The sequence below is a fragment of the Oncorhynchus tshawytscha genome, linkage group LG07, assembly GCF_018296145.1.
Source record: "Oncorhynchus tshawytscha isolate Ot180627B linkage group LG07, Otsh_v2.0, whole genome shotgun sequence".
In the NCBI taxonomy this organism is placed as follows: Eukaryota; Metazoa; Chordata; class Actinopteri; order Salmoniformes; family Salmonidae; genus Oncorhynchus; species Oncorhynchus tshawytscha.
In genome coordinates this window covers 32193664-32337842 of record NC_056435.1, presented here as the reverse complement: position 1 = coordinate 32337842, position 144179 = coordinate 32193664, and the positions used below count along the sequence as shown (strand labels likewise).

The window sequence follows — 144179 nt, the reverse complement described above, 5'->3', positions numbered from 1 at the left end:
TAATAATAAAAAATACAAATAAACTATTTTATTCTGTCAATGATCACAACAATATTCTGCTTCCATGGTTCTGTGAAAGAAGTCATCTTCTACGCTATACCAAAGCTGTACTCTGTTATATATTCTGGCTGTTCTGTGTGTTGTCCTAGTAGCAGGTGAAGTGAGTCCTGGGGGAATGGGAAAGACCCCACATCCCCCTGCTGGAATCCTGAGAAGTGCTACTTCCCAGCATAAGGCCTGACTCTGTTGAACAGCTGAGACCAGTGTGTCTGAATCCCCCCCCCCCACCACACACACATGCACTCAATATAGCAAACAATACCACACTATATTATCCTTTATAAAACGTTAAGGTAAATTGTTTTCTTGATTGACAGTAAAGATTAGTATCCTGCACAAGGAGAACATTGAATTACTTATTTTACCTGTTGAGGTTGAGAGCATGATGCCTTGAAAGGTGAGAGATCCAAAACGTATTCTTTTAATATGATTTGTCAAACTTATATTTGAATGAAAACCCATACAGTCTAACAGAAGAGTTCTGAATGCAGCCAGCCACATGACAAGTCAGCAGAAAGAAAAGCAGGAAACTGACTTAATACTAATGTTGAGCAAGACTGATACATGTTTGAGTGTGTCTTGACCACATGTATTTTTGTCCTTCACCCATCCATCCACCCAATCCACCCACCTGCTGTTTTTTTGTCATCCCAAAATCTCATCCCAAAATAAACTATTTTATTTGTCAATGATCACAACAATATTCTGCTTCCATGGTTCTGGGAAAGGTCATCTTCTCCCAAAGATGTTGGAACATTGCTGGCTGTTCTGTCCATTCATCCTAGTAGCAGGTGAAGTGAGTCAATGGGAAAGACCCCACATCCCCTGAGGTCGGGTACTGATGTTCTTCCCAGATTAGGCCTGGCTCTTGAACAGCTGAGACCAGTGTGTCTCAATTCATCCTAAATGTGTTCAATGGGGTTGAGGTCAGGGCTCAATATAGGCCAACAATTCCACACTAATCTTGATAAACATTTAAGGTAAACCTGTTTTTTGATTGACAGTAAAGATTGTCATCCTGAAAAGGAGAACATTGAATTACTTATTTTACCTGTTGAGGTTGAGAATCATGATGCCTTTGAAAGGTGAGGATCCAAAACGTATTCTTTTAATATGATTTGTCAAACTTATATTTGAATGAAAACCCATACAGTCTAAAAAGAGTTCTGAATGCAGCCAGCCACATGACAAGTCAGCAAAAGAAAAGCAGGAAACTGACTTAATACTAATCCTGTTTGCTGCCCAATCAACATTGGGCTAACCACATTTGTTTTTAAAAACCACCCATCCATCCACCCACCCATCCACCCACCTGCTCTGTAAATGCCATGTCTGTACATGTCTCCCAAAATGTATTGAAATATCTTTTGTTTGGTCACCCCATTGCTGCTTTGTCCTCCACCTTTGGGAATTGTTTTTGGTTAGATGTTTGTTTGCTGGTGGGACTTGCTTCCATTCATCCACAAGAGCATCAGTGAGGTACACTACCCGTAGGTAAACTTTGTTAAATACCCTAGTTAGAACTGGGCGGACCACCCACTGTATTTTTGGTTAGTTAGCTGTTGTTGAACTAGGCAAGTCTAGCTTAGGGGTGTTTTTGGATGCTTATTGTTTCTTTCCTTGGGTCCAGCTCAGCCCCTTTTCCTGCTCCCCCCATTACTGTGTGTTTTCCAATAAACCCTGAGTTTGACGGTAGATTTCATTGTGGATATTTCGTTCACACTTTGTCACTATTATAAATTGCATGAGTTATGTTACGGGTCTCATTACCATCCCCCCCCCCTAGACTGTCGGGCCAAAAGGGATTCGTAACATAAGTGCGGGCTCATCCGGGATCTGTCATTACTGAGACCCATGCCGCTCGTGCAAATTTTAGTGGTATAGTTCAGTCTTGAGCATTATAGCTGAGGTAGTATTAGTGTTTGCTATTTTTGTTGGCTCTTGTGAAGTAGTTTAAGATGGCTACTTTTGAGTTGAAGTTCTTTTTGAATAACCCTTCGTGGGAGGTTTTTGATAAATGTTGTAGAGTTGATTTAATGACCTTGGCTGACCATTATTCAATATCGATTCTGCAGAGTTTAGTTAAGGCGGAGGTTAAACATCTAGTGTTAAATGTATTGTTGGAAGAGCAGGTGCTTGTTACCGCTGCCTGAGCCTACTACCCCTGTAGCGGATGTTGCTGCTCATGTAAGCCCATTGGTGTCTGATAATGAGGGCGAGGCTAAAACACCAGCCACATTGTCCTGTTTTGATCCACTCTCCCCACTGTCAAACGGTGATGCCAGGAGGGATGTCCGTTTAGCACAGTTCCAACTGGAGGCGGAAGAGAGCCCAAATTAGGCGAGAGACTCTCCAGTTGGAGATGTGTAAAATTGAGGCAGAAAAAGAACGGCATTTGGAGATGTGTAAAATTGAGGCAGAAAAAGAACGAGAACAGCATTTTATTAAGGCACTCACTACCGTAGCGTTAAGATTTCCCTTCACTGGAACTAAGGGCCTAGCCCGGACCATTATTCCTCCTCCACCAAACTTTACAGTTGGCACTATGCATTGCTGCTCGGCTATTGAAACCCGTTTCATGAAGCTCCCGACGACCAGTTCTTGTGCTGACTTTGCTTCCAGAGGCAGTTTGGAACTCAGTAGTGAGTGTTGCAACTGAGGACAGATGATTTTGACATGCTACGTGCTTCAGCACTTGGCGGCCCCGTTCTGTGAGATTGTGTGGCCTACCACTTTCCGGCTGAGCCGTTGTTGCTCCTAAACATTTCCACTTCATAATAACAGCACTTACAGTGGCAGCTCTAACTGGGAAGACATTTGACAAACTGACTTGTTGGAAAGGTGGCATCCCATGGCGATGCCACATTGAAAGTCACGGAGCTCTTCAGTAAGGCCATTCGACTGCCAATGTTTGTCTATGAAGATTTCATGGCTGTGTGCTTGATTTTATACACCTGTCAGCAACGGGTGTGGCTGAAATAGCCTAATCCATGCATTTGAAAGGGTGTATGTTAATGTCATATATTTGACATTTACTTCAACAGGCAGCACTGTCTGAGAAAAAAATAACCCTAACCCAATTCAAGCCTAACCCAGCTATCACGTAATGAATGCTTGTTTCCTTTGAAGTAGGGTCTGTTTGAAAAGACTAAAATGAACAGCTTGGTATGAGTTTGAAAAATCCCCAGTATGCCATGCTAGCTCCATCCTGGTGGTGCAGTGGACTAATTCCATGGATAAAGAACAGAAGATTACAGGTTTGAATCTCACTGACGGCGTGCAACAATTTAAAAAAAAAAGTGTTTGCATGATTAATTCCTAAGCAAATGAATTCCCATCTGTTCTATCTGTGCTTGGAGTTCAGCAGTTAACCTAAACCAGCAGTTTTGTTAAAACATTCAGTGACACTTTTTCAAAAACCTCAAAATGACCTATTATTTGTCTTTCTCAGGACATTAATATAACCTCCCAGAAACACTTTCAGAGAACCATAGTAAAACGTTCTGAGAACCTCCCTGCAACTAAAAATGTAATGTTCCCAGAACATCTTTAAAAAACAGCCTTAACAGGTTTAACAGGCTAACTTCATCATTAGAACCTTCGTTGGAGCATCGTTAAATCTCTGAGCTATTTCCCAAAACCATCGTTATCAACGTTGCACTTTAAAATGCTCGCAATCTATCGCCTGCCTCAGACCACTCTTAGAACAGCTAAGTGCCTCGTTAGATGCTTTTCTGCCCTCCCGAGTCACTTTATACACAGATCTTCGCTAAACATTGAATCACATGGTTTATCACCCTCTGTAACCACCAATAACTTCAAAACAAAGTTGACTACAAATACAGTTGCCAATGTCTCTCTGCAATTGGTACAAACAGTCAAGTTGAAAAATATAAAAACGGAGGTGACTGCATTCAAATATAAATGCAGTAGGCTATAGGCCTATTTAATCATATTGAAATACATTTGAAGTTCAATCAATTCAGCGGTCATTTATCTCAATACATTTAAGGATGTGTAGCCTAACGTGTGCAATTATGTTAGGGTAAGCATTATAATAAGCCGCCTCAATATTTGCAGCCATAGGTTATAATGTATTTGTAGGAGCTGATCCATCATCAGTACTGTGCAATAATTCTAATGTTAAGGTAAGATTTTAATGAAGAATGCTGATCCGAGAGCAGCGCTGCCTTTCTTTCGATCCTATCAGAATCGACACATGCTTCAATGACATGGTGTTTTGGGAAACGTATGTCACATCTTCGGACGTTGGTGGAAAGATGCATTGTTAAAACACTTTTTTAAGCCTAAATTCCATCGTTATTGGGAAACAGGGCCCAGGAAGCGCATGGCTTCGTTCCCAGAACCAATGGGAAATCAAAAACGTACATTCCCCTAACTTCCAAGGAACCAAATGTGCTAGCTGGGAACCCTGGCCCTAACTAACACTAGCTTCATGTCCACACCCAGGTTCAACCCTTACCTAAACTCTAGCTTCATGTCCACACCCCAGTTCAACCCTAGCCATAACCTTAACCCTAATCTTGGCTTAACCCTAGCCTTATGTTCAACCCTGGCCCTAGCCCCTTCAATTTTACATTTACATTTTAGTCATTTAGCTGACGTTCTTATCCAGAGCGACTTACAGGAGCCATTAGGGTTAAGTGCCTTGCTCAAGGGCACACCGACAGATTGTTCACATAGTCGGCGCTACATTTTGGTTACTGGCCCAACACTTTTAACAGCTAGGCTACCTGCTGCCCAATCCAAATAGGGTTCACTTACCACCGAATTCTCTGCCTGTAATGATGAAGTGTTGTGGCAGTATGATTGCTTTTGCCAGCAGAGGGATCCACAGGGTGTGTTGCAAACAGCAGTGTTACCAGGTTTCACGTTAATCTATTGATAAACCATATTTACAAAACCCTGCATCTGCTCCTATTACAGAACTTGTGAAAATTGTGTTGTCAATGTGTTCTTATAAAACTACACACACGAACTATACAAATGTATCTGATAAAACTGACCAATTCTAGATAATGGCCACTCTTGGAAATAGTAATTCAACTGGTGTTTTCTTTCAATAGGATTCTGTTGTGCTGTCATTTTGACAGGAAGGGTTTATCTGATAGGAAGTGGAAGTAGGAGCGTCCCCCCCACCACTGTAGTCCTCTAGCTTCCCCATCCTGTAGCTGGGATTCTCTGAGCCAGGAACACCCCCTGCTCTCCAGGGTATGGCTGCCTGCTTGTATTTTGGTAATCGTCATCCTCAATGACCTGCTGCCCCGATCCTGGCGCCAGGAGTCTCTGTGCCTCCCACCCGTTCCCCGCCACCCCTGACCCCCTGGATAATTCCGACCAGCTGTTGCAAGGTGCCTTGACCACCCCCCACCTCTGTCCACTCGCACTTGCCATTTCCATAGCCCTCGGTTCATCAGGAAAATGCTTGCTGTGCTTTTGGAGGCCCTGACTTTGCATGAGGTCTCAGCACTACATACAGGAAATCAGATTAAACCAAAATCCTTATTTCCCATCTTACTATGCACATTATACTATTCTGTACATTTCCCCTCAAAATACGTTTCAGTTGTCTTTGACCTGCACTGCAACCATTTTACGATCTCTGATCTTAAATTAGTATTATTGTAAAAAAAGAATACAGAGCAGAGTTTCTGTACAGTGTTTTTGGAGTCTTCATTGGAGTCACATGAAGAGCATGTGCACCCTCAATAAACAAGTGACAGTAGGAATACTGTGTGGAGAATTACTGCTGTGGAATGTAAAGAGGCGGGCAAAACTGAAAGAGAAGGCTTCAACGTACCGCAGATAACTTTCCTCCCGTAAGGAATTTGTGAAGGGAAACAGGAAGTGTGTGTACGTACACTTTTTGGTGTATTATTTTCACTTTGTGTTTTTGGCATTTAGGGTCTCTGTAATGGAGGTGCCTGTCTGTCTCAGTCCTAACCACAGTGGGACTGTGCTGGGAGACATTTGGGAACCCTGAGCTTTTGATCCCCCTCCCTACTGCTGTGTGTGTTGGGGGGGGGGTCTCACGGTGCTGCAATGTTTCGTGTTGGAAGTTGGTTGAGAGACTGGGGCAGGATGGAGGGGGTGGGGGATCACTACAAAGGCTTTCTCTGGTTCTCTATGTAGAAGAAGTTCAGTTTGCAATGGGATTTCCTGTCTTTTCCCTGCCAGCCCCCCCACCTTTCCCTACCCTCAATATCTCTCTTTCTGAGATGGAAACTAATCACAGAGTATTTCCCCAAACTGTGATGGATGAGGTGACCTATTTCATGTAATAAAAGGTACATCAGGGATTCTCAGTTGACAGTTGTTGGCTACTTACAAACAAACCAGTCCAATCCAGTTTCCATTTATTTATTCAATTTCCATTGAGGATTTCCACAAATGTTGAGACTGATTGGTTTGACTGTGACGGGACTGATGCATTTCTCATTTGTGTCTGGTGCGTCTCTCGCTGACATATTATCTAGTTGAATTACGTTATCTGAGCTGACTTCACATCCAGATGGGAAATAAATCAATACAATCTGAAGGGGGACTTGTCAAGTTGGATCAGTCGACCTACGCTACATTATTACTCATGTTAAACCTAGCGCCAGAGAGGACAGGTGCTTCCACATTTGGTCCCACAGACAGACATATCGTGTTGGTGTCAAAGAGGGGGTGGGGGGGACACGAGAGTGTAAAACACCCCCCTCCTTCACCTTGCCCCTGCCCCATGCTTTGATCTTAGGTGTAAGTGGCGTAGCTGTGGGGCATGTATCACCCATTAGTGTTCCGGTGAGAGTGGCAGTAGCCCAGCCAGGGAGATCAGCCCAGCCAAGCTCTGGGAATATTGCTTAAGCCATGCAGGGAGGGATGCTGTGAAAGGCCTGCCAACTGTGTTCCTGCAAAAACAACAAAAACACAGAGCCATGAGGTAAGGGGGAAACTGGGCCCTGGGCTGTGGGAGAGAGGCGGGGAGAGAGCAACACAACGGGAATACACACTGACTATCTAGTGTTTCCTATTCAAATCAAATCAAATTGTATATGTCACATGCACCACATACAACAGGTGTAGGTAGACCTTACAGTGAAATGCTTACTTAGAAGCCCTTAACCAACAATGCAGTTTTAGAAAAATAAGTGTTAAGTAAATAATAGATAAGTTAAAAATAAGAAATAGTTGGAGCAGCAACTAAATAACAGTAGTGAGGCTATATACACTGGGTACTAGTACAGAGTCAAATTTTATTTTATTTTTTTCACCTTTATTTAACCAGGTAGGCTAATTGAGAACAAGTTCTCATTTGCAACTGCGACCTGGCCAAGATAAAGTATAGCAGTGTGAACAGACAACACAGAGTTACACATGGAGTAAACAATTAAGAAGTCAATAACACAGTAGAAAAAAAAAGGGGAGTCTATATACATTGAGTGCAAAAGGCATGAGGAGGTAGGCGAATAATTACAATTTTGCAGATTAACACTGGAGTGATAAATGATCAGATGGACATGTACAGGTAGAGATATTGGTGTGCAAAAGAGCAGAAAAGTAAATAAAAACAGTATGGGGAGGAGGTAGGTGAAAATGGGTGGGCTATTTACCAATAGACTATGTACAGCTGCATCGATCGGTTAGCTGCTCAGATAGCAGATGTTTGAAGTTGGTGAGGGAGATAAAAGTCTCCAACTTCAGTGATTTTTGCAATTCGTTCCAGTCACAGGCAGCAGAGTACTGGAACGAAAGGTGGCCAAATGAGGTGTTGGCTTTAGGGATGATCAGTGAGATACACCTGCTGGAGCTTTACCTAGCATGGACTTGTAGATGAATGTGAGGGGGCACCGGTTAGTCAAGGTAATTGAGGTAATATGTACTGTAGGTAGAGTTGAAGTGACTATGCATATATAATAACCAGAGAGTAGCAGCAGCGTAAAAGACGGAGTGAGGGGGAACAATGCAAAATGTCTGGGTAGACATTTGAATAGCTGTTCAGGAGTCTTATGACTCGGGGATAGAAATTGTCTTAACCTTTTGGACCTAGACTTGACGCTCCGGTACCGCTTGCTGTGATGTAGCAGAGAGAAGAGTCTATGACTAGGGTGGCTGGAGTCTTTGACCATTTTTAGGGCCTTCCTCTGACACCGCCTGGTATAGAGGTCCTGGATGGCAGGAAGCTTGGCCCCAGTGATGTACTGGGCCGCAAGCACGACCCTCTGTAGTGCCTTGCGGTTGGAGGCCGAGTAGTTGCCATACCAGGCAGTGATGCAACCAGTCAGGATGCTCTCGATGGTGCAGCTGTAGAACCTTTTGATGATCTGAGGACCCATGCCAAATCTTTTCAGTCTCCTGAGGGTTTGTCGTGCCCTCTTCACGACTGTCTTGGTGTCTTTGGACCATTCAAGTTTGTTGGTGATGTGGACACCAAGGAAATTGAAGCTCTCAACCTGCTCCACTACAGCCCCGTCGATGAGAATGAGGGCGTGCTCGGTCCTCCTTTTCCTGTAGGGAGAGATTGTTATCCTGGCACCGCACGGCCAGGTCTCTGACCTCCTCACTATAGACTGTCTCATCGTTGTTGGTATCAGGCCTACCACTGTTGTGTCGTTGGCAAACTTAAGGATGGTGTTGGAGTCGTGCTTGGCCATGCAGTCATGGGTGAACAGGGAGTTCAGGAGAGGACTGAGCATGCACCCCTGAGGGGCCCCCGTGTTGAGGATCAGTGTGGCAGATGTGTTGTTACCTACCCTTAACCACCTGAGGTTGTTTTGAGTTTTTCTCATCTGATTTTTTTTTTATACTCATGTAAACTATCAGTGATAATACAGTTCAATACAAGAGACACAACCATTTAAAGGTACAACTGCCACCACTCTTTGTTTTGAGTGAGGGGAAAATTAAATGTAGAGGTTCCACTGTGAACACGTGTCACGTCCTGACCTTAGTTCCTTTTGTATGTCTCTATTTTAGGTTGGTCGGGGCGTGAGTTGGGTTGGGCATTATATGTTTTGTTCTTGTGTTTGTATTTCTGTGTTTGGCCTGGTATGGTTCCCAATCAGAGGCAGCTGTCAGTCGTTGTCTCTGATTGAAAACCATACTTCGGTAGCCTGTTTTCCCAATTTTTGTTTGTCGGTGGTTATTTTCCGTTTCAGTGTTTTCACCATACGGGACTGTTTCGGTTTTCCTTTATTCTCTTGTTCGTTTGTTTTCTGTGTTCAGTGTAATAAATATGACGAACACTTACCACGCTGCATATTGGTCCGATATTTCATACTCCTCCTCAGACGAAGAGGAGAACCGTTACAACACGTCAAAGCTCATGGACCGTGTCAGTTCCTCCAAGTCCCTCTGGCTGAGTAAGGCTGTTCTGCACTGTAATCAGTAGACTGTCTGCATGATTGGGTCTTCCCCATGGTCAGCACAGAGCTTTCCGTGATCTACAGACAGTAATCTCAGAACATTAAAGCCAATTTCCCGGAAAGTAAATTTTCTATGTTTTCCTAGTTTTCAGGCTTCGACCACATTCTTGGGATTTCAGTGTAACTTCCCATATCCCAAGGCCCAATCGGGTGGCAAATCTCTCAGCGCTCTCTCTGGATAGATTGCTTTCTCTCGGGTTGAGAAATAACAAGCTTCAGAGTAATGACTTAACAAGCTACAGTGTAATGGCTTCAACATGTGCGAGTGCAAGTGTGTGTGCATGTGTGTATGCGCTCGTGTGCATAATGTGAGTGTGTCTCCTCATTCCTCTGCGTGTGAAGAATTCTATTTGATCCAATTGTACTTTGTTTGACAGCTGTGCCGACAAAACCTGTAGAGCGTTATAGCAAAATGTAGATTTCCGCCTAAATAGACATACCCAAAAGTCATTATTTTTCATTAGATGGCCATAAACAATAACTAGAAAATGCTGCATAGTTGTACCTTTTCAGGTATTTAAAAATATATATAAATAGGTGAGTTGTTCTCACTTGTGAGGAAACAAGCTCAAGTGCATAGTGAAAATATTATGAAAATCTAGAAAAATCACAATTTCTTTCCTATTAAACAAAGATAGCACTTGAAATGCTCTCTCTCTCTCTATATATATATATATATATATATATATATATATATAGTAACAAAGAGGGTTGGGGAGAAACTGTTTTTTAACCTTTATTTAACTAGGCAAGTCAGTTAAAAACAAATCCTTATTTTACAATAACAGACTACCTGTTCAGGAAGCAGAATGACAGATGTTTAACTTGTCAGAGCAGGGATTTGATCCCACAACCTTCTGGTTACTGGCCCAATACTCTAACCACTAGGTTACCTGCCGCCCAGCGATACATGTAACGGATTACAAGAAAACTAACTAATCTGATACATTTCCAGAAAGAATGTAATAGGATTACAGATACTTTTGAAAAACTAGATGATCACTGTTGAATTTAGAAGGGATGTTTGGGAGAAAATAAATCTTTCTGTTTTCCCAATAAAAAGGTGAAAGTTTAAGTTTTTTTTACCTGAGTGAGTCTGACCACCACCCAAAAACTATTTTGGCATTTGTTTCATTAGTCCATTGTTGATATAGTGCCAAAATGTTTTGCATGTCAGCAATCAAGTTTTCAAGCTATATATAACTTTCAAAATACAGAAATACTCCTGGTATCATACAGGCTTTATTTCTGTTTTTTGAAAGTTCTATATCTAGAAAATGGATCGCTGACATCCGCTCTGAATAGAGTGGATCCCAGTAATAAAAGATTGAGAAAGTTCATCCCTTACAAACTCCTCTGTGGTATTATGCTCCACATACTTAAGCAAAATTATATTTAAAAAGACCATGTAGGGGTTTTATTTGTGATGATTAAAAATTTATCAAGATATCAAAGTGTTACCAACATAAACGTAAACAAACAGGCCTATCGCAAATTCAGCATAAGGCATACATTTTTCACATTCAAATAGCAGTTTTCGTTAGTGCTCAAAGCATGCCATTCAGTCCTCCATGACAAAAAAATCATAAACTACAGAGTAGGCTAATAAACCCTTCGTTTTTAGGTTATGCTCAGGTAAAATCATTTCAGGTAAGCTATATTTCCATATTTTCAAGTCCTGTTCTTGAAGATCAAGGGGTATTAAATGAATTGGTTTGACTGGAACTCTGACAAATTCAGTTTGGGTAATCCAAAAGGCTCGAGTTTGGGTAGTCCAAAAGTTACGTTACTGATACAAATGTTTGACAGGTAACTAGTAATTGTAACGGATTACATTTAGAAATTAACCTACAGAACCCTGCAATGAAATTATAAACAATTTACTATAAGATGTCAACTTTATTATAACTGTAAAATAAATACGAATATATTTAGTGACAGTACAAATTTGGCCACATTTCATATAACTGACGACAGAGCATTTTCTGCCAAGTCTCCTCTGAGCGACATAGAGACACCATTTAAATGTCTACTGACTTGTTACAACTTCTGATTCACGCACAAAGTGATTTGATTTCGCCCCTTTGTCATCAAGAGAAAGTGGTCGTGTTTCAATTCACAAAAAATTATTTTATGTTGAGAGCTCTAAATCCGCCTGGGAATATCACAGCTAGATGAGGCCACAATTGCTGAAATCACTAGACTGTCCCCTTTCATATGCCATCTTTCAGGCTGGGCTTCGTTGATCAGAGGGAGAGCAAATCGATTCTTTGACTGAATAAGTCAGAAAATGTGACAACTCACTCCCTATGCAATGATGGGGTGTGAAACCTGACACATTCAACCAGACAGATGGGGCTTTCTGGCACTATAAGGCACTGGATCCTGCAACGTTCACAGAGCGTTTTGTGTGTCTTGGGGGGAGTGTTTGATGGCTTGTGATGAAATATGACAGCTGTGGATTGGTCAGTGTTTGTTTGACTATCTGTAAAAAGCGTTTTGAATTGATGCATCTGTTCCACCGCTCCAGCCCTTCAGCTGTTGCCAGTCTTAACTCTCTTTGATCTCTTCTGATTCTCCAGTTGGGAGGAGGTGCTCCGGCAACTTACAGTTAAGTGGAACAGTGACAAACTGTGCACATGTTCCCACCGAACTCATCTCTCTGTGTGTCATACTGGGGTGGGCTCTGGATCTGAGCAAGTGCTTCATGCACCTGTGGGGCTGTTTATGGGACAGAGGCAGTGGTACAAGATGGACAGCTTCCTAAGTGAACCTATCACTTCCACTCCATCAATAAAATGCTCAATTGTATTGACACATGATGTACTCTCCTACATTCAGAAATCTGTGTTTTGGCAAGTTATTACTTCCACCCATGTTTGTCATGAAGTCAAATTCTAGGTCAAATGAAAGTTTCACGTGGGTCAGTAATAATGTTCCAAAACGGTATATTTCTCAACACACTCTCTGGTTGCTTTATGCTCAATCTGACAAGTCCTGACAAGAGGACAAACATTTACATTGTTCTTTCACAATAATCTCCCATTGCCTCCAGCAACTGTTCAACATCCCCTTGCACCTACTCTGGGACAAAGCACTCAGGTGCATTCCTCACATGGATCGAGACCTTGGAATTAGAAGGTTCAATCTGACATTTTGGTCAACATTCAGTTATTTACATAGTTGCTCTTTAGATGGTCTTTCCCATATGAGACATGTCAGATGATTCTCAACATTGCTGGGTTTCCAATCAAAAAATAAATGCATGTGAGGTGATGTACTTGAGTCATGAAAGACATTCAAAAACAGTTCTGAGATCTGGGAATTGAATAACCCTCTATCTCAAAACTATATTTTGCAGTGAGAACATTAAAATGCCAAGTCTTTGATTATGCATATCATAGGTTACGGCCCTCTTGTAATTATTTCTTTTTTTTTCACCACTTTTGCAGACGCATGCCCATAACCTCTGTTCTTTCTGTCCAAAAAATAAATAAATAAAGGTACATTGGAGCATCTTTAAGGCCCATTGGAGAGGCATCTCTGTTTTTGTCTTGTTCTATGTCAAAACCGAAAACCTCCGTGGAAGGAGTATTTCACCAAAAATACAGACTTAACACATGGATAACTACCAAGTCGTTGGGCTTACTGTGGGAATCGGAGACCAGAATAATATATCAGTTTACTCCAGTGACGGTCAGTGCCGTTTAAGAGGAGGATTATTTTTTTGTTCATGTGCATGGCCTTATTTCTATTATAGCATATTGGATGATTCTCATTCATATTCCATTCACCCAGTTCAATGTAACAGCGACAAGTTTAGGCATGATACTTAAATTTTCCCTCTACCCATCATCAGGTTCCTACAACCTAGCCTATGAATGAATGTTTACAATGTAGGTGAACACAGGTCAAAGAGACAAATTTGAGGGGACAGACAGTGACACATGGACAGACAATGACATTCAGTACTGCCTTGCACACTCTTGCCTGCATCTAGTTAAGGACTAGGGGAAGAGTTGCAGGGGGAGAAGAAAAGAAGGATGTGCCTATTTGAAAGTTAGAAACAAAATGAGTAGCTCACAACGTTTCATTAGCTCTCATGCTAGAGAAGGTTGGTGTAACGTGGGTTAGAACAACAGAAGCGGCACTCCTAGTGGCCGGTGATTTTAATGCATGAAAACTGAAATCCGTTTTAATTCATATCCACCAGCATGTCACCTGTGAAAATTGAGACGAAAAAAATGTAGATCATCTTTACTCCACACATAGAGAAACATACAAAGCTGTCCCTTGCCCTCCATTTGGCAAATCTGACCATAACTCTATCTTCCTGATTCCTGCTTACAAGCAAAACCTCAGACAGGAAATGGTCTGATGTAGAGGACGCTGAGCTACAGGACTATTTCGCCATTACAGACTGGAATATGTTCCGGTGCTCATCCAATGGCATTTAGGAGTTCACCAGTCATCAGTCACCAGCTTCATTAATAAGTGCATTGACGACGCCATCCCCACAGTGAACGTACGTACATATCCCAACCAAAACCCAAAACTATGGATTACAGGCAACATCCGCACTGAGCTAAAGGCTGGAGCTTCTGCATTCAAGGAGCAGGACACTAACCTGAACCCTTATAAGAAATCCTGCTATGCTCTCCAACGAACCATCAAACAGACAAAACATAGGACTAAGATCGAATCCTACTACACCATCTCTGACACTCATAAGATGTGGCAGGGCTTGCAAACAATCACGGATTACAAAGGGAAACCCAGCCGCAAGCTTCCCAGTGACAGAAGCCTACCAGACAAGCTAAATGCCTTCTATGCTCGCTTCAAGCAACACTGAACCATGCATGAAAGCGCCAGAGGTTCTGGATGACTGTGTGATCAGGCTCTCTGTAGCCGATGTAAGACCTTTAAACAGGTTAACATCCACAAGGTCACAGGGCAAGACAGATTACCAGGGCGTGTACTCAGAGCATGCGCTGACCAGCCGACAAGTGTCTTCACTGACATTTTCAACCTCTCCCTGACCCAGTCTGTAATACTTACATGTTTCAAGCAGACCACCATAGTTCATGTGCCCAAAAACGCCAAGGTAACCTCACATCTGTAGCCATGAAATGCTTTGAAAGGCTGGTCATGACTCACAACACCATCATCCCCAACCTAGACTCAGAGCATTTTGTATTATTCTGTACATAAATCTGAGACACTCCATTTAGTATGATATGTATTATGTTTCGTATCGTATGTATCCATATGTGGATGTCCATCGCCTACTAAGTTTTATATGACACGAATTACAATTTCTATTATACTTTACGAATTTGCAAAATGTACAATATGTTACGTATTTGCAAAACGTACTATACGTTACGAATTTGCTCAATGTATGATATATTACAAATTCTAGCTAGGTGGCTAGCTGGCTAGCTGGCTAACTTAACTAGGCTATGGGTTAGGGATTAGGGTTAAATTCAGGAGTTAGGTTAAAGGGTTATGGTTAGGGGAAGGGTTAGCTAAAAAGATCAGTGTTAGGTGAAGGGTTAGGTAAAAGGGTTATGGTTAGGTGATATGTTAGCTAACATGCTAAGTAGTTGCAAAGTAGCTAAAAAGTAGTAAGTAGTTGAAAAGTTGCTAAAATACTAAAGTTGTCCATGATGAGATTCAAGCTCGCAACCTTTGGGTTGCTAGACATCGACCAGAGTTGGGTAGGTTGCTTTCTAAATGTAATCCATTACAGTTAGTAGTTACCTGTCCAAAATTGTATTCAGTAACATATCTTTTGGATTACCCAAACTCAGTAAAGTAATCTGATTACATTCAGTTACTTTTAGATGACTTTCCCCTTAAGAAGCATTAGAAGAAGACAAAAATGTATGTTACCAATTGAACAACATCTACAGCAGGATAAATCAATGTTAAAGTTTACATAGCTGGCCATATATGGATGTTACATTTTACCGTATGAGTTGATTATGTAGACTTCTTCTAACCTATCACTTTCTACTACATATAATAATAAGATTCAATTATATCTTTACATTAAAAACCCAAAGTGTATCAGAATTCCAGTCATTCCAATAAATGTTATCCCCCTTGATCTTCAAGAATAGGACTTGGAAATATGGGAGTGTAGATTAACCAACATTTTTTCCTGAGCATTATTAGCCAGCCCTACTCTGTTGTTTATGATTTTGTTGTCATGGAGGACTGATTGGGCTCATTGATTGGAGTATAAAATAAATGCTGCGCTCATGGAATGGCATGCTTTGAGCACTACTGAAAAGGGCTATTTACATGTGAAAAATGAATGCCATATGCTGCATTTGCTATAGGCCTATTGTTAACCTTTTTGTTGTTGACACTGTGATATCTTGATAATATGCAGCTGTTTAAAGGGCAAATCCACAGATGAAGCAATAACAAAAAGGACACCCCACCTCTGTTTTGGTAAAAAGCTGAGGGATGGGCCTGGAAAAATGTAACCACTCTCAGATTAATAGACAGAGCTATGGATGGAAGGACTGACCATCCATGATATCAACATTATTATTTTAACCATGTTATGAGGCTAAACAGCGTTTGTTTACATTTACAATGTTTACAAACATTGGAGGAAAACAAGTTTATATTTTGGGATCTCATGGAGTGTGACAGTTGAACTAAGCTCATGAGGCATGTAATAAGTTACATTCTTCAAGAATCAATGGATATACACGATTGTTCAAAAATTTGGGGTCACTTAGAAATGTCCTTGTTTTTTAAAGAAAAACATCAAATTGATCAGAAATACAGTGTAGGCAATGTTAATATTGTAAATGAATATTGTAGCTGGAAACGGCAGATTTGTCATGGCATAGGCGTACAAAAGTCCCATTATCAGCAACCATCAAACCTGTGTTCCAACTGCACGTTGTGTTAGCTAATCCAAGTTTATCATTTCAAAAGGCTAATTTATCATTAGAAAACTCTCTAATGTACTTGTCCTCTTGTTCAGTTGTGCACTGGGGTCTCCCACTCCTCTTTCTATTCTGGTTAGACTCTAGCCACCCAAGTCATAGACTGTTCTCTCTGCTACTCTACGGCAAGCGGTACCGATGCACCAAGTCTGAAACCAACAGGACCCTGAACAGCTTCTACCCCCAAGTCATAAGACTGCTAAATAGTTAGTCCAGGTAACTATAATGATTCAGGTGGCTACTATCTTGAACGAAAATATAAACAAGCAAATATTTCAAAGATTTTACTGAGTTAAGAGTTCACATGAGGAAATCAGTCAATTTAAATGAATGAATTAGGCCCTAATCTATGGATTTCACAATAATGGGCAGAGGTGTAGCCATAGGTGGGCCATGGAGGTCATAGGCCCACACACTTGGCAGCCAGGCCCAACCACTGGGGAGCCAGGCCCACTCAATCAGGAGTTTTTCCCCCACAAAAGGGCTTTATTACAGACAGGAATACTCCTCAGCAGCCCCCTCCCCCACCCCCCCCTCAGACGATCCCACAGGTGTAGAAGCCGGATGAGGAAGTCCTGACTGGCGTGGTCTGCGGTTGTGAGGCTGGTTGGATGTACTGACAAATTCTCTAAAGCGACGTTGGAGGTAGCTTATGGTAGAGAAATTAACATTAAATTCTCTGGCAACAGCTCTGGTGGACATTCCTGCAGTCAGCATGCCAATTGCACACTTCCTCAGAACTTGAGACATCTGTGGAATTGTGATGTGTGACAAATATTCTTCCCAGTACAAGGTACACCTGTGCAATGTTCATGCTATTTAATCGGCTGCTTGGCAAAGAAGAAATGTTCGCTAACAGGGAGGTAAACATATTTTTGCACAAAATTTGGGAAAAATATGTTTTCTGTGCATATGGAACATTTCTGGGAATTTTATTTCAGCTCATGAAACATTTTTGTTTTGTGTATTGACCCTTTATTCACAAACTTTTTTGACTCATCACATATGCTGCTTATACTGTTTACTATCTGTCACTTTATTCCTAGTTACACTATATGTACACTTAACAAAAATGAACTGTAACTTAGTCAAATCTTTGAAATTGTTGCATGTTGCGTTTATATTTTTGTTCAGCGTACATATATACCTCAATTACATTGTACCCCTGCACATGGACTCGGTACTGGCACCACATGTACATAGGCAAGTTATCGTTACTCATTGTGTATTTATTATTACTTCTATTATTATGTGTTTTACTTTTTCTATTATTTCTGTATTTTCTTTCCATCTGCATTTTTGGAAAGTGCTTGGTTTGAGTAAGCATTTCACTGTTAGTCCACGCCTGTTTACGCCTTAGTCCACGCCTGTTTACGCCTTAGTCCACGCCTGTTTACGCCTTAGTCCACGCCTGTTTACGCCTTAGTCCACGCCTGTTTACGAAGCATGTGACAAATAACATTTGATTTCATTCGGTCTGTGTAGTAGATGTGAAACTCGCTTGTAGCATGTTGGCTGGAGTACATCAGGGGCATCGCCCTGAGATCTAATGCCAACTGTTGATCAAGGAGTTGAATCATCCGAATCAGGAGACCGAATCATCTCTTCAAATCAAAAATCAAATCAAATCTTGCTCTGTTACCTGAGGCAGTTGGCTTTGAGTTCCAAGTGTTGCTATATAGAATGTAACTAGTTCGATCCCTGTTCGAGGCAGAACCAAACGCACGCTGTTACATCTGCACTGTTCAGAGCATTTAACCCTTTCTATGACTATGCAGTCAGGATTTCATCATTCTTGATTCTTCATAGAGAGTACAGTCAGAGTATCCTGACCCCTTAGTGAAGTCTGACATGAGATGGGTTGTCAATTTCCCCGGTCAAACCAAGCATTTTTCCTGTAACTAAAATCTTAATTTAAAGCTCACATGGGGAGAAGCAAACAGTCAGCGGATGTTACCTTTTTTCTACAGTAGTTATTCTTTTGTCCATTTTTCTCAATATCCTTTCTCTTTTCAATCCCCAAAGTCACTTTCTCTCTCACCCGTGGATCACATTTCTTTGGTTGCCTTCCACTGAAATTCTGGAAAAACAATTTTTGGAACTGAATAAAGTGACTATTGATATGGGATAATGGGTCCATTTATTGCAAAAGTTAAGGTTTAAGTCTTTGGACATGGAAAAGGGGAGAAATTACAAATGTTATTTTTTTTACTGGTTCAAGTGAGGCTGAACAGGCAATGAATACTTCCCTTTTGGATATAATTCAGTAATTGTTCGGCAATATTAGTTATGTACACAAACTCTCTCACCCTCAATCTCCCTTCTCTCTCCCTGAGTGTGTTTGGAGAAGAGGATGGTAAAGGAATTGATGGAGTTAGGTCAAGATGCTCACTGAAGATCTCTTGTTTCCTGTCCTGGCCTAAAAGGCTGGGTTTATTTTTCCCAGAGTGGGACGGGACAGCCCTCCTCCCCAATCTCACAAGCATCAGTGTGAGGCAATGCCCAGGAGGGAGAGAAAGAGAGAGGGCTTAGGCGCCATCCGTCCTTCCACCTCTCCCCCTCTCCTTGCTTCTCACTGGCACAGAGTCCACAGCAACACATGTCTCTGATCAAGTGTAGCCTGCGTCATCAGTTAGTAAACTCCAGACTCCAGGAAAACAGAGAGCACATTCATCCACGGCGACCCTGTGACTGAGTGTGTGATTCATTACTCTTTAATATGCAACCCCCCCCAACCACTCAACCACCTCTCCAATCCTGGCCTCAGGCAGACTCCAGACCCTGATGAAATCCATCATTAGGCATACTTGTGGTGTTACTGTTGTTGGGTTCTTTATTTACCAGATGCAGTGGTTGTCCTTGGCCTATTTGCAGACAGAGGAGACTTAACAGGCTAGATTTTCACATCTGGGTGAGTTCGTTGGTCTGAGCTTCCTCTCCACAGGCAACAGGCAGAGAGGAGACTATTATGAAGACTTTATATAGGATACGAGGGTGAGGGAGTATACATGGGACGAGAGGTGCTTAGAGAGCTACTCAGGAGGAGATTATAACTTCATTGCAAGTACAACACACCCTAGTTCATTTTAAAAAGACAATCAACCGAAAATATTTCAATTATACTTTACATTTCTCCTGAGAACTACTACTTTTAGTCCGTTCACTCTGCTGTTGAGTTTATATTTCTCAGCACGGCACCACATTGAGAAAACAGCGTCACGGCCCCCTGAAATCAGCGTACTTCACTGCTGTGTAGGAAAACATGCAGAGAAGATAACCACAGATGGGGACCGGCGCCTGAAGGAAAGCCCCATAGGAATCCACAAGTCTGGAACTTAGCAGCACACAGTGTAAAACTGCGGGTTGGCAGCGGGGTGGCCGGGGAGCTATACCCCCAAGCCCTCTGTGTCATCTGCGCAGGATGAGTCGTGTTTATGGGAGGCTGACAGCTCCTTCCTGTATCCCAGGCCCTGAGCCCACTGTGAGCCCTGGCTGCTGCTGCACTGAAGGCCGCTCTCTCTCTCTCCCCCTGACTGGGACTGGGCCTGGGAGCGGGCGTGGGTGGGACCAGTGGAGAACAGTGGGGGGATGGGATATGGTGCAGTGGCAGTAAGCAGTGAGGGTTAGCACTTGAGCTCCTCGGCTCCTAGCCTGTCTTTTTTGGGTGAAGTAGGCCAAAGTAAACTCCCATTTCCTGCCGGCCTGTCTCTGAGGAGGAGAGCTGAGCCTCCTGTGAAGAGAGAGAGAGCTGCTTCTCTGCAGGGACACTTCACGCTCAACACATATACGTACATAAATAGATATATGGCCAGAGGCAGGGAGAGAGAGAGAGAAGAATACACACAAACCCAGTGGGGCTCTGGAATGTTAAACACTTAATGGCATAAATAGCAGCCCCTTTGGTAAATTACAATGAGTGTTCTGGCACTGGGAAGCGTGCAGCAGGAAAACGTTCTCACATTTCAGAACCAGGCATTCTAATCTCCCAAAGGAGTGAGTGGGGGAGCAAGTACTGTTTTAATTTCCCCCAAAAAAGATTAATATATACACTAACTTGGAGTGTGGTGAGGGTTATGATATGTTGGGGGTTCAACTGGTGGCTGGATTTCAAAATGGTAGGCCTACTATATAAGCTTTGTGGCAAGAAAGAAGTTCAACTGCCGAGACATTATTCATACAGCAGAATGAGTGATTCCAATGTAGTATTAATAAGTTAACTAGAGAGCATAATCTGACTAAAACCGTTACTCCAACTTGCAACGCTGTGTGATTTTATTAGCCGAGCCGCCACCCTCGCCTGAGGACACGCTAACAATTTACATCCTAAAACCACTGAATTAATTCCAAGCAGCTGGAACTTAATAGGCCTGCTGTATAAGAACATCCATGTCAAAGGTGCAATGGTAACAACCAAATGAAGGAACTATTAATCCACCTCCCAGAACTCTCACTCCATATCAGACTCGTTGTTAGCTCACAGCAGTATGACCAAATGTCTAGAGCTCGCCACAGAAGTCTTATCTCCTGCTCAGTGAATATTTCCCTGACTGAGAAGAACATTTGGAGTTTAAGAACCGTGCAACTAGAAGCTCCAGCAGACAGAGAGGCTGAGTGGAACAGCTCATCTCACCCTCTGCAACAGCCCACACACCCTCGCTGCTCTGTGACCAGACCTGGGATACGTTTCCCAAAAGCATCATAGCACTAAGGTCTTAATTCCATTTAAACTAAAATGGACGAAAGATGATCTTCGTGCTACGATGCTTTTGGGAAACCCACCCCTGAGCACCATGGGAACTTAGACTCTCCTGGCTACACAGACTCTGACTCACTGTCTGGGCTACATAGTAGGACCTTCAACTCCCTCAACTAAGGAAATACAGACCTAGAACAAGTTTAAATCAGATGAATGTTGGCCAACAAATCTACTCTCTCTTTCACACGCACACACACTGTTTGCACAGTGGCTGCAGGAGGCGGTGGCAGGTGGAGAGATGGAGACATTGAGCCGGTGTACGCAGTAGTCCTTGTCCATCACTCAGTGTGTTCACCTGCACACCTGCCTCCCACTAAACGTCACAATGGGCAATTCAAACTGCTCATTCACTCCCAACAGACTACATATCCAGTTGTTGAAAGAGAGCCCTATTACAATTAACAGTCTCCAACCAAACATGCATATACGGTTGTTGTATTAAGTAGTGCTAGACTCTCCTTCAAAAAACAAAAACAAAGGTAAAACAATACTTTTTAGAAACATAAATTATTTTATTGAATGCAAATCCATCAGCTATGAAATAATTGAAATAGAAGTGAAAAACACAAACACAGTAAAAAATAAGACTACATACAATCTGGACACCGCACTGCAAACCATAAAAGGTTTAGGAAATGTAAAATTCACCTCTTTTACAGCCAGGGCTGTGAAACCGTGCCTCTATGACGTAAACATTTTAGACAAGGCATTTGGTCCCCTCCTTCCCCACAGTTCTGACTGTTTGATGCATAATGGTAAAACTACCAGCTGAGGCAAGAAGACACATCTTTGGTTTAGAAAGAATACATTTCACAAAACAAGTTTATATCTTACAAAAATGGCATGGGAAAGACTGTTCTCTCCATCATTGTAGAGAACAATGGCAATAATTAACACTGTGGTAACCTGGAGTGCATGGCTTAGATTATCATTCAGGAATTAAAACGACATTGAAAGCTGAGAGCTTCTATAAGGAATAACAACAGAAACAAATGGCTTTATCCTGTCTTTGAAACACATCAGATTACATCTGGGCTTGATGTAGTCAAAGTAAAAGCTTAAGACGCACCCACTAGAGACATGCACACAAAGGGACCAACGGACCCCATCCTCTTTGTGATGATGACATACTTCCTCTTTCTGGGGGAGGTGGAAGTCACCTGTTATCAGCCCAGTGAAGGTCAGGGCCAGAGCACCTGTTAGCACCTTGTCTATCTACACCACTCTACCAGGGACAGCTGTGTGTGTGTGTGTGTGTGTGTGTGTGTGTGTGTGTGTGATGCTGAGAGATGTATCTCACACACGCACCCCTACCTCTCTCGGCAGCTGTGTCTAGGCCACGATGATCCTGAACTTGTCTGGCCAGGACAAAGGCCGGAATAGACAAAAACAATGGCACCACTAACCCCCATGAATCCACTACTGTATATGAGGAAAAAACTAAGTTGGGACTGGGAGAATGGCAGGAGTACAGAGTTACTTACAGTCCAAAACATCTACCAGACTTGAAATGGGAGGAGTTTGACAAATGTTCTTCTTCTTCTTTAAATGAGATTGAAACTGAGATGGTTGTGGAAGTTCCATCCAAAGAGATACGAGTCAGGGTCAACTTCCTCTCCTACCAGTTAACGGTGAGTTCATGGTCTCTGTTGGCAGATTGGTTCAGGCTCCTCTGGTCTTGCTGGTGATATGAGTCTGTAGACTCCCCTACCGCCCTGAGGTCTCTGTGGGGAAAACTCCATGGCCCCTTCCTGCTCATGCTGTGGAAGAGGTGGAGCAGCTGACTGCGCTGTGTTTCTGGAGGAGGGACATGCGGCTGAAGGTACGGGAACACACGCCACACTGGTACTTCTTCACCTCAGCGTGGGTCTGCAGGTGCGCCCGCAGGTTGGAGCGGTCGGCGAAGGCACGGTTACAGTGTTGGCAGGAGAATGGCCGCTCACCTGAGAAGGAGGAGATGGTTGGAGGAGCATTGGATAGAGATGCATGACACTAACTGTGTGATGTTTCAGGGTGGCAGGTAGCCTAGTGGTTAGAGCTTTGGGCCAGTAACCGAAAGGTTGCTGGATTGAATCACCAAGCTGACAAGGTAAAAAGCTGTCGTTCTGCCCCCTGAACAAGACAGTTAACACACTGCTCCCCGGTAGGCCGTCATTGTAAATCAAAAATTTGTTCTTAACTGACTTGCCTAGTTAAATAAAGGAACACATTTAAAAATTGTAAGCCTGTGTATGAGACGGGTTCTGTGAACCTTTGCTTTGATTAGCAATACACACAACTACATCAATTTGGCTGTCTCGGAGCTCACCAGAGGGGTTAATTAACACCTCAGTGAATACAGCTCATTTAAAGGGTAATATGAATCTGGTGTCAGGATCAGGACCACACTTGAATTAACATGATCAGTGCCAAATTAGATTACTACTTTCAAGTTGCTGCTGGTAGTAAGTGGGCCGTTTGAAAGCTGAAAGATTCCTTATGTTCTTTGTCCCCTTCATCACAATGTTATCCTGCATTCTGTTGTCTCACAGAGTAGCCAATGATAAGATCATTCTCAGGGAGTCATTGTTACAGTGTGGTAGAACACAATGAGTGATCAATACAAAGCCCTTTGGGCTTGTTGGTCAAACTGCAGGTGTTGATCTAATTAACTGAATAATTGCCCCTGCCTTCTACCAAAGTAATATCCAATGGAAAGTGTAGGAGTTCTTACCTGTGTGTGTGCGAATGTGGCCGCGCAGCAGCCAGGGCCTGGAGAAGGCTTTCCCGCAGGTGGGGCAGACACAGGGTAGTGTGTGCGAGCGGATATGCATCTTCAGCGCCCCCAGGCTGGTGTACTCTTTAGGGCAGTGCTTGCAGAAGAAGGCTGGCCTTGCTGCAGTGACTGGGGTCACTCTTTCGTCCTCAGTCAGGGCCCCATGGCTCTTGATGCCTGTGCGTTTGGGGCGCTGGGGGGGGTGGTAGGTGTCTGTGGGCTCGGGGCTGGGTGGGTCAGAGGTGCGCCCCTCATCCTCCTCCCCACTGCTACTGGCACTGCTGCTGAGGCTGGATGGGGAGCTGAGGTCCAGGGGACCGGGGGTGGGAGAGGCATCAGTGGGGGATGTGGGGACGTAGAGGGCTGGAAGGAAGCTCACGTCCCATACCAGTCCTGTTGTGTAACAGGTGGCAGCTAAGTTATTGTCCCCTGCTGGAAGCTCAGCTAGTGGGTACCTCTCCAGTGAGGTGGCTGAGGGATGAGGAAGAGGGTTAGGTTATAGAGATACATTTACAGCACAGCTGACAGATACTGAGACGTTTTCATCATGGACATAAAATTAATGTAACTGGAACACAACATAATGAATAGATAACATGAAGTTTGGATAGGCCATATATTTTCAACTTGTAAAGCAACAACTGCCTGTCAGGTTTCTCTGTGATATCTTTATAAAATTCCAGAGCATTTTACACCAGAAACATTAGAGATTCAACCAAGCTGAGATTTCATGGGCCATTTCCTCCCACGTATTCACATGGGGTAGAAAAAAATGTATTGCAGCTCTGTGCAGTTTAGGGGGAACTACTTTTTTTATTTTTACAACGAGCCTACTTGAAAAAAATCGTATATGATTTGTACAGTTTGCCAACGTGGAGACAGTTTATGTTTGGGCAACACAAGTAAAAGTGGATCAAGTAAAACATATCCCCAGAGGTTTATTGTAAGGAAGAATAATAGAGAAAACAGATGGTTACCTATTCTGTAATGTTTTATGTATTTATGTAATGCATTCTACTTCATACAATTAATAAAGTAAAGCTACTCACCATTTTGACACTCCAGTTCACTATAGTTGGGTTTTTTATTGGCGAAATACTTTTTGACCAAGAAAGACCGAGGCATTTTTCCACTCTGCGAAATATGTTCGTAAAAATATCCACCAGTCACGGGTTCAAACTTTGGAAATAGACAGACGTCTACGACTTAGACCCACATGAGAATAGCGGTATATGAAGAATAATATATCGTTGAAACTTATAGTCTACCCGTTTGTCTCAACCTGCTCAACTGTGGACCACTGTGTGACTGTCTAAATAACGGACTGTCTCCAAAATGCTGCTCTGTCCTCTGCTGAAATACTATGACGCCCTGAGGGCACACCCCACCTCCGCATGAGCGCAGGATGAGACCACTCGCTTACCCATTCCTAAACAAAAACATGTCCCCCAAAGCGTTCACCCGGCCTTGATCGCATTGACCTGCAGATAACACACATCACGCAATAGTATTGGCTATTCCAATTATGCAAATTAAACACTCGTGCATGAACACGTTTCCCTATTTGCTCCCGAATGGCGCAGTGGTGTAAGGCACTGCATCTCAGTGCTAGAGGCGTCACTACAGACCCTGGTTCGATCCCGCGCTGTATCACACCCAGTCGTGATCGTTCTTAACTGACTTGCCAGGTTAAATAAAATTACATTTTTAATGAATTTAACCTTCTATGGAGACTTGCGCAACCTTGTCATATCACTATACAGACAAGCATTGTCTTATTCGACTTCAAGACAATAATGCTTGTTCTTTAAGACGTCAGTATGTCTAAAACAAAAGAATGATGGTTTGGTGTGTGCCGATTCTATCAATGCTAGCCTACATAGGCGCTATGGGCCAGGTCACATAGGGTGCGACTGGCCTTTCTAATGGTTTTGTTCAGCATTTTCAACATGCAACATTTAGATAACAGACCCCTTATTCAGATACGAAAATTATTTTAGTATTGTGTGAATACTAACTATTGTGTGAATACTAACACTTGGCAAGAATGCATTATGTCAAGAAAATACACCCGATTTACTGGTACCAGTGCCTCATTTGCTGCTGGTAGTTTCATGACGCCACCTTTTGGGTGGAAATGGTATCTGAATCAAGTTCAATATCAGCAGGTTTCAGTTCGACAAGTTCACACAAGATGTACTACCTGTCCCAGACCTGCTGTTTTCAACTCTCTAGAGACAGCAGGAGCAGAAGAGATACTCTGAATGATCGGCTATGAAAAGCCAACTGACATTTACTCCTGAGGTGCTGACATGTTGCACCCTTGACAACCACTGTGATTATTATTATTTGACCCTGCTGGTCATCTATGAACATTTGAACATCTTGGCCATGTTCTGTTATAATCTCCACACGGCACAGCCAAAAGTGGACTGGCCACACCTCATAGCCTGGTTCCTCTCTAGGTTCTGTCCTTTCTAGGGAGTTTTTACACCTGCATTGCTTGCTGTTTGGGGTTTTAGGCTGGGTTTCTGTACAGCACTTTGAGATATCAGCTGATGTAAGGTCTTTATAAATAGATTTGATTTGATGTCCTACATCTGCATTGAGCTTGCAGGTGTTTCAAAAAACAAGTGTTTCAGCCTAGCTCAGTGCTTTCTGTTGGGGCAGCCAGTGTAAATTACAGAGCCTAAGGGTTGGTAATGTTCTCTAGTTGCACCATGATTGGCTCAGTGCTCTGTCACTCATGGGGACAATACGTCACTGCAAAATCTACAGGGAGAGCTCGAAAATGTAAGCCCCTTGGGTGCTGCCATAGACTTACATTAGAAGTGCCCATCCAAGAAAGCTCAAGGACATTGGCCACAGATAAAAGGATGTCAAATCACGTTATCTAACGTAGCTTTGATTGAACTGATCCTGACAACATCATACTTTCAAAATCTTAGCTACCAAGAGCTAGAACGCCTATCTGAAGATCCTTGACATCATATTTCAATCTTGTTTTTAGAGTTCGCAGTTGTCTTGAAAGCACCATAAAATCCAGAGAATGCCAGACTTCGATGACAAAGTTTAATGACAAAATGTGTCCACAAGAAGGACCGCCGCGCCATCTTCCTGTTCTAGTGAGCACAGCACAACAAGGTGAGTCCAAAAATGTCTTGTATGCTGCTGCATAAATTATGTAATATGCCAGGGAGATATGTATACTGTAGCTAAAAAAGTAATACTAAGTGTTTGTTGTGTAGTAAGATGTTAGTAGCCCATGTGCCTCACCCTAACAATTTGGTGCCTTTCCCTCTCATAGTTCAGCCTACTGTTCTGACTTGGTGGTGCACATGTAGCCTATAGCCTGTTTTAGATAAATGTAATTGTCAAATATTAGAAGAGCTTTCATTGTCTGCTTATATGCCCCTTTTATTTATCCTATGGTTCTGACTTGGTGTACAGGGAGAATACTGTAAGAATGGCCCAGGTTCTGAATTCTGTCACTGTACATTTCAAAAGTGTAAAATGAAACAAAGCCAGAACCCATACGGCCATTTATTGTGGCTCAGATCAGGGACAAAATGTTGTGTTGTGTACAGATGATCTTAGTTTGAGGTTAGGGTTAGGCATAAGGTTAGCAGTGAGGTTAAGGTAAGGGTTAGGTTTAAAATCAGATTTTAAGAATTTAAATTGTAGAAATAGGCTTTTGCCATAATTATGACTTTGTGGCTGTGGTTTAAGATACATAAGTAAAAATACTTTAAAGTACTATTTAAGTAGTTTTGGGGGTTCTGTACTTTACTTTACACTTTTTTTTTGGACAAAAATAAATAAATAAAATAAATATTTTACTTTTTACTCCATACATTTTCCCTGACACCAAAAAGTACTCGTTACATTTGGAATGCTTAGCAAGACAGGAAAAGGGTCCAATGGACTCACTAAACACACATGCTTCATTTGTAAATTATGTCTGAGTGTTGGAATGTGCCCCTGGCTTTCTGTAAGTAAATAAAACATACAAGAAAATGGTGCTGTCTTTGAAATGATTTGTACTTTTAACTTTTGATACCTAAGTATATTTAAAACCAAATACTTTTAGACATTTACTCAAGTAGTATTTTACTGGGTGACTCACTTTTACTTGAGTCATTTTCTATTAAGGTGTCTTTACTTTTACTCAAGTTTGACAATTGGGTACTTTTTCCACCACTGGTGGTCAGTAGTGTCCACCCCTTCCACCGCGGATGCGGAATGCCGATTTCAAAAGATAGAATTTCCCTAACAGAAGGATTTTGGTGGGGATTTTATTATTACAATTTATTTATTATGCCTTAAGCGGAGCTTGGGGGGGGCCTCAAGCAGATATTTTTATTATTATTATGTCCAACTCATGAGGCCCCTTGATGATGTAAGACCTGAGGCAATTGCCTCTTCTGCTGCCTGTGTGTGTGTGTGTGTGTGTGTGTGTGTGTGTGTGTGTGTGGAGTATAGAGGCAAATGGAGTATAGAGGAGTGTGTGGGGTATAGAGGCAAATGGAGTATAGAGGAGTGTGTGGGGTATAGAGGCAAGCTGTCATCAAGGAGAACGGTGGCTACTTTGAATATTCTCAAAAAATATATATATTTGTTTAACACTTTTTTGGTTACTACATGATTCCATATGTGTTATTTCATAGTTTTGATGTCTTCACTATTATTCTAAAATGTAGAAAATATTTTTTTTTAAATAAAGAGAAACCCTTGAATTGAATAGGTGTGTCCAAACTTGACTGGTACTGTATGTTTCAGTAAGATTGGATTTTTAGCATTTCTGGCAATGGTTATCAACTGTACTGCAGGGATGGAACGAAAGCCGCAGAAAATTGAGATTGTGATGGCAGCTGCAGAGAGGTATTTGGGTGTGTGAGACTTGATGTCAAAAGAGTTGCAGGGTGTGTTAAGTGGTGGTGTCCCATCCTTTCAGGTTGTTGGCCTGAAGTAGGACTAAATAGTGGAGTGGGGTGGTGTAACTTGTAGTGTTAAATGGTAGGGTATTTGTTTATTTATGATTTTTTTCAAGCAAAGTACAAGGGAGTTATATTCCAGTCTAGTAGATGGCGGTAATGCAACATTTATTGGATGCCAACCGCCGTTAAACTCATCGAATAATTAAGATGGGCGGGGGAAGAGGTGGTGCTACGGTTACTGCGATACATTTCTAAAGAAACAGTTGCAGAGACCAGCCAGGGAATCAAGAACCGATGCAGATCTTTTGGAGAGAAAAAATAGTGCAGGGTTGCAGTTCTAAACCGATGCCTCGTCAAAGGAAAATGCATTGATCAAGGAATCGGTTATAAAACCTCATTCAAAGGACATTTTGGGGTTAACATAAAATGAATGTCCTACCCAAACAGAAATATTCTCCGAATAAAGGTAAACTGCGTTTTATTTGCCTCTAGTCTATTTAGCTTTAACCTATCGTATTTGATTCGGCATGTATCCAAATCGGTCCCTTATCAATACAGCTTGCGTAAGTTGTTTACAGGTCTGCTGCAAACGGTTTTGTATTTTTGTATTGTCCGTATAAATAGCTTATAGAGCCCAGCCCTAACATTCATTCACAAGAGGCATCTTTAAAAAAAAAAATCCCGTATTTTCTATAGCTGACCTACTGCTGGCTGTCATTACAGACACCTCCATTTCATATCAGACTGAGTTTGTCACCTTCACCACACCAGTACGCTTTCATATCCAGTTATTCATTTCAACGTTATTTCTCTGTTGATATAAAGCTAACGTTCAGGTTTTATTTTGTAGTCATCGTGAAATTGTCTCGTTTAGTCTTGCAGTGGTACCCCAACCTTGTTCTCTGCTCAAGCTGTTTAGGTTTTGAATAGTGACGCCAGTTACTTACACATGCGACGCTTTCGGGGATGTCGTTTTGTTTTTGGAAGCCACTCCCATAGACCACATCTTTGCTCAATTGAGTTGATGCCATCAAGTTCATGGGTAGAACGCCTGAACATCACATGGATCGTTCCATTTCATTTCAGCAAGCCATGACACTCACCATCTCAGATTGTTCCGAAATAGTTGTTGTAGTTAGAAACATAAGATACGCATTCAAGCAACATTATTTTGTTGAAAGACAATTTGAACTCTAAGAAATTAAGCTAATTGATTGAACCCAAATTTCAATGTATAGGATTCATATAATATTCAATAAATATAGTACTCAACATCCGATTTGTACCAAATCTTAAATGATTAAGAAGTGAGGAATCCAAAGAAATGGTCAAAAGTCACTTGCATTCCCCCCATAAATGAGTGTGAAAGTACCAGGTTTTGGCCAGTAGATGCCGCTGTTCCTGTTTCTGTCACATACCTTTATCAATTCTGCTGGTCTCTTGTGTTTATCAAATGGATTACACTATTTACTTTGCAACTTTGGGTAGAAAGCCAATAGCTTTTGCTCATGATGAAAATCAATTGTGTTCTTAAGCAAAAGGTTGCAGGAATGCTTATCTGTTTCAAACTACAGAAACAATTACAGACTAATCACAGATGGTGGGTGTCATTCTTCTTTGTGCTTTTTGCAGTGGAATGCCTTGCTCAAGGGAACATTGACAGATTTTTCACCCTGTTGGTTCTGGAATTAGAACCAACGACCTAACCTCGAGCCTAATACCACACTGGACTCTGCAGCCATGGTCCTCGTGCCACTAGATCTGCTCGCTTATTATCTACCCCAAAACTGTTCTCATAAAGCTGAATGTGGGGCCTTGTGCATGATAAGCCCCAGTCACATTGATCAAGGTTTACCATAAGAAACCATGCTTTCTCTGCTTGGGGTGGAGGGGGATTCCCTGCGTGCATGAAAAAAATGGCATAAGTGTTACATTCGGAGACCGACAATTATAGCCGTTTGCCAACAAACAGCAATATCAGAAAAAGAACACCTGAAAAATGTGTCCTATAATTTTATTCAAGCTGAAAGCATCTCCACTATATTTGGAGGATTCTATGGGGATGCTACTATACTGTTGCAGAGTATAGACTGGCCCCTCCCCAATAAGTTTAATAGCAGATGGACTCTGACAATGGAGCTCTGCAGGGGGTGCTGATTATTTAGGCCCTGTATATTCATAAAGGGCTCATTGGCCAATCAATGACCACCATGGTCAGTTGACCTGAGGTTGCATTAATTACCATGGGCCAGTATGGATGTGTGGGGTCTAGACATCACTCCTAATTCATCACTGGGGGGGTTGTTTTCAAAAGAGGATGCAAAATTATAAGAGAATTTTGTTATAGCAGGTTTGAGTTATAGGAACCAGACTTGATTTTTTCTAATCTCTTGATCAACCAGGTCTTTGTGAGAAGTATTTCCACAACCAAAGCCTCTGCTGCTACATCTGAACCTCCTGCCAAATACTGGAAAGGACAAGCGAGAGAGAACACAGCTACCGACCTCACAACACCAAATCACAACCAATTCTGAGACCCAGAATCTAAGGTAACACTTTGAACAGAACCCAGTCATGTTCCGAAGGCTCACCAGTCTGTTTTTTGAACGAGATGAGGACATCCCTACAGACCAGAGGACATCCAAGCCTGCGGAAATGCTTGAGGAAGGGTGGTTTCTGGTCAACCATCAAGGTCTGTTTCTCACAAGAAGTATTGGTTGGACTATACATAGTAGGGATCGGTTTGCTCTGCTGGACATAATATGGGTAACCCTAGCTCTCTTGTTCCTTTACAGAAGCTATCAATGAAGTGAGCTCAGTGGAGGAGCCGGTGGTGGAGTGTGCCAATACGTCTATCTACAGATGTCCCTCCAACCTAACTGTCACTGGGGAGAGTGAACCCATCTCAGAAACCGACATCAGGTGAGAGAAACAGACTGTTGTGTGTTTGACACAGGAAGTTGTCAAAAGCATTTTACAATATCAATGTTCTACCACTGATTCCACATATTGATTGTCCGCTTGTTTGTGAACAATTGTGGGTGTGCATTTGTAGGCTTACAATTGTGTCTTTCTCTGCAGCATGTCAGAACCAGAGCTCCCAGTCCAAAGAAGCGCCACCAGCCCCAGCCGAATCATTCGTGAATCAGTGTCCATGGCTGGACAGCTGGCTAAGGTGACGCAGGTTTCCCGTGTCCAGAGGGCTCAGACCCGGGTGGACCGCCGCCACCTCACACGGAGCTGCATCCAGCGGCAGAACAGTGTCTGCCTGAGAGCTCAGCGCCACTCTTCCCGCACAACCTACGTCCAACAGCCAGGACACCGCAACTTCAGCCACTGAACACCCAACAGCAGTTTTAACACAAGAACAGGAACCTTCAATCTGCTCGCACCACACACACACACATATGCTTAGACACACTCACAAATGCACCATAAATTGATTGACAGCATGCTTCAGCACAGCGAAATACAGTCATAACTAGTGTAGATTAAGCTATTCCCCCAAATGAATCCTAATCTACCCCATTTGATACAAAACACTAGGCTTGTTAGTCAGAATTGTAACCTGTTCACTGGCAGCTAAAATTACTTTTGAACCTGCACTATATACTGTATGACAAGAGATACGTTTGTAGGCTTGATAGTGTGTGGCCAGAGAAAACCACTGCCAGTAGCTAGGTTTCCATCCAAATGGCAACAAATGTAAATGCGAATATTCTAAAAACCGCATAAAAACAATATGCACATTTTCTCACCTGAGATGTTTCCATCAAATTGACTTGTTGCAGATTAATCTGTGCGTGATGACATAGTGCACATAAAGATACCTTTTGCGGTTCAATTTCCATGTACCAAATAAAAAAATACAAATTAAATGGTTTCCATCGCATTTAACTCTACTGATGGTTTTCTCACAAAAGATATTACGATATATGCGCAGAACTCAGATTGCGGGCTTTTGGCTAGAGCGCATGAGGACAACAGATCGAGATTATTTTTATTTTTAAAACGTTAGACAAGCATCGATCATCATATCACCAGAATAAGATCCTCGATATTTATCGGAAAGGAGCATCAAGCTCATCACCTTGCACTTTCACCAGCCTGTGAAGTTAATCACAATTTATTTCATCTGTAGCCTAATAAACTGTCGTAGTGGGAGGACCACACAACATGTCATAGCGTGATATGACGGTTAGGCTTTTATCAATATTTAAGCATAAAAACATTTCCACTGACATTTCTTGCATAGTTAATTTTACCGACACAAAAAGATACCATCTTGTCTGGCGTATTTTGTTTAGTCAACATTTGGAAAGTTTACCGAAAAATGTTCTGTTTCCATCGGGCCTGTCATGACATTTTTTAACCGACAAACATTTTACTCGCATAAAAAGTTTGGATGGAAACCTGGCTAGTGACACGCACATTTCTGTGCAAAGCCTATGCAAAAAAAAAATCTAACATATGTTGAGGGAAATGAAAAGGTATTGTATCATTACATGTACAGGATGTATTTTGTCAGATTGTCGTGTGGGGGTTAAAACATTTCATATAGCAATAAAAACAATGATGACCTACCTACATGATTGCACCATTGTTCCTTTATTCGATTATAATGCCAAAGCTGAGGCAGAAATGCAAGATCTGGGCTATTTGGTGACCAAATAGTAATGTTATCCAATTTTTTAAATGTTCTATGAAACAGTGTGAAAGACGGTTATAAAAACAGCTGGGTATAGTAAAAAAAAAAAAGAAGGCTGATCATTTGGATAATGAATGGCCAATCTGATTGGCTGAGTAATTATTAGCCCGTTTGTCATTATTGAGGTGTTGTAAATTCAAGGAAGTGTATGGAACGCCATTTAGAAGTGCAGGTAAGAGTGATGCTAGTAATGGAGAGCTCATTAAAGGGTTATACTTTCTGTTCCACTAGATTAGTAACATAGTGGAACTGTTTTTGTGCATCTAAATGATCCCTGTCTGAATATAGACAAGATGTATCTGAGTCATGGGAGGCTGGTAGGAGGAGCTATAGGAGGAGAGGCTCGTTGTAATGGAATAAATTGAACAATATCACACACAAACACATGGAAACCATATGTTTGATTCCATTCCATTCCAGCCATTACAATGAGCTCGTCCTCCTATAGCTCCTCCCACCAACCTCTGATGTGAGTCCTGAGCCTTAAATTTAGCAGTGGTCAATCACAAGTTGTTGACAAGAGCTTTGATGGCTTACCTCAGTTGACCATGGATGACACATTGACCAAAGCCTAAAATGGAAACTTGCCGAAAGAGCATAACAAAAACACAGGTAGTTGGTTTGGAAGCAACTCAATGCCACTTACCTGATGTGAAGAAAATCTTGCTTGTGTCAACCACAAATTGCCACACGTACAGTTGCTTTTTATCCCACCTTCACTCTGTTACCTTCACAATAAGGCCAGTGTCTAACACCCCCTATTCCAGCTAGTTAGCTAGCTGGAATCCAACTAGCTAACTAGCACTCCGGTAACGATACACAGGCGGGAGGCATGGGCAGCAGTAGACAGTGTCCTTTGCCCCCCCTGCCGAACGCTGCTTTCCCGCAGTTCTGTTAACGTTACAGCGAGGGAGTCTGTTTATTTATTACATCACTTTCTCACAGCTTTGGTAAAAAGAGGGGTGGGGTGGGAGCATTCCTGCAGATGTAGGAATGCCCACATGCAGTAACGCCCCGAATTGCTGGCCACAATCACACACTATTATCTGTTGGTGCTGCTCTGATCTCAGCCCTCGACATTTGAGGACTTCCAACTCGTTGGGAATAGCACAATATATAGCACCAACCATTGACTGCTGAGGTACTGCATCTCAAGCTCTGAAGTGAGACCCATGTACAGTATGCAGTTTACAGCGTACAGAAAAGGTTCCCCTAAACAAATGTGGGTAAACACTTTATTTGGATAGTCCATCTATAGATGCTCTACAAACTATTAGTAACATTTCAACTGACTATCCACTAACCCTAACCTTTATCCTAACCCTAAACTTAACCCTTACCCCAACCTTAACCCTAACCCTTATTCTAACCCCAATCGTAACCTTGCTTATCAACAGATAGTTTGTTGATGGTATGACCATCTATAGATGGACTGTCTGGACCATTCACATTCAGTCACTGAAAGCGGCGCTGGCTATGGCCAGTGGGCTAGGATATCCCGCATATACCCCATCAGTCTCCGAGCTAATCTCCAAGGTCCAGAGGTAAAACTTTAACAAGGGTGCATTCACTTCCTCACTATGTTCTAAGTAGATTAGCCAGGCAATTTAAGTCCTTGTGAAATGCAATGTCATGAATATCTGTGAACAATTGTTGTGTATGTATTCAAATCAAATCAAATGTATTTATATAGCCCTTCATACATCAGCTGATATCTCAAAGTGCTGTACAGAAACCCAGCCTAAAACCCCAAACAGCAAGCAATGCAGGTGTAACCCAAGGGGGGGCGGGGCGCCAAATCAGACAGGAAGATCACGTCAGTGACTCAACCCACTCAAGTGACGCACCCCTCCTAGGGACGGCATGAAAGAGCACCAGTAAGCCAGTGACTCAGCCCCTGTAATAGGGTTAGAGGCAGAGAATCCCAGTGGAGAGAGAGGAACCGGCCAGGCAGAGACAGCAAGGGTGGTTCGTTGCTCCAGAGCCTTTCTGTTCACCTTCACACTCCTGGGCCAGACAACACTCAATCATATGACCCACTGAAGAGATGAGTCTTCAGTAAAGACTTAAAAGTTGAGACCGAGTCTGCGTCTCTCACATGGGTAGGCAGACCATTCCATAAAAATGGAGCTCTATAGGAGAAAGCCCTGCCTCCAGCTGTTTGCTTAGAAATTCTAGGGACCATTAGGAGGCCTGCGTCTTGTGACCGTAGCGTACGTGTAGGTGGGATCACACCATGGGATCACGCAGCTATCATACCGCTCAGGAAGGAGACGCGTTCTGTCTCCTAGAGATGAATGTACTTTGGTGCGAAAAGTGCAAATCAATCCCAGAACAACATCAAAGGACCTTGTGAAGATGCTGGAGGAAATAGGTACAAATGTATCTATATCCACAGTAAAACGAGTCCTATATCGACATAACCGGAAAGGCCGCCCAGCAAGGAAGAAGCCACTGCTCCAAAACCGCCATAAAAAAGCCAGACTACAGTTTGCAACTACACATGGGAACAAAAATCATACTTTTTGGAGAAATATCCTCTGGACACTGTCTTATACTGTGTATAAGACAGTAGTTTTGGAATTGTTAGTTAGATTACTTGTTGGTTATTACTGCATTGTCGGAACTAGAAGCACAAGCATTTCGCTACACTCGCATTAACATCTGCTAACCATGTGTATGTGACAAATAAAATTTGATTTGATTTGATTTGGTCTGATGAAACAAAAATAGAACTGTTTGGCCATAATGACCATCGTTATGTTTGGAGGAAAAAGGGGGAGGCTTGCAAGCCGAAGAACACCATCCCAACCATAAAGCACGGGGGTGGCACCATCATGTTGTGGGTGTGCTTTGCTGCAGGAGGGACTGGTACACTTCACAAAATAGATGGCATCATGAGGTAGCAAAATTATGTAGATATATTGAAGCAACATCTCAAGACATCAGTCAGAAGTTAAAGCTTAGTTGCAAATGGGTCTTCCAAATGGACAATGACCTCAAGCATACTTCCAAAGTTGTGGCAAAATGGCCTAAGCACAACAAAGTCAAGGTATTGGAGTGGCCATCACAAAGCCCTGACCTCAATCCTATAGAAAATTTGTGGGCAGAACTGAAAAAGCGTGTGCGAGCAAAGAGGCCTATAAACCTGACTCAGTTACACCAGCTCTGTCTGGAGGAATGGGCCAGAATTCACCCAACGTATTGTGAGAAGCTTGTGGAATGCTACACAAATCATTTGACCCAAGTTAAAAAAATTAAAGGCAATGCTACCAAATTCTAATTGAGTGTATGTAAACTTCTGACCCACTGGGAATGTGAAGAAATAAAAGCTGAAATAAATAATTCTCTCTACTATTATTCTGTCATTTCACATTCTTAAAATAAAGTGGTGATCCTAACTGACCTAATACGGGGAATTATTACTGGGATTAAATGTCAGGAATTGTGAAAAACTGAGTTTAAATGTATTTTGCTAAGGTGTATGTAAACTTCCGACTTCAACTAATTCATTTGACTGGATCCCACCACATCGAACAACCAAATAATCTGTCGGCATTTATAAAATTGTTGTGAAACTTCCTGTTTCCATCACAGCTGTCATGATGTTTTTTTATGTGCTATGACTTTACTCGCATAAAAACTGTCGATGGAAATGTGGTTACTCAACAACAAAAACAACAAAAAAATCACTGGACAAGAACATATGATGCATCTTGCCATAGACATCCCACATTTAAAAAATGATACTTATTGGCCCAAGGCAGGAGCTAGAGTAATTAACAAGCCACCAGGGTCTGACAACCTGGAAGGAAAATTACTGAAGATAATAGTGGACGATTTTGCTCTCTCTTCAATTTTAAGCCTACTAGAAAGTGTGTGCCCTCAGGCCTAGAGGGAAACAAAAGTCATTCCGCTTCCCAATAATAGTAAAGCCCCCTTTACTGGCTCAAATAGCCAACCAATCAGCCTGTTACCAACCAGTAGTAAAAAATTATGTTTGACCAGATACAATGCTATTTTACAGTAAACAAATTGACAACAGACTTTCAGCACGCTTATAGGGAAGGACATTCAACAAGCACAGCACTTACACAAATGACTGATGATTGGCTGAGAGGAATTGATGATGAAAAGATTGTGGGGGCTGTTTTTTTTTTACTTCAGTGCTGCTTTTGACATTATCGATCATAGTCTGCTGCTGGAAAAAGGTATGTGTTTTGGCTTTACACCACCTGCTATATTGTGGATAATGACTTACCTGTCTAGCAGAACACAGAGGGTGTTCTTTAATGGAAGCTACTACAACATAATCCAGGTAGAATCAGGAATTTCCTAGGGCAGCTGTTTAGGCCCCTTACTTTTTTCAATCTTTACTAACAACATGTAACTGGCTTTCAGTTAAGCCAGTGTGTCTATGTATGCAGATGACTCAACACTACACGTCAGCTACTACAGCGAGTGAAATGACTGCAACACTTAACAAAGATCTGCAGTTAGTTTCAGAATGGGTGGCAATAGTTCAAAAACTGAAATCATTGTATTTGGGACAAATCATTCACTAAACCCTAAACATCAACTAAATCTTGTAAAGAATAATGTTGAGGTTACTGTCATGGTCAAAACATATTGATATGTCAGGAGCTAAGATGTGGAGAAGTACTGTATGTCCAAAATGAAGCACTGCTCTGCCTTTTTAACAACACTATCATCAAGGCAGGTCCTACAGGCCCTAGTTTTGTCACACCTGGACTACTGTTCAGTAGTGTGGTCAGGTGCCACGAAGAGGGACTTAGGAAAATGACAATTGGCTCAGAACAGGGCAGCACAGCCGGCCCTTGAAAGTACACGGGGAGCTAACAATGTCATTCTCTCATGGCTCAAAGTGGAAGAGAGATTGACTTCACCACTACTTGCTTTTTGTAAGAAGGGTTGACAAGCTGAATGTACCGAGCTGTCTGTTTAAACTGCTAGCACACAGCTCAGACACCCATTCATACCCCACAAGACATGCCATCAGAGGTCTCTTCACAATCCCCAAGTCCAGAACAGCCTATGGGAGGCGCACAGTACTACATAGAGCCATGACTACATGGAACTCTATTACACATCAGGTAACTGATGCAAGCAATTTTTTATTTGTATTTTTTTAATACACTTTATGGAACAGCAGGGACTGTGAAGGGACACACACATGTACAGACACACGCATACAAGCGCTAGCACACTCACTCTACACACATGTACATTGTAATATTGTTACATTACATATAAAACAAAAGATAAAACATACCTTCTATACCTTTTGTATTGTAAATATGTTGTGGTGTAATAATGTTATTTGATGCACTGTTTTATCTTTTGTTTTATATGTAATGTAAGTGCCTTAATGTGTTTGGACCAAAGGAAGAGTAGCTGCTGCCTTGGCAGCAACGAATGTGGATCCCTAATAAATACAAAATACTGTACAAACTGAAATGTGTTAGTCACATGCGATGTCTCAATTGGGCAGAGGGGGGCTGAATAATTCATGGTGGACAAGTTTACTATTCCCTTTCTCTGTCACCATTCTCTTGAAGAACAATCGCAATCTTCATTCTGAAGTGTCACTTTCAGAGAGGAGAGGACAGTATGAAATGGGCGTGTTCGGTCACAGTGCTACAGTATACCAGTTAGGCTATCTACGTTGGAATACTTCCTTATTCTGAGCTACAGTCGCCGAGGATTCAGTTGTACCTTCCAGTCATCTGAAGAATGTGTAGTACTTTGGAGTAACTGCTCTTCAGATACTTGTATAAACGGTCGGTAAGATTGACTCAATTTAAATGGAGTAATTTCGTATGCAACTACTGTAGGCGACTCAATATTGGTTTACACTAGACTGTGGACAGTGTAATACTATATAATTGTTAGAGATATTGTTGCCAGTTGCTATGTGATTTTGGTTCCAGACAGATACAAATCTTCTTTTTTTAAAGTTGTATTTGTCACATGCGCCGAATACAACGGGTGTAGACGTTACCGTGAAATGCTTGTCATGAGCCCTTCCCAACGATGCACAGTTAAAATAGTATAACACAAAATTAAATAGTAACACAAGAGTAATAAAATACACAAAAATATAGCTATGGAGTACCAGTTGGTACGAGGTGATTGAGGCAGGGTCAAGTAACCAGGCATCAGCATAGATAACAATATGAATAAAAAATATAGTGTGTGTGTGTGTCAGTGGAGTCTGTATATTGTGTGTGTATAGAGTCAGTGCAAGATAGGATCAATGCAGATAGTCAGGGTAACTCTTGAATGAAATGTTTAACGTTAGCAGTCTGACCGAAGTCGGACCTAAAAAAAGACAATTATATTTACAAATACTTTACCGGTTGTACATGCGGTAGGAGGTGGAGTCTGTGTCAAAATCTGTGTACACCTCTACCCAGAGATATGCCTCTGCCACTACCTATCTGTCACTTATTTATACATTAGAACCTTTAAAGCCATGCTTTGAGTGTGACAGCACAATGGAATGACTGTGACCTCACATTCTCATAATACAAGTGAATAATCACGAGGATAGAATAATACCTTCTTTACTTCTTTCCCTGACAGGGTGCCTGCTAGTCACACAACAAGGATTATTGTTCACTTTAGAAGGGGAATGGAATTTAAAGGAGATGGGAAGGAAAAGTTCTTCATAGTGACACGGGGGAAGGTGAGAAAAGGCTTCTCTAGAGGATGCATCGGCCGTGTGGAAGCAGTGATGCATAAGGGAGAGCTGATGGGACTGTTGTACGGAGGTGGCAGCAGTGGGAATCCTAAGAGCGGGGACATGGTGAAGAGGGAGGACACGTACCCCCTCACCCGACACCAGGCCCAGCTGCTGCTCTTCGTGTCCCCCTCCAGCAAACGCCTGGAGCTCCTGTGTAACCCCCAGCTCTTTTCAGCCATCTGTGTACTGTCTCATGATGACTTGGTAGTGGTTAAGCACAAGAAAGGTCACCAGCCAGGCCTGGTTCGGAACCTGATGCTGATCGGTAAGAAGGAGAACCAAGGGGACCTGCTGATGCTGGGCTTTGAGGTTGAGTTTGTGGTGAGTATGCAACTTCTACAAATGTGGTAGGGAATGGATTCCAGCATTTTGTCCAAAGTATAAGCATACAATCAGGAATTTCAGCTGTCTGTTTGATCCTCTCATCAATAAGAGAAACATTTTAGCCTATTGATGTCACAGTATGGCAGACACTGTGAGCTGTACCTGTCAAGTACACCTGAACCTCTCATTGATTTTTTCTTTATTTAACTAGGCAAGTCAGTTAAGAACAAATTCTTATTTTCAATGACGTCCTAGGAACAATGGGTTAACTGCCTGTTCAGGGGCAGAAAGATAAGATTTTGTACCCTGTCAGCTCAGGGATTTGACCTTGCAACCTTCCAGTTACTAGTCCAATGCTCTAACCACTAGGCTACTCCATGAGTGACAACAGGAGACAAGAATGTTCCTCTCAGGGGAAGATCCAAAATGTTATCTGACTAATTACAGCACCTAACTTTTACGTAACATCTGAAACTTGATAACATTATCTGAGCAATTGGCAGTTGCTCGAAAGCAGTTTGTTGTATTTCCAGCTCGCCAGTAAAAATTCTCAGCACAGCTACTGTATGGGATTGAGTGTACTTGATTTACTGATTTAGTGTAATTGTCCTGTTTCCATTCCATTTCAGCAGGACTCTGATAAAACAGTGTCCCCTAAGAAGCCAGCTCCTCTCCCCCTGTTCAGTGCAGCAGACATTGTCCAGGTTGTCCCAGCATACTCTGTAGGCATTGGCCCTCGCTGGAAAGACAGTTATTCAGAGGGTTAGTACTATATGTTTACCTTCTGGTGTTCAATGCCCATGTATTCTCATTGATTAGTATGCAAGCACATAGGCCTACATGTATTTGTTTACCAAATATGACACATTTATCTGTTTTTTCTAGTTTTCCAACCCGCTAGCCTACATCAGGGATGCAACTGGCAACTGGCAGCTCCCCTCTTGTAGGACCGTCGGCCAATTTATTTTGGGGAGGACTCAGTCAGGTTCTCAACTTACTGTTGAGAGTTAGAATAGTAAAATACACAAGGTGCAGTTTTGAAATGTGGTTTTGCATCATCAGTCACTCAATTAGCCCATGTCAGCTCATTTATTTTAGATTGGTAAGTTAGTCTAGCGGCCAGCTATCTAAACTTGTAGTAAGCATGGTCGAATTACCGACCGGGGAGGGGCCCATTGATCATCAGTTATCATATTAAAAATGGCAAACATTTGCCTCCACCCTATAGCAAAATGTGTAGAATTCCAGGAAATTTGCTGTAAAACTATACAGTTTTCTCTCCGCCCCATGGCAAAATGAGTAGAATTGCATGAAATGAGTTTGAAAATTGCTAAATCTTCTCTCTGTACCATGTCAAAATGTGTAGAATTGCAGGAAATTAACTTTAAATCTTAAAATGTTTCTCTTTGCTGTCACGAGGGGGGCCGCTAAAATGTTTTGCTCGCAAGGTGGGGGTATGTAGACCCACAAGCCAAAGTTGCCCATCCCTGGCCTACATACTGTACATATTTTCTTGAAAGAAAGCAGAGCAATGGTACCAGGAAAATAATATCAGCTTTCAGAATCCTGTGACTTGGTCTCATTTTAAACATGCTTTGCAAAGACCCATGTGGCTCAGTTTGTAAAGCATGGCACTTGAAACTCCAGGGTTGTTGGTTCAATTCCCACCGGGGGCCAGTACAAAAAAGTATGAAAATGTAAGTTGCTCTGGATAAGAGTGCCTGCTAAATGACTAAAATGTAAGAAGACAGAATTCTTTGAATGATTATCATCACTTTCAAAGTTAATCTGTAGGACTTGCTGTGAATTGGTGCCCCTACATGCAAAATATCTCACCCTCCCCCTTAGAAATATTGAATGGCAATGAGCAGCACCTGTGGCTAGACAGTGGGGCATAGAGCAGTTCTTATACAGAACTGGTAAAACTGGCCGAGGTGCTCTGGAATGTAGCAGCAGAGTGCCATCACATGCTCTGAGCTCTCTGCATACCTCTTGTGGAGATAAACAGACATGTTTACCATAGGTCAGTCTCATGACAAGGAGAGAAACCATGTGATGTGTCATTTTTACCCCTCTTCAACTTCTTCTCCCCCAGGTCTAAACAGAAAGGCGGTGCCACCTATCAACTCCATGTCTAATATGGGATCTCGTGGACGACAAGTGAGAGATATAAACCATTTAGACCAGAATGTCACCCAAACCCCAACCCAAAGCCCGTCACACCACCCTTTTGAGGTGGGATCCATGGTGGAGGTAACATCCAACACTGGGATAACTGTATACGGGGTGATCCGTTGGATGGGCGTCCTTTCAGAAAATAAAAATGACTGGGCCGGAATTGAGCTGGTGAGTGTAAGATGTGAACTGTGTAAGCAATGTTCTTGAGCTGGCCTCTTATTCTCCCCTGAGATGTAAATATCTCAATCAGTTTTGATTCCTCAGCAACTCTTTTGTGGTTTTGCCATCAGGATTATGAGGTGAATAATTGCTCAGATGGGACGTATGGAGGCCAGCAGTATTTCACTTGTAAAGGGGGCAGGGCCTTGTTTGTGCCCCTCACAAAGTGCAGTCCAGATGGAAGGTTCTTATGTCCCCCCTCTGAAAAGGAGACCCTCAAAGCAACAGATATCCCCCCAGGTTAGACACCAATTATATAGGTCCTAATCCCACTAACACACACATAAACAGTGTAGATAGGCTATTATTACAATGCCATAACCTAATAAGCATTAGTTTGCAGCTCCCACCCTAACCCAAACACACATTGAATCAAACACCAACCAACAGCAGATATAAAACATGTACCAGTTGTATTTCTATTATAAGTAGTACTTCATAATGTTTTTGTATGGTTTGTATAAGTCATTCCATTGGAGGAAACAGATGAGAACGTCCCTCCTATCCCTGAGTCGGAAGCCCTGTCTTTGCTCGTGGGCAAGATGAAGGGGATCCAGGGGCACTATAACTCCTGCTACCTCGACGCCACTCTCTTCAGGTAACCTTAACTCAATCCCCTCTGGTCAAATGGTTTTTCTGTAGGTCACTGTTCCTAACTCTCATAATTGTATGATAATGTGACACTATTTATTGGGCATGTTTTTCATTGAGCCCAGTTTATTGTAGTAAAGGACTACTTCTCTCCACAGTCTGTTCTGCTCATCTATGACCCTGGACAGTGTTTGCCACAAACCAGATGGCACAGAAACGAGCATATCTCGCTCTCTGAAGAAAGACATTGTCAACCGTTTGCGCAGGTATAAACATTGTCTGTGCTTGCAGTTTTCTAGATCCTCTTGACCCTCATGCAGGCCTGTATTATCAGCTGGTCTTCAAATAAGGGCGTTATGACATTGTAATTCAACCTAGACTGAAACACAATAGCCCTTATGTGGTTGTAATGCATGTCTGATATTACTCTGCCACATTGGTAGTGTATGTTCAGGTATATGCACTTCATATGAATGTGCATCTCTGTGTGTTTGTATTATGTGAAAGCGTGCATCTTTCGTGTGTGGCCACCAAGAGTGACAATAGTGTGTGTGTTATCCACAGACAAGGTTTTGTGCCTGCTGAGAGCGTAATGAACTTCCGCAAGCAGCTCGGGTGTGACACCTTTGTAACAGAAGAGAAAGGTACGCACACACACTTCTCGGAGTGCTGATTCTATGGGTCTGAATTAGGATTTTTTAAATGGCTGCAGTGTCTCTAAATTCACCTAAATGGTGTTATCCTGCCTCCATGCAGACCCTGAAGAGTTCATCACAATCCTTCTACAGCGGGTGCTTTGCATGAAGTCATTGCTTAAACTCAGGTTTGAACCAGTTCACCTTTCTCTAGTTGACCTGACCAATATATGTTCTCTTCCTTGCATGTCATGCTGTAGGCCACTTATTTCTCCTTGCTTCCCCTCCTCACACTTCTTATCTCCATTCTCTGGGATTCTGAGTGTCTGTTAGACCTTATTTGACACTGCCATGACTGAGTTGCTTAGCTTGATTGTTCTCTGGGCCTCAGGTCGAATAACGACACATCTCAGGATGCCTACACATTCCAGATTATTCTGGATAAGGAGCAGGTGACACAGACTCCCACTGTCCAGCAACTCCTGGATATCTCCTTGCTGTCTTGTGGCCTCAAGTTTGAGGAGGTGGGTGATACTGTGCAAGGTTATCTAAGGAGCAATATTGACAAGGCCTTGTAGTCAGTGCACCTTTTGTTTAGAAGGCAATCACTTTGTTTTAATATTTATTCCCTGTGCAGTCAAAAACATGATTTTCCTGTGTTTTATATATATTTCCACACTATGAAGTTGGACTAATACTGTGAAATTGTGAAAATTATGATAATGCCCTTTCAGTGTAAGAGCTGTTTGAGAAGACTGCCTGAAAATTCTGCCTGTTTTGATATGGGATGGAGTTTTGGCTTAGTAAATTGAATTAATAGACCAATAAGAAATAGAGTTCCAAACCTCTCTACCAATAACAACTTGTTTTCTGCTTTCCCCTCCCCACTCAATCCACCCCCAGATAGTCCTAGCAAAATTATTGCTTGAGGAATTGCTCTTAACAATTTTAATTGAAAACAACCACAGTAAGGCAGAGTACTTATTTGTTACCCAGAAATGATTTGATTTTCAGATTTAAAAAAGGCTCCATTGGACCTTTAATGTCTCTAATATGTCCCTCAGATCCCATCCTGCCTCATGGTCCACATGCCAAGGTTTGGGAAGAAGTACAAGATGTTCCCCTACATTATCCCCTCAACAGAATTTGACATCACAGATCTTCTATACAACTGTGAGTTTCTGCACAATCGCGTAATCACACATCTGCCACGTATACCTATGAATAAAAGTAAGGCCATGCAGTAACTCGCTAAACTGTCTTCAGGTTGAGTGACACCTTTCCACCTTCTTCTCCCATCAGCCCCCCGAGAATGCTTCCTCTGTGGGCGTTTGGCAGAGTACGAGTGCCCCCAGTGCCTACAAGACCGCAAGCTCCAGCCAGGAAGAATCAAACAGTATTGCACTACCTGCAAAACACAGGTATACAGTAGGGTCAGAAAGTACTGCCACCCCTTGATAAAGATGAGCAAAAATGACTGTATAATATAAATAAATACTGAGCTATATTGTATGGAGAAAAAAAATGAAATGATATTATTTTATACAGATACAATTGCTCAGAGAAATGTTGTTTAACAAGTAATACTTTTTTCACTCAAAAAATGTAGGGGTCAAAATTATTGACACCCCTGTTTTCCATACCTTGCGAGGATAACAGCATTGAGCCTTTTTCTAGAATGTTTTATGAGTTGGAGAACACATTGGGAGGGATCTTAGACCCTTCCTCCATACAAAATCTTTACAGATCCTTGATATCCTTAATCTGCGCTTACTGACTGCCCTAAACAAGGGCCCCAGGACGGGTGGAAGCAAAATAGCCCCATAACATCAAAGATCCACCACCATATTTTACAGTAGGTATGCGGTTCTTTTCTGCTCATGCATTCTCATTTCGATGCTGAACCCACCACTGGTGTGTGTGGCCAAAGAGCTTTACTTTCATGTCATCCAACAAATGTAAACTCCAGGAGTTTGCTAAATGGCATTGGCACTTGGATTGGAACCGGTGCTATGGTCAGATGACATGAAATTAGAGCTCTTTGGCCACGTACACCAGTGGTGGGTTCAGCATCGAAATGAGAATGCATAAGCAGAAAATAACCCCATACCTACTGTAAAATACGGTGGTGGATATTTGACATTATGGGGCTATTTGGCTTTTTTTAGCATACAATATAACTCAGTATTTGAAATATTTATTTAATGCAGTCATTTTTGCTCATCTTTATCAAGGGTGTCAATCATTTCAGACCCCACTCTACACAGTTAAGCAGCATGACTGAGGTTTGTCACAGCTTTTCTACCTGCAAGTATATTGATTTAGTCTCGTTTATCTAACTGAATCTCCCTTTCTACTTTCCGTCTTCCCAATCCTCCATCTCCACTACTCCCTTTGTGACAGGTGCACATTCATCCCTCTCGGCAGAGCCACTGCCCTAAAGCCCTGGCAGTGCCAGCGGAGGTGCCAGCAGATGCCCCTGTACCCAGGCACAAAATGCAGTTGTTCGCTGTGCTCTGTATCCACACCAGCCACTATGTGTCCTTTGTAAAGTATGGCCCTGGCCCTCGCTCCTGGCTCTTCTTCGACAGCATGGCAGACAGATGTGGTGAGATTAATCTCAAAGAACACAGTTACAATGTATTACCAAAAGTATGTGGACACCTGCTCTTCGAACATCTCATTCCAAAATCATGGGCATCAATATGGAGTTGGTCCCCCCTTTGCTGGTATAACAGCCTCCACTCCTCTGAGAAGGCTTTCCACTAGATGTTGGAACATTGCTGCGGGGACTTGCTTCCATTCAGCCACAGGAGGGCGATTAGGCCTGGCTCACAGTCAACGTTCCAATTCATCACAAAGGTATTCGATGGAGTTGAGGTCAGGGCTCTGTGCAGGCCAGTCAAGTTCTTCCACACCGATCTCAACAAATAAGTTATGTATGGACCTCGCTGTCTGCACGGGGGGATTGTCATGCTGAAACAGGAAAAGGCCTTCCCCCAAACTGTTGCCACAAAGTTGGAAGCACAGAATCGTCTAGAATGTCATTAAATGCTGTAGCGTTAAGATTTCCCTTCACAGTAACTAAGGGTTCCAGCCCGAACCATGAAAAACAGCCCCAGACCATTATTACTCCTCCACCAAACTTTACAGTTGGCACTATGCATTTGGGCAGGTAGCATTCTCCTGGCATCTGCCAAATACATATTTGTCTGTCGGACTGCCAGATGGCGAAGCGTGATTCATCAATTCAGAGAATGCATTTCCACTGCTCCAGAGTCCAATGGCAGAGAGTTTTACACCACTACAGCCGATGCTTGGCATCAAGCGTGGGGATGTTAGGCTTGTGTGCGGCTGCTCGGCCATGGAAATCCATTTCATGAAGCACCCGACGAGCAGTTATTGTGCTGACGTTGCTTCCAGAGGCAGTTTGAAACTCGGTAGTGAGTGTTCCAACAGAGGACAGACGATTTTTGCGAGCTTCAGCACTCTGTGGTCCCGTTCTGTGCGCTTGTGTGGCCTACCACTTTCGCAGCTGAGCCATTGTTGCTTCCAGCACTTAACAGTTGACGGGGGGAGAAGTTAGAAGAACTGACTTGTTGGAAAGGTGGCATCCTATGATGGTCCCACGTTGAAAGTCCCTTAGCTCTTCAGTACAGCCATTCTACTGAAAATATTTGTCTATGGAGATTGCATGGCTGTGTGCTCGATTTTAGGGTGTAGCTGAAATAGTCGAATCCACTCATTTGAAGGGGTGTCCACATACTTTTGTATCTTTGTCTAAGAATCTTGTCTGTTGCCATCAAAAGTTTATTTCAAAACCTATTGAGTGGATGTCGGGTTGGTACAACATTATTCTAAAAGGAAGAACAGACCGCTAAATCCATTTCTTCTGAGGTGCGGAACAAATAGTAGTTCCATTCAATTGCAGACTGTTCCTTGCCTTGTAAAGTTATTTATTTGTCTTACTTGTCACTAGATACCCAGTGACTTACTTTGTCTTTGAACCTGATGTAGAGAACACTGCAACCTGACGTAAATGTCTAGTCTTATCTGTCTTTCACTTGTCAGATCCCTAATCTTCAGTCCCCTCAGGTGATGACCAGAGTGGCTACAACATTCCAGAGATCAGGGCTTGTCCTGAGGTGGGTGACTTCCTGTCTCAGTCAGAGGAGGAGCTAGCGCGGGCTGACCCCTCCCAGGCTGGTGAGCCTGTCCGCAGGCTGCTGAGTGACTCCTACATGTGTTTGTATCAGAGTGCCTCCATGGCACTCTACAGATAAAGTCAGCACAAGGCTGAGGTGTACTGGGGAGAACACAGCATTCTCACAACAATGCTACAATAACCCTGGTTTCAGAGTCGCCATGGCGTCAATTCATTTTCACAGAAATAAAACTGATGATTAGCTGAAGACCTTGAACTTTATAGGCTTTTATGAGAACAGAAATATTCACCAAGGTCTTCTCAAATCTTTTTCTTTGTCAATGTAGAGGTACTTCACCTTTGTTTCAATAAAGATTGATTGATGAGGTTGGGGTTAGGAAGGGCAAGTGAACTATATTATTTTTTCCCCCCTCATTGCCTACACCAACCATTTCCCACTCACTGCTTGTATTTTGGCAATGTTTTATTGCTGCCAATGTTATGTAAACATACAGTATTGTATACTCTAGATCAGTGGTTCCCAAACTTTTTATATTCCGTACCCCTTCAAACATTCAACCTCTAGCTGCGTAACCCCTCTAGCACCAGGGTCAGCACACTCTCAAATATTATTTTTTTGCCATCATTGTAAGCCTGCCACACACACTATACAATACATTATTTAAACATAAGAATGAGTGTGAGATTGTGTCACAACCCGGCTCGTGGGAAGTGACAAAGAGCTCTTATAGGACCAGGGCACAAATAATAATAAATCATTTTGCACTTTATTTATCCATCTTACATATAAAACTTGATTTGTTCATTGAAAATTGTGAATAACTTACCACAGGTTAATGAGAAGGCTGTGCTTGAAAGGATACACATAACAATGCAATGGTGGATTGTATTGGAGAGAGTCTCAAGTCTTAAATAACTTTCCACACACAGTCTGTGTCTGTATTTCTTTTTCATGCTAGTGAGGGCCGAGAATCCACTCTCACATAGGTACGTGGTTGCAAAGAGCATCAGTGTCTTAACAGTGCGATTTGCTAAGGCAGGATACTCAGCGCAGCCCAATCCAGAAATCTGGCAGTGGCTTCTGATTAAATTAAATTTTCACATAACCTCTTGTTGCAATTTCGATGAGACCCTCTTGTTCAGATATTGGTAAGTGGACTGGAGGCATGAAAGGGATAACGAATCCAGTTGCCTGTGTCATCCGTTTTGGGAAAGTACCTGCATAATTGCGCACCCAACTCCGGTGCTTTGCTATATCACATTTTACTTTGTCCGTAAGCTTGAGTTCATTTCCACACAAAAAAATCATACGATGAAGGAAAGACCAGTGTGTTGTCCTTGTTAATGCAGACATAGAAGAGCTCCAACTTCTTAATCATAGCCTCAATTTTGTCCCGCAAATTGAATATAGTTGAGGAGAGTCCCTGTAATCCTAGATTCAGATCATTCAGGCGAGATGGGCCAGTCGTGAGCGAAACTTGACATCGTGCAAGCGGTCAGACAAGTGAAAATTATGGTCAGTAAAGAAAACTTTTAGCTCATCTCTCAATTCCAAAAAACATGTTAATACTTTGCCCCTTGATTACCACAGCATTTCTGTATGTTGTAAAAGCGTTACATGGTCGCTGTCCATATCATTGCATAGTGCAGAAAATACACGAGAGTTCAGGGGCCTTGCTTTAACAAAGTTAACCATTTTCACTGTAGTGTCCAAAACGTCTTTCAAGCTGCCAGGCATTCCTTTGGCTCGGTGATTGCTGCAGTGTACCCAAGTGGCGTCGGGAGCAACTGCTTGCATGCGCGTTACCACTCCACTATGTCTCCCTGTCATGGCTTTTGCGCCATCAGTACAAATACCAACACATCTTGACCACCAAAGTCCATTTGATGTCACAATGCTGTCCAGTACTTTACAAATATAATCTCCTGTTGTCATGGTTTCCAGTGGTTTGCAGAAGAGCATGTCTTCTGTAATTGACCCCCCATAAATGTAACGGACAAATACCAGGAGCTGTGCCAGGCCCGCCATGTCTGTTGACTCATTCAGCTGTAATGCATAGAATTCACTGGCTTGTATGCGAAGTAGTAATTGTTTGAAAACATCTCCTGCCATGTCCATGATGTGTCGTGAAACAATGTTGATTGATGAAGTAATTGTCTGTATAGCTTTTTTGGCCTTTTCCCCCAGCATTGTCCCAGCCATATCTGCGGCAGCTGTCCTAGCCACTCGGTAGCTCACCATATAAGACGCTTCTAGCGCCTTCTTCTTAACCTCTCTAGGGTATGCTTCCCACCTGGCCAACATCCAGTGAGATTGCAGAGCGCCAAATTCAAATATAGAAATACTCATTATAAAAATTCAGAAAAGATACAACTATTTCACATAGGTTTAAAGATTACCTTCTTGTGAATCCAACCACGGTGTCAGATTTAAAAAATGCTTTAAGGCAAAAGCATACCTTACGATTATTTGAGAACATCGCCCAGCAGACAAATCATTACAAACAGTAACCAGCCAAGTAGAAGAGTTACACAAGTCAGAAATAGAGATAAAATGAATCACTTACCTTTGATGATCTTTATATGGTTGCACTCAGAAGACATTCATTTATTCAGTGAATGTTCCTTTTGTTCGATAAAGTCTCTCTTTATATCCAAAAACCTCTGTTTTGTTCGCGTTTTCTTCAGTAATCCACAGGCTCAAACGCAGTCACAACAGGCAGACGAAAAATCCAAATTGTATCCGTAAAGTTCATAAAAACATGTGAAACGATGTTTATATTCAATCCTCAGGTTGTTTTTAGCCTAAATAATCGTTAATATTTCAACCAGACAATAAAGTTGTCAATATAAAAGGCAAACAAGAAAGGCACTCTCTCGGTTGTGCACTTGAAAAAGCTCTGTGACACGGCAGAGTAAACTCATTCAGACTGCTCTTACTCCCTCATTTTTCAGAATACAAGCCTGAAACTATTTCTAAAGACTGCTGACATCTAGTGGAAGGCATAGGAACTGCAATTTGAGTCCTAAGTCAATGGATACTGTAATGGCATTGAATAGAAAAAAGGGGGGAAAATCCTACTTCCTGAATGGATTTTTCTCAGGTTTTCGCCTGCCAAATCAGTTCTGTTATACTCACAGACACTATTGTAACAGTTTTGGAATCTTTAGAGTGTTTTCTATTCAAATCTACCAATTTTATGCATATCCTATCTTCTGGGCCTGAGTATAAGGCAGTTTAATTTGGGCATGCTTTTCATCCAAAATTCCAAATGCTGCCCCCTACCCTAGAGAGGTTAATGGTATCTGTTGCTGTTATACATGTCTTACTACTCAAAAGTCAGCTTAATTCTTGTTCAAAAAACTCTGTGGCTTATTTTTTAAATTGGCATGTTTTGTTTCTAATTGTCTGCACAAGAGTGAAGGTTTCATCGAGTTGTGAGATATAACTTTTGCACATATAACACACTGTGGCTGAGGAAAAGCACTACTCCCAATATACGTGAACCCCAAATCAATGTTGTGCTCGTGGAAGCAGAACAACTTGTGTCGTCGACAGCTGCAGGTGTAGTACTGCTGGTAGTAGTAGTACTACCAGTAGAGCTGGTATGTGTCTCTATGGACGCGAGCCTTACTTTTTTAACCATTTGTCCATTTTCGAGCAAACGGAATGAGCAGCAGCTACATTTGGCTGCATACGGACCGTTAGTGGAATTCCCGTGAGAGAGTAACGGTGAATGTGATTGGATGTTAATTATTTGACTAGGCTACCTGTATTTGACATTGTGTTGTTATTTCGCTGAACATGAGATGGTTTAGTTTTATTTTTGGCAGTGAAACGTGGCTACTCAGGCGAGGAAAAATAAACTCACCCAAATGTATAGCCCCGTTGGAAAATATAAATGGACTGTTTGAAAATGTGAAGTAAATACATTTTTATTATAAAAAAATGAGTTAATCACATTTTTATTTGGCGTACCCCGGATGGCATTCCCAGTTAGGGAATACCTGCTCTAGATTTATGGAATTGGATCTATGATTAGGACTTGTGGAAATATATTGAATGTCAGTGTTTTTCAGCTTTTTTATATTGAAGGAATTCAATAATTAATTATATACTCTGGTACCTTTTTATGTTGTATTCACTGAACATGCTGTTGAAATGACAATGTTGAGTTATCCATGCCTAGTTAAACTTGATTGAAACAGTGCTCGAAATGATCAGAATTTGCATTTAAACTATTAAAAAACTTATGGGATAATGAATTATCTGTGTTTTCTGATTTCCTCCAATTGTGCTTTATATACACACCCCAGTTCTTAAATAACTGATGATAAATGTGTTTCGGGTATGGAAAGGAGATGGAGAGGTGCATGCTGTAGGGGTCTCCAACAGGTCGATTGTGAGCTTGCAGCCCACCTATGAGCAGTAGCCGTGTGTGGGTAAAATCACTGGGGAAGCCAAGCCAGGGAAAAAAAGGCCATATTACAACTTGTGTTTTGTGATAATTGTGTTGTTTGCTCTATAACCTGTATGTCATATATAGGCTTAAGGCCGAGACAATAAGAAGACATAGTGGCAGAATATATTCAACCACACCTTTGTTTCATCACAAAACAGGAGAGCAACCTCTGTCTGGTGGAGTCCACTAAGCACATTGCATGTAACAAACAGTTACCTACAGCATGGTCAATCAAGTTAATGTTTCCAACATTTTTGTACTACTAAACAACTATTGATTTAGAACACCGGAGAGTTACTGCAAATCAAAAAGAAAACAGGAGCTGCCTCCACTATTCCAGAACCATTTCAACTTCAACATTTCAACATCATCAAATCACTTGTTCTTAGTCTAAGACAGTGACATAGATTCCAAAAACGATTTAGTCCAATCAATGTAAGCTAAATATAATTTGGTTGTCCATGCTACTGATATCTCTGTCCGTCTCTATGTGTGTATGTGTGTGTCTCTGTGTGTGTGTTAGTAGAAAAAGCATGTTGACTCACCCTAATTGTAGAGAAACGCCAATGTCAACCTCCAATATTTCCTGTTGCCAAAATGGTCTATGACTATCATACAGCACACGCTTTTAGTTGTTGTTGTCCTATACTACCTAGCTAAAATGATTGCTCTCTAGCCAAACTTCCTTTCATGGGCAACAATTAGCCAGTTTGGTAACATTAGCCTACTGTTACTAACAAATTTTTTAAAATCTTCAACATAGAAATGCTACCAAAAGGGGCCTCCCGAGTGGCGCAGTGGTCTAAAGTACTGCATCGCAGTGCTAGCTGTGCCACTAAAGATTCTGAGTTTGAGTCCAAGCTCTGTGGCAGCGGGCTGCGAACTGGAGACTCAAGGGGTGGCGCACAATTGACCCAGCATCGTCCGGTTTAGGGGAGGGTTTGGCCGGAGGGGTGTCTGCGCGCACTAGTGACTCCTGTGGCAGCCCGGGCGCAGTGCACGCTGACACGATTGGCAGGTGTACGGTGTTTCCTCTGAAACATTGGTGCTGGTGGCTTCCGGGTTAAGTGGGCATTGTGTCAACAAGCAGTGCGGCTTGGTTGGGTTGTGTTTCGGAGGACGCACGGCTCTCGACCTTTGCCTCTTCCGAGTCCGTACAGGAGTTGCAGCGATGAGACAAGACTGTAACATTGAGGAGAAAAAGTTTTTTTTTTAAATCAATAAATAGAAATGCTACCAAAAATAATTTACTGAAACTTGTTGCAGATGAGGTGAACCATTATTCACCAAACAATATTTTGAAAGAGGAAGCAAAGTACTTTAAGCATATGTTTTCATTTCAGTCTCCTCCATCTCCACTAACCGAAGATAATTGTAAGGATTTTTCCCCCTATTAATAATGTAAAATGAACAAATGTACATAAAGACTCATGTGAAGGCCAAATTACAGAGGAGGAACTTCTTGATCCAATTAAAGCCTTTAAGTCTGGGATAACTCCAGGGCTTGATGGCATACCAGTTTAGGTATATCAAACCTTTTTTAATGTACTCAAGAGGACCGTTATTAGCATGTTTTAACCACTTCTATAAAAATGGTAGATACTCAACAAGAAGGTCTGATTTCATTATTACTGAAACAGGACCCAAGTGGTAAATATAAAGATCCAGTCCAATGAAAAAATTGGAGGCCCCTTACACTTCAGTGTTGTGATGAAAAATTGAAATCAAAGTGCATAGCATATAGAATTTAAAAGGCATTGTCGGATATTATTCAGACAGGTTTTTTATATGGACAAAACATTGAAGATAATATAATATAGATAATATAAGACAAGTACTGGAAACAATAGAACACTTTGAAAAATCTGGGGTAGAATCTGTTAGACTTGGCGCTGAAGTACCGCTTCCCTTGCGGTAGCAGTGAGAACAGTCTATGACTAGGGTGGCTGGAGTCTTTAGAAATGTTTTGGGCCTTCCTCTGACACCGTCTGGTATAGAGGTCCTGGATGGCAGGAAGCTTGGCCCCAGTGATGTACTGGGCCATACGCATTACCCTCCGTAGTGCCTTGCGGTTGGAGGCTGAGCAGTTGCCATACCAGGCGGTGATGCAACCAGTCAGGATGCTCTCGATGGTGTAGCTGTAGAACTTTGAGGATGTGAGGACCCATGCCAAATCTATTCTCAAATCTAGTCTCCTGAGGGTGATTAGGTGTTATCGTGCCCTCTTCACGACTGTCTTGATGTGTTTGGACCATGATAGTTTGTTGGTGATGTGGACACCAAGGAACTTGAAGCTCTCAACCTGTTCCACTACAGCCCTGTCGATGACAATGGGGGCGTGCTCGGTCCTCCTTTTCCTGTTGTTCACAATCATCTCCTTTGTCTTGGTTACGTTGAGGGAGAGGTTTTAATCCTGGTACCACACTGCCAGGTCTCTGACCTCCTCCCTATAGGCTGTCTCATTGTAGTTGGTGATCAGGCCTACCACTGTCGTGTCGTCGGCAAACTTAATGATGGTGTTGGAGTCATGCTTGGCCATGCAGTCATGGGTGAACAGGGAGTACAGGAGGGGACTGAGCACGCACCCCGGAGGGGCCCATGTGTTGAGGATCAGCGAGGCAGATGTGTTGTTACCTACCCTTACCACAAGCGGATGGCCCATCAGGAAGTCCAGGATCCAATTGCAGAGGGAGGTGTTTAGTCCCAGGGTCCTTAGCTTAGTTAAGCGCTTTGAAGGCACGATGGTCATGAACGCTGAGCTGTAGTCAGTTAATAGCATTCTCACGTAGGTGTTCCTTTTGTCCAGGTGGAAAAGGGCAGTGTGGAGTGCAATAGAGATTGCATAATCTGTGGATTTGTTGGGGAGGTATGCAAATTGGAGTGGATCTAGGGTTTCTAGGATAATGCTATTGATGTGAGAGATGACCAGCCTTTCAAAGTAAATAATGGCTACTTTTAAAATAGTAAATAATGTCTACTTTTAAAATAGTAAATAATGGCTACGTCTCAGAAAGTATTACACTGTCAAGAGGAGTAAAACAAAGTAGTCCACTATCGGCATATCTATTTATTATGGCCATCGAAATGTTAGCTATTAAAATCAGATCCAACAATAATATCAAGGGCCTAGAAAACCAGGGCTGAAAAACAAACGTCCTCCTGATAAGAAAAATTAAAGCCGGAAGCACCAGTGACTCGGTCTATAAAAAAGTGGTCACATGAAGCAGATGCTAAACTACAGGACTGCTTTGCTATCACAGGCTGGAACATGTTCCAGGATTCTGCCGATGGCATTGAGGAGTACACCACATGAGTCACTGGCTTTATCAATAAGTGCATCGAAGATGTCGTCCTCACAGTGACTGTACGTACCTTTTCCAACCAGAAGCCATGGATTACATGCAACATTCGCACTGAGCTAAAGGGTAGAGCTGCCACTTTCAAGGTGCGGGACTCTAACCCAGAAGCTTATAAGAAATCCTGCTATGCCCTCCGATGAACCATCAAACAGGCAAAGCGTCAATACAGGGCTAAGATTGAATCGTACTACACCGGCACTGACGCTCATCTTATGTGGCAGGGCTTGCAAACTATTACAGACTACAAAGCGAAGCACAGCCGAGAGCTGCCCAGTGACACGAGGTTACCAGACAAGCTAATCACTTCAATGCTCGCTTCGAGGCAAGCAACACTGAGGCATGCATGAGAGGTTCAGCTGTTCTGGACGACTGTGTCATCACGCTCTCCGTAGCCGACGTGAGTAAGACCTTTAAACAGGTCAACATTCACAAGGCTGCGGGGCCAGACGGATTACCAGGACGTGTGCTCTGGGCATGTGCTGACAAATTGGTAGGTGTCTTCACTGACATTTTCAACATGGCCCTGATGGTCTGTAATACCAACATGTTGCAAGCAGACCACCATAGTCCCTGTGCCCAAGAACACAAAGGCCATCTGCCTAAATGACTACAGACCTGTAGCACTCACGCCCGTAGCCATGAAGTGTTTGAAAGGCTGGTAATGGTTCACATCAACACCATTATCCCAGAAACCCTAGACCCACTCCAATTTGCATACCGCCCAAAAAGATCCACAGATGATGCAATCGCTATTGCACTCCACACTGCCCTTTCCCACCTGGACAAAAGGAACACCTACGTGAGAATGCTATTCATTGACTACAGGTCAGCGTTCAACCCCATAGTACCCTCAAAGCTCATCGCTAAGGATCCTGGGACTAAACACCTCCCTCTGCAATTGGATCCTGGACTTCCTGACGGGTCGCCCAAAGGTGGTGAGGGTAGGTAGCAACACATCTGCCACACTGATTCTCAACACTGGAGCCTCTCAGGGGTGCGTGCTCAGTCACCTCCTGTACTCCCTGTTCACCCACGGCTGCATGGCCAGGCACGACTCCAACACCATCATTAAGTTTGCAGACAACACGACGAATGTGAAGAGGGCATGACAAAGCCTATTCCCCCTCAGAAAACGAAAAAGATTCGGCATTGGTCCTCAGATCCTCAAAAGGTTCTGCAGCTGCAACATCGAGAGCATCCTGACTGGTTGCATCACTGCCTGGTACGGCAACTGCTCAGCCTCTGACCGCAAGGCACTACAGAGGGTAGTGCGTACGGCCCAGTACATCACTGGGGCTAAGCTGCCTGCTATCCAGGACCTCTACAGAGGAAGGCCCTAAAAATTGTCAAAGACCCCAGCCACCCCAGTCAGACTGTTCTCTCTACTACCGCATGGCAAGCGGTCCCGGAGTGCCAAGTCTAGGACAAAATGGCTTCTCAACAGTTTTTACCCCCAAGCCTTAAGACTCCTGAACAGGTAATCAAATGGCTACCCGGACTATTTGCATTGTGTGCCCCCCCCCAACCCCTCTTTTACGCTGCTGCTACTCTCTGTTTATCATATATATACTGCTGCTCCAGTTTCAACTTCCACCTGACTGTGCTGCTGCTCCAGTTTCAACTGTTCTGCCTTATTATTATTCGACCATGCTGGTCATTTATGAACATTTGAACATCTTGGCCATGTTCTGTTATAATCTCCACCCGGCACAGCCAGAAGAGGACTGGCCACCCCACATAGCCTGGTTCCTCTCTAGGTTTCTTCCTAGGTTTTGGCCTTTCTAGGGAGTTTTTCCTAGCCACCGTGCTTCTACACCTGCATTGCTTGCTGTTTGGGGTTTTAGGCTGGGTTTCTGTACAGCACTTTGAGATATCAGCTGATGTACGAAGGGCTATATAAGTAAATTTGATTTGATTTGATTTGATATGCATAGTCACTTTAACTATACATTCATGTACATACTACCTCAATTAGCCTGACCAACCAGTGCCACCGCACATCGGCTAACCCGGCTATCTGCATTGTGTCCCGCCACCCCCTCTTTTACACTACTGCATATCAAATATGCATAGTCACTTTAACCATATCTACATGTACATACTACCTCAATCAGCCCGACAAACCGGTGCCTGTATATAGCCTCGCTACTGTTATAGCCTCGTTACTGTTATTTTTCACTGTTGTTTTAATTTCTCTACTTACCTATTGGTACCTTTATTTTTTATTTTAAGAAATTGCACTGATGGTTAGAGCCTGTAAGTAAGCATTTCACTGTAAGGTCTATCTACACCTGTTGTATTCAGCGTACGTGACAAATAAACTTTGATTTGATGACAGCTGTGGAATATTTAATGAACTGGTTCAGTAGGACAAGTGCAGTTTTTCCCATAAACTTTTAATTGATATCTTGGGATTTTATCACTTGACATAACAGTCATATAGTGGGAAGGATCCTATAAATTAAGACGGTGTGAATGCATGTACCACTCTGAATAAAGAAATGCTGTGCCTTTTAAGATTTGTCACTGGTTATGCATCAACAATACTGGCTGAATGTCTAAACAAAGTCAATTCTGAATTTCAATAGATTTTTAGATTAATTCTCATCAATGACAACATTGTAGAACTGAGTTATCACACATCTAAATCTGGTATTGTAACGGTTTTCTTCTGGTGAAAGAGAGGTGGACCAAAATGGCGTGGTTATTTTTGTACATCTTTAATAAAGATGAAAATACAACAATCCTCAAAACAAGAACCGTGAAACAACCGAAACATTCCTATTTTGTGCCACAAAGACAGGAACAATCACCTACAAGAGACCTAGAGAATATGGCTGCCTAAATATGGTTCCCAATCAGAGACAACGATAAACACCTGCCTCTGATTGAGAACCACTCCAGGCAACCATAGACTTACCTAGAGTACTACTCTAACCACAATCCCATAACTACAAACAACCCCAGACAAAACAAACCACATATATCCCCATGTCACACCCTGGCCTAACCAAAATAATAACGAAAACACAGAATACTAAGGCCAGGGCGTGACAGGTATCTGGGGTATCTGATCTATTGCTCTGCTAACTAGCTGCTAACTAGCTCGCTAAAAGAGAGAAAAAGGATGGAAGAAGTTCAACACTATTCAATTCATTTCAAAACAGCATATGGATTCATCATGGATTGGGCACATGTCTTTGATCGCACTGGTGAATGGCAGCTGACAGTGTCGGCTAGAGATGACCTACGAGAGCTTCCTGCAGGAATTTGTAGTCTTGCTGAGGTCTTCTCTGTTGCTAATTAGCAATAACAAAATAAGAGTAAATTGAAGTGAATATATTGATAAAACTCACCTTGTCTTAGAGAGAATTACACAGTTATCAAAATGTCATGCCAAGGTAAGCCTTGGTTTGTAAAATTTACTATGTGAAAAATGAATGACGGAAAGACGATTGGAACCATTTGTGCTTGACCGCTAGGTTTTATGGGTATTATGAAGTGTCCGCTTTAATGGCGAGAAGGCGTAGAAAACAGGGAAGATATATGTGTACTTGTTTTCATGAAACACCATTGTCAAGTATTCATCAAGGATGTCTCTGTACTTTGCTCCATTCATCTTTCCCTCAAACCTGACAGGTCTCCCAGTCCCTGATGCTGAAAAACATCCCCACAGCATGATTCTGCCACCACCATGCTTCACCGTAGGGATGTTGCCAGGTTTCCTCCAGACGTGACGCTTGGAATTCAGGCCAAAGAGTTCAATCTTGGTTTCATCGGACCAGAGAATCTTGTTTCTCATGGTCTGAGAGTCCTTTAGGTGCCTTTTGGCAAAATCCAGCAGGCTGTCATGTGCCTTTTAATGAGTAGTGGCTTCCGTCTGGCCACTCTACCATAAAGGCCTGATTGGTGGAGTGCTGCAGAGCTGGTTGTCCTTCTGGAAGGTTCTCCCATCTCCACAGAGGAACTCTGGAGTGCTGTCAGAGTGACCATCAAGTTCTTGGTCACCTCCCTGACCCAATGCCCTTCTCCCCCTATTGCTCAGTTTGGCCAGGCGGCCAGTTCTAGGAAGAGTATTGGTGGTTCCAAACATCTTCCATTTAAGAATGATGGAGACCATTGTGTTCTTGTGGACCTTCAATGCTGCAGAAATGTTTTGGTACCCTTCCTCAGATCTGTGCCTCCGCACAATCCTATCTCGGAGCTCTACGGACAATTCCTTCGACCTCATGGATTGGTTTTTGTTCTGAGATGCACTGTCAACTGTGGGACCTTATATAGACAGGTGTGTGCCTTTACAAATCATGTCCAATCAATTGAATTTACCACAGATATACTCCAATCAAGTTGTAGAAACAATGGAAACAGGGTGCAGCTGAGCTCATTTCGACTCTCATAGCAAAGGGTCTGAATACTTATGTAAATAAGGTATTTCTGTTTTTCATTTTTAATACATTTGCAAAAATGTCTAAAACCTGTTTTTGCTTTGTCATTAGGGGGTGTTGTGTGTGAAAAAAAAAATTAAAATCAATTTTAGAATAAGGCTGTGACGTAACAAAATGTGGAAAAAGTAAAGGGGTCTGAGTACTTTCCGAATGCACTGTAAGTGTGATGTCAGTGAATGTTGTATGTGCAAGCTAATATTTCCAAAAGCTAACCAAACAAAACCATCATTACTTTGATGAGATGTGTTTGAGATATGTGCAATAATATGTTGACTTCTCCATATTAATGTTGGTTTTAAGTTTTGGAAGATCTTTCATGGCCGATGTACAATCATCGCAAATTGAATTATGGGGAGTTTCAGGCACCGGGGTGAACATCGCAAACTCGATCAAACGAGGGCTGAGGGGCTTATGTTGCCAATTTCCCTTGCTTGGCTAATCATTTGGTCCAACGACGAAGATGGCTGTGGGGATTCCCCCAAGGGCACAAGGCAAGGGTAAGTGGAGGAGGGTGTGTCTTTTATGGGTTTGAAACGCAGCCATAGTTCTTTACTCACTCCCTTGAGCTAAATCGAGGGCCAGTGAAATGGAACTCCATTTAAGATGGCAATCAAACTGCATCCTTGGGATTCCCCCAAGGGAAAGTGGCTAGAGTGAGGGCTGAGGGGGTAAAAACAATGTTTTTGGACTGCAGCCAATGATAACTGTCTTCTGGGTAGACAGAAAGACATTCCCCAAAACCTTCTCCATTAAAAGTTAACTGCAAAGTGGGCTTACCTGGCAGAATTACAGTATATCATGATGATTTACAGTGATGTAAAGTACTTAGAAATATAAATACTTTAAAGTATTTTTCCTTGACAAATTTTACATTTAGTCTACTATATTCCTGGCAACTCACATTACACACACCTGGCAACCATCATTATGCACACCTGCTCTCCATCGTGATGCACACCTGGACTTCATCATTACCTTACCGTGTCAACTCATGCATCGTATGTATCCAATCCAAATCTCCCCATGCACACCCCAGCAGGGAAATTACTTCCCCTTCCCGTGCCTCAGTGGCTTTGGTCACATCTGTCCATAGACTTTGTAACTGATCTCGCCCTTTCTGATGATTTTACCACTATTCTGGTTGTTGTTGACAGGTTCCCTCAATCCTGAAATGTTATCCCTATCTCTGGTCTACCTACCGCTCTCCAGGTCACTGAGGCACTATTCCAGCAGGTCTTTCGGCACTATGGCCTTCCAAAGGACATTGTTTCCGACCATGGTCCCCAATTCACGTGGCAGGTCTGGAAAGCCTTTATGGAGAAGCTGGGGGCCACGGTCAGCCTCACATTTGGGTCCAATGGGCAGTTGGACAGGACCAACCAGGATCTGGGGAGGTTCCTAAGGAGTCACTGACAAGACCGGCAGGGGGGGTGGTCCTGGTTCCTTCCCTGGGCAGAATACGCCAAGAACTCATTACGTGACTCCTCTACCAGGCTGACTCCCTTAGTGCATCCTGGGATAATCCTGACTCCGTGGACTCTGAGACAGACCGAGGCCCCTGCAGTAGACGAATGGTTCCGGTGACCAGAGGAGGTGTGGAATGCCACCCACGTGAGGCTCCAATGCACTGTCCGCGTTAGAAGGAGCCAGCCCGGGAAGGAGTGACGAAGTGAGTTCTGGGCACAGTGAGGCTCCCGTGTTCCATTCTGGTGAATTTGCTGGCTCTCCACCAGGTACCTCCTGCCCTGCCGGAAGCTGAGTCCCAGGTTTGTGGGGCCCTTCAAGGTCCTTCGGAGTGTTAATGAGATAACTTACCGTTTACAACTCAAATCAAATCAAATGTATTTATATAGCCCTTCGTACATCAGCTGATATATCAAAGTGCTGTACAGAAACCCAGCCTAAAACCCTAAACAGCAAGCAATGCAGGTGTAGAAGCACGGTGGCTAGGAAAAACTCCCTAGAAAGGCCAAAACCTATGAAGAAACCTAGAGAGGAACCAGGCTATGTGGGGTGGCCAGTCCTCTTCTGGCTGTGCCGGGTGGAGATTATAACAGAACAGGGCCAAGATGTTCAAATGTTCATAAATTACCAGCATGGTCAAATAATAATAATCACAGGCAGAACAGTTGAAACTGGAGCAGCAGCACAGCCAGGTGGGCTGGGGACAGCAAGGAGTCATCATGTCAGGTAGTGTCAGCGTCGTGTGTATAGGTGGCAGGGAAGTCAGGAGCAGGAGAGTCAAAATGGAGTGTAAATGGAGTCTTTTAATAAATGTCCACGGAACATGCTCCATAACACTAAAAGTACAGACATGAACAAACATGGGTACGAGGACCCGTCGCGCACCAACACAACAATAAACAACACTGACAATAAAACAATCTCTGACAAAGACATGAGGGGAAACAGAGGGTTAATTACACAACAGGTAATGAATGGGATTGAAAACAGGTGTGTGGGAAGACAAGACAAAACCAATGGAAAAGGAAAAATTGATAAATGATGGCTAGAAGACCGGTGACGTCGAACGCCGAGCACCCCCCGAACAAGGAGAGGCAACGACTTCGGCAGAAGTTGTGACAGGTAGTCCTGAGGCATGGTCCTAGGGCTCAGGTCCTCCGAGAGAGAGAAAGAAAGAGAGAAAGAGAATTAGAGAGAGCATACTTAAATTCACACAGGACACCGGATAGGACAGGAGAAGTACTCCAGATATAACAAACTGACCCTAGCCCCCCGACACATAAACTACTGCAGCATAAATACTGGAGGCTGAGACAGGAGGGGTCAGGAGACACTGTGGCCCCATCCGATGACACCCCCGGACAGGGCCAAACAGGAAGGGTATAACCCCACCCACTTTGCAAAAGCACAGCCCCCACACCACTAGAGGGATATCTTCAATCACCAACTTACCATCCTGAGACAAGGCCGAGTATAGCCCACAAAGATCTCCGCCAAGGCACAACCCAAGGGGGGGCGCCAACCCAGACAGGAAGATCACATCAGTGACTCAACCCACTCAAGTGACGCACCCCTCCTAGGGACGGTATGAAAGAGCCCTAATAAGCCAGTGACTCAGCCCCTGTAATAGGGTTAGAGGCAGAGAATCCCAGTGGAAAGAGGGGAACCAGCCAGGCAGAGACAGCAAGGGCGGTTAGTTGCTCCAGAGCCTTTCCGTTCACCTTCACACTCCTGGGCCAGACTACACTCAATCATATGACCCACTGAAGAGATGAGTCTTCAGTAAAGACTTAAAGGTTGAGACCGAGTCTGCGTCTCTCACATGGGTAGGCAGACCATTCCATAAAAATGGAGCTCTATAGGAGAAAGCCCTGCCTCCAGCTGTTTGCTTAGGAATTCTAGGGACAATTAGGAGGCCTGCGTCTTGTGCGTACGTAGCGTATGTGTAGGTATGTACAACAGGACCAAATCAGAGAGATAGGTTCGAGCAAGCCCATGTAATGCTTTGTAGGTTAGCAGTAAAACCTTGAAATCAGCCCTTGCCTTGACAGGAAGCCAGTGTAGGAAGGCTAGCACTGGAGTAATATGATCACATTTTTTGGTTCTAGTCAGGATTCTAGCAGCCGTATTTAGCACTAACAGAGGTTTATTTAGTGCTTTATCCGGGTAGCCGGAAAGTAGAGCATTGCAGTAGTCTAACCTAGAAGTGACAAAACATGGATTCATTTTTCTGCATAATTTTTGGACAGAAAGTTTCAGATTTTTGCAATGTTACGTAGATGGAAAAAAGCTGTCCTTGAAACTGTCTTGATATGTTCTTCAAAAGAGAGGTCCTTCACAGTTTTATTTATTTGTAAAACCATTAAGATTAATTGTCAGATTCAACAGAAGATCTCTTTGTTTCTTGGGACCTAGAACAAGCATCTCTGTTTAGTCCGAGTTTAAAAGTAGAAAGTTTGCAGCCATCCACTTCCTTATGTCTGAAACACATGCTTCTAGCGAGGGCAATTTTGGGGCTTCGCCATGTTTCATTGAAATGTACAGCTGTGTGTCATCTGTGTGCACAGCTGTGTGTCAACTCCCCACCAACTACCGGCTCTCACCCTATTTTTATGTTTCCCTCCTCAGGCCGGTGGTTCTTTGTGCCCTTGCTGATGCCTTCCCTCACGACACCCCTCCGCCTCCCCTGGACATTGATGGGACCCCTGCCTATGCCGTCAGGAGTGGAGGAATGCTGTTGGGTTCCAGCGGCCGACATCCTGGACCCCAACATTGACCCGGGATTTCCATCTCCGCCGTCCAGACCAGCCCGCTCCTCGCCCTCAACGCTGTCCTCCTGGCCGGTGTCATCCTGCGGCTGGAGCCGCACATCGTGGTGGGGTAGTGTCACGCCTACTCCAGTTCCCTCTCTCCAGTGCTCGACATCGCAGGTCTACTAACCACCGGTCTACTAACCACCGGTCCTGGCAACCCACATTATGCACAGCTGGCAGCAATCATTACGCACACTTGCTCCCCATCATTATGCACACCTGGACTTCATCATTTCCTTGATTACCTCCCCTTAATTTAGCCCTCGGTAGCCTCAGTCTTCAGGCAGTATTGGTTTAATTTACGCTCAGTACGCTACTCCTGTTTTGTTTATCTTCCTATTATTAAACTCACCTGCTTCCTGACTCCCTGCATATACGTCACAAATGCGTTGCCATCCCTACTGCTTCTGATCTGGCGGACTCACTAAACACAAATACTGTGTTTGTAAATGATGTCCGTGTGTTGGAGTGTGCCCCTGTCTGTCTATAAAAATAAAAGGAAATCGTGCAGTCTGGTTTGCTTAATATAAGGAATTTGATGTATAGCATTTTAGATTTTTATTTAGTCACATGCACAGGGTTGCAGGTGTAGTTGCAGTGTACATTTAAATATGTGAGCTCCATCAGTGAAGGTGTTAACTTTTAATTACAGTGGTGGAAAACATACTCAATTGTCAAACTTGAGTAAAAGCTAAGTACATTTAAAACCAGATACTTTTAATCAAGTAGCGTTTTACTGCGACTTTAACTGGTCATTTTCTATTAAGGTATTGTTACTTTTACTCAAGTATGACAATTAAGTACTTTTTCCACCACTGTTCATTTCTATCAATCAGGTGGGCTTTTGTTTTGCAAACTCTGTCATGATATATGCAGCTGCCAAAACATTACCAGACCATCACATTCCTATCTCGCAAAATGCTCTATTAAAGGGGTATTACACTCATAAATGTGTTTAGTTTTTTTGCCCTAAAAAAAAGTATTCTGCTGTGATTTAAGCATTGAAATGTGTGTATCTATGAATAATTGTAATTTTGAATGTGACATTCTTTTTGAAGTGCCTGTACTCAGCTCCTTGGTTATGCTTGAATTCTGGCATGGGCATAGCTAGTGATGAGGCCAGGGAAGTTGAAAGGGCTGAGGTGCCCTCTTGTGGAGAAAATGTATATCAAGAGAATTCAACTTCTCACACAGTAAAAAAAAGTAGTTATGTATGGAAGTGATTGTTCTTTCAAATGTACAATGACCTATGGACAGGTAACATCCAATCTTGATCTTAATGTTTGTGTGTGTGTTACTTTTTAAATAATTACATACCACCGAAACTGAATGAATTAAAACATGAGAGTAAGACATTCAGCATTTTAATTTTCACCTTGGTACAGCATGTCTGAAGATTTGAACAAGAATGTCCTCTCTAATGAGAGGAAGAGTTGCTGGTATCAACCAACATAAGCCACCACCTCATAATTGTTATTATTATCAACCTTGATAATCCTCTTAATGACATTTAGCCACACTGAACTGAGTGTAAAATGATCCCCATCAGAGCAGAATGCTCTACTGGTCACTCTGAGAACTGAGGGGAAATATAACAGAAACACCTATGTTTCACCCAAGTGTGAATGAGCCGCTGACGACTGGTCTCCACAAAAGTGTATATGATCCATATTAAATGCATATGCACCACTAAAATGCCTCTTTTCACAATGTGCTCCAGTGCAGTATTGCCTCGACCAAAGTGCAAATACAGTAATACACTCCAATGTCCCACATTCATTTGGCCTTATCTTACAAGACATCCACAACTTTGCAAGCCAAATCTACGAGCCCTGGGAGAGGACTAAGTGGAATGTAAGCAGGGAGTTGGGCCTACTGCAATATTCCTGATGGACAATAGAGTGTAGTATATCAACACACTATGAAATATTCAATATAAAAATAGGCTTATATTATTGACAAACTAACTCAGTTGTGCACTTTGGATATGTGTTTTAGATGTACTACAGTTTCCAGCAGACCTACCAGTTTAATACTATTTGATTGCTCCTGATAACTGCATGCTCAGGTTTAGTGCATGCTGTCATGACAGTTATATCCTATGGACATTTTCTCAGATAGAGGTTGACTGCAGTATTTCCACTGGGGCCAGAACATGGAGAATGATAGAGGCCTCTCCCGGCTAAAAGGCTGTTTGAGGGCTTCCACCATTTTAATACAGTCAACTGGTTGGGACTTCCAACTTCATTGGTTGATCCCTCCTGATGACCCGGTTGGATTCATGTTCCACCGGGTCATCAGGAGGGATCAGCTAATCAGGAAGAAGAAAATGGACTACTTTAAAATGGAGATAGCCTCAATGATGCTGCCCATGCTGTCACAGATGCTAAAATGGCACAGATACAAAGATGAGTCCTCTATATCTCTCTATGGGCCAGAAGGTCATCATGGAACAGCATCAAATTATTAATCAAATCACCATCCCATCTCCTATGAGCTTCACACAGTTGCTCCTGCAACTCAAATTGGCAATCCTAAAGAAAAATATGTAACAGCTATTTTACATACACTACTGTTCAAAGGTTTGGGGTCACTTCGAAATGTCATTGTTTTTGAACGAAAAGCAATTTTTTTGTCCGTTAAAATAACATAAAATTGATCAGAAATACAGTGTAGACATTGTTAATATTGTAAATTACTATTATAGCTGCAATTATGTTAGCAAAGATAAAAACTGTTCTCCTTATTAAAGAAGCAAATAAACTGGCCTTCTTGAAACCAGTTGAGTATCTGGAGCGTTAGCATTTGTGGGTTAGATTTCAGGCTCAAAATGGCCAGAAACAAATAACTTTCTTCTGAAACTTGTCAGTCTATTATTGTTCAGAGAAATAAATGAAGGCTATTCCATGCGAGAAATTGCCAAGAAACTGAAGATCTCGTACAACACTGTGTACTTCTTCCTTCACAGAACAGCGCAAACTCTCTAACCAGAATAGAAAGAGGAGTGGGAGGCCCCGGTGCACAAGTGAGCAAGAGGACAAGTACATTAGAGTGTCTAGTTTGAGAAACAGACGCCTCACAAGTCCTCAACTGGCAGCTTCAATAAATACTACCCGCAAAACACCTGTCTCAACGTCAACAGTGAAGAGGTGACTCCGGGATGCTGGCTTTCTAGGCAGAGTTCCTCTATCCAGTGTCTGTGTTCTTTTGCCCATCTTAATATTTTATTGTATTGTATTTATTATTTATTGTCCAGTCTTGCAGACTTGTTTTCGAGTTGCTGTGCGTTTTGTTGCCAACCTATTTTGCTACCTGACAACTTTACGGTTTTTACTTTTTAATTACCGTTTCTATATATATATATTTTTTTCCCCTCAACCGGACGCTTTATCTGGACACGATTCGTCAGGTCCTCCAACAGCCGAAGCTAAGTAGTAACATTAACATGGTGCCTTCTAATTGCAGTCGCTGTACTCGCCTTACGGCGAGGATAGCTGTGCTACATGCCCAGCTTCAGACGCAATCGTTAGGCAAGGGTAATTTCAGTGTAGGAAAGGATGAAACAGCGTCTGTGCCACCAGTAAGTACAGATAGTAGTATAAATCCCCTGGCACAGTCCCCGCAGCCGGACAACTTTCTCACGGTTTCTGGAAGGAAATGCTGTAGGAACGCTCAACCGGTGTCGCTCATTCAGCCGACAGAAACTTTCAACCGGTTTTCCCCATTAAGCAGCGAGTCGGAGTCAGAGGCCGAGTCTTCTCTGGTCTCTACTCCTCTCGTTACGGGGTCTGAGACGCCGAAGCTTCCCACCATTAGCTCTGACAAATTGAAAACTCTAGTCATTGGCGACTCCATTACCCGCAGTATTAGACTTAAAACGAATCATCCAGCGATCATACACTGTTTACCAGGGGGCAGGGCTACCGACGTTAAGGCTAATCTGAAGATGGTGCTGGCTAAAGCTAAAACTGGCGAGTGTAGAGAGTATAGAGATATTGTTATCCACGTCGGCACCAACGATGTTAGGATGAAACAGTCAGAGATCACCAAGCGCAACATAGTTTCTGCGTGTAAATCAGCTAGAAAGATGTGTCGGCATCGAGTAATTGTCTCTGGCCCCCTCCCAGTTAGGGGGAGTGATGAGCTCTACAGCAGAGTCTCACAACTCAATCGCTGGTTGAAAACTGTTTTCTGCCCCTCCCAAAAGATAGAATTTGTAGATAATTGGCCCTCTTTCTGGGACTCACCCACAAACAGGACCAAGCCTGACCTGCTGAGGAGTGACGGACTCCATCCTAGCTGGAGGGGTGCTCTCATCTTATCTACCAACATAGACAGGGCTCTAACTCCTCTAGCTCCACAATGAAATAGGGTGCAGGCCAGGCAGCAGGCTGTTAGCCAGCCTGCCAGCATAGTGGAGTCTGCCACTAGCACAGTCAGTGTAGTCAGCTCAGCTATCACCATTGAGACCGTGTCTGTGCCTCGACCTAGGTTGGGCAAAACTAAACATGGCGGTGTTCGCCTTAGCAATCTCACTAGGATAAAGACCACCTCCATTCCTGTCATTATTGAAAGAGATCATGATACCTCACATCTCAAAATAGGGCTACTTAATGTTAGATCCCTTACTTCAAAGGCAATTATAGTCAATGAACTAATCACTGATCATAATCTTGATGTGATTGGCCTGACTGAAACATGGCTTAAGCCTGATGAATTTACTGTGTTAAATGAGGCCTCACCTCCTGGCTACACTAGTGACCATATCCCCCGTGCATCCCGCAAAGGCGGAGGTGTTGCTAACATTTACGATAGCAAATTTCAATTTACAAAAAAAAAATGACGTTTTCGTCTTTTGAGCTTCTAGTCATGAAATCTATGCAGCCTACTCAATCACTTTTTATAGCTACTGTTTACAGGCCTCCTGGGCCATATACAGCGTTCCTCACTGAGTTCCCTGAATTCCTATCGGACCTTGTAGTCATAGCAGATAATATTCTAATCTTTGGTGACTTTAATATTCACATGGAAAAGTCCACAGACCCACTCCAAAAGGCTTTCGGAGCCATCATCGACTCAGTGGGTTTTGTCCAACATGTCTCTGGACCCACTCACTGTCACAGTCATACGCTGGACCTAGTTTTGTCCCATGGAATAAATGTTGTGGATCTTAATGTTTTTCCTCATAATCCTGGACTATCGGACCACCATTTTATTACGTTTGCAATTGCAACAAATAATCTGCTCAGACCCCAACCAAGGAACATCAAAAGTCGTGCTATAAATTCACAGACAACACAAAGATTCCTTGATGTCCTTCCAGATTCCCTCTGTCTACCCAAGGACGCCAGAGGACAAAAATCAGTTAACCACCTAACTGAGGAACTCAATTTAACCTTGCGCAATACCCTAGATGCAGTTGCACCCCTAAAAACTAAAAACATTTCTCATAAGAAACTAGCTCCCTGGTACACAGAAAATACCCGAGCTCTGAAGCAAGCTTCCAGAAAATTGGAACGGAAATGGCGCCACACCAAACTGGAAGTCTTCCGACTAGCTTGGAAAGACAGTACCGTGCAGTACCGAAGAGCCTTACTGCTGCTCGATCATCCTATTTTTCTAACTTAATTGAGGAAAATAAGAACAATCCGAAATTCCTTTTTGATACTGTCGCAAAGCTAACTAAAAAGCAGCATTCCCCAAGAGAGGATGACTTTCACTTTAGCAGTGATAAATTCATGAACTTCTTTGAGGAAAAGATTATGATTATTAGAAAGCAAATTACGGACTCCTCTTTAAATCTGCGTATTCCTTCAAAGCTCAGTTGTCCTGAGTCTGCACAACTCTGCCAGGATCAAGAGAGATGCTCAAGTGTTTTAGTACTATATCTCTTGACACAATGATGAAAATAATCATGGCCTCTAAACCTTCAAGCTGCATTCTGGACCCTATTCCAACTAAACTACTGAAAGAGCTGCTTCCTGTGCTTGGCCCTCCTATGTTGAACATAATAAACAGCTCTCTATCCACCGGATGTGTACCAAACTCACTAAAAGTGGCAGTAATAAAGCCTCTCTTGAAAAAGCCAAACCTTGACCCAGAAAATATAAAAAACTATCGGCCTATATCGAATCTTCCATTCCTTTCAAAAATTTTAGAAAAGGCTGTTGCGCAGCAACTTACTGCCTTCCTGAAGACAAACAATGTATATGAAATGCTTCAGTCTGGTTTTAGACCCCATCATAGCACTGAGACGGCACTTGTGAAGGTGGTAAATGACATTTTAATGGCATCGGACCGAGGCTCTGCATCTGTCCTCGTGCTCCTAGACCTTAGTGCTGCTTTTGATACCATCGATCACCACATTCTTTTGGATAGATTGGAAACCCAAATTGGTCTACACGGACAAGTTCTGGCCTGGTTTAGATCTTATCTGTCGGAAAGATATCAGATTGTCTCTGTGAATGGTTTGTCCTCTGACAAATCAACTGTAAATCTCGGTGTTCCTCAAGGTTCCGTTTTAGGACCACTATTGTTTTCACTATATATTTTACCTCTTGGGGATGTTATTCGAAAACATAACATTAACTTTCACTGCTATGCGGATGACACACAGCTGTACATTTCAATGAAACATGGTGAAGCCCCAAAATTGCCCTTGCTAGAAGCATGTGTTTCCGACATAAGGAAGTGGATGGCTGCAAACTTTCTACTTTTAAACTCAGACAAAACAGAGATGCTTGTTCTAGGTCCCAAGAAACAAAGAGATCTTCTGTTGAATCTGACAATTAATCTTAATGGTTGTACAGTCGTCTCAAATAAAACTGTGAAGGACCTCGGCGTTACTCTGGACCCTGATCTCTCTTTTGAAGAACATATCAAGACCATTTCAAGGACAGCTTTTTTCCATCTACGTAACATTGCAAAAATCAGAAACTTTCTGTCCAAAAATTATGCAGAAAAATGTATCCATGCTTTTGTCACTTCTAGGTTAGACTACTGCAATGCTCTACTTTCCGGCTACCCGGATAAAGCACTAAATAAACTTCAGTTGGTGCTAAATACGGCTGCTAGAATCCTGACTAGAACCCAAAAATGTGATCAAATTACTCCAGTGCTAGCCTCTCTACACTGGCTTCCTGTCAAAGCAAGGGCTGATTTCAAGGTTTTACTGCTAACCTACAAAGCATTACATGGGCTTGCTCCTACCTATCTCTCTGATTTGGTCCTGCCGTACATACCTACAAGTACGCTACGGTCACAAGACGCAGGCCTCCTAATTGTCCCTAGAATTTCTAAGCAAACAGCTGGAGGCAGGGCTTTCTCCTATAGAGCTCCATTTTTATGGAATGGTCTGCCTACCAATGTCAGAGACGCAAACTCGGTCTCAACCTTTAAGTCTTTACTGAAGACTCATCTCTTCAGTGGGTCATATGATTGAGTGTAGTCTGGCCCAGGAGTGGGAAGGTGAACGGAAAGGCTCTGGAGCAACGAACCGCCCTTGCTGTCTCTGCCTGGCCGGTTCCCCTCTTTCCACTGGGATTCTCTGCCTCGAACCCTATTACAGGGGCTGAGTCACTGGCTTACTGGGGCTCTCTCATGCAGTCCCTGGAAGGGGTGCGCCACCTGAGTGGGTTGATTAACTGATGTGGTCATCCTGTCTGGGTTGGCGCCCCCCCTTGGGTTGTGCCATGGCGGAGATCTTTGTGGGCTATACTCAGCCTTGTCTCAGGATGGTAAGTTGGTGGTTGAAGATATCCCTCTAGTGGTGTGGGGGCTGTGCTTTGGAAAAGTGGGTGGGGTTATATCCTTCCTATTTGGCCCTGTCCGGGGGTGTCCTCGGATGGGGCCACAGTGTCTCCCGACCACTCCTGTCTCAGCCTCCAGTATTTATGCTGCAGTAGTTTGTGTCGGGGGGCTAGGGTCAGTTTGTTATATCTGGAGTACTTCTCCTGTCCTATTCGGTGTCCTGTGTGAATCTAAGTGTGCGTTCTCTAATTCTCTCCTTCTCTCTTTCTTTCTCTCTCTCGGAGGACCTGAGCCCTAGGACCATGCCCCAGGACTACCTGACATGATGACTCCTTGCTGTCCCCAGTCCACCTGGCCGTGCTCCTGCTCCAGTTTCAACTGTTCTGCCTTATTATTATTCAACCATGCGGGTAATTTATGAACATTTGAACATCTTGGCCATGTTCTGTTATAATCTCCACCCGGCACAGCCAGAAGAGGACTGGCCACCCCACATATGCTCTCTCTAATAGTCTCTTTCTTTCTCTCTCTCGGAGGACCTGAGCCCTAGGACCATGCCCCAGGACTACCTGACATGATGACTCCTTGCTGTCGCCAGTCCACCTGACCGTGCTGCTGCTCCAGTTTCAACTGTTCTGCCTTATTATTATTCGACCATGCTGGTCATTTATGAACATTTGAATATCTTGGCCATGTTCTGTTATAATCTCCACCCGGCACATCCAGAAGAGGACTGGCCACCCCACATAGCCTGGTTCCTCTCTAGGTTTCTTCCTAGGTTTTGGCCTTTCTAGGGAGTTTTTCCTAGCCACCGTGCTTCTACACCTGCATTGCTTGCTGTTTGGGGTTTTAGGCTGGGTTTCTGTACAGCACTTTGAGATATCAGCTGATGTACGAAGGGCTATATAAATAAATTTGATTTGATACAGCGTTTTCTTTGCAACTCTGGCTAGAAGGCCAGAATCCCGGATGTCGCCTCTTCACTATTGACGTTGAGACGGGTGTTTTGCGGGTATGATTTAATGAAGCTGCCAGTTGAGGACTTGTGAGGCGTCTGTTTCTCAAACTAGACACACTAATGTACTTGTCCTCTTGCTCACTTGTGCACCGATGCCTCCCATTCCTCTTTCTATTCTGGTTAGCGCCAGTTTGCTCTGTTCTGTGAAGGGAGAAGTACACAGCATTGTACGTGAACTTCAGTTTCTTGGCAATTTATCGCATGGAATAGCCTTCATTTCTCAGAACAAGAATAGACTGACGAGTTTCAGAAGAAAGGTCTTTGTTTCTGGCCATTTTGAGCCTGTAATCGAACCCACAAATGCTGACACTCCAGATACTCAGCTAGTCTCAAGAAGATCAGTTTTATTGCTTCTTTAATAAGGAGAACAGTTTTCAGCTGTGCTAACATAATTGCAAAAGGGTTTTATAATTGTCAATTAGCCTTTTAAAATGATCAACTTGGATTAGCTAACACAATGTGCTATTGGAACACAGGAGTGATGGTTGCTGATAATGGGCCTCTGTACGTCTATGTAGATATTCCATTTAAAAAATCTGCCGTTTCCAGCTACAATAGTCATTTACAAAATTAACAATGTCTACACTGTATTTCTGATCAATTTTATGTTATTTTTTAATGAACAAAAAAAAGTGCTTTCTTTCAAAATCAATGACATTTCCAAGTGACCCCAAACTTTTGAACGGTAGTGTAGGTAATGCATTGATCTACCATGAAACTTCAATTAACTCTCAAATAGGCACCTGTCCCTTTTAATAGCCGGGCAAAGGCATGTATTTCAGCAAATAAACACTTGTTTCAAATAAATGGATAGTTTACAAGGTTAACATGGACACAGCTCTGATATTCCCAAAGTCATGTGCATGCAAAATATATTTTTTATTCTGTCATCGTTGCTATCCATGGCACCACCAAAAAGAAAACAGGACATCGCCGACCGATACCGCTCTCCATGGTGCTGAAGTGCAAAATCGGAGGTATTTGATTGACAGCCTATTCTTTGCAAGTCTGGTCTGCAATGGATGTGTTATTCTAATGTTTATACTGATCACAAACAGCATGGTAGTCTTTTCAACATTTTATTGAGAAATAGCTGAATGTGCGGGGGTACAGGTTAGTCGAGGTAATTTGTACATGTAGGTAGAGGTAAAGTGGGGGTACAGTGACTATACATAGATAATAAACAGCGAGTAGCAGCAGTGTCAAAACAAAGGGAGGGGATGGTCAATGAAAATAGTCCGGGTGGCCATTGATTCATTGTTCAGCAGTCTTATGGCTTGGGGATAGAAGCTGTTAAGGAGCCTTTTGGATGAAGACTTGGCCCTCCGGGTACTGCTTGTCGTATGGTAGGAAGGAGAACAGTCTATGGCTTGGGGGATTGGAGTCTTTGACCATTTTTTGTGCCTTCCTCTGACACCGCCTAGTATTATAGGTCCTGGATGGCAGGAAGCTTGGCCCCAGTGATGTACTGGGCCGTACACATTACCCTCTGTAGCGCCTTACGGTCAGATGCCGAGCAATAGCCATACCAGGTGGTGATGCAACCGGTCAGGATGCTCTCAATGATGCAGCTGTAGAACTTTTTGAGGATCTGGGGACCCATGACAAGTCTTTTTATTCTCCTGAGTGGGATAAGATGTTGTTGTGCTCTCTTCACGACTGTCTTGGTGTTTTTGGACCATGATATGATGAGTTTGTTGGTGATGTGGACACCAAGGAACCTGAAACTCTTGACCCGCTCCACTACAGCCCCGTCAATGTGAAAGGGGGCGTGTTCGGGCCTCCTTTTCCTGTAGTCCACGATCAGCTGTTTTGTCTTGCTCACGTTGAGGGAGAGGTTGTTGTCCTGGCACCACACTGCCAGGTCTCTGACCTCCCCCCAATAGGCTGTATCATTGTTGTCAGTGATCAGGCTACCACTGTTGTGTCTTCAGCAAACTTAATGATGGTGTTGGAGTTGTGCCTGGCCATGCAGTTGTGGGTGAACAGGGAGTACAGGAGGGGACTAAGCACGCACCCCTAAGGGGCCCCCGTGTTGAGAATCAGTGTGGCAGATGTGTTGTTACCTACCCTTACCACCTGGGGGCGTCCCTTAAGAAAGTCCAGGATCCAGTTGCAGAGGGAGGTGTTTAGTCCCAGTGCCCTTCGCTTAGTGATGAGCTTAGTGGGCACTTTGGTGTTAAACGCTGAGCTGTAGTCAATGAACAGCATTCTCACATAGGTGTTCCGTACAGGTGGGAAGGGCAGTGTGGAGTGCAGTAGAGATTGCATCATCTGTTGAGGCGGTATGCCTTTAGTAGCTTACACCACTGGATATTCTGTTTTAATGCACAAAGGAACCTGTATCTGATAACATGGCCCTTTGGTGTGTGCAGTGGCAATTTTAGCATGTAAATCTTGGTGAGGCAAACTCAACAACAACAAAAATGTAGATGCATTCCATTAAAGACTGGGCTCCCGAGTGGTGCAGCTGTCTAAGGCACTGCATCTCAGTGCTAGGGGCATCATTACAGACCCTGGTTCAATTCCAGGCTGTATCACAACTGGCTGTGATTGGGAGTCCCGTAGGGTGGTGCACAATTGGCCCAGCATAATCTGGGTTAGAGTTTGGCTGGGGTAAGCCAACATTGTAATGTGCTCACTTAAACATGAAGGTGGCGCGGTGGTTTTGTCATCGAAGTCTGGCATTCTCTGGATTTATGGTGGGAACTCGGAAAAGAAACACACAGCCACTCCATTGAATAGCAGTCTACTGATACTGATTGCTTTGCACTGCTTGCAGTTAGCCACTGATTCCTTCCAAACGACTCATTGTTGAATTTGCCATTTCCAACTTGTTGTGTAATCTTTATGTCCAATGGCCGATGAGCACCGATACGTTTCATCTATAAATTTGCTTCATTATTTCTCTTCAAATGACAAGGATTAAAAAGGATTTGACAGTAGATTGTCGACTTGCTTTATTATGATGACTGCTAGCTAAGACTTTGAAAGTAAGATGTTGACATGATCAGTCCAATCAAAGCTACTGTAGATATAACATGATTTGATGTCATTCTATCTGTGGCCAATGACATTGAGCCTTCTTGGATGGGCACTTCCAATATAACTCTATGGCAGAAAACAAGGGGCTAAAATTTTCAAGCTCTAACCTTAGACTTGGGGGTGACATACTGTCCCATGAATGACAGAAAACTGAGCCAATCATGACACAAAACTGAGCCAATCATGTGCAAAGCTCTGTATTTTCTGCTGGCTTGCCCCACCACCACAGAAAGCACTGAGCTAGGCTGAAACACCTGCATTTTGGAGCTGCTTTACTCAAGAAAGCAAAACAGAGACCATGTTTTATTAACTCAATCCATTTTTTCTTGTTATATTGTTTGCAAACTGATATGTGACACGCCAAAATAACAAGCAAAACAGGCAAGCCCCCCAAAAATATAATTATTACTTTTTTAATTTACCTAAAAATGTGAGGTTCAAAACACCTTCCCTGAATGACGGCTCGCCACTGGGTGTGTGCTGTGTGGCACCTTACTTCTAGCTGGTTTACAGTAGTATGCATGTTCTGTGGAAACCAGAGGAAACGACATGGACCGAAGAACACTTTTAGAGGGAGGGGCTACAATTGGCCAACGCGTTTCCCCGCCCATTTAAAAGACATGAGCATGCGCATTTTCATAGAACTCGGACTTAAATCTTTTGCACAACTGTTCCTTTCTTCATACTGTCCGTGTCAATTCGCCGGCGTTTTCTTCCCGTAGGTTTCACACATTGTTTTTAACAGATCAAGAACTGGAAATGAGTGGAGATCATTCTCACAACGATAGCCAGGTAACCTTTGGAATATTTTGCAGTGTCAGTTGTGTAGGATATTAAAACCGCTTGCTGTTTTATTTGCCTCAGCTACACTAACTTAGCTAGCTAACGTTAGCGAGTGACCTAGCTAGATAACTTGGCTAGCTAATCGCTGTGAACTGTATATAATTGGCTGCTACAAACGTGACAGTAATATTTAAGTGTTGTCGTACTTTTTAATCCTGTTATGTGATTTTCACAATGTCGTTAACGTTATGTCCACACAATTGTAAACTAACTTTAGCTAACTAAGCTAAGGCAGCTAATTGCTGTTGAAAGCCATATAAGACCAGTCACTGGCCAGCCATCACATCAGGGTTGCTAGATAGCTGACGTTAGGCTAGCTAGCTGTTAGACAGAGTTCAAAGTTAAATATCTAGCTAGAAAGCCATCAACTAAGATGCCTAATCAATCTTTGTTTTAAAATTTGCAGATCGACTCCGGCTCTCGGGTCAATGGTAAGTGTGATGTGTCAACCTGAAATGTCACAATGATTTTTCTCCTTCGAATTCTGACCTGTCCGCAGACTCCGCACAGTTAGCCTGCGATCCATTTAGCATTTTAATATGTGATCTTGCCTGTATGTACTTTAACTATTGCTAAATGAATGGCATCTTGAGGACATTTTAAAGTTGTCTGAATCTATTTACTAGCTAGCTAGCTTGTGCTAGTTCGCTAGCCAGACTGATAGTTTAGCAAAGGACAGAAATGGCGTCCAGAGACTAAGTCCTCTGCCTCACTCACAAGCGCCTATTGTTCAAATGGGTGGCTCTTTAATAGTTTTTAGACATTTTATAATCTCGATCTGAACATAGATTCATAAAGACCTGGATGTGTTTTATTGGTATGTCAAATTAGATTTTGTTGTTGGCCTTCGTAAAATGCCACATTCCGGGTCTGAAAGTAAGTGTTTGGGGGTTGAGGACTTAGTCTCTGCGCCATTTTCTTTTTTCTGACTGTAGAAAACATAGCTGAAGTGCAGATGGCGGTGATATGGAGGCGAAACACGCAGGAGCGTTTGGATCAGACATGATTCACAGTGCTGAAAGTAGTACAATCATCTGATAGCCCAATTTAGCTTAAACAGCATTCTGGTACAGTCTTACCTGAATTTATTATGGATAGCTACTGTTTCTTCATAAAAAGGCACATTTACTTTAGCTAGTTGTAAACCTATGGAGTATTTAAGTAACACCCTTGCCAGACTTCTTGTACAACATATTATAGCAGTACATATGTTACTACCATATGTCTGTTATATATATTGTTTAGGACTGAATTCATTGATAGCTTTGTTGCCATTGCCTGACCCACATGGCTACTGAGATCTACCTAAAACAAGTAAAAACCCAGCAGTGGTATTTAACAAGTATGAATGACCTTTCGGGGGTCTCACAAGCTACATGCTTCCCCTTGCCACTAAGTAAAAATTGCTTTTCTGAAAGGTTCTCTACCTGAACAATGTCAAACAAGTCATGTCAATACAGGAGAATGTATTTCCTATGAACAAGGGTTCCACTACTAGGCCTTAGGACATCATGGTTGGCTGCCACAACATCCTACAGCTTTTGACCGACCAAAAATCTTTCCCAAGGAGTCTTAAGTGTCAGCTTCTATGTCCAGATAGAGGGTGGGTTTTGACATGCAAAGAAGCCATCGCTCTCAATTCGGATGTAAAGTTGTTAGAACAGTGCATTGACCCCATTTTCTAATGTGGCGTGTCTCATAACAGCCTTTCCTGTTACATTACAGCCTTTTTTTAAATTGATTTAAAAAAATATATGTTTCTCAATCTACGCACTACCCAACAAGACAAAATCAAAACAGCTTTTTAGAAATTTTAGGGACGAGAAATGTAAAAAATTAGACATGATTTGGAAAGGCATGCCTGTCTAGAGAAGGTCCCAGAGTTGACCGTGCGTGTCAGAGCAAAAAACCATGCCATGAGGTCGAAGGCATTGTATGTAGAGCTCCGAGACATAATTAGGTCGAGTCACAGATCTCGAAAAGGCTAACATGTAGGCAGTATTGAAGGTCCCCAATAACACAATGGCCTCCATTCTTAAATGGAAGGAGTTTGGAACCACCAAGACTCTTCCTAGAGCTTGCCATCTGGCCAAACTTAGCAATCGGGGAGAAAGGCCTTGGTCAGGGAGGTGACCAAGAATCTGATGGTCACTCTGAAAGAGGTCCTCTGTGGAGATGGGAGAACCTTCCAGAAGGACAACCATCTCTGCAGTACCCCACCAATCAGGCCTTTGTGGCCAAATGGAAGCCACTCCTCAGTAAAAGGCACATGACAGCCTGCTTTGAGTTTGCCAAAAGGCACCTAAAGACAGACCATGAGACAAGATTCTCTGGCACCATCCCTACGGTGAAGCGTGGTGGCAGCATCATGCCGTGGGAGGATTATTATTTTTGTAGTGGCAGGGACTAGGAGACTAGTCATAATCGTGGCGAAGGCGAACAGAGCAAAGTACAGAGCTCCTTGATGAATACCTGCTCAAGACCTCAGACTTGGGCAAAGGTTCACCTTCCAACAGGACAACCACCCTAAGCACACAGCCAAGACAACACAGGAGTGGCTTCGGGACAAGTCTCTGAATGTCCTTGGGTGGCCCAGCCAGAGCCCGGACTTGAACCCGATCGAATATCTCTGGAGAACCCTAAAATTAGCTGTGCAGCAATGGGACAGCTTGAGAGAATGGGAGAAACTCTCCAAATACAGGTGTGCCACACTTGTGACATCATACCCAGCAAGACTCAAGGCTATAATCGCTGCCTCAACAAAGTACTGGGTAAAACGTCCGACTACTTACGTAAAGGTAATATTTTTGAATACAAATGTGGAGGAAGTCCAGGTCTAAATACTTTCCAAATGTAGATTCATTCCTTGATTTGCACTGATGTATTGCATTTAAAATCTACATGAAAAGCTGTAATGTACCCTCATCCTATCACTAGATATTTGTAAACGGTGCAAGCCACTGCAAGTGCTTGGCCCAATACTGTGATAGAATTTGATAATTTTATAGCTTGTAAGAACTATAGCCTACATTCATTCTGCAATCCCTAACTATTTTTGCCTCTAGGGTAACTTTGTATCCTATTTGGTTGTAAATACAGTATTGTGCTCATGATCTGACGATCAGAGATGTTTAGTTTATTGTTGTCTGAACCAGGAGCTTGCTGTAGGGTATAGAACCTTGTTACTGAGTCACTTATTTTTATGCCTCACACCTTTTCAAAACATGCCTTGATGGCAATGCATGAAAGTAATTTAATGTATTAAGTTTCTTTGGCTGTCAGCTCGTTTGACTCAAGTGCCTGTGTCTGTCTGTCAACTAGAGAAGATTGGAGTTAAGGATAATAAAATGTGGACAAGCAATATCAGAGCGGCATAGACTAAGATGCAGTAGAAGAGTATAGAATGCAGTATATACATATGAGATGAGTATTGAAGCTAGACTAGGCCTGTTAACTTGTCTTGCTCCCCTTTTTCTTTCATGTTGATACTGTGTCCCAGTAAAAATGTACCTTCGCTGTCACTGCGCACTAGGAGGAGCTGTCTTACCATGTAAGGCATATCCTCTCCCACAGCACAAATTCATAACTTCATCTGCCCACAGTACTCCCAATCCTCAGTCTGACCTGAATTTGTGAAGGGTGTTCTATTGATGGTGTTTGGTCTGTCACAAACAAGGGCCCCAAAATGCAAATCTACCTCAAGTTAACGGGATAAGATGGCCCTAATCCAAATGCTACCAGTACCAACCAGTCATTTTATTCTGGTTGACACATGCCCACACAATCTGACAGGCAGTATTCAGATTCCCACCTGGGTGGTGGATGAGGGCTCTGAGCTTAGAGCGGGATCGTGCCTATCTAGTCATGCATTCAGACATTACAACACTATCTTCCCATGTCTTTTTATGCACTTGTGTATTTATTTTCTCACTCTGCCTGTTGGGGACTTTATTTTGAACTACCTGTTTAGTTTTCACCACGAATCTTGTCTGAACTTGTTTTGAGTGGTATCGTTTACCCGTTGTTCCTGGTGCGGTAGATGTCTTTTTGTTCTTTAGTTTTGGCCTGCTTTCACCTGCCGGGTTTAGAGATGGGTTGGAGAAGGTGGGTATTTTTCCTTTGTCAATAGAGATCACCAGCTCGTAGTCCTAAAACCCGGAAATTACTTACCTCTGGTTTGTTCGGCCATTCCTTTGGGGAAAATTAATGGGGGAGGGATATGGTTTGGGATAAACCCTGAAATAAGATCAGAGGTTAACATGAGCTAGAGAGACCTTAGTCAAAGACCTTTATGAATTATGAAGCTTTTGTTGTTTTTTAATTATACAAATGCTTCAAAATTCAGTGACATTTGGGGATTCTCATAAAACAAAACTAAGGTCTCCTAAGCCTGTGGCTTTTATCCCAAAACTAAGTTTATTTCCCCATATGCTTTATGTAATGAACCATAGTGGAGTTGGTGCCTACAAAAAGACACCATTGCTATTGCTCTATGGTCATCATTATTTTTCTCTTTGCAGATTCTCACAAGCATAAAGATAAGTACAAGGATAAAGAACACAAACACAAGGACCATAAGGAGCGTGAGAATTCAAAATATGGAAACAGGTATGAGTCACCACTCTTAAGCAGGGTTGCATAGGTAAATGAGTGTCTAGTAATGGAAGGGGAAATCTAGTGCGCTGGGGCAGTAATTTGACACCCAAACATTTGCTTTGACGAGCTCTTTAACGTTGGTGTTTGTATGGTCGTGTCTAAGCAGGTTGTGCATGAATGAGCATAGGGCAAGAGTCACTTTTTGTTGCTCTAGTCTAGTAAATCCTAAACATTCTCGAGTTAGTCAATTTCCCTATTGGTATTTAGGTCTAGTAACTGATCCTGATGGAATGTTTTTGTAATCTGTCAAATTCCAGTGACCATAAGGAATTCTCTGAAAAGAAGCATGGAGAAAAGGAAAAGGAGAGAATTAAGCACAAAGATGGCAGCACAGACAGACATAGGGAAAAAGACAAGAGGAAGGAGGTGAGGGTGCTAATTTGTCCCATAGAGATGGCTGCATTGCTACCATTTTGGTTTAGATGTGCCAATCAGTATGTCAATTTATTTTTTTTGTCCAGTCTCACCTTCAGTGCAAACCGTAATTTATAGCGATTAACAATATGCATGTTTTAATTCTTCGTTGTCATCTTGCAGATCAAGCCGAAGAAGGAAAAAGAGAATGGCTTTTCCAGGTACGTTTTTAGTTTATTGTACATTTCTGCTGTATACAATTGCTGGTTACATATCTGACTTCAAAATGCACAATGAAACTAAATGTTTGATTTCTATCACCAGCCCTCCTCGCATTAAGCCTGAGCCGAACAATGATGATGTCTACCACTCTCCCAAGTCCCTGAAGAGAGAGCGTGACCATGATGAGTAAGTAGATCTGGACTGACTTCTGTCAGCTGGCCCATTTTATTCCTTTGGCCCTGTTGTATTTGTACAATGAAGATTTTTAGTTTTAGTTGCCATGTTTTGACCAACCACATCTGGTTTGTCCTAATTATGTTGGGAAATCTAATGTTTGGTCATTGTTGGCTTTGCAAGAACTCCCCAGGTTTCTTTTGGTGTAGAGAAGACCAAGATCGTTGTTGAATCTACCATTGCATTCCGGCCTCACCATAAGGTTTTTTTTTTTTTCAGAACTGAATTCAAACCCAAAAAAATTAAACTTGAAAATGACAAAGTGGACAAGAAGGCAAAGAAGAGGAAACAAGATGAGGTATGGGAAATGTTCAGATTAATATTGGCTCTATTTCAATGATCCCTTGAGAGAAAGACTCAAGCGTTTCTTCTGTTTATTGTAAAGGATATCAAGCCCAAAAAGACACAGAAAAACAAGAAAGGGGAAGTTGCTGATGGGAAAAAGAAAGCAAAGAAGGAGCCTGAGGAGAAGTGGAAGTGGTGAGTTTCATAGTTGCCCGCCAGCTGTGTTGCTACAGACTTGTTGTGAAGGCACACTGACTGAGTGGTACTTTGTTATGGAATGCTCAAATATGGATGTTCTGTGTATCTTTGTTGGACAAAGTAATTTGTGCATCAATCATTTCCTTCTCACCAATCTACATTGTACCCGGTTGGACTACAGGTGGGAAGAGGAGAGGGCAACAGATGGTTCCAAATGGAGTTTTCTAGAACATAAAGGCCCAGTCATGGCAGCACCTTATGAACCTCTTCCCAGCAATGTCAGATTTTTCTATGATGGTAAGATTAATACTCAAGTGCTGCTAATTCTATGACACTTGGTCTATCTATGTGGTTAAGTTGCTCAGTGGAAATCGTGGGATTGGCTGATTTAACAAGTCCGTTGAAATCTAAATAGGGAAGCAGATGAAGCTCAGCCCCGAAGCTGAGGAGGTAGCCACCTTCTTTGCCAAAATGCTGGACCATGAGTACACTACCAAGGACACCTTCCGGAAAAACTTCTTCAAAGATTGGAGAAAGGTAGGGGATGTTCAAGGCTGTATACTTTGGGTTTGCAAATTACCTGCTTATTAAAAATCTCATTGGTTTTAATTGTATAGTAATTCATGACTTGTCTAACTTCATCCCCTCTCCTACAGGAAATGGCCTCTGAGGAGAAGTCTAAGATTACAGACCTGAAGAAGTGTAACTTCAATGAGATGGGGGAATACTTCAAGGCTCAGTCTGAGGCCAGAAAGGCCATGACTAAAGATGATAAACTGGTGAGCTAGAACAATACTTTATTTTTTAAACACGACTGTCCAAAAGTTCTACCCTAGGCGGCAGAGAATGGTAATACATAGTATCTTCAGGCTGGTCCTGGGTGCTACTGACTACCAGATCTAACTGGTTTGACTCTGGTTCTCTGCTTGTTGTAGAAAATCAAAGTGGAGAACGAGCGCCTCCTCCAGGAGTATGGCTTCTGCATCATGGATAACCACAAGGAGCGCATCGCTAACTTTCGCATTGAGCCCCCGGGTCTATTCCGTGGCCGAGGAGACCACCCCAAGATGGGCATGCTGAAGCGCCGCATCCGCCCTGAGGACATCATCATCAACTGCAGCAAGTGAGTGAGGGGGTCCTGGTTGCAGGTGGCAATATGAACATATTGATAGAAAAGGCTTTGTTTTCTACAAGTGTTTTCTGGATTACTTTGACACATGGGCTGCTTGTTTGGACCTGATTTGTGCATCTGAAGACTTGCTCTCACTCACCCACTTTGTATGTCTCTTCCACAGGGGCTCCAAGCACCCCAAGCCTCCCCCTGGCACCAAATGGAAGGAGGTGCGTCATGACAACAAGGTGACCTGGCTGGTGTCGTGGACCGAGAACATCCAAGGCGCTATAAAGTACATCATGCTGAACCCCAGCTCCAGAATCAAGGTAGGTTGACTAGTAGGGGCATCTTCATTATGGCTCATAGTGGATGCAGAGACATCGGGGTACTTTAGTCGTTTAATATACTCTCACTTGAGATGCCAATGGCCAGGGCTTGACTGCAACCAAAACACTTGCATTTGCGTCTAGGGATGTGACAAATGGAAACATTTTAACGTTTAACCCTTTAGACCAAATAATTCTAGAATTCTGCTGTAGATTACTGAGAATTTAAGAATTAATTTTCTCACATTTCAAACAGGCATAACTTGTAAACTAGAGGTTGACCGATTAATCGGCATGGCTGATTAGACTAACAGGCTGACCAGCTGTTACGCGAGTGCAGCAAGGAGCCAAAGTAGGTTGCTAGCTAGCATTAAACTTATAAAAAAACAATCTTAAAATAGTCACTAGTTAACTACACATGGTTGATATTACTAGTTTATCTAGCTTGTCCTGCGTTGCATATAATCAATGTGGTGCCTGTTAATTTATCATCGAATCACAGCCTACTTTGCCAAACGGGTGACGATTTAACAAAAGCGCAATCGTAGCACCAATGTACCTAACCATAAACATCAATGATTTTCTTAATCAATACACAAGTATATATTAACCTGCATATTTAGTTCAAAGAAATTCATGTTAGCGGGCAATATTAACTAGGGAAATTGTGTCACTTCTCTTGCGTTCAGTGTAAGCCGAGTCAGGGTATATGCAGCAGTTTGGCCAGCCTGGCTCATTGTGAACTGTGACGACCATTTCTTCCTAACAAAGACAGTAATTAATTTGCCAGAATTTTACATAATTATGACATTGGAGGTTGTGCAATGTAACAGTAATATTTAGACTTGGGTGCCACCCATTCAATAAAATACGTAACGGTTCTGTATTTCACTGAAAGAATAAACGTTTTGTCATTATTATAAATATATAAATCGGCCAATTAATTGGTTTGGGCTTTCTTTTTGTCCTCCTATCGGTGTTAAAATGATAATCAGTCGACCTCTATTGTAAAGTCATGTTTTTTTAGCTAACTTTTAAAGGGTACATCTTTTAATGATGCCACATGTCAAAACGAATAACACTGTCTTCCATTGTCTAGACACTCACAAAACCACCGAGTATTTAAATTGTAAATTTGACTAAATGACTCACTCAATGTACCAAGTATAATATTATACTAAAATATTATTTACATAATACAATTATCCAATGTGGCCAAAGAACAATATTCAGAAAGTATTTCAAAACCCACACAAAGTAGGCTGATTGACAACGATTCTTACTTCTGTAACAATGCAAATAACTACTTCATGTAGGTAACCTTTTCCAGATTTAGTACAGACCAGGCCTGACGATGTTGAAATAGTGGCCTACTTCACAATTCAGTGAAATGTAACAAGTATTAGATGGAGGCAGATGACGATACAAAACAACTGTTCAGAGACACAAGATTTTTGTAGTCCCAATTTCACATTTCAGTCACTTTTAGTGTTTGCATTTAACCTACATGTCATGGAACTTCTGGAAGCACGCCCCCATCCTGCAACGTGGCACAGAACACCTAGAGCACCCAAAGGAGGTTTCTACACCTCACTCTTTGCCCTGTGTTCACTCTGGATTAGAGGTCGACAGAGTGATTTTTTTCAACGACGATACCGATTATTGGAGGACCCAAAAAGCTGATACCGACTAATCGGACAATTTTTTTAAAACATGTATTTTATTTGTAATAATGACAATTGCAACAATACTGAATGAACACTTATTTTAACTTAATATAATGAAATGTTCAATTTGGTTTAAATAATGCAAAAACAAAGTGTTGGAGAAGAAAGTAAAAGTGCAGTATATGCTATGTAAGAAAGCTAACGTTTTAGTTTCTTGCTCAGAACATGAACATATGAAAGCTGGTGGTTCCTTTTAACATGAGTCTTCAATATTCCCGGGTAAGAAGTTTTTTAGGTTGTAGTTATTATAGGACTATTTCCCTCTATACCACTTGTATTTCATTAACCTTTGACTATCGGATGTTCTTATAGGCACTTTAGTATTGCCAGTGTAACAGTATAGCTTCCGCTCCTCCCTGGGCTCGAACCAGGAACACAACGAAAACAGCCACCCTCGAAGCAGCATTACCCATGCAGAGCAAGGGGAACAACCACACCAAGGCTCAGAGCGAGTGACGTTTGAAGTGCTATCAGCGCGCGCTAACTAGCTAGCCATTTCACATCGGTTACACCAGCCTCATCTCGGGAGTTGATAGGCTTGAAGTCATAAACAGCGCAATGCTTGATGCACAATGGAGAGCTGCTGGCAAAGCGCACACAAATGTTGTTTGAATGTTTATGCGCCTGCTTCTGCCTACCACCGCAAAGTCAGATACTTGTATGCTCAGTCAGATTATATGCAACGCAGGACACACTAGATAATATCTAGTAATATCATCAACCATGTGTAGGTAACTAGTGATTATGATTTTTTAAAATAAGTTTAACTAGCTAGCAACTTTGCCTGTTACGCGAATGCAGTAAGCCGTCTCCTTGTGGAGTGCAACGAGAGGCAGGTCGTTATTGCTTTGGACTAGTTAACTGTAAAGTTGCAAGATTGGATCCCCAAGCTGACAAGGTGAAAATCTGTTCTGCCCCTGAACGAGGCAGTTAACTCACCGTTCCTAGGCCATCATTGAACATAAGAATGTGTTCTTAACTGACTTGCCTAGTTAAATAAATAAAGATTTAAAAAATAAATAATAATTGGTGTCCAATAATACAGATTTTCGATTGTTATGAACTTAATCGGCCCTAATTAATCACTCGACCTCTACTCTGGATACACACACAACACCCTTTCTTGCGCCCTTCAAACCTCACCTGCTTTCAAATTGAGTTACAACTCGGTACACACCCTGGTGCCAGTCTTGGCTCTCCTTTTCCTGCCACTGTAGCCATATCAAACTGAATGCGCAAGCTGCATTTTGAAGGCCTTCAGGGACCAGCACCTGTGGTTTCTGGGAAGGGACCTTTTCAGGGTCCCCCACAATGTATGCATTGTTGAGCATCCCCAAAAACGCATAATTCCAACTTCTGCCTGTGCTTCAAACATTGTTTGGTCAAGATGGTCAACCTGGAGCCTCCCAGGTGGCAGAGTGGTCTAGGGCACTGCATCGCAGCGCTAGCTGTGCCACTAGAGACTCTGGGTTCGCACCCGGTCGTGACTGGGAGGTCTGTGGGGACGACGTGCAATTGGCCTGGCGTCGTCCAGGTTAGGGGGGGTTTGGCCGGTAGGGATATCTTTGTCTCATCGCGCACCAGCGACTCCTGTGGCGAGCCGGGCGCAGTGCGCGCTAGCCAAGGTCGCCAGGTGAACGGTGTTTCCTCCTACACATTGGTGCGGCTGGCTTCCGGGTTGGATGCCCGCTGTGTTAAGAAGCAGTGTGGTTGGGTTGTGTTTCGGAGGATGCGTGACTTTTGACCTTCGCCTCTCCCGAGCGTGAACGGGAGTTGTAGCGATGAGACAAGATAGTAACTACTAATGATTGGATACTACGAAAAAGGGGGTAAAATATGGTCAACCATTTCTTGTTGTAATCATTACAAGCTCGAACAGGTTCTACCACTTTTTTTTTTTTTTTAACTCCAAAGCCACTGTCACTTTAGGTCCATGCTGGGTGAATGGGGAGACTTAGGGCAGGCGCACGTGTGTGCAGTCCCTCTGCTTCATCCTCTTGTTCCTCACTCCCTCTTCCTTGCTTCACTTCTCCCTCCTTGCGCCACATCTCTATCTCTCCCTCCAATCATCTCTAACTCTTCCTCCCTGCCTTTTGCTGTTGAGCCTTGACTCTCCATCACTTCCCTCACTTTCACTTAACTTGAGGAACAGAGGGAGAGGAGCAACAAATAGGATACAATTGTGGTCAGGAAGGTAATCTCTTGTCACACTCGCTCTTTCTTCCTTCCTTTTTCTCAACCATACTGTCCTTCCTAATAAGGGGTTTCCATAATAAATTGTGATAGTGACACTCCTCCCATTCTCCTCTCTCGCACACATCAACTCTTGCCTGACAGACTAACTACAGAGTTGACCAATGTTAGCTGATTAGTTATGAAACTGGGACCGTTTCCTAATGACTTGCATCAGTAGAAACAACACACACAAACTGGACAGTTCTCAATCTCTTCAAAGACCCAATCATGTACACAGTTGTGGCTGCTTTGTGTGATTGTCTCTACCTTCTTGCCCTTTGTGCTGTTGTCTTTGCCCAATGTTTGTACCATGTTTTGGGCTGCTACCATGTGTTGCTGCCTTGCTAGGTTGTCTTAAGTCTCTATGTAGTGTTGTCTCGTCGTGTCCTATATTTTATTTTTAATCCCAGCACAGTCCCCGCAGGAGGCCTTTTGGTAGGCCATCATTGTAGATAAGTATTTGTTCTTAACTGACTTGCCTAGTTAAAAAATAAGAGACCAAACAAGCAACTTGTTAGCTGGCTAATGTAAAAAATAACCAACTCATGAGCTCCACTGTGCTGACATCCACTACCCTAACATGACAGTTAAACTGTCAAATAATAGGAAAACGGGGCAAAGTACAGCCTATGAATATCTGCACCAAGCAAACATGACAAATGATAACCTAAACCCAACTGATAACTGACTCTAGCCTTCATTTCGGTGGCTAGTTAGCTGGTTGTCTGTATGGCTAGCTCGAAAGTGACAGCTGAGGTTGATGCTTTGAGTGCAGCCCTATTTACTGCTACTCAATTTCTTGCCTGACAGATTAGCTAGTTAAACAACCAACTAGTTAGTTGCAGTGTGTAGCTGTGTATATAGTCAGCTATTTCCACGAGACTGAGCGCAATCATTTGAGCTCAAGGGCTGATGTGCTTGCCTGTATCAACCAAATTATCATGACATGATTTGCTAATATGAGAGCTAATTCCAAATTTCACAGCATCAAACATCGACAACACAACATCTGCTGTTTTAAATATTTCACTCACCTCGTCAACGCTTTTCAAAGTGCAAGGACCAGTCGCATCCGTATCACCAACCAACATACACAGCCTCTTTCACAGTGAAAAAGTAGTGTCCGTTTCAGCGCCGTCATTTTTGCTTAATCAATAAAAAGAGTGTACCCTGTTTCTTGACAACCACGTGAATACGACAGCAGGTTGTTAGCAATTTTATTGTGCGATAGACAGATTCCTACAAAACAAAGATGTTCGTGGACGCTATATAGTAATTTAAAGGTCGACTGCCTCTCTGGTTTCTAATTATTACACAGAACCAAAACCGGCTGCGCGCTTGCGTCAGCGTGCATACAGTGGGGCAAAAAAGTATTTAGTCAGCCACCAATTGTGCAAGTTTTCCCACTTAAAGATGAGAGGCCTGTAATTTTCATCATAGGTACAATTCAACTATGACAGACAAAATGAGAAATCCAGAAAATCACATTGTAGGATTTTTTAATGAATTTATTTGCAAATTATGGTGGAAAATAAGTATTTGGTCACCTACAAACAAGCAAGATTTCTGGCTCTCAGACCTTTAAGAGGCTCCTCTGTCCTCCACTCGTTACCTGTATTAATGGCACCTGTTTGAACTTGTTATCAGTATAAAAGACACCTGTCCACAACCTCAAACAGTCACACTCCAAACTTCACTATGGCCAAGACCAAAGAGCTGTCAAAGGACACCAGAAACCAAATTGTAGACCTGCACCAGGCTGGGAAGACTGAATCTGCAATAGGTAAGCAGCTTGGTTTGACGAAATCAACTGTGGGAGCAATTATTAGGAAATGGAAGACATACAAGACCACTGATAATTTCCCTCGATCTGGGGCTCCATGCAAGATCTCACCCCGTGGGGTCAAAATGATCACAAGAACAGTGAGCAAAAATCCCAGAACCACACGGGGGGACCTAGTGAATGACCTGCAGAGAGCTGGGAACAAAGTAACAAAGCCTACCATCAGTAACACACTACGCCGCCAGGGACTCAAATCCTGCAGTGCCAGACGTGTCCCCCTGCTTAAGCCAGCACATGTCCAGGCCCGTCTGAAGTTTGCTAGAGAGCATTTGGATGATCCAGAAGAAGATTGGGAGAATGTCATATGGTCAGATGAAACCAAAATATAACTTTTTGGTAAACTCAACTCGTTGTGTTTGGAGGACAAAGAATGCTGAGTTGCATCCAAAGAACACCATGCCTAATGTGAAGCATGGGGGTGGAAACATCATGCTTTGGCGCTGTTTTTCTGCCAAGGGACCAGGACGACTGATCCGTGTAAAGGAAAGCATGAATGGGGCCATGTCTCGTGAGATTTTGAGTGAACCTCTCATCAGCAAGGGCATTGAAGATGAAACGTGGCTGGGTCTTTCAGCATGACAATGATCCCAAACACACCGCCCGGGCAACGGAGTGGCTTCGTAAGAAGCATTTAATGGTCCTGGAGTGGCCTAGCCAGTCTCCAGATCTCAACCCCATAGAAAATCTTTGGAGGGAGTTGAATGTCCGTGTTGCCCAGCAACAGCCCCGACACATCACTGCTCTAGAGGAGATCTGCATGGAGGAATGGGCCAAAATACCAGCTACAGTGTGTGAAGACTTACAGAAAACGTTTGACCTCTGTCATTGCCAACAAAGGGTATATAAAGTATTGAGAAACTTTTATTGACCAAATACTTATTTTCCACCATAATTTGCAAATAAATTCATTAAACCTACAATGTGATTTTCTGGGGGGGAAAAAATCTTTTGTCTGTCATAGTTGAAGTATACCTATGATGAAAAATTACAGGCCTCATCTTTTTAAGTGGGAAAACTTGCACGATTGGTGGCTGACTAAATGCTTTTTTTGCCCCACTGTACATTAATTTTGTCCCCCTACACCAAACGCGATCACGACACGCAGGTTAAAATATCAAAACAAACTCTGAACCAATTATATTAATTTGGGGACAGGTCGAAAAGCATTAAACATTTTTGCCAATTTAGCAAAGTTTTAGCTTGCACTTGCTAGCTAATTTGTCCTATTTATAATGGAATAACATATATTCCTACATCTATTTTGCAGCGCACGAGACATGAGCGGTGTGGTCAGCCTATTAGACTAGCATTTTGTTTATCGGTTTTCATTAACTCCCTAACATGCTGACCAGACTGGACACGTTGCGGGAGCGAGCATCACAAAATACATTTTGAAATCCATGTTATTCAATTATTGCACCCAACGAGCGTCTGCGATGCCAAAGGCGAAGATGGAACTCCTTTTTCTGACCCAGATTGCGCTGCAAGTCCTGCCTCTCCTCATTGGTTTATAGAAGCAGGTACTCACATGGGTGATTGGAAGACGAACTGTTTTGCCGGTTGTCGTGGTAATACTATGAAAGTGTAGCTGGATCACCATATAAGTTCAAAGATAAATGCCTGGAAGGAGGAGAGATGACTAGAAACGATTCTGTTGGCTGTTTTTGTGTGGATTAATTGTCGGAGTAGAGGGCATTTCAGGTAAAATAACAACTCTATGTTTATATCCCAGGACAAATTAGCAAGCAACAAAGCTAGCTAAATGGGACAAATTGGCTAGCAAGTTTACTAGCTAAATTGCCATGTTTAATGCTTTTCGACCTGTCCCCAAATTAGTGTCATTGGTTCAGTTTGTTTTGATATTTTAACCTGCGTGTGGTGATCGTGTTTGGTGTAGGGGGACAAAATACATTTATGCACGATGGCACACGTGTGCAGCCGGTTTGGGTTCCATGTAAGGTCGAAGTCCGTGCCCCCCAGTGAATGTAATAGCATAATCAAATCTGCAAAATAATCGGTTTTAAGCAGTGTTTTTATTTTTTGCATTAGATGCGACGAAAGCAACAGCGGTGTTGGTCAGACCATGAGACATCCCAAAAATCGGCCTAATCACAATTGTCTGTAGCGTCCGAACAGTTTGGCCTACAAACTATTATGACCCTTCTATAGAAAGATGACTCTCAATGGTATTCTCAGTCTGTATTTTACTCATCTGAAGTCAGTACAGCTGATCAGCCAACTTCTGTCTAACATCCAAACATTTTGGCTACACTAACATTCACCCCTGTGGAAAGGTGACTCTCACGGACACGTACATGTCGGTTGTTTTGCTCTGTGATGCCCACAGACTTGTCTGAAGGTACCTGTTAACATTTTATGGAAGTATATATGGACACTGCTTAGTGCCAAAAATAAGGGGTTAAATGATTTCTTCTTTTTTTTTTTTTTTTTACAAATGCTTGTTTATCTCTGATAGGATAACTTAAGAAAACTTCCCAAAAAATATTGGGGTGGATCTGTTCCATGTAGTGAATGTTATTCAATGCGTTTATGGACTAAGTTTTAAGGCCAAACACATTTTCATGTTTTTATATATTGTTTTATACTTCTAGGTGCCTTAATTCCAAATCAAATAGCCAAATTGTCCTTGGTATGACTTTAAAACAATTCCATGGTTTTGGGTTTCACGGTGTGTCCCTAACCAGATGGTTAAGCATCATCTCTACCACCATTACTGTACCTCAATTCCAAAGTTTTAATTTCCTTCACTTTCTACAAGTATTGCCATACAGGACTTTACTGCTATCACGTACCTTTCTCTGCCACTTTTCCGAAGTTAAAGACGATGACGTAATTGGTCTACTCCAAAATAATTGATTCCTCGGCTCCTTGCATGTCGACTCCCTTTCCTGAGTGTCAAGAGTCTGTGTGCGTGTAAACCCCCCCCCCCTTTCCCGCCCCTTTTTTAAGGACCCCGTCTTTCAAAGATCATTTGTAAAAATCCAAATAACTTCCCAGATCTTCATTGTAAAGGGTTTAGACACTGTTTCCCATGCTTGTTCAATGAAACATAACAACCTTTCCACAGGTGCATGTTCATTAAGACACTAACAGCTTACAGACATTAGGCAATTAAGGTCAGTTATGAAAACTTAGGACACTAAAAGAGGCCATTCTACTGACTCTGAAACACCAAAAGAAAGATGCCCGGGGTCCCTGCTCATGTGTGAACGTGCCTTAGGAGTGCTGCAAGGAGGCATGAGGACTGCAGATGTGGCCAGGGCAATAAATTGCGATGTCTGTACTGTGAGATGCCTAAGACAGCGCTACAGGGAGACCGGACAGATAGCTGATCATCCTCTGTGGCAGACCACGTGTAACACCCGCACAGGATCGGTACATCCGAATGTCACACCTGCGGGACAGGTACGGGATGGCAACCATTGCCCGAGTTACACCAGGAATGCACAATCCCTCCAGTGTTCAGAATGTCCCCAATAGGCTGAGAGAGGCTGCACTGGGGGCTTGTAGGCCTGTTGTAAGGTCCTCACCAGACATCGCCGGCAACAACGTTGCAGATATCGGCACACACCCACCATTGCTGGACCAGACAGGACTGGCAAAAAGTTATCTTCACTGTCGAGTCGCGGTTTTGTCTCACCAGGGGTGAAGGTCGGATTCGTGTTTATTGTCGAAGGAATGAGCGTTACACCGAGGCCTGTACTTTGGAGCGTGCTCGAGGTGGAGGGTCCGTCATGGTCTGGGGTATTGTGTCGCATCATCTGCCTGCAATGACATCAAGCTCAGTCCATCTCAAAGCTGTGCGTTACAGGGAAGACATCCTCCTCCCTCATGTGGTACCCTTCCTGCCGGCTCATCTTGACATGACCCTCCAGCATGACAATGCCACCACACACAGAACGAGCAGTATGGCTTATTTCCTGCAAGACTGAAATGTCAGTGTTCTGCCATGGCCAGCGACGAGCCCAGATCTCAATCCCATTGAGCACGTCTGGGACCTGTTGGATCGGTGAGTGATGGCTAGCCCTCCCAAGAAATGTCCGGGAACTTACAGGTGCCTTTGTGGAAGATTGGGGTAACATCTCACAGCAAGAACTGGAAAACCTGGTGCAGTCAATGAGGAGATGCACTGCAGTACTTAATGCAGCTGGTGGCCACACCAGACTTACTTTTGATTTTGACCCCCCTCCCTTTTGTTTGTTTTAGGGACACTAATCCATTTCTGTTAGTCACATGTCTGTGGAACTTGTTCAGTTTGTCTTAGTTGTTGAATGTTATGTTCATACAAATATTTACACATTTGCTGAAAATAAACTCAGTTGAGAGTGAGGACGTTAATTTTTTTGCTGAGTTTAGTATATAGTTCTGGTGCGCGAGCGGAGTGTGCCATTTGCGGTGAATAATCTACAACAAGTAGCCTGTATAGGCCTAGCGCTGGAATATGTTTTTTGTTTTTTTGTGTAGGACATTGCATTCACTGATGGCCATGTAGGCCAATTTGATTAATCAATCTAGCAACAATTCATGGTGGTTTGTTGGTTCGCAGGGAGAAAAGGACTGGCAGAAGTATGAGACAGCCCGAAATCTGAAGAAGTGTGTGGAACGGCTGAGGAACCAGTACCGTGAGGACTGGAAGTCCAAGGAGATGAGAATCCGACAGAGAGCCGTGGCACTCTACTTCATCGACAAGGTTAGACTGCTGCTCTACTCACTCACTCAGAGTTCCAAGTTTGGTTGTAACATGTTCCCTGTGGTGCTGTGCCCCAGTTGGCTCTGAGAGCAGGTAACGAGAAGGAGGAAGGAGAGTCGGCGGACACAGTGGGCTGCTGCTCCCTCAGGGTGGAACACATCAACCTGTACCCCGAGAAGGATGGCCAGGATTTTGTGGTAGAGTTTGACTTTCTGGGTAAAGACTCCATCCGCTACTACAACAAAGTCCCAGTGGAGAAGCGGGTAAGGACTTCGTCAAGAATGTGCTTTTAGTTCAGAACATTTTCTGTCTTTCCCCTGTAGTTGAACTACAATGGTTTCCAGATTCCTGTCCAGAGAATGCTTGCTCCCTGTTATTGTTACGAGTTGTAAATATTCTGTCCTTCTTTTTATTAGGTTTTCAAGAACCTGCAGCTGTTCATGGAGAACAAGCAGCCAGAGGACGACCTCTTTGACCGGCTCAATGTAAGAACGAAACAAGAATTTTGTGAGGAAGGACTTTTAATACACATTATTTGTGAATTGCAGTGTATTTATTTGACGTCGCTGGAGTGTGAATGCACTAAGACGCGTGTGGGAATTGGATGTTGTCTCGTAATTCTGCCCCTCTTGTATTCTGTCATATTTTCTCATGGTGGTGTTCTCTCCAGACCTCCATTCTGAACAAGCACCTCCAGGAGCTGATGGATGGCCTGACGGCTAAAGTGTTCCGTACCTACAACGCCTCCATCACCCTTCAGCAGCAGCTGAAGGAGCTCACCAGCCGTAAGTCATCAAGGCCGTGAGCATACCCGTGGCAGAGGGTCTGAGAATGCACAACCTGCCCAAAACACACTTTTTTGAATTGGTATGACCCGAGGTGAGACCTGCGAGCTTCATGGAAGACATGAGAGCTCCGGAATGTTGTAGATATGTGTGCAGCTGGTCACTTGTAATACGGTGTAAAGTTTATAGCAACTGTTGTAACAATGTCAATTTTCTCCTCTACTTGTAGCTGATGAGAACCTTCCAGCCAAGATTCTATCGTACAACCGGGCCAACAGAGCCGTGGCCATTCTGTGTAACCATCAGAGGGCCCAACCCAAGACCTTTGAGAAGTCTATGCAGAACCTCCAGACTAAAGTGAGGCACTGGGGGGGGCAGGCACACACACACACACACACACACACACACACACACACACGACTATTCTAATGGTGCTTTGCCAAAGACTGGCTTTTGTTTAGGATGTTTGATTTGTTTTTAGGTGTTTGTCAGCTGGATGCATACTCTTCCCTTGGTTATTTTAGGAGTACTTGTCTCTGGAATATCAGTCTTATATGCACATAATAATAATCCAGTTGTACATGGCGTTTACTTCAAGATTGTTAACGTTGATAATAATTCTATCAGATTGATGCAAAGAAGGACCAGCTCTCGGACGCAAAGAGGGACGTGAAGAGCGCCAAGGCTGACCTCAAAGTACGGCGGGATGAGAAGTTCAAAAAGTAAGTATGAAGATACGATTGGCCTCAGGCATCCACGGGTACTTTTGTGCTGGAATGGAGATGTAGCCGGTTCCCTCCCTTGCTCCCCCAGAGCCGTGGAGACCAAGAAGAAGGCTGTGGAGAGGCTAGAGGAGCAGCTGATGAAGCTAGAGGTGCAGGCGACGGACCGCGAGGAGAACAAGCAGATCGCTCTAGGCACCTCCAAACTCAACTACTTGGACCCGCGCATCTCTGTGGCCTGGTGAGACATGACCGCAAACTTGTTGACAAACCTGCACAACGTCTTACACCCGCCGTTGCTTGCCCCTTGATCCGCACCCACTGTTCTACGAGTAAATGTTGACTCGTGGCTGTGTCTTAGATTAGTTAAAAGTAGTGAGTTAAGGGGTTTGGTGTTGAGGGAGTAAACTCCTGCAGTGTTGATTGCTCTAATATCCTTCTGCCATCTTCCTAGGTGTAAGAAGTGGGGTATCCCTATCGAGAAGATCTACAACAAAACTCAGCGTGAGAAGTTTGCCTGGGCTATCGATATGGCGGAGGATGACTATGAATTTTAAATCCTGTTTGCGGTTTTAATTATGCGATTTGTATTTTATTTTATTGGATACTTGTTTCTATCTTAACTGATTACACCCGATGGCCAGCCTGACAAGGGAAAAGGTGTGCACTCAACAAGCATGGTGAGGAAGGACTGAGCAGGGGTCAGGATGTATAGGCCATTACAGATGGGAGGACGAGGTGGGATTGTCTTTGAAGGTCCGAGTCGATGGCTGAACTATACCCACACCCAAAGGTGAAACGGTAATCCCAATGATTGGATGAGAACCAGTGGATGAGCTTTTTTGCCTTTTTGGTTCTCTTTGTCTTCAGCCACATGCACGACCTGAAGATGTCTGAACTTTGAACTCTGGGGTCCTATATCTACTGTATTCAACAAAGAAATGACTGCTTCGCGTATTCCATTGTTTTTTTCTTTTTCATTTGGTCTATTTTTAGCCCTCCCATATTAATGGATTCTATATTTTAATAGAAGAGGAAAGTAAAATCATGAAATGAATTCCTTATGTACACCCATGCGCCTTTTGAGAAAATGAAATGTGAGCTCTAGGTATGAGAGTTGTGGGGGGGGACCATGAAAGTGTTTGGGTGAGTGTGATGTTTTAAACTGGACTATGTCGATTGTGTACCATGAATGAGAATGCTTTGACAAGCAAGGGGAGAAATGCTAAACCCATGTCAATATTTACCTAAGCAAGCTGAATGTGACTCATTTGTTTTACAGTATCTATCAGGGACTTATTTTCAATGTGAACAAATTATTATTATTTTTTTTTTTTCTCCCCTTGTGTTGCCAGCATTCTCTGAATCTTTCTGCATAGCCCTGTCTCGCTCTGGTTTTAATTTAATCATTTCTGATTGTTTCTGAGAGGGGGGACAAAACTCCCTTATCTGTTACTTGAAAAAAATAATATTTTAATGTATTTTAAGTTAATGGAAAATGTTTTTTATTTTGTTAAAGGGTGTGAGGGATATCAACTTTGCCAAAAATGTTGTTACAATTTTAGGCAGTCATTTTTGTTTAAAGACTGAGAACAAAGAAAGTTAACAGGAGTTTCAATGTGAATTATCCATTCATTTTATTCCACTCATGTCTCAGAGGAAAGTTGGTGTTTGTAGCAGGTAACTTCCTTTTCTGTCATAGCCTCCAATCATGTTTTATGCTCATTGTATATTGAAAATAAAACTCCAACTCTACACACTGGGTCTATTTTGTGTTATTGTGACACTTGTTGTTATTGTGGCTTTGCACCAAAGGGCTTTTTTTTTTTTTTGTCTCAAACGTCCTTGACTTAAGTTGTCTCCGTCACTATGTTCACCCTGCTGACAGTCACTTTTCAACATACATTTCTCATTTAGGTGTACTGTGGTAATGTTTCAAGAGGCTTCCTGTGTTCCCAGAACCCAGTGTAATAACAAGCTCTGTCTACCCTGAGAACAGGAGGCCCCAGGAAGCATCCCCAATGCCTGTTGATTTTGGACAAGTCGCTATAGGAGGGATCAGGCAGGGTTTGGCACAAGCCTGACTCTCATGTTTGGATTTAACGCCATGAATCTCTTATCAAATCTTGACATCTTTAATTTGTAATGAATAGATTTCGCTTGCAAATTGAGCCTCTGACAGACTGTGCAGTGACCATGGCTAAATTGCGAGCCCAGTTAAGTGCAGATGTCAAGCACCGTACAAGTGCCTTGTGTAAGTTTTAGTATAGCATAACATGAGTGCAGGTGTCTAAGCTGGTCCATTTCCGATTAGTGCTTCCCAGCTGGGATCCATTCAACATGAGCAGTAACTGGCTGACTGGACTGATGAACTTGGAAATACTTTGTAGCCATTCTGACGCATGCTGTTCTTTGCATTATTCAAAAATGTCAAATCAGTGAGGCAAACCTCTGCAGATATTAGGATTGTGTTATTAATCGCAACAGAAAGGTATCTTTAAACACACATTTCATGTCCCTAGCCTTGAGTATGGAAAATGATTCAAAGGTGAAATGCCATATTGAGAGTAAGCTAGTGATTATCATTAGATCAAGCTGTTCATATTGACAGGCATACACAAGCATTTTTGTACATAATGGCTCTGATCACAACTTGCCAATACAGTACACTGGAAAGAATGATTAAAAAAAAAAAAAAAAAAAAAATTAATCTGCCATTGAAGCAAGAGCTCAGTTTCTGACACCAATTTATATTTCTTGTAAAGGCGTTGGTGTCTAACTTTGAGAAAGTGTATCAACTGTCCTCTACCAGTAGATGACACTGTTTAAAAGGAAAACTTGCCAATTCTTACTTGATCTAGATTAATACGCCCCTACAAATATCGAATTAACTCTTTAATTCAATCCCACTTCTGACACCAGTGTAATGAAACCGGCAAGGAGCGCATCTCGAACCCTGAACCCGGCCCATAGCCCAGCACGCCATGGACTGTGCCACAAGAGCATGCTCGAGTGGCAGTCAATATCCGCGCTCAAAAACACGGGGTCGCTACAAACATGTCATGTTTGTTCTATAATCAATCTACAGGTGTGACAGCTTTTCATGTGGAAGTAAAAACAAGTAAGCAGTCTTCCTCAGTGAGAATTTATTCTGGAAAGTGTAGAAAGGATGATACAACAGTGCTTTATGATCAAACTATTTCATAAAAGTTAAAGTGATCATAACACCGTAAGTCCAGATTTCTTTCCATCTTTATTTTTCAAACCAAAACAAATTGGTAACATTCAACACAAGTGCATACACTGCTGGTAGGAGATCACCTCCAATTTCACTTTGGATGGTATAGCACCGTTCTTAGCTATTTAGCAGCTTATCAGACGCATGTAGTGACCATGTTTGTTAATATGAAAAATTCAGAAGAATGAAAAGATCTCCTCATTTGGCTCTCTAGCTAGCACAAGATCTACCTCTGTGTCCTCCAAGGCATTTGATCAAATTGACATTTATTTTATAGCATTTGCCAGTATATTTCATATTACAGCTGAATGTTAAGCTTTTACAAGAATACAGAAGCAGCATCTTTTTTAAAAATTTATTCACAGATATAAACCAGCACAGCAGTAACTTTAATGCACTGGCACCTTTTTTTGATCTCAACATCACAGTAGCTGGAAAGCTATAGGTGATGGGCGGACCGGTCATATCAATGCATTGGGACAGACTTAGTAAGGCAACGTTCGCGTGACAGGCTTCTCTTATGATTGGGTTTGTAGATTCAGCCAGGGCAGTATTGATTTTGACAGAGCTCTGTCAATATCTTTATTCTGGGGCAGTGTGATTTTAGCATTGCTGTCTGCTAGTGCATTGTATTGTCTCTTGCGTGTAGCTCAGGGTTTCTCAAACGCAGTCCTCAGGACCCCAAGGGGTGCACGTTTAGGTTTTTTGCCCGAACACTACACAGCTGATTCAAATAATCAACTAATCATCAAGCTTAGATCATTTGAATCAGCTGTGTAGTGTTTGGGCAAAAAAATAAATGTGCTCCCAAGGACCAAGTTTGGGAAACTCTGCTGTAGCTGAACTGTTGAGTGATCACCAACATTTATACAGAGATAAATAAAACTAGAGGCTCAATTATTTCTGGACTTACAGTGACTATAGAAGAAGAGTAAGTAAAATTGAAAAACCAATTAACAGAGGAAAGTAAAATTCAAGGCAGTGCTGAAGTACTGGTTGCTAAAAAAAAAAATTACAAATATCAAAGCCAACAATAACATCTCCTAGACACTGCTCATTTTGTCCAGTCAACAAAACCCCTCTTTAGTGCAGTTTCAATCATATACATCTCCCTTTCCCTAAACAGTATCTCTTTATCTCGCTCCCATCTTCCCTCATTCAAGTCAGTTGTCCAGTCAGTGTTAGTCTTCTCTCTGTCTCATCCGGCTTACCACCCTCTATGCGCACCATCCCATTCCCCACAGGACCACAAAGAAGAATGAAGAAAGGCTTGAACATCACAGGACTCAAAAGGTGAGAAGTTCTTTCTTTAGAGGATGGCAGGAAGTGATGGGGGTATTCACAGTTACAGTCCAACGGTCCAGCTACAATCACATCTGCTGTCATAATGAACACACCAGACCATGGCCATCTGTAAAGCCAGCCAGCCAACCCATCCTTTACCCCCGGTAGGTTTGGGCCACTCCGTCACACTTCAAGCAGCTCTATTATCAGACGGTCCCTGAAAACACACACAGGACTCACATTAGTACAATACTGTTCTGATGAAAATACATTTTCCATGAATAAATGTTATATATGTATTTTTTGAATAAGCACTGTTAAAAGATATAGAAGTTAGTCTCTGATTTCCTCGTAACAGCCAACTCACAAAAGACAATAGACATGATTTATTCACATATATTAGCACGCTCTCTTAATCTATAATTCAATGGCCCAGACTCCAACTCTTCTAAAAATAGCTTCTTAAAACACAGACCTTTGATTGTCTGAACAAGCCACTCTGTATGAATACCCACACTCTCTCCCCGGGTTAATTTCTTTATTCTTCACACAGTAACAACTACAAACACATAACTGACATTTTTTTCTTCAACTTCAATTTTACAGTTTACAAAGCCATAAATAATATCCAATATCAGAGCAATATATAGCTACTGTAAATATCAACGGTATAGTTTTTGACATTCTGTGATGACGAAGGAGCAACTATCTTCCTCATCGAGGCTGGCAGGTAAACAACTGACCTAACACACAGAAATTCCATGAAGGTATGCATATGCAGGGCAGAGACAACAATAATGCCACCGGCAAAACTAGAATAGTCCCTGTAAGCAAAATGACGTTGAAAATATGTCAAAAATACATGTCCAAGACGTTGAAGTTGGGTTCTGAATGAAAGGTGAAGACTTATTTTCCGGACGTTGAAATCAGGTTCATTTCAGTTCTGAATGAAAGTTGAAAATATACATTTTTCAGACGTTAAAAAGATGTAAAACAGGCTGTTGCATTGGCATTATTAGTCCCGATTCCTTTGACTAATCATTTTGGCTATTTAAGCTCTGAATTATTTTTATTTAACTAGGAAAGAACAAATTCTTATTTACAATGACGGCCTACCCTGGCCAAACCTGGACGACGCTGGGCCAATTGTGCGCCGCCCTATGGGACTAACAATTACAGCCGAATGTGATGCAGCCTGTATACCCAACTTCATCAGGAGGAGTTATCCTGAGCATATTTGCAATGTGTTTACACAGCGGGAAATGCAGAAGTATTTTATTTTTCGCTATGATCAGCTCGTCAAATTTACGGATACAGACTTGAAACCACTGATCATGACACGTGGTGAAACTCCTGGACAGCAGCTGTGAGTAGCCAGATTATCCATTCCATATTGTCCATTTTACTTTGACCTGTCCTGTGTTAGGATACAGTTGAAGTCGGAAGTTTACATACACCTTAGCCAAATACATTTAAACTCTCAGTTTTCACAATTCCTAACATTTAATCCTAGTAAAAAGTCCCTGTTTTAGGTCAGTTAGGATCACCACTTTATTTTAAGAATGTGAAATGTCAAAATAATAGTAGAGAGAATGATTTACTTCAGCTTTTATTTCTTTCATCACATTCCCAATGGGTCAGAAGTTTACATACACTCAATTAGTATTTTGGTAGCATTGCCTTTAAATTGTTTAACTTGGGTCAAACGTTTCGGGTAGCCTTCCACAAGCTTCCCATAAGTTGGTTGAGTTTTGGCCCATTCCTCCTGACAGAGCTGGTGTAACGGAGTCAGGTTTGTAGGCCTCCTTGCTCGTACACGCTTTTTCAGTTCTGCCCACACATTTTCTATAGGATTGAGGTCAGGGCTTTGTGATGGCCACTCCAATACCTAGACTTTGTTGTCCTTAAGCCATTTTGACACAACTTTGGAAGTATGCTTGGGGTCATTGTCCATTTGGAAGACCCATTTGCGACCAAGCTTTAACTTCCTGACTGATGTCTTGAGATGTTGCTTCAACATGTCCACATAATTTTCCTTCCTCATGTAGCCATCTATTTATTTTGTGAAGTGTGCCAGTCCCTCCTACAACAAAGCACCCCCACAACATGATGCTGCCACCTCCGTGCTTCACAGTTGGGATGGTGTTCTTCGGCTTGCAAGCCTCCCTTTTTCCCCCTCCAAACATAACTATGGTCATTATGGCCAAACAGTTCTGTTTTTGATTCATCAGACCAGAGGACATTTCTCCAAAAAGTACGATCTTTGTCCCCATGTGCAGTTGCAAACCGTAGTCTGGCTTTCTTATGGTGGTTTTGGAGCAGTGACTTCTTCCTTGCTGAGTGGCCTTTCAGATTATGTCGATATAGGACTCGTTTTACTGTGGATATAGATACTTTTGTACCAGTTTCCTCCAGCATCTTCACAAAAACCTTTGCTGTATTTATGGGATTGATTTGCACTTTTCGCACCAAAGTACTTTCATCTCTAGGAGACAGAACGCGTCTCCTTCCTGAGCGGTAAGACGGCTGCGTGGTTCCATGGTGTTTGTACTTGCGTACTATTGTTTATACAGATCCATGTGGTACCTTCAGGCATTTGGAAATTTCTCCCAAGGATGAACCAGACTTGTGGAGGTCCACACATTTTTTTCTGAGGTCTTGGCTGATTTATTTTGATTTTCCCATGATGTCAAGCAAAGAGACACTGAGTTTGAAGGTAGGCCTTGAAATACATCCATCCACATGTACACCTCCAATTCACTCAAATTATGTCAATTAGCCTATCAGGTGCTTCTAAAGCCATGATATCATTTTCTGGAATTTTCCAAGCTGTTTAAAAGGCACAGTCAACTTAGTGTATCTAAACTTCTGACCCACAGGAATTGTGATACAGTGAATTATAAGTGAAATAATCTGTCTGTCAACTATTGTTGGAAAAATTACTTGTGTCATGCACAAAGTAGATATCCGAACAGACTTGGCAAAACTATAGTATGTTAACAAGAAATTTGTGGAGTGGTTGAAAAACGAGTTTTAATGACTCCAACATAAGTGTATGTAAACTTCAGACTTCAACTGTATATTGTTTCTTAACATATCAGCACATTTTGTATTTGATTGGGTACCATTTAGATTAGGCTATTTGTTCGGAGAAAACTACATGATGTAAAAAGTGTCTGTCTCATTACATTGTCATACATTTTATCTCCAGCCTGTAGGCTACAGAAAAGGCCACCCGTATACTATGTCTGCTACATTATTTATGTTAGATCATTTTTGGGGGGCGGAGCGTTGGTGGAGAGCAGCAGCAATGCGTCTCTCCAACAGCACTCTGGAGAGGCATGCTGGGAAAGGACAAAGGAAATATTTTGCACCCCTGCATTTTGACAAAGTGGGCACTGATTATCACAGGGTGGCATCAGCGCTCACCTAAAAAGCCCATATGCCACTGGTTGAGAGAAATAGTTATTGTTTTTGGGCAGAAATATACGAGGTTTGGCCTCCCAGTGGTCCAAGGCACTGCATTGCAGTGCTAGAGGCGTCACAACAGACCCCGGTTCAATCCCATGGCCGCGACCGAGAGACCCATGAGGCGGCGTACATTGGCCGTCTGGGTTTGGGGAGGATTTGGCCAGCCCAGGATATCCTTGTCCCATTGCGCTCTAGCGAGTCCTTGTGGCGGGCCGGGTGCAGTGCACACAGACTTTGGTCGCCAGTTATACAGTGTTTCCTCCGACACATTGGTGCGGCTAGCTTCTGGGTTAAGTGAGCATTGTGTCAAGAAGCAGCGTGGCTTGGCAGGGTCGTGTTTCAGAGGACGCATTGCTCTCGACCTTCGCCTTGCACGAGTCCGTAGGGGAGTTGCAGCGATGGGACAAGACTGTAGCTACGAATTCGATATTATGACGAAGGGGTACGTGTTTTTTGAAATTTCTATTTTTTAAACATCAAAATAATTATGTGAAGTTTTATGTGTTGTTGGAGGTGCGTCTTGACCAGTTTAGCTCAAATGCCACCCTCTTCAATCTGCCTCAATAGGCGGCGGCCTAATCCTGCCTAATGAGCGGTCCGGCCTTGGGTATATGAGGTGATCACAGATTCAGTACTTTTCATTAGACAACGGTAACTGATAGAACTCACCTGGGCTCTGTCTGCTGCTCACCAAAGGCCTGGATGGTAACTGGCTGCTGGTGGTCATCCTCCCTCTCTGCCCAGTGACCATGTAGTCCTTCGGCATTCCCTGTATCCACAGCTCTTTCTCTCTCCCCAGTCTCCTCTGGCCCTGCTGGACTCAACAGCGGCCTCTGTGTGTCTGCACCCCACCAGAATCCCTGCTGCCCTGAGCTCAGCCCCTCAGGTCCTCCATCAAGCTGCTTGTTCACCTCCTGCTCCACCAGTTTCCTATGAACCTCCTGAGGGTTGATCAGTGCCCCTGCGTTGTAGTCTCTGGGGCCTTTTCCTTCCTCCCCCTCTGCTGGTAGGCACTGGTAGCCCTCCAGCCATTTCAGCTGGCTGTTCTTGTGAATATAGCGGCTGTCACTGAACCAGCGGACCACCTCTGGCTTGGGCAGACCCGTCATAATACTCAGCTCCTCGGACTGCTGGCTGCTGGGCCAGCGTGTGCTGGTGAATGCCTGTCTCAGAAGGTGCACCTGCCTGGGTGTTTTCTTGCCCCAGGGGGCAGAGAAGGACGGTTGTGACAGGTCTGAGATGTGCGTCTCTGACTTGAGCTCTGGAGGGAAGGCCTCTGAATCAGGTTTTGAAGCTGGATCGCTCACCATGGACCTCTGCAGGTTGATCTTTATGGGGTCAACTTTTAGTTCAGGGCAGGTCCTGTCATCCCCAAAATGGTCTTCCTCCTTGATAAGCTGCCGCAGGACTGACATAGCTTTCATAGGAACCTCCTTTGTGCATTTGCCATCCTCTACAATAGATATGCCGCTGCCGCTGCTTTTGGCAATGACGCTGGTGTTTTCGTTTTGGGCTTTGCTGGCATGGTTCAGGTTGTTGACATTATCATTATTGCTAGTGCTGGAGTAGCCACTACTCATACTGCCGTTGTTGGACTTGTGGATATTATTGTCGTTACGGTCATCATCACCCATTGTTGATGGGTAATGATCCTGATTAGCTGTGTTGCCGTTGCTATGGATGTTATAGGCGATAACGTTAGATTTGCCGGTATTACTCATGACCACTTTACTTTTGTTGCTGCTGCTGAAGCCTTCCAGGACAGATGGTATGCTATAATGTCTGCTGCTTTGATTGTTTGGTTTGTCATGGCTGTCAGTGAGACAATCATCATTATTGCCAATGTTGGAGGTGCAACTGATGATGCTGATTGGTTTCCTAGTGCCATGGTCCCCGGCGTCAGTACTAATGGAGGAGTAACTACTGATGCTGCTGCTGCTACTGCAACTACTACTGCTACTGCTGCTTCTGCTGATGGTGCTAATGACACAACCATTGTTTCCCGCCAATCCCAACCTTTGCGCAACACTCTTGTCAGACTCCAGGCTGGGCACAGTAGTGGGGATAGTGTTCCTGGCTACTACCTGCGTTGTTCCGCTGACCACTGTCTGATATTTCGGGGGGATCATGGTTGGGGCGACATAAGAGACCCTAGTGGTGACCGGGTGACCAGAGGCTGAAATGCTAGCCGAAGTGGCTATGACTCCAGCATGCCTGCTCACTACACTACCATGGGACACCCTGGCAGCCTGGTGGCTGGGGCCCACTGGAGCAGGCTGGGCATGGACAGTGTGTTGGTTTACAACATGATTGTTGTGCCGTTGCTTAGGGGGCTGTTTTGGGGGTGCTGTTCCTTGGAAGACAGTGCTGAACATCTTTCTCCTGGCCTCCTCTATCTCCTCGGGGGACCAGCTGATGCCCTGTTTGAGTCTATGGGCGGTAAACCAGAGTTTGATCAGCTCCTCTGGCCAATCAGAGACCACGGTCAGGTAGCAAAGCTCAGCTTTGGTCGGGTAGGGGAACTTTCCAAAGGAAGTCTTGAGAAAACTGCTGGTGTCCATGGCAGCATCATAGGTGGGGATGCTGCTCAGGGGAATCATCACCTTTGGGAGGTTTTTGATGGAATCGGAGGATGAGGAGGAGAATGAGAAAGTGGGAGGGCTGTGCTGGTGATAGGCTTGATTGGGCACCGTTGTCGTTATCACATGAGTGTGAGGTTTCCTCAACATAGCAGGGCCACTGGTCCCACTGAGAGACCCATTCTGTAGTTTAGGCACATTCGTCAACATGGTGGGGTCTGTCTGCTTCATCTCCTTCCCAGTGTCTATCCTCCGCACCTCTACTGTGTGGGAGACTACAATCTTCTTGTGCTGTCCCTTGGCCTTCATCATTCTCACTATAGGAGTTTTAGTGAAGGAGATTGCAGGATCGTTAGAGTCCTCCCCATTTGTTGTGAACAGGCTCTGCTCCACAATAGTCGCCCCATCGCTCTTCCTGACATGCAGGGACACGGTGACAGAGCCCCCCGACACCCCAGGGTGGGCTTTAGAGTTGTGCAGGGCTAGGGCCTCAAACCTGACCACTGACACACCACAGATCAGGCAGTAGAAACTGGGCTGGGCCCTGAAGTCTACGTGGCAGCTGTGCAGGTGGTCCAAAAAGTAGTTCAGATCTCTGGACTCAAAGTGGCAAGGTGGGCAGCTGTATGTGCCCCCTTTCTGCCATCTGTCACCCACTTCAGGTCTAAAGGAATCCTTGAAGAAATGGCGTCCGTCTTCTCCAGATATGCTGAGGATACTGTCCTCTGGGATTGTGGGTAGGAGCTCAGGGAGGCAGCCAAGTATGATCTCCTCACGCATGTGTTTGTTTTTGGATGGGATCATGCATGGCACTGTTGACTTCCTCTTGCTGGCCATTGTATTGTAGTGGTGTGTAGATGATGGGTGACTGACTGATTGTCCCGTATGGTAACGGAGGGCGAGTGGTATGTGGAGAGGACTGATGGGGTTTAAATGTCATGGGCCAGCCGCGATGACATTACAGTGTTGCTTCATGTTTGTCCTCAACTTCTGGGACTCCTCTCACACGACAACAGGCTGTTTTGGCAGCTCACTGTAAACCTATGGGAGAGAACAGAAAAAGATGTGATAAGTTAAAAATTCCTAATAAGAATGCATCCACACACAATCAGGGAAACTCCCAGTCATTTTTACATTGTCATGTGCCTCACTCTTCTGCCAACCTTGGATAAGAGCCAGGCTACATTTTACCGGCAATAATGTTCCAACCCTTTACATTGGGGTGTACACAACTTTGGGGAGCCATCTGGTGACATCAGTGCTCCCCGATGTGCTCTCAACAATGATTTTAATGACACATGCAACATTACATTATGTTGAGCAATCAAATTGACAGACTGCATCAAAGGGCCTCCAAGTATTTGTCACCCTTTATTTAGGATGACGTACGCTATTCGTTTTGGTAAACACACACATCCATGAATACACACACACACACATCCACTCTCTGTAAATATACCCCCTTCGTACTCGAACACACTCACACATGGAGGTTCCTCACAATTGCTTCAAATTTAATATATGCATGCACGCACACACTCGCACACACCAGTGTTTCCCTTATATTCATTTAGCTGCTAAATCGTTGCCATCACTCCAAAATATATGATACAAAAATATATATATAATTTGGAAAATAATTTCCGGGATGGTAAAAATGTTTTCAGTGTAAACCAGATATAAAGCATGTAGAAAAGATAGTGGAACTATATATTTTTAAACAAGATCATCTTTGAGAACCAACAATCATCAAAATAAAAACTAGACAGAGAATCTAAAACTGTTATGTTTGAGTCACTCAGATAGCATAAGAACACAGCATTAGCCATGACAATTGCAGGACACTAGCTTTAAAACAGATTTTTTTTCTCTCAACCTCATGACAAAATGTGTAGAATTGCATGACACTAAGGCAACATGTGTAGGGTTGAAGAAAATTAGCTTTAGGACAGCAAAATGATGTCTCTGCGGCCAAGAGGATGGTTTAAGACTGCACCATTAGCCACGCCCACTCCCCCCAAAGCTAACTTTGACGCCGATGCTGAAAATAATCCTTAACTCAGTTTTGAAGCCTTTTCAGGACAAAGGTCAACTCAGGTCAGTGTTTTCTGCTTATTCTGTTTTTACAGTTATGTAGCTAAATATATAGATAACATTCTTAGTACACCAACGTAGAATATGAAGCGAGGACACAATCTGCTTCAATTCCTCACTGCCCTCTCATTAAATACAACCCTCCCCACACATTCTCTCTCTCCCTCCGCCTCTCTTGCTGTGAATTGAAAAACTGCTCTTGATCTTATCTAGTTCTCACAGAGATGTCATGATGCTTCGGCAGATGGCTTGAGATATGTCTCTCTTTGGCAGATGTTCATCATCTTCATCATCAGTCCACATCTCAGTGTCCACCTCAGTACTTAAAACTATTTATTACAAGGTGTGTCAATATAGCACACCGAATGAGCACACTATTGCATTCTTGAAATATCTATAGCCAAATTCTTAAGAGTCAGGTCATTATTCTCTTGAACGTGGCCATACTCCTGAAAAACCTGTACGTCTTCAGCCAGTCAGACTGAGTGAAGTTATGTGTATGCATTCACCATGGCCTGCTGGTTGATAAATAAAAGATGAACCTGTTCCGGAATTTAAAATCCCAAATGACTACCCACAGTACATGCTGATCCCGGATGGGCCGCGATGTCCTTTTTGTAACTGCCTCTTTTATTTCTAATGACGGCTCCCTTCCGACTAAAAAAAACAAAACACCAAAAAACAAAAACTAGGTCACCAGCATCTTATGTATTAATCCCGGTTCGCTGCATCCAGACGTGGGCATTTGCTGTATGTTTAGCTGGCGGGGAGGTCATGATACTTTCTGACGGCACACAGTTAACCCCTGATGAGGACAGTGGGGTTTAGTGAGTGCATTCCATTGAGACGTTGGCTACAGCTCTCATGCCAGCGAGTCTGATCTTCTCATGCTGAACGAATAAGATGTGAAGGTATGGTTTTAGTACTGTGTGGACAGGGGAAAGGCAGTGGACTTACTAGTTAGTTCCCAGTTACAGTACATTTGGAAAGTATTCAAACCCCTTGACTTTTTCCACATTTTGTTACGTTAGTCTTATTAAAAAAAATGGATTCAATTAAATGTTTTCCCTCATCAATCTACAAACAATACCACATAATGACAAAGTGAAAACAGGTTTAGATTTTTTTTTGGCACATTTATTAAAAATGACAAAAAACAGAAATACCTTATACCTCAAAATTGAGCTCAGGTTCATTCTGTTCTCATTGATCATCCTTGTGATGTTTCTACAACTTGATTTGAGTCCACCTGTGGTAAATTCAATTGATAGGACTTGATTTGGAAAGGCACACACCTGTTTATATAAGGTCCCACAGTTGACAGTGCATGTCAGAGCAGAATCCAAGCCATGAGGTGAAAGAAATTGTCTGTAGAGCTCAGAGACAGGATTGTGTCGAGGCACAGATTTGGAGAAGGGTACCAAAACATTTCTTCAGCATTGAAGGTCCCCAAGAACAAGTTGAGTAAAAGCAGTACGGTTCCCTACGGTGAAGCATGGTGGTGGCAGCATCATGCCGTGGGGATGTTTTTCAGCGACAGGGACTGGGAGACTAGTCAGGAGTGAAGGAAAGATGAACGGTGCAAAGTACAGAGAGACCCTTGATGAAAACCTGCTCAGGACCTCAGACTGGGGCGAAGGTCCAGCTTCCAGCAGGACAACGACCCTAAGCACACAGCAAAGACAACGCAGGAGTGGCTTCGGGACAAGTCTTTGAGTGGCCCAGCCAGAGCCCGACTGAACATCTCTGGGGAGACCTGAAAGTAGCTGTGCAGCGGCGCTCTGCATCCAACCTGACAGCGCTTGAGAGGATCTGCAGAGAAGAATGGGGAAAAACTCCCAAAATACAGGTGTATCAAGCTTGTAGCGTTATACCCAAGAAGAATCAAGGCTGTAATCACTGTCAAAGGTGCTTCAACAAAGTACTGAGTAAAGGGTCTAAATACTTATGTAAATGTGATATTACATTTTCGTTTATTTGCAAAAATGTCTAAACCTGTTTTTGCTTTGTCATTATGGGTTACTGTGTGTAGATTAGTGATAAGATGTTTTTTTAAAAATCCGTTTTAGAATAAGGCTGTAACAAAATGCGGAAAAAGTCAAGAGGTCTGAATACTTTCCGAATGCACCAGGAGGTGATGCAGTTAATTGTAATGTATAACTCTAATCATTACTACCTCATCCTAACTGATAGTTTTTCACAAATGTGGCTCAAATTTTGATTCCTGGTCTCAGAGCTCCCCAATCACATGTTGAAATACTAATGCATCAAGGAGATCACAAAAAAATGTGGCCTACAAAATGTGCATGTCAATTTTTTTTATCGGTCTTCATCACAATGATACAAAGGCCATGCCATTTAAAAAATACCATGTGATGGAAAATGTCATCTGAGCACTAATAGGTTGAAGTTATTTGTGTCCCGCGTACTGCGCTGAGATATAGCACAGTGTCGTTGCCCTGGTACCTCTCCCCCTAAAACATCCAATTCCATGCATGACAAACCCAAGACAGGCACAAAGTTGAGCAAGGGTACATGAAGAACCAGGTCACCATTCAAAAGAATGGGGTGCATTATCTCACGAGCGAGATGTGCGATCAGACAAGACTAGGGCTTCTCAGACAGGGAGCCATTGAATGGTGCACTCTGAAAAGAGGGGCCTCGTGTTTCATCGCTAAAGTAGACGACTCAGACGGGAACTGTCTCCCGGTGTGTCGTATGTCCCAATACTGGCACTGGCTCTATGGCTGAGATGAAAAGAGTTTAATCTCCATAGACCTGGAGAGTACTGATCTGAACTGAGGCAAAGTAACAGAGCTTTCAGACAAGCTCTCAGAACACCCCCGCTCACTCTTCATAAGCAAAGTCCTCATGTTACCTTGTGTGCTCAACTCAGTCGAAATGATTTAATTTCAAGTAACTATTTAATATTTGGTTTATAAGAATAAAACACTTATTTAAAAAAAGGTGGTTTCATAGCTGAAGGGGTATAAAAGTGGTACATCTGCAATACAATAGCCCACAGGCACGCGTAAATTGTAGGGTCACCAACAGTTGATATTTGCAAACAGAGATTGGCGTTTGCAATGCCATGTTGCTGGTCACATGACTGAGGAGTAAAGAGGACAGAGAAAAAGGAATGACATAGGGAGAGCAGACCCAGACAGACAGCTGGAGTAAGAGAAGATGACAGAGAAAGCAATGAAGTACACATCCACATCGTTTTACACCAAAGCTTTCAGAAATATTTATCTTTTAACTCAACTGCCAGTAAACAGTTGGTGATGCTGCAGTCACACAAGGGCTGAGGAGATCTTGGCTGTTTTATGACAACATTTGTTTTTCCATATATTAGTGTGTCAGTGATCCACAGCTGTCTTGAATGCCTGCTTAGCTGGTATTGAGTTGAAGATCAACAGAAACAGAAACAGAAACAGCTCCTGGCATAAGTGGGTGTAGGACAGACAGAACAACTCCTGACAGACACATCTAAACGACAGGAAAAATCTGTTTATGAGTACATCTTCCGCCAAATGTCCATTAAATAGATTCAAGTCATGTGAGTGGGTTAGCTGGAAACCCAAATATAAGTCAGAGACGGATAGCAATTACTGCCCTGAACAGGGAAGACGTTGAGAACAATGCCGCCTCATTTATAAGAGAAACGTGATCCAGCGCTGGGAGCCTTATTCAGAAGAATGACCGTCGGCTTGTCATTGTTCCATTTCCTGCATGTCTGGATGTCTCCTGTGTCTATCATGCTTTCTGTGTCTGTTATTGACTGAATGGCTGGAATTTAGTGGGCACATAATAATTTAAGTGTATAGCTATGTAATGGATTAGTGATTGCATTCATAAAATCCACATTTACTGTAATGAAAAACACACCTGTAGCCAAGGATGTGAGTGGTTAACCTAGTGTTAATATAGTGGGATCGGTCTTCAGTATGTTCCCAATTGTATGCCCGTAAATTCTGTATCGGAGTGTGTCTTCAGGGTGTGTGTGTGTGTTATGTATTTCTACGTGTACCAGTATATGTGTGTGTGTGAACGTATGAATGTCTGCTGAGACGCAGGTGTTGTCAGACGTCAACCCCCCCCTCCTTACATCCGTGACTGCAGCCGGTCCGCTGAGAGACCAGTCGGCGATGCCACTCATGTGTTAACATTGTCATGGCAACCCCTCTCTTCTCCTTGCCCACCACACCCCACACAGAGGTGTCAATCGTCTACACCCACCACGCATCCAGACGTACACACACACACACACACACACACACACACACACACACACACACACACACACAAAACAACCTTATATGGCAGGCAAAGGACAATGTTAATCCTCCTGCAGTGCCATCTCTGAAAATGCCAGCCTTGGCTTAGCTGTTCCGGACTATTGGGGTGGGGTCAGTTGTAAAGACACCTTCCCACAATGACAATACCTGCTCAACTACACAGTCCACCCTACCGATTAAGTGTTTGTGGCACCATCTAATAAAAAACAAATGAGGTCTACATACATTGCAAAGGGTTAGGGTTAGGGCTAATGCCAAAGCATCTCTTGTTCTGTTCAAATAGATTTTCATGTCCTCCATCGCAATCTTATATTTTTCACCAGAGCCTTCCTCAACGGCCTGGCTGAATGACGGACTAAATTTGTGTGAAGAAATCCTGAGTCACGGGAGCCTATTTCTGCGTTTTTGATGAATAACTCCTTCAGTTCTGTATCTGGGACTCCAGGCCATTGATTTGGCAACTTAAAAAGAAAAAGGAAGAAAAATGGCGGCGTATTGCGCATTGTACTGTCCAACCTAAAATGGCTGACATCACAGCCTCTTGTAACTGCCAGAGTTTGGCAAATGCCAACTCCTGCTGACCAAACCTTTCTTGCACGAGACAGAGAAAGTGGCAGGGGCTCTCTCCTCTCTAGCCCCTAGTTTTTGTGCAGAGAAGTTTATTTTGGTTGGAACAGAGCAAACATGCTGTCTCAAGGAGGCTTTCGATCGCATTGTACCTCGATACTCCTAAGAAAAAAGCGATACCATACGATGAAAAGGAGAGAATAAGAGTGAACCCATACAGAGTGGTGTAGACTTTCAGACTAACAAAACAAAGCTCTCTAAGTAGTATGCTTATGGGACTGTTTTTGTGAGGAGGGGGAAGTATGCTGTTATCATGAATATGGTTGTTTGTACAGAACTGCTGGGAAATAGATCTGGTTGGCATTAGATAGCTGATTTTCCTCTCTGAACTTGAGGAATGTTATACACTCGATGTCAGCTAAAACTGCAAATCATGACCATATGACCTGCTTGAGTGTGCTCTGGCAATGGCTACACAGCACAGTGAAACCTAGGGCACAGAAATGAAAATATTGTTTGACTGGTGTCGATAGACATCAAAACATATAATCCGCAAAGCGGTATATTTGTACAGTAACTAAGGAGTGTCATCCGAGGACGTTTCTTTTTTAGAGTGGGGTGGGCACTCTCGGTCCATTACGCTGTGTCTGTGTATACAAACACTCTCTGTTATGGCCATAGCCAAAACTGTGAGCCATCCCTAATTGCAGGGAATAAGGATAAAAGGCAATATGCCTGGCCTCATTAGAACAGTTCCGAGAAGGAGCGATGGAAGAACGTTCCCAGGGATCCACAATGGGAATTGACATTCCCCCAGTGTAACCTCCTAGAAGAGTGCAACCCTCTACACATACACTCACTGGACCAGGCTGAATCTAGCCAGGCTGTGGGAGCTAGCGTGTCTAGCTTTGTATTAGTCAGTAATGAGAGATGTCTGCCAAGCATTGGAGCAAGGGAATAATCCTATTTTACATATGTCATGCATCTACGAATTTTGAGGGGGCGCTAATGGTAAAATTAGGTGTCTGCATATTTATTCTAATTGAATAACCTTACATTATATTTCATATACCTTGGTAGCATGACATGCTTCTTCCGTTCCAATTGGTATGATGCCTCTGACTCATTGCATGTGCATGAATCACTCACACATTTCCCTGATTACAGGGTTGAATATTTAACCGATAGTTACCGGATGAATATTTTCTGCTGCTCATTCAAGAGGTAGGATACCACCTTATTGTCCTATATAATGTGTATGAACATCAGACACACACAGAGCAGTGGATAAGGTCATATTAGTCAGCACTGGGATCCATGCTGAATGCCTGCTGTGTCACAGGCATGTTGGACAGCTAACAGAAAACGCATTGATTATACAGGGTCACCTCATTGGCTGGACACCTAAAGAAATGTGGATGTCCTGTCTGTTTTAGAGATGGGAGTCATGAGGAAGACTTTACAGCTTGCAATATTCTGACAGTTTGACACACATGAAAAAAGGCAGATCAAAAGATGACAGCTCCCAAAATGCAGTTGACTGCTGAGCTATCAGCATCAGCAAATCAGTATCGAGGACTGAGGGAAATTAAATTAAAACAATTGTGCAATACATATAACCAATAATGTGTCCAATGAAACATTACTTAAGAGTTGAAAGGAACGATTAATGTCGCCATAAAATTCATAGATTAAAAAGGAATACATTTTTTTGCAGAAGATCCAGCTGGACGTCTGGGTTGTCCAAGTTAGGCTACCAGTCATCAAATCCAATAAGATGATGTAGTCGTTACATAAAAAGTCCTTAACTTAAATACGGGAATAGTCAACACTGACTCACTCAAAAAAGAAGAGGGAAATATTCAGCGTTGTGCAATAAATTCATCAGAAACGTCACATTGTAACGTGCGAGAGAGGGCAAGTAAACGTTGTAGGCTACATTCTTGAAACTAACAAACTGGCAAGTTAACTCGTTCACTCCAGTAGCCTGTTGGGAAACATTGGCTCTCTTCTTACTTGCGACAATCTTCAGCTCATTCTGTAGAATTAAACATATTCCCCAAAATCCTAACTCGACACCCCCCACCTACTGTCGCCATTTTATATATTTGCGACTTCATATAAACTGCCTAGACTAGACTACAGCGCCAGATAAAATTCTATAGCCAAAATTGGAGTAAACAATCTGGAATTATAACTCTAATAATACGAGTTATTCTATTGTACAAGGAAAAGTGCCATTACCTTGATAGTTGGTCCGGAGTAAAATGGAATCCGACATTAATATAGAAATGAATTATATTAGATTAGCTCCGTTCGTTGCGCTTTGAGAGGAGGGGGTGGGTCCTCGCCTCAGATGAACCCGGTGAACTGGCGTGAACCCGTCAGTCTATGAACACAGCAAGGTAGGCTACATTACCTCTCCTCGCACACTGTATGGACAGAAAACAACTATGGTCGGCGGCTGGACGACGCAGACAAAAATTATACGTAGTGTAGCCTATTTCCTATGAACACGTGATTCAAAGCGTCACCCAAAATCCTAAACCCTTTCATCTAAATGTTGGAGAGGGGCGGGGGTCGGACGGTGAATGTATACGCGAGAGATGCGCTCTGAACAAAGCAAAAGTATTGGAAACGAACAACGATCGGTCAGTTTTGAACAGTAGCCTACTGAAAATGTAAGAGTGTATTTGAGCATTTGCCAAATGTGTAGCTTAATAATTTTGACATCATTTCCAATCAGAAAATGTCTTACCTGCCACGTAAGCCTAATAAAAACAGTCATAGCCTAATGAATATACATAAGAATTAGGTCACACCGTTTTGCCAATGTAACCCGTGTTAAGGTGTCTGCCTAACCATATAGGTACTTTGGAGAGTGGTTCATACAAGGGGAAAGTATTGAATAATTATTATACTTCAATGAATGAGACATTAGGCCTGAATATCAACAAGGCCAATTCAGCCTAATGAAAAGCGCGCGTAAAGGGGTAAACAGCTAATTTCACAAATGTGTCGCGGCGATGCGCCATATCCTATTTCTATTTGCATTTTCCAGTTATACCGACTAGGTTCACAGAGCGACAATAAACGAACTTTGCTGGTCCGTTAAATAAGGTACCTATATAACAAGGACTAGGCTCTTACAGTCTTTGGTTATACTAGTGCGTAAAAAAGAAGGCACATTATGTGGCAATATGGGGACATTGCGTCCATAATTTGCATTTCGAGGTGATTGCCAAAACCACTGTTTCACATTTTGATTTCGATTCAGGAATACATAGACCTTGTCAATCACTTTAAAACATAAATGCTGGGTGTTATTTTAAATATTAAGAATCAATGTCATGATAAGTAAGCCAATTAGACTTGTTCTTGTAGTTTTATCATCATATAGCGTAGCCTGGCCTACAGTGTCACTCATAGGCCACTTGTGTGTGTAAAAAAAGAAGGCTCCATCCAGTATGTGGCATTGAGAGGCATATGAGGCACATTGCGTTCATCATTTAAATTTCGAGGTGAATTATTATTTTTACTGTCAACAACACTAGAGTTTCATCTTTTGAATTTTCAGGCATAACCTATACTAATCTCGGTTAACCCATTTGTTCCCACATTTTTCCCAGACATGCCACTGCAATCTTATACCATTAGTAACCTTAACATGTATTTTCTTATATATATACATATATATTAAAAAGTATGTTTAAAAAATATATGTTTTATTCTTGATGGGAACATTAAAAAAGAAGGCAGGTAGCCTAGTGATTAGAGCGTTGGACTAGTAACCAAAAGGTTGCAAGATCGAATCCCCGAGCTGACAAGGTAAAAATCTGCCGTTCTGCCCCTGAACAAGGCAGCTAACCCACTGTTCCTAGACCAGTTAACCCACTGTTCCTAGACCAGTTAACCCACTGTTCCTAGGCTGTCATTGAAAATAAGAATTTCTTCTTAACTGACTTTCCTAGTTAAATAAAGGTCAAATTAAGTGCACTGCTTATAATAACATTAACAGACTTGTTTTCCTATTCCTCAGCCCCAATATCTATATACCTCAGCCCACTTACCCACACACCTAAACCCAATTAATTACCTACACACCCCAGCCCTGTTACCCCCATGCCCTAACACCCACATTCCAATACCCTAATATTTATACAATCAAGTAGCCTACCAATACACCCATCGCCTAGCCCTAAATGTAGCGTGTCCACCCGGTGAAAACTTTAGTGATGACATTTCCATGTTATAAAATACATTTTACCAAGACAAATATGATTATTCATGTTCTGAATCGTTCAGTGGGGTCTTTCTCTGACATATCATTAACATTATATCCAAAAAGTCAGATTTCGTAACCTAATACATCTGATAATAGCCAAAGCACCAAACTTTGTTGACAGCACTTAGCAGCTTTATCACAGAAACTTTTGAGGATTTTACATTTTCTGGTTGTCGCCTTCCAAGTTGTGTCAGGGGGTCGCAAATAGCAAAATTAGCATGGCACGAGCTGAATTAAATGTAAAAGGCTTTGAAAATGAAAAGCTTGAGGTAAGCTCAGTGCTCCGTTGACATTTCACTGAGATATACTTGTTTTTGGTGAGAAGTCTTCGAAAAAGAACAGGAACTTAGCATTAATATGAACAACGTATACTAAAATATGAAAATACTACAGGTCATGTCTCAATCAATATCTATCTTACCTCTATATTGTTTTATGTCCTCTGGATTTGAGAATAAAAATTACAAGTTCAATAGTAAGTCTGTCAGGAAGCCTTAATTCTCGCTCAGCATCCAGCCTAGCTGACACGATGCTATTTTCCTGATTTATGACCACATTTTTTCCTCTGGCCTCCATTGATTTAGTCGCCCTGATTTTGAATATGCTACACGGGTAACAATTCCAATAAATTTGGAACGTATTATGATAGAGACATGAGATTTTACCCATTGGTCAAAATATGCTTTTTTTTATTGGATAATCTACCAAATGCCCTATTTGTTACTCATAGACCCCAGTTCCTTTGTCAATATACCTCATCCCTGTTACTTGCCTATCTCATCCATGTTACCCACTTTCCTTATGGCTGTATTCCCCAAGTCACCAACAGTAGCCTATATCCAGCTATACACTGCACACCCCAAACCTGTTATTTACATATCTTAGTCTTGCAACCTCTGACTTGTATACAGTAATACTTTCATAGATAAACTCATAGTACAGTGCTATAACACATGTGCCCCTGCCCCATTCAATTCTTTAGTACCAGAGATTTGAATGGGCAATAGAGGTTCATCCAGACCCATTACCCGTATGAGCCTTGTGTATCCCCACACCCCATTACTCATGTAAACCAGGTAAATCCATGGGCATACTCACATTAAACAGGTCTACCCCAGTGTCCAAGTCTCAACATTCATACAAACCAGGTCTACTCTTGTGACTATTCTGCAAAACTCACTTAAACCGGGTCTATCATTGTGCAACAAACAAACCTATTGACATAAAATGTTTGTTAAGTTATTACACTAATTCAGTGTATGGGTCTTATACATGGCCGATTCCCACTGAAATAACAAAATATGACGTTTAACAGTCAAAATCACTGATTTAAACATATGTAAAGACTAATGAATAATGGTAAAATCCTCTAAGATGATATTGATCAAGTATATTCATAACCCAACTCAACTTCAATCTACTGAAAAAAGAAATCATCTGCTGATGAAATATATATAATAAGTTAGAGCCAATGCATTTTCCCATTGGTCAAAAATGTGACCTCTAGGATATAGTCCTACCACAAGCGTCATGGTTTCAATGTATTGAAAATTAAAGGCACATACAGTATCAGTCAAATGTTTGGACACACCTACTTTTTTTATGTGTACTATTTTCTACATTGTATAATAATAATAATAAAGACATCAAAACTATGAAATAACGCATATGGAATCATGTAGTAACCATATATATACAAAATACTTATTTTCCACCATAATTTGCAAATAAATTCATTAAAAAATCCTACAATGTGATTTTCTGGATTTTTTTTTCTTCATTTTGTCTGTCATAGTTGAAGTGTACCTATGATGAAAATTACAGGCCTCTCTCATCTTTTTAAGGGGGAGAACTTGCACAATTGGTGGCTGACTAAATACTTTTTTGCCCCAATGTATTTTATATTTGAGATTCTTCAAAATAGCCACCCTTTGCCTTGATGACAGATTTTCACACTCTTGGCATTCTCTCAACCAGCTTCATGAGGTAGTCACCTAGAATGCCTGGTAGCCTGGTTCCTCTCTAGGTTTCTTCCTAGGTTTTGGCCTTTCTAGGGAGTTTTTCCTAGCCACCGTGCTTCTACACCTGCATTGCTTGCTGTTTGGGGTTTTAGGCTGGGTTTCTGTACAGCACTTTGAGATATCAGCTGATGTACGAAGAGTTATATAAATAAATTTGATTTGAATGCATTTCAATTAACAGGTGTGCCTTGTTAAAAGTTATTTTGTGGAATTTCTTTCCTTAATGCATTTGAACCAATCATTTGTGTTGTGACAAGGTAGGAGTGGTATACAGAAGATATCCCTATTTGGTAAAATACCAAGTCCATATTATGGCAAGAACAGCTCAAATAAATAAAGAGAAACGAAAGTGCATCATTACTTTAAGACATGAAGGTTAGTCAATCCGGAAAAGTTTCTTCAAGTGCAGTAGCAAAAACCATCACGCGCTATGATGAAACTGGCTCTCATGTGGACCGCCACAGGAAAGGAAGAACCAGAGTTACCTCTGCTGCAGAGGGTAAGTTCATTAGAGTTACCAGCCTCAGAAATTGCAGCCCAAAGAAATGCTTCACAGAGTTAAAGTAACAGACACATCTCAACATCAACTGTTCAGAGACTGCGTGAATCAGGCCTTCATGGTCAAATTTCTGCAAAGAAACCACTACTAAAGGACACCAATAAGAAGAAGAGACTTGCTTGGGCCAAGAAACACGAGTAATGGACATTAGACCAGTGGAAATCTGTCCTTTAGTCTGATAAGTCCAAATTTGACATTTTTGGTTTAAACGGCGTGTCTTTGTGAGACGCAGAGTAGGTGAACGGATGATCTCCGCATGTGTGGTTCCCACCGTGAATCATGAAGAAGGAGGTGTGATGGTGTGGGGGTCCTTTGCTGGTGACACTGTCTGTGATTTATTTAGAATTCAAGGCACACTTAACCAGCATAGCTACCACAGCATTTTACAGTGATATGTCATTCCATGTGGTTTGCGCTTAGTGGAACTATAATTTGTTTTCAATAGGACATTGACCCTAAACACACCTCCGGGCTGTGTAAGGGCTATATGACCAAGGAGAGTGATGGAGTGCTGCATTAGATGACCTGGCCCCCACAATCCCCCAACCTCAACCCATTTGAGATGGTTGGGGATGAATTGGAGTGAAGGAAAAGCTGCCAACTAGTGCTCAGCATATGTGGGAACTCCTTCAAGACTATTGGAAAATAATTCCTCATGAAGCTGGTTGAGAGAATTTCAAAACTGTGCAAAACTGTCATCAAGGCAAAGGGTGGCTAATTTGAAGAATGTCAAATATAAAATATATTTGGATTTGTTTAAAACTTTTTGGGTTATTACATGATTCCATTGGTGTTATTTCATAGTTTTGATGTCTTCACTATTATTCTACAATGTAGAAAATTGTAAAAATAAAGAAAAACCCTTGAATGAGTAGGTGTGTCCAAACTTTTGACTGGTACTGTATGTTAACTAGACCCTTTAAACATTATATTTACAAAGAAAATATTTGAACATTTCAACAATGTATTACGTTTTTTAATCTGTTCAATATAGACCTCTGGTGCTACAACTGCTTTTAAATGCTAGTAAAACTAAATGCATGCTCTTAAACCGATTGCTACCCGCCCGCCCGACTAGCATCACTACTCTGGACAGTTCTGACTTAGAATATGTGGACAACTACAAATACCTAGGTGTCTGGTTAGACTGTAAACTCACATTAAGCATCTCCAATCCAAAATTAAATCTAAAATTGGCTTCCTATTTCGCAACAATGCCTCCTTCACTCATGCTGCCAAACATACCCTCGTAAAACTGACTATCCTACCGATCATTGACTTCGGCAATGTCATTTACAAAATAGCCTCCAACACTCTACTCAGCAAATTGGATGTAGTCTATAACAGTGCCATCCGTTTTGTCACCAAAGCCCCGTATACTACCCACCACTGCGACCTGTATGCTCTCGTTGGCTGGCCCTCGCTTCATATCCGTTGCCAAACCCACTGGCTCCAGGTCATATATAAGTCTTTGCTAGGAAAAGCCCTGCCTTATCTCAGCTCACTGTTCACCATAGCAACGCCCACCTGTAGCACACGCTCCAGCAAGTATATTTCACTGGTCATCCCAAAGCCAAAACCTGCTTTGACCGCCTTTCCTTCCAGTTCTCTGCTGCCAATGACTGGAACGGATTGCAATAGTCACTGAAGCTGGAGACTTATATCTCCCTCTCTAACTTTAAGCATCAGCTGTCCCTGTACACAGCCCATCTTTAAATAGCACACCCAACATCTCCATATTGTTATTTTTTGTTGTTGCTCTTTTACCCCAGTATCTCTACTTGCACACCTATCACTCCAGTGTTAACACTAAATTGTAATTTTTTCACCTCTATGGCCTATTTACTGCCTTACCTCCCTAATCTTACTACATTTGCACACACTGTACATAGATTTTTTTGTATTGTGTTATTGACTGTATGTTTGTTTATCCCATGTGTAACTCTGTTGTTGTTTTTTGTCGCACTGCTTTGCTTTATCTTGGCCAGGTCACAGTTGTAAATGAGAACTTGTTCTCAACTGGGCCTACTTGGTTAAATAAAGGTGAAATAAAATTTTAAAAAAATAATGCATCCTAAAACATTATTCATGTAGACTACACTGTCCCGCCCTGTTGTCCTGCATTTGGGTATTTTAAATGTGGTCACCCTAGACATGATCAATTACAGCCAAATAGGCTTTTGCTTATTTTTTTATCACCATATGATATACAGTACTTTAGGGCAGGCCTACCTATAGGCCGTCGTTGTGTCAAAATATAGCCTGCAAAATACTACGGTAGTCCGGGAATTTGGGGTCGTGATTTGAAAGTGGATACTGGATACTGGGGTTTGTTTGGCTTCAAATTCAAACTGCTGGCCAATGAGCGAGCGCGTTTAGCAGAGCGCTCTAAAGCGCAGGCCTGTGTACACAAATCTGGTTGCACAACTTTCGAGTAACCAATGCCTACTACGGATGGGCCGGAACTGAGTTCAACGCAAAATACAAATGTGCTTTTTCTGGCTACATTGTTCCACACGTATAGGAGGATCCCTTAATTTAATGGTTACTGTATATTCTAAATAGTAACATTATGGCTCAATCGCAGTGTTTGGACGATTCACCTGGAAGGTGGCCGTCAACAAGACAGGGAAATTATTTGAATGTACAGGAGTTGTACAACGAAAAGCACCGATTAGCGTTAGAGGAGCTTATTTCAAGTGGAGTTGATTCCTTTCTGGATTTTCTAAAAAAAGAACAAATTCCGAACTTTCTCTCAGATGACGAGATCAAACAGATTGGCCGTGCTGCGGCGGTCCCACGCTGTGCGTCCCTTCAGGGTGAAGACGTGATCATTGAGCAGTCGGTAAGTAGCTCCATGGACTGCTCCTCGGTGACTTACTTCCCAGAGGTCTCAGACGTGGAGCCACCGCTGTTGGAAATCGGCTGGCCCGCCTTTACATCGGGCTCTTACCGAGGAGTCACTCGCGCTGTCGCACACTTCCAACCCAGCTATGGGGAATGCATCTATAGTTGTAAGGAAGCTGCGAGAAGAATGATAAAAAGTGCCAAGGAGGTAATAAATTAACAAAATATTAAAATGGTCACCAATAGGCATACCACGTGTTGAGTTTTATGTGTGTTGTTTAGTGATACATATTAATGTTATAGGCATGTATGGAAGGACCCATTTTGTATTTGCCTGAATTTGGCACACCTCCAATGTAAAATTCAAACCAGCCATGCAGGGCCGGTTCTAGTCTTTTATGGGCCCTCCTAAGCGAGATTTGGTTTAGATAGCTGGCTAGTCTTATTTACCAATCTAAACATTGTTAGCTGACATGGTTAATTGAGTGACTGACATAACAATCGAGAAATTGCTGAGAAACAATCCAATTTCAAACTTTCACATTGTGTGTTCAACTATTATGACTCACAACAGTAAGTTGAGACCCTGACTGGATTTCTCAGTTTTAAAGCAAGTTTTTTGCAGTTCTATACATTTTACAATGGGGCAGAGAGAACATTTATAAATATTCTACTCATTTTGGGGTGGAGAAACATTTATTTATGTTTTAAAGCTGTTGGCAATTCTACACATTTTGCATTGACTTATGCCATGTTAATGATATCTTAGTAAGAGTGACTAACAAAATCAATGCCATGCACCCTGGAGGTCAGGGCACCTTGGCACGTAACCGGTGTTATTCGGCCATGTTTACTACAAGGTTAGATAGTAGGCTAGACTAATTTACCAATCTAAGAATTGTTAGCTGACACCTATGTTTGGTTTGGGCTAAATTGAGTCCGGTCCAAAAAAACATCTGTGGTCATTGAAATCAAGGCCAGAATGGACGGACCAAATTTGTATGTCTTTTCAACGTCCCTGGACGTTGGAGTCGGACGGTGCTCCCTGGGGGATTGACAAGGTCTGGTATATAAATATTTGTGAGGTCTGGATGAACCTTTATACGGTTTGATGTTCAGCTTCTCAAAAGCATTGTTTTTTTTTCTCCTTTATAATTCACAGATTCTTATAGAAAACTATATTACCCATTTTGAAGAGCAGTAGATACTTGCTCATAAAGGTCAGACAAAAGAAAGAACCCCAATAATGTTAGTCACATGTTCAAACCCAATACATTTCTGGACATGTTGGAACTGTCAGTTTGATGCAGTTTCCTTACCATCCTGATGAGTTGACGTTCCAGAAAAGAGAATGAGGAAAAGGCTCCAAACTACCAAGTCTGTGGTTCAGAGGAGCACCTACAGTAATAGTACATCAATGAATGTGTCTGAACATGCTTTTCACAATGTTTGTGTGCTCTTTTTTTAAGGCTTAGCCTTGGGTGTTGATCTGCCTATGCGTGCAGGTGCGCTGTAGGTAGGTTTACAGCTAAAGTGGAGAAATCAGGTTTGAGTTGCAGTAAATTGAATTTCTCTCTGCTTCAGGCCTTATAGTTGCGCAGCATCAGTTTGAGAATAACAATTTAGAAAATGCCCCAAAGGGCCCTTGATCTGTACGCTATTGAGTTATTATCCTTGAGAGGTCACTAGAAAATACAATTTTTATCAAGAAATGCAAACATCGTTGCAACAAATTTCTAACCTGCTTCTGGAGAACATGAGGTCAGACATCAGCAGGAGTTCTAAAAGCACCTCACAATGAGCCTGATTGTCCCTGTCAGAGAAACTCATTTGTTTGCTGACCAAGCATTTACATATGATTGCAATGGCAACAGACCACAGTTGACTGCAAGCGAGGATAATTTAAGTACACATGACAGAGAAAGTGTGGCCAATAGAGGAGTTGGCTCAGTGTTTTTTTCCTTCTTAATGTTTGATTAAGACCTGGTTTTTGGGCACCAGCAGGTATAAGAGCCCATTCAGAGTGACCCTGCCTCACAAATAGTAAGTCAGAAGAGCAGCCTCTTTAAAATTCTAAACCGGACCTGAATGGTGCTTTGACTAACCAATGATTGATGTACCATTACAGGTGATTGCTATAGTGACAGACTCTCTGACAGACCTGGACATATTCAAGGATCTTCAAGAGGCGTGCACGCGGCACAGAGTTCCAGTCTACATCCTGCTGGAACACTCCTGTGTGCCCGCATTCCTCAAAATGTGCAACAACATCAATGTGCGCCTGGACGAGCTTCTGGTATGTGGGTGTGATGACTCCACCTTTGTGTCGTATCTCCGATAAGCCATGATTACAGTTTCAATGCATACCTAGTTAAGTAAAGGTTCAATAAAATGAAACTGATGGTCATATAATGCATTGTTTTCATGATCAGTGGAAACATTGCTTGTTTATGACTTACTTAGTAGCATGATCATGCTGTCTGCATGTTTTATAAGTGACCAGTGACTGGCTTGTATTTCATACTGTTTTTGTTTCATTCCTCATTAAAGCAAATGCGAGTGAGGACCATAACTGGTGGTACGTACTTCATGAGATCAGGGGCCAAGATTACTGGAAAGGTACATGAACGGTTCATGTTGATTGATGGGAACCGAGTGGCTACAGGCTCCTACAGGTAAAGACTTCCTGCTTTACTAACAAGGCATTATACAGTATAGCATTGAAAAACGTCCCAAGCAATAAAACATTACTAAATACTTTCCCCTTGTATGAATCAAGCTACTGTAAGTGATGTAGCCATCCTTATTTGACTGAAATGGGGTATACAACTGTAAAGCATTTTGGTTAATTCTTAGGTTCAATTGGACTGATGGTAAACTAAACAGCAGCAACCTGATTGAGTTGTCTGGCCAGATCACTGAGAACTTTGATGAGGAGTTCCGCATCCTGTATGCCCAGTCCATGCCTGTTATTACCAGGGGCCCAGCCAGTGCCCGACTCAGTGGCATCTACGACCACCTGCTCATCAAACTCCCCGTCACGTCATCCCCTCAGCCGGCCAGAGAAAGGCCCCCAGTCGAGTCTGTCTGTCTGGAAGTATTGGACAAAATTGTCTGTCTGACCAGCACACCCAGCCGGGCACAGGCTGTGGCAGTGCTGCCCCCCAGAGAGGACACTGGGGCGAGGGGCCGTAAGAGCAGCCCGGTCTCGGACTCCTCCACCATAGGGGAAGACTGGATGGAGCAGCAGCACATGCAGGAGATCCTGTCTGGAAGTGCTGCCCAGTGCCTGCCTACAGGTGACCCTGCCACTGTTACAGCAGCAGTGGATGTGCTGGTCACACCCCTCGTCACTCCTTGTCATGTCTCCACGCAGACCAGCTTCACCACGGTGGACAGTGGAGTGCAGACAGATCTGACTCCATACACTAACCGCCTCTCCCCCAACAAGGCTACAGTTACCCACTTTGCCACCACCAATAACCAGACCGACAACATCCAGAATGAAGCTGCCTCCTCAGATTCCATCTCTACCTCCCCCAGGCAGCACCTCGCCCCCCATGGGGTGGACCGTCGCCCTGCAATCCGTCACTGTACCTCGCCCCCTGATGGGAACCTGAGGGAGTGCTTCCACAAGCTGACCAAAGAGCGTCAGTATCACTACTCCAACATCCGCTCCAAGCTGGAGCACATGGGGACCATGCTGTCCCAACGCCGTGAGCTAGTAGACCTCACCAACATGGCCCTGGGGCCCGGGCTGCATAGAGCATGCAAGTCCCAGAAAGAGTGGGAACAGAGGCAGGGGCATGACCCTGGCCTGCTGATGGACAGTGTGGGCATGGACACTTGGCCAAGGGCCAGATGTTTACAATAAAATAACTTATTGAGCTGCAGGGCCTTGGAGATGATGGGTGTTGTGGAAAGGGTTCTGTGTTTCGTAGGTATACACTACCTGAAACAAATGGGTTTAAAGGGCAATATGAAATATTTGAGGATTATTCTTCCTTAGTCTTAAGATTTTGAAAGTACACTACATGGCCAGAAGGATGTGGACACCCCTTCAAATTGGTGGATTCGGCTATTTCAGCCACACCCGTTGCTGACAGGTTAATGAAATCTATCACACAGCCAAGCAACCTCCATAGACAAACATTGGCAGTAGAATGGCCCATCCTGAAGAGATCAGTGACTTTCACCACCTTCACCACCTTTCCAACAAGTAATTTCATTACATTTCTGCCCTGCTATAGCTGCTCCAGTCAACTGTAAGTGCTGTTATTGTGAAGTGGAAACGTCTAGAAACAACAACGGCTCAGCCGTAAAAGTGGTTGGTCACACAAGCTCACAGAACGGGACCGTAGAGTGCTGAAGCCCGTAGCATGTAAAAATCTGTTGCAACACTCACTACCGAGTTCCAAACTGCCTCTGGAAGCAATGTCAGCACAAGAACTGTTCATTGGGGGCTTCATTAAATGGGTTTCCATGGCCGAGCAGTCACACACAAGATCACCATGCACAATTCCAAGCATCGTCTGGAGTGGTGTAAAGCTCACAAATCTGGGTTTGGAGTACACTACCTGCATGAGTGCATAGTGCCAACTGTAAAGTTTGGTGGATGAGGAATAATGGTCTGGGGCTGTTTTTCATGGTTTGGGCTCAGCCCCTTAGTTCAAGTGAAGGGAAATCTTACGCTACAGCATACAATGACATTCTAGATGATTCTGTGCTTCCAACTTTGTGGCAACAGTTTGGGGAAGGCCCTTTCCTGTTTCAGCATGACAATGCTCCCATGCACAAGGGGTGGTCCATACAGAAATGGTTTGATAAGATCCGTGTGGACGAACTTGACTGGCCTACACAGAGTCCTGACCTCAACCCCATTGAACACCTTTGTGATGAATTGGAATGCCGACTGCGAGCCAGGCCTAGCTGCCCAACGTCAGTGCCCGACCTCACTAATGCTCTTGTGGCTGGATGGAAGCAAGTCCCCGCAGTAATGTTACAACATCTAATGAAAAGCCTTCCCAGAAGAGTGGAGGCTGTTATAGCAGTAAAGGGGACCAACACCATATTGATGCCCATGATTTTGGAATGAGAGAGTCTACGAGCATGTATCCACATACTCCTGGCTATGTAGTGTATGTGTTATTGTGATGCAGCCTTCTTCCTCTTGTTATTGTCAACCTGTCCACTTTCTTTCAACCCTGTTTGAACATGACTACTAGAAATTGACGTGAAATGGCAAGAGATCGGCCACAGATAGACTGTCATTTGCCTTGACAGGTACGTTTTTTTAAGCATGGACATTGTGCAATAAGACACAATCTGTATAGTTTTTATGAAAATATTTTATTGAACCAAGATTGTCCAATGATTTATTTGAGAAACACTAAGTACAATTCATACATTGATATTTTATGACAATTTTAAGTGAGCCATTTTGTCTGCTGTAACTAAACGTAATTATGCTGGATTCTAACATGCAGTCTAAATTAACCTGAGTACTGAGAAAGTATAGGTTTTATGATATCGATTGATGTACTTCATTGCTGACACAATGGAAATAAAGGAGTGCTTGATTCATATTATCTGTTTTCAGTCATCCCTTTTCTTAATACTTTTACACTGTCCCATCCTCATAATGAGTACTTCAAACCAGTGACCATGGGTCCTTAAACCCAATTCTTAATGCTGCTTTTCATGAAATTGCTGATCGTTATATTATGCGACGTGATCACTATGGAAATGAACCAACAAGGGACAGTGGAATCACTTACATTTTTATGAATAATCATGTTGAGGGCAAAAGCACTTTAAGTCTCGTTCATCAGAATATTGTGTTTATGTAGTTATTTTATTGATTGATTGCTATACAATATCTATTAGCCATTGTGTGGTGGTTGGGTGTACTGGCACCCTCTGCCACTGGTCTCAATTTAACAGCTGGGTGTGGTGTGGGCCACTTTGCATGTGGTAGACATTCATCCAGCAAATATTTTCAGAGTATATGTCAAGGGAAGCTAAGCAACCGCACAAATGAAGTAATGACACAATAACAATACAGGTATTACACTAGTGTATGTCCAATATTACATCATATGTAAGGCCTTGTACTATACTGCCATAGTTCAGAGTGCCATTTGGGTTTGGCAGGGACATGTTGTTTTTTCTCATCTGAGCACAAAGGTCCTGAGATGATCGAGCCAAGATCTTGGCTCCTTTAAAAAAAAATGCCGCCCTCAAATGTGTTACTCAGAGTTTTTGTGTGAGTAATATTTAGCCACATTCAGGATGGACACCGTGACGGTTACTATGGGTTAAACTGTGTCCCAAGATTGAAGTCTGAAGTTATAAACCAGTTTATTGTTTGGGATTTCCCATTCATTTGTAGATACTTTGGATATAGTTTAGGCAATTTTACAAAAGGAATACATTGGATGGTGTAGAGTTACCTACAAGTATGATAACACCCCTTCATTATTTTGCGAACTGTGGCGAACATTATCACTGTAGGCCTATTGCCTCATAACTAGAATCTCCATAAAATATGACTGTATTATTGCGGTAATAACAATGAAAAAGACATTAACAGCAAAAAATCAGTCTGTATTTTGTTTGTTTAGAAGCCAGCAGGCTCAATTTACTTTCCCAAAGTAAGGCAGCCATTTTACCAACTCACTTTCAGGCTTGTATATTCATCCCCCACAGGGCAGCATATCAGAACCCACTCTATTAATTTATGCAAATGGTCCCAACCTAAGGGATTTGATCTGTGAGTAAATGCACTGGGTGTATTGTGAGAGAAATAAATGAGATTCTAATTGGGTGCTGTAAGACAACCAATGTGTTTGTAATGAAAAAAGTGGCAGGGGCTCCATAGCATAGTGCTCGTTGCCTTTTAGGTTTTTACTCATTTGTAAATAGCATCTTCATGGCAAGATGGCGCCGATAGACATGGTCGCCCTGTTCATGGCTCCTAAGCAACTTTGCAGTATTTGTTTTAGCGTGTGTGTGTGTGTGTGTGTGTGTGTTATTTCTCACATTATTAGCTCATAAGTCTTTTCCATTAATACATACAGCCGGAAATAACATTTTAAGAAACATTTCTCTACACCCGCAATAACATCTGCTAAATGTGTATATGGTACCAATAACATTTGATTTGATTTGCATATCCTGCTACACAGTGACAGTATGAATGAAATGTATATCATTTAGTCTATAATTGAATTACTTGTTTTCAATTGCAAGTATATCCTATTTTCAAAGACTGATAGGCTGCTATTATAATAATTTGTTTGTTTTAGTACTTTGACAGGAAAGACAGGCATTCAAAGATTGAAATTAACAGTAGGGTGTGAACTGGCTCTTGATAAGCAATTCAGGTAGTGAAAGCCAGTCTCTTCACAGTTCAAATCAAAATTGATTTGTCACATGTACCGAATACAACAGGTAGACTTTACTGTGGAATGCTAGCTTACGAGCCCTTCCCAACAATGCAGTTCTAAAATAGAATAATAATAAAAATATTAACACGAGGGAAAAAATTGAGCTATATACAGAGAATTCCAGTCGCAGATCAATGTGCAGGGGTACAAGGTGTTTGAGGGACATGCAGTATGTCCATGAAGGCAGGGTAAAGTGACTAGGCATCAGGATAGATAATAATAAGAGTAAAATAGAGAACAGAGTAGCAGCAGCAGCATATGATTGATGAGTGTAAAAGTGTGTATGTGTATTTGTGTTGTCGCTGTGTGTGTGTATATATAGTGGTGCTGTATGTGACATTCAGAAGATGAATGGGCAAGACAAAATATTTAAGTTACTTTGAACGAGGTAGGTGCCAGATGCACTGGTTTGTGTCAAGAACTGCAACGCTGCTGGGTTTTTCATGCTCCACATTTTCCTGTGCGTATCAAGAATGGTCCGCCACCCAAAGGACATCCAGCCAACTTGACACAACTGCAGGAAGCATTCCTGTGGAACGCCTTTGACACCTAGTAGAGTCCATGCCCTGACGAATTGAGGCTGTTCTGAGGGCAAAAGGGGGTGCAACTCAATATTAGGAAGGTGTTTGTAATGTTTTGTACACACTGTGTATAGTCTTGTGAGTGTGCATAAAGTCAGTGCAAGATAGAGTTAGTGCAGCTAGTCTGGGTAACCATTTCATGAACTATTTTACAGTCTAATGAATATTTTGCAGTCTTATGGCTTGGGGGTAGAAGTTGTGACTGTCTCAAAGTTTGACCATGTTCAATCAAAGCATTCATTATGAACTACTATAATGATCTACTATAACTTCTAAGTTACTAATGACTAAAACCAGGAGTGAGTGCTGTCTGAAACAGGTATCGTGTGGGGTTAAAGGGATCTTCCTAATGGTTCATTTCATCAACAGTACTGTGTCTCTGCCACCAGAGAGAGCTCTAGCCTTGTTTATATCAACATTACATACTGTATGTTGTGGTCTATTGTGTCTGTCTCCAATTTGTCTAAAAACTCGAGGACCGTTTCTTTTGTCTGGTTACCACAACAGTCCATTGATACATGCATTTTCAGAATGACCAGCTACTGTAGTAATTCATTCCGATGGAGAAAAACACTGCAATTTGTACACAATCATTGGATCTTAACTTCTTTCTAAATTGACAGATTTTTCAAATCTCAGGTAAATGACAATTAGAGTCCTTTTACATGTCCTCTTTAGGTCATTTCTCTAATCCCAGGAGGGCAGACTATTTCCTGGTGCATGCTGGGTAATGTCATTTGGGCTGTCATAGTGTCTGACAGAAAGTGTAACATTGTGTCCCGACACAAATTGAATTAAAATATAATCCGATTTGTAACTAGGAGTATACCATTGTCTATTAACTTGAATCACAATTATGTAAATGAGAATTAACATTGTGCTCGTCTTTTTTTTTGAAAGCAACATCTCGATCTCCTGTATAATCACTGTTTTCAATCTATAACTGAGGCAGACATGATGCATGCATGCCAGGCATACTAATGCTTTGTGAATGAACCTTTTTGTGTCCGATAGGTCACAATTCTTCATTTCTGGTTTCATTGGTCAGATAAGGTGCACAGTGTTTGCGCGTGTGTGCTAGGGAATTCCTCTCACTCATAACATCAACAGTGTAAGTTCACACACTCTTTTGCAGGAATCTTTAGGGATAAGAAAAGTTCACTTGTCTTTTACTTTGTCAAGTATCTCAGTACCAACCCCACCCTGTCCACCCCCCACTGATCTCTTATTGAACAGCAATGATGGGGGTGAGACAGACAGTAACAGCCATCCCCATTGATTATTGGATTGGTTTCCATCTCCCTGTAGATGTATATACGCTCCCTTGGTGCCTGGGTGCTGAGGTATTAGCTGCTCTTCTCTGTCGTCTAAGTCACACATTTGCAATGACATTCATTAGAGGGGGATTTGAAGAGCGCACAGCAAGGTATGTACACTCATCCTCTGTGCAATTTTACTCAAACTGATTTAATACCCATTTCAAATTTGGGGTTTATACTGCAAACCTAAATTAAGGCAGTTTCTGGTCGCCACAACTATCTGGTTTACCCTGCTTGCGTAATGTTTATTTAATTTGACAGACATAAAATGGCTCTCCTGATGGCCAAAGTAAACCTCTCAATTACCCTGAACACTTTTGATGAGATTAGCTGTTGATTGCTTGACCTCTAGTTGGCCAGACTGTGAGCTACAGTATGGACATTCCCACAGGCATCACTCTGTGTATTTTGCAATTGCCACTGAATTTCATCTGTATTTTTACTGCATGTTTAACCAATTATCCCTCCCTCTCTCTCTATACACACACACACACTCTCTTTCTCTCTCTCTTTCTCTCTCTTTCTTTCTTTCTTTCTTATCTGGTATCAGCCTGAATAACTTGGTCTAAGCATTTCATTTCAGAAGGCTACTAACTGTTAAAACACCCTGACATATAAACACTGATAAAAACCTGCTCAGTTGGCTGAATCCTGCTTTGTTTAACTGTCCCCTGTCACGATTAATCCTGTTTGTAATGCCATCTCTGCTTTGTTTTCCATGAGGGAGTGCAAGGGCGAGTCATTGCCCTGGAGAGGGAGTGTTCTGCCTTGGGCTCCAAAACATAGATAATAAATGTTCAAGTCATTGGAAAATGAAGCGAGCCTAAAGCATGTAGTCAGGTTTAATGTTGTCGTTCTATGGTTGTTTGCGATGGGTGAGTAAGATAGAGTGGCATGTATTGTGGTTCAGATGCATGAAATGTTGTCACTTCCTGGTCTCAAATGCTGATGACACACTATAGTAACGCAGGCGGATGGTATTGTTGATAGACTCTCTGTGCTAACTGCATGCTCTGCATTTACACACTGTCCAACAACAGCATGACTGCTATTTTTAGACCAGCTGCTCCTCTGCAGCACCCTTTAATCAGCTATTCACCAATGATTTATAGTAAGAGCCTATGTGAAACAGCTGTAGTGTTGGGAAAACCATGCGTAGGCTTATATTTTACATATTTTGAAGTTACTACATTTTTATTTGTAATAGGTACAGTAAGCACCAGGAGAATGCCCGCTAAAGTGGCAACTGTTGTAATGTTTCTGTTGTCCTTGCTGTCGTGGAAGTGCTGGCTCTGGGTCTGCAGATACACACTTGCTGACAGGGAACAACCATGTTTGAGACCTCTAAAACCTGGCATAGGATGTCACACAGTCAGAGTAATGGTGAGTCAACCTGGCCAACAGTACCTTGACCCAACCCGAGTCACACACTTCTGGTCATTCCATGGAATCCCACAGACAAGGCCTTGCACAAAGAGACATGAGTCAGTTAGTTAGTAACACTCACTAGGACAGCACGTTTTATTGTAACAAAGATTAACTAGAACAATATTTAAACATGCCATCTGTGTGTGTCAACCTCCACACTGGGCAAAACTAGCTGAATCAATGTTGTTTACACATCATTTAAACCCATAAATGTATTATGATGATGTTGAATCAACAATTTTTGGACCTGCAAAAATTCATCAATGTAAGGGAATATTGTATTTCATCCAACTTTTAACCTAAATCCAATGACTGGGGGTAATTTCTGATTGATTTCATGTTGTATTCACGTTAGTTGACAAGTCAACCTAATGTAAATCCAAACTAGACTTTGAACTGACGTCTGTGCCCAGTGGGCTCCTTCGCTCAGTGAGACCAGGATACTTGGATCACATTGGTTGGCAAGAAACACTAGATCATTCAGTTACTATCACACACACACAATACAGTACATGCATGTACTTTCATTTTGTAATGACTCAAAGTGCAGGAAATCCAGCCATCGTTTCAGCCAAAGCAACTAGACAGCGTATTCCGTGTGTGTTCTGTGTGACACCTCCTCTGGTGTCTATTTCAACAGCTCTATCCATGTATCGATCCATGTCTTCCATTGATCCAGGCATTGATTTGCCTTGCAATCCATAGCCCGTCTGTTTGTTTCAGCAGGCTTTTAAATGATCAGCTATTAAGGTAAGTCCAAAGGTTAGTGATAGCCTTTATATGTATACAGAGGCATGGTGGATAGTGCAGGGATAAAGGGATTGAGAAGAGGGTGGATTAAATGGACATCTCAATATCAATGAGAAAAGTGGGGATTTCAAATAAGGTGTGTGATATGTTGTCACCAGTAATGTGAAATAACAAATTCAGAGGTATGCAATAATTGCTTTTATGTTGTCTAGTTTTCTTGGGCTGTGTTTGCACAGGCAGCGCAAAACTGATATTTTGCCAATAATAGAGAGTCCAGTTAACAGAGGATAAACTCTGACCCTGTTACTGAGGCCAGTCCATCCACGGGGGGGGTCAAATGGTGGATGTGCCCCGTCGGATGGATTCATGGGTAATTGGTTTGCTATCATTACTCCTTAGATGGTCGATTATATGTTTAATTAACTGATGGACCTTGGATAATTGAACTATTGACAGGCTTTTAATAACATTTGTGTTTTATAATAACGAGTAGGTGCCGATAAAGCTACATATTATGGGGTCCTATATGTGTGGTTCAGAACAGTATGGGGTTGTTAGAGAAGCGTGAGATAATACTGAAATGTGATTCTTTTGAATGATCTGGTGCACTTATAATTGAATCAGGACCCAATTTTTCAGTGGTTTTATTTTCCTTGTACAGTTGAAGTCAGAAGTTTACATACACTTAGGTTGGAGTCATTAAAACTAATTTTTCAACCACTCCACAAATGTCTTGTAAAACAAACTAGTTTTGGCAAGTCGGTTAGGAGATCTACTTTGTGCATGACACAAGTAATTTTTCCAACAATTGTTTATTGACAGATTATTTCACTTACAATTCACTGACCCACAATTCCAGTGGGTCAGGAGTTTGCAAACACTAAGTTGACTGTGCCTTGAAACAGCTTGGAAAATTCCATAAAATTATGTCATGGCTTTAAGAAGCTTCTGATAGGCTAATTTACATCATATGAGTCAATTGGAGATGTACCTGTGGATGTATTTTAAGGCCTACCTTCAAACTCAGTGCCTCTTTGCTTGACATCATTGGAAAATCAAAAGAAATCAGCCAAGACCTCAGAAAACAATTGTAGACCTCCACAAGTTTGGTTCATCCTTGGGAGCAATTTCCAAACGCCTGAAGGTATCACGTTCATCTGTACAAACATTAGTACTCAAGTATAAACACCATGGGACCACGCAGCCGTCAAACCTCTCAGGAAGGAGACGCATTCTGTCTCCTAGAGATGAACGTACTTTGGTGTGAAAAGTGCAAAACATTCCCAGAACAACAGCAAAGGACCTTGTGAGGATGCGGGAGGAAACAGGTACAAATGTATCAATATCCACAGTAAAACGAGTCCTATATCGACATAACCTGAAAGGCCGCTCAGCAAGGAAGAAGTCACTGCTCCAAAACCTTCATAAAAAAGCCAGACTACGGTTTGCAACTGCACATGGGGAATAAGATTGTACTTTTTGGAGAAATGTCCTCTGGTCTGATGAAACAAAAATAGAACTGTTTGGCCATAATGACCATCGTTATGTTTGGAGGGAAAAGGGGGAGGCTTGCAAGCTGAAGAACACCATCCCAACCGTGAATCATGGGGGTGGCAGCTTCATGTTGTGGGGTTGCTTTGCTGCAGGAGGCGAGCAAGGAATGTACGAGCAAGGAGGCCTACAAACCTGACTCAGTTACACCAGCTCTGTCAGGAGGAATGGGCCAAAACTCAACCAACTTATGGGAAGCTTGTGGAAGGATACCCGAAACATTTGACCCAAGTTAAACAATTGCAAGGCAATGCTACCAAATACTAATTGAGTGTATGTAAACTTCTGACCCACTGGGAATGTGATGAAATAAATAAAAGCTGAAATAAATCATTCTCTCTACTCTTATTCTGATGTTTCAGATTCTCAAAATAAAGTGGTGATCCAAACTTACCTAAGACAGGGAATTTTTACTAGGATTAAATGTCAGGAATTGTGAAAAACTGAGTTTAAATGTATTTGGCAAAGGTGTATGTAAACTTTCAACTTTAACTGTATATACTGCTACATCCCCACATTTTATTATGTTGAAGGAGTTCCAAAAACAACAATGAAACAACCATTTCTAACCATTAATCATGTTCTGCTGGTTACATGTCTGCAGCTGTCTCAATAATTCTGACAATGGAGCCCGTTTCTGCCCAACAGCTCACTGCCTCTGTGTGTGAACTTGGATTTAGCTCAAGGGTATATCCACCCAGCTAATGTGACGTTGCTGGAAAAAGGAAAACAAATTGGGCTGACATCTCATACAGTAGCTTGTCTTGATTGTGTGATGGCTGCTGCTGCTAATGTGTTAGGATGGGTAGACCTGCGCAGGGAGAGGGGGGTGCAGGGATGGGGGAAGGGGCACAGACTGCAAGATCAGCACAACTGGAATTGCATTGATTCAGTCAACTGCAGAGTTGGAGCTTGATGTGGAATTCTGTTTATTGGAGTGAGGTTTACACGCTGGTCTCCATTTTGTTCTCATTTCTTACAATATAGCCATAATCATCTTATCCTCTATTACGGTAAGCAGTAGTGTTATACAGTGTGGTGTAGCTGCAGCATACGTGATTGACAGAATTAGTGTAATACAATGATGTGTGGATGATGTTGATTAAATGTTTTTGGCATGTAATGCATTTTCCCAGGGTCTTTATTTCCTAGCAAGCACATAATTAATACATTGATTGGTTAAAGGCCTTAATCTACTGCAAATGTGCCTCTCGGTCAACAATATTTAGCATAAAGACTATCCTTTATGGTGGAAGGTCTGATACTAGTATTCTATTTCAGTTTGTCTAAAGGAGACAGAGACATTTTCAGCCTGGTCTCATAGACTACACTTAACACAGTAAACATAAATCCGGGACACTCAAATTGATATGTTTGGAATGGTTACAAAAGACAGATGGTTACTTAAGGCAAAATGAAAGTAGGGGGGCTGTTTGGGGTGGATGGGTAGGCTTAATGAGAATGTCTAGTAACCAAAAGGTTGCGAGTTTGAATCTCACCACGGACAATTTTAGCTAGTTAGCAACTTTTGAATTACTTACTACTTTTTTGCTAGTTTGCAACTACTTAGCATGTTAGCTAACCCTTCCCATAACCCTAGCCTTAACCCTTTAACCTAACTCCTAAACTTAACCCTAACCCCTAGCCTAGCTAACGTTAGCTAGCTAGCTAACATTAGCCACCTACCTAGAATTTGTAAGAAATCATACGTTTTGAAAATTTGTAACATATTGTATGTTACAAAAATTTGCAACATATTGTACGTTTTGGGAATTCGTAACATATAATAGAAATTGTAGTTCGTAACATATCATACGAAATGGGTGATGGGCAACCACAAAATAATACTTAATATACGAACTGTAACATATCATGCTAAAAGGTGTGTCTCAGATTTACGTCCAGAATATGAGACCAGATTGACTTTTTATGAAAACCTTTCCCAACAAGCCCCCACCCCCACCCCCAGCCTCCATCTACCTGCAGGGATGTTTGTTTACGCCTGAAGGTTTATTCTGATTGCCTCGTATTTTCCTTGCAGTTTGTCGTCTTGCTGATCCAAACATTTCTCGTATTTCAATATTCTTATCATCCACCAGCAGTAAAATGATCAATTTTACGTCTATCTAATAAGTGTGACTATGAGTCAATATTAATTCCAGGAATCCAGCAAAATAGAGAGGTAGCAGAGGAGGGACAGGCAATAGGAATAGTTGTAGTCGTAGTGCCTGACTCTGATTTTATACAAAGTCAGCAAGGGTGCAATATCAACCATCTCCATAGGCTTCTATTGGACGCTTTAATCTTAATTGAGAGCATCACATATTGATATTCCTAAGGCCTTGCTGCCCTTCCCTTTTCAGCTACTTTCATTTAGAGGACAGCCACACTGCACTAGAGCATGGGGAATGCTTTGTCAGGCAGCCAAGAGGCCAAAGGCAAGGTCAACTCTTCTTTATAATGGCAGGTGACTAGGAAAGTTGGAATTGCTGCTTTGATGATGCTGCTGCTTTCTCTATTGGAATGTTCTGAACTTAGTGCAAAACAGAGTTAAATGTTACTCTTCTCCTTTCTCTTATCCATTATTTTCCTCTTGTTGGAATGCAATGATGCATTTAGCTGGAATCAAATATTAGAGACTGTGAGCGTGTTTGTGTGTAATGTCTGTAGTTGCTTGAGTTATAAACGAACAGCTTTTCCCCACAACTCAAGCCAAGGCCAAGGAGAATGGTGATGTAATGCAGTGCCAGTAAAAACAAAATAATAATTTGCATCCATTTGTAAATCAAACCTAGTTCATTATAGCCGCTGGTATGATCTGATGCTAAGTCTCTGCTTTCTGTCTTTGTCTGTCACAGCTCCCTGTAACGTATTGTCACATGCACACAGTAGGCTAATATCCCAAATATCAGTTTTGTTGTTGCACTGAATAATGCATTACTTTTGAGGCTGCACAATTTCAGTGTCTGTACTGTGTGTACATACTTGAGCATGAAGTTTTAGCAGTGATACCAGCATTTAGGAGACAACTGACTGTCTTGGGTCACAAGCAGAAAGCCCTAACAGGCCCTTTAACTGTAATAAACACCACAAGGGTGCAGTTTCTGCTCTTTAATCCCCAAACGCCTCTGTGGAGTGGCTAAACAGACCCAGATCTGCCCTGTAGATCGAGGTAGTGATAAGTCACCTGTCAGACGGGGGAGTGAGGAGAGGAAGGTGTGGGACTGTAGCTCTCTCTCCACTCCTGTGGGAAGGCTCCTCCTGCCACCTTTCCAGTGACAAAAACAAACAAACAAACACACAGACACAGTGTTAATAACACAGCCAAGGGTGGCAGCTGAGTTGACAGCCCCTATCTGTGAGACTGAGGACTGAGTGCTCCAATGTTTCTCAGGCGTCACAACTACTTGTGGGGGGAGTCTCTGGGTTGATTTTGACAGGTTTATCAACTGATCAGTGCCAGATAAAAGTTCAGCGGCTGCTCCTACTTCAAAGTATCTCCCCTGATCCTGTGGGAAAGCCCAATGTCCCTGCTTTCCACAAGAAACCACAACTCACAGATCCAGTCATCATATTTTTATTTTTTTACAGAGTCAGCCATTGCCGTACAGCACCCTTGGTGCAAATTAGAGTTAAGCGCCTTACTCAAGGACACATGGACAGATTTTTCACCTTGTCCACTTGGGTATTCGAAACCAATGACCTTTCGGTAACTGGCCCAACGCTCTAAATGCCGCCCTATATGCATTTTTTTAATCTTCATGTCGTAAACATATAAAGTAGCTAAAGGAGCCTCAAGTATGGACTGTAAACAAAGACGGAACTTTCCATAGCTTAAATGTTATGTCCCATTGCAAATGATTTTCACACTATATGTTGTGTTAAGTAAAAGTAGCATACTTTTTGTTTTAAAGGCTGACACCAAACAAATTGAGCCATTCATGATCTTTGTCACACATGCAAATAACACTAACGTCGTTTAACTTTGTGTGGGTTGGTGAGGTTTATATCAAGCATCTCAGTCAGCAGAGATGTTGCGTTATTGTGACTGGAAAGGGGATGCTGTACACATGTAAGTTAGAGCCATTGCTTTCTCTGTGGACACCTGCTCGTCAAACATCTCATTCCAAAATCATGAGCATTAATATGGAGTTGGTCCCCCCTTTGCTGCTATAACAGCCTCCACTCTTCTGTCAAGGCTTTCCACTAGATGTTGAAACATTGCTAGGGGGACTTGCTTCCATTCAGCCACAAGAGCATTAGTGAGGTTCGGGCACCAATGTTAGGCGATTAGGCCTGCCTCGCAGTTGGCATTCCAATTCATCCCAAAGATGTTAGATGGGGTTGAGGTCAAGGCTCTGTGCAGGCCAGTCAATTTCTTCCACACCGATCTCAACAAACCATTTCTGTATGGACCTCGCTTTGTGCACGGGAGCATTGTCATGCTGAAACAGGAAAGGGCCTTCCCCCAAACTGTTGCCACAAAGTTGGAAGCACATAATCGTCTAGAATGTAATTGTATGCTGTAGCATTAAGATTTCCCTTCACTGGAACTAAGGAGCCTAGCCCAAACCATTATTCCTCCGCCACCAAACTTTACAGTTGGCACCATGCATTTGGGCAGATAGCGATATCCTGACATCCGCCAAACCCAGATTCATACGTCAGACTGCCAGATGGTGAAGTGTGATTCATCACTCCAGAGAATGTGTTTCCACTGCTCCAGAGTCCAATGGTGGCGAGCGTTACACCACTGCAGCCAATGCTTGGCATTGCGCATGGTGATCTTAGACTTGTGTGCGGCTGCTCGGCCATGGAAACCCATTATACTCCCAATGAACAGTTGCAGTTGAAGTCGGAAGTTTACATAAACCTTAGCCAAATACATTTAAACTCAGTTTTTCACAATTCCTGACATTTAATCCTAGTAAAAATGCCCTGTCTTAGGTCAGTTAGGATCACCACTTTATTTTAAGAATGTGACATGTCAGAATAATAGCAGAGAGAATGATTTCAGCTTTTATTTATTTCATCACATTCCCAGTGGGTCAGAAGTTTACATACACTCAATTAGTATTTGGTAGCATTGCCTTTAAATTGTTTAACTTGGGTCAAACGTTTCAGGTAGCCTTCCACAAGCTTCCCAAAAGTTGGTTGAGTTTTGGCCCATTCCTCCTGACAGAGCTGGTGTAACTGAGTCAGGTTTGTAGACCTCCTTGCTCACACATGCTTTTTCAGTTCTGCCCACACATTTTGTATAGGATTGAGGTCAGGGCTTTGTGATGGCCACTCCAATACTTTGACTTTGTTGTCCTTAAGCCATTTTGACATAACTTTGGAAGTATGATTTGGGTCATTGTCCATTTGGAAGACCCATTCGCGACCAAGCTTTAACTTCCTGACTGAAGTCTTCAGATGTTGCTTCAATATATCCACATAATTCTCCTTCCTCATGATGCCATCTATTTTGTGAAGTGCACCATTCCCTCCTGCAGCAAAGCACCCCCACAACATGATGCTGCCACCCCCGTGCTTCACGGTTGGGATGGTGTTCTTCGGCTTGCAAGCCCTTTTTCCTCCAAACATAACGATGGTCTTTATGGCTATTTTGGAGCAGTGGCTTCTTCCTTATTGAGCGGCGTTTCAGGTTCTGACGATATAGGACTCGTTTTACTGTGGATATAGATATCTTTGTACGTGTTTCCTCCGGCATTTTCACAAGGTTATTTTCTGTTGTTCTGGGATTGATTTGCACTTTTTGCACCAAAGAACGTTCATCTCTAGGAGACAGAACGCATCTCCTTCCTGAGCGGTATGACGGCTGCGTGGTCCCAAGGTGTTTATACTTGCATACTATTGTTTGTACAGATGAACGTGGTATCCTCAGGCGTTTGGAAATTGCTCCTAAGGATGAACCAGACTGGCTGATTTCTTTTGATTTTCCCATGATGTGAGAGGCAGAGAGGCACTGAGTTTGAAGGTAGGCCTTGAAATACATCCACAGGTACACCTCCAATTGACTCAAATGATGTCAATTAGCCTATCAGAAGCTTCTATAGCCATGACATCATGTTCTGGAATTTTCTGAGTTGTTTAAAGGCACAGTCAACTTAGTGTATGTAAACATCTGACCCACTGCAATTGTGATACAGTGAATTATAAGTGAAATAATCTGTCTGTTAACAATTGTTGTAAAGATTACTTGTGTCATGCACAAAGTAGATGTCCTAACTAACTTGCCAAAACTATAGTTTGTTAACAAGAGATTTGTATAGTGGTTCAAAAACGACTTTTAATGACACCTAAGTGTATGTAAACTTCCGACTTCAACTGTATTGTGCTGACGTTGCTTACAGAGGCAGATTTGAACTCAGTAGTGAGTGTTGCAACCGAGGACAGATGATTTTTAAGCGCTACGCACTTCAGCACTCAGCGGTCCTGTTCTGTGAGCTTGAGTGGCCTACCACTTCACGGCTGAGCCTTTGTTGCTCCCAGACGTTTACACTTCACAATAAAAACACTTACAGTTGACAGGGGCAGCTCTAGTAGGGCAGAATGTTGATTAACTGACTTGTTTGAAAGGTGGCATCCTAGGACGATGCTACTAAGCTCTTCCGTAAGGCCATTCAACTGCCAATGTTTGTCTATGGGGATTGCATGGCTGTGTTCTCGATTTTATACACCTGTCAGCAATGGGTGTGGCTTAAAAAGCTGAATCCACTAATATGAAGGGGCGTCCACATGCTTTTGTGTGT

General features: G+C 42.6%; 5 protein-coding genes across 10 annotated transcripts; 3 read left to right on the top strand and 2 right to left on the bottom strand.

The window, feature by feature from the left end:
• Positions 1-21705: 21705 nt before the first annotated feature.
• On the bottom strand, positions 21706-25441 carry LOC112254382 (protein snail homolog Sna). Its single transcript, XM_024426911.2, has 3 exons — positions 25020-25441; positions 23929-24441; positions 21706-23158 (listed from the first exon to the last, which is right to left on the bottom strand). The coding sequence occupies exons 1-3, from the start codon at positions 25093-25095 to the stop codon at positions 22971-22973; spliced, it is 777 nt and encodes a 258-aa protein (XP_024282679.1). The 5' UTR covers positions 25096-25441; the 3' UTR covers positions 21706-22970.
• Positions 25442-39259: 13818 nt separating this feature from the next.
• Positions 39260-49124, top strand: LOC112254381 (ubiquitin carboxyl-terminal hydrolase CYLD). Of its 5 annotated transcripts, none has more exons than XM_024426909.2 (14): positions 39260-39416; positions 40222-40702; positions 41338-41467; positions 42801-43051; positions 43174-43342; positions 43568-43700; positions 43852-43959; positions 44258-44337; positions 44450-44516; positions 44720-44852; positions 45393-45501; positions 45631-45749; positions 46732-46936; positions 48424-49124. In XM_024426909.2, exons 2-14 carry the CDS (start codon positions 40271-40273, stop codon positions 48609-48611), a joined length of 2124 nt encoding a protein of 707 aa, XP_024282677.1. In that variant the 5' UTR covers positions 39260-39416; positions 40222-40270; the 3' UTR covers positions 48612-49124. The 5 variants fall into 5 exon arrangements, with proteins under 5 accessions (XP_024282677.1, XP_042180236.1, XP_024282676.1 ...); XM_042324302.1 differs by having other exon boundaries at positions 48415-49124; XM_024426908.2 differs by having other exon boundaries at positions 41335-41467.
• A 28365-nt stretch (positions 49125-77489) lies between these two features.
• Positions 77490-98859, top strand: LOC112254380 (DNA topoisomerase 1-like). The gene is made up of 21 exons (XM_042324300.1): positions 77490-77641; positions 78099-78123; positions 82213-82300; positions 82606-82714; positions 82886-82923; positions 83027-83110; positions 83378-83456; positions 83544-83638; positions 83823-83938; positions 84057-84178; positions 84298-84420; positions 84577-84764; positions 84937-85081; positions 95454-95597; positions 95675-95860; positions 96014-96082; positions 96268-96382; positions 96612-96739; positions 97010-97104; positions 97196-97345; positions 97559-98859. The coding sequence occupies exons 1-21, from the start codon at positions 77609-77611 to the stop codon at positions 97659-97661; spliced, it is 2235 nt and encodes a 744-aa protein (XP_042180234.1). The 5' UTR covers positions 77490-77608; the 3' UTR covers positions 97662-98859.
• A 1376-nt stretch (positions 98860-100235) lies between these two features.
• Positions 100236-117141, bottom strand: LOC112254377 (zinc fingers and homeoboxes protein 3). The gene is made up of 3 exons (XM_024426903.2): positions 116880-117141; positions 105767-108717; positions 100236-101843 (listed from the first exon to the last, which is right to left on the bottom strand). The coding sequence occupies exons 2-3, from the start codon at positions 108511-108513 to the stop codon at positions 101810-101812; spliced, it is 2781 nt and encodes a 926-aa protein (XP_024282671.1). The 5' UTR covers positions 108514-108717; positions 116880-117141; the 3' UTR covers positions 100236-101809.
• Positions 117142-123905: 6764 nt separating this feature from the next.
• LOC112254378 (protein FAM83D) lies at positions 123906-128860 on the top strand. Of its 2 annotated transcripts, none has more exons than XM_024426905.2 (4): positions 123906-124345; positions 126476-126643; positions 126898-127022; positions 127204-128860. In XM_024426905.2, exons 1-4 carry the CDS (start codon positions 124073-124075, stop codon positions 128219-128221), a joined length of 1584 nt encoding a protein of 527 aa, XP_024282673.1. In that variant the 5' UTR covers positions 123906-124072; the 3' UTR covers positions 128222-128860. The 2 variants fall into 2 exon arrangements, with proteins under 2 accessions (XP_024282673.1, XP_024282672.1); XM_024426904.2 differs by having other exon boundaries at positions 123906-124555.
• The last annotated feature ends 15319 nt before the right edge of the window (positions 128861-144179 follow it).

Excerpts from the sequence above, each read along its gene's own strand:
- LOC112254377 (XM_024426903.2), bottom strand. The coding sequence starts at position 108,513 with ATGGCCAGCAAGAGGAAGTCAACAGTGCCATGCATGATCCCATCCAAA. Across the intron at positions 101,844-105,766 it reads GAGCAGCAGACAGAGCCCAG|GGACCGTCTGATAATAGAGC; the intron begins GTGAGTTCTATC and ends GTGTGTTTTCAG.
- LOC112254381 (XM_042324301.1), top strand. The coding sequence starts at position 40,271 with ATGGAATTTAAAGGAGATGGGAAGGAAAAGTTCTTCATAGTGACACGG. Across the intron at positions 40,703-41,334 it reads GCTTTGAGGTTGAGTTTGTG|CAGGACTCTGATAAAACAGT; the intron begins GTGAGTATGCAA and ends ATTCCATTTCAG. Across the intron at positions 45,750-46,731 it reads GCACTACCTGCAAAACACAG|GTGCACATTCATCCCTCTCG; the intron begins GTATACAGTAGG and ends CCTTTGTGACAG.
- LOC112254378 (XM_024426904.2), top strand. The coding sequence starts at position 124,073 with ATGGCTCAATCGCAGTGTTTGGACGATTCACCTGGAAGGTGGCCGTCA. Across the intron at positions 126,644-126,897 it reads TGCGCCTGGACGAGCTTCTG|CAAATGCGAGTGAGGACCAT; the intron begins GTATGTGGGTGT and ends TCCTCATTAAAG. Across the intron at positions 127,023-127,203 it reads GTGGCTACAGGCTCCTACAG|GTTCAATTGGACTGATGGTA; the intron begins GTAAAGACTTCC and ends GTTAATTCTTAG.
- LOC112254382 (XM_024426911.2), bottom strand. The coding sequence starts at position 25,095 with ATGCCTCGGTCTTTCTTGGTCAAAAAGTATTTCGCCAATAAAAAACCC. Across the intron at positions 24,442-25,019 it reads TGAACTGGAGTGTCAAAATG|CCACCTCACTGGAGAGGTAC; the intron begins GTGAGTAGCTTT and ends CTCATCCCTCAG. Across the intron at positions 23,159-23,928 it reads CCACATTCGCACACACACAG|GTGAGCGGCCATTCTCCTGC; the intron begins GTAAGAACTCCT and ends CCTCCTTCTCAG.
- LOC112254380 (XM_042324300.1), top strand. The coding sequence starts at position 77,609 with ATGAGTGGAGATCATTCTCACAACGATAGCCAG. Across the intron at positions 84,765-84,936 it reads ATCATCATCAACTGCAGCAA|GGGCTCCAAGCACCCCAAGC; the intron begins GTGAGTGAGGGG and ends TCTCTTCCACAG. Across the intron at positions 95,861-96,013 it reads AAGTCCCAGTGGAGAAGCGG|GTTTTCAAGAACCTGCAGCT; the intron begins GTAAGGACTTCG and ends TCTTTTTATTAG.